We start from the raw sequence: 130,458 nt of genomic DNA, 5'->3' as shown, positions 1-130,458 counted from the left end.
TTATAACTTGGTAATGGCTCTTGTTGGCATGATAAGGATGAGGCTTGTGTTGTCAAATAAAGAGATACATATTTGGTATATATGATGCATACTCTCTCTATGCAATCTGTCTTGGCATTGCATTTCATTGCATCACAAATGCATAGCATATTGAGTAATGTCGCCGCTTGGTAGCCGCGACTGTACGAGTATAACATTGTTTGTTAGGCATAACGATGTGGCTTTATATTTTGTTGAGTATGAAGGCAGGAGACATGGCATTTGCATTGCATTTGCATTTATGGTGCTTTTAGTTTTCTAGGCCATTCATTGTCAATGGTGGTGAGAAGTGAATCTTCCCTAAGGTTTGGTGATGAATTGGTTTTTATTTATGTATGAGGGTGTTGGAGTTGATATTATTTTTATTTTCATTGAGGAGCTTTGGTTGCCGATAACATTTAATTGTCTAATGAACTTGTAGTATAAATAGCTTGTTAAAGCTGGTTACTTGCTGAGATTTTATATCTCACACCAGTTTTTATCATCTGAGGTACTTGTTGGATGAATGCTTTACTTGAGGGGTTGGGAAGTAGGGGCACGTTACACACTTTTCTAAAATAAAAATAATAATGTTATGCTATAATAATTATGTCCTTCTCTAGAAGAGTTGTTTGTGTCTTAAGGTTGGCTAAGATTTGTTAAACCTTGCCTCTAATCGTTTGGATATGCTAGGATCCTTCATTCATGCTAGTGTGCTTTATTTGTTTTTACATCTCTTGTATTGTTGCTTCCACGAAGTCCCTATGCCTCTTTGGTCAATGTTTAGTGTGTTTTAGTAGCATCCTAGGGTGATAAAAACCTGGGGTCTTAGAACTGCTGTGAATATATAGATAAATATGCCACGTGATGCACAAATAGCAACAAGAACTAGAGCAGGTATTCATTATCTAAAAAAGATTTACATTTACTTCAAAAGGTCAAACTTAGCAACTCTTTAAAAATGGTTAACAAAATTATTATAGATGTTTATAATATGCAAAAGTTGCATCAAATTTGTGCACTCAGCTAGGGTTACATTGACATTATACTACTTGTGAAATGAAGGTCAAGATCCACTTGTAAAAATTTTCTCCAAAACTAGGACTTGCATTAATTAATAAAGGGAGGGGATCACTGTCAAATTTTTAACTGCAGTATAACCTACTTGAATGTTTGATTGTGCTCACAACACCATATATCAACTAAATTGTGCTGTAACAGAGGTAAAATTGAAGATGACTAGGATGAAGTAAAAGAAATAAAGATTTGACACCCCTTGGACCGCTCTGACTTTTTTTTTTGGCCTGGGCGCTCTTAAAATTTGATAAGTCTGCTCACTTCAGCTCTTTTAGGCTGTAGCTGCATCAAGTCAGATGTACAATAAAATTTTACTTGCTGGCTGCCGCAGCCGCAATCAACACTACAGAGCACTCCTGATGTTTCTCCATAACTTTGTAATCGGAGTTATAGGGCTTTAGTCACAAGGCATATCTTTTTTTCTTCTCATTTTTAGTTGCAATATTATTTCAATTTTTTTTAATTAAGACATGGATAAACCTTCTTTAACCCATGAAGATGGTGATATAAATTCTCTTATCTTGTTTCTAGACTCCAAGTTCTGGCACGAAAGACACAATGAAACCTCTCCTGAAATGATGTTTTTCAGATAACTAAAACCCATTTGGGCTTTATAAGGTAATTAAGCTCTTTCGCAATTGGGGCCTTTGTACTTCTCAAGAGATAAAGTCCCAGCTAGGGACCAGATGCCCAACAATATTGTTGACATCTTGACATGAAATTTTTGTGAGTGCCACATGATCAAAAAAGGGTGTAGATGCCTCTATCTTTATCCCTATCGTAGTATCTATACAATTTCATTTTCAAGAAAGTTTATGTCACTTTAAGGCCTCTATGATTCAACCCATCTCTATAAGTTTGCAAATCACCAAAAGTATTCTATACAATTTTTTGTGACTTACATATATCATATTGTTGCTTGAGGTACCTCCCATTTCTGATGTTTTTAATTTCGTCATCCTGTTGAACTTAAACCTCTCTTAACATCTTTTAGCTCAAATTTAACAGATAGCTTGAATGCAAAATAAAAATCATCAATTTAATTATGTAATTGGAAACTTACTGAGAGATTTTTAACTCAAATTTGCGCAAACTTTTATATGAGAAAATCAGGAGCTCCTAACTAAAATGGGCGGCGGTGGACTCTAGGATCTAACGTTGGCTTCTTGAGCCCTGCTTCGCGTTATTGGTGGCCTCCTCGACGAGATGTTCCACTCATGGCGTCAGCATCTAGCGTCCCAGATCAGCTTCTACTTCTTTAACGGTCAGTTTTTACCTCCTTTCTTTGCTTACATCAGCAATTGTATGAAATGTTTCGGGAGAACCGTGCGCATTGAGATGAATTTGTGGATCTGAATCTTGACAAACTTTTGATCTACGGTTTTCCCCTAAACTTTTTTCCCCTGAAAGGCAGGTAGTTCTTCTGCTGATCTATTACGGAGAAAGGAAAAGACAATTGTTTTATTGTTTTATACCTTTAACAACGGGGAAAGGATAAATTGAACTAACAAAATCATATGTATCCACGACAACTTGATATAAATCATATGAATAAATTGAACTAACAAAATCATATGTATCCACGACAACTTGATATAAATCATATGAATAAATTGAACTAACAAACTCATATGTATCCACGACAACTTGATATAAAAAATCCAAAGCAGAACACTAACTACTGATACTCAATCTAAGTCAAGAAAAAATTATACTCAAGCAAACCAATAGGATTAGAAAAATTATTTCAAGAACAAACTTTATAATGACCTAGAACAAATTAAATGAACCTGAGAACAAAAGTCCACTCGTAGCTGAATATAATCAATTAATCAAATAGAGTAAAAATTTTCTATGTAGAACATTTTTTCTTAAGATGTAACAATTTGTTATGAAGCTGGAACATTGGTTTAGGTTCAAGAAAAAGTATTCCAACATTTAAAAAAATTCTAAAAATATTTGGTCTTATTTTGAAGCTATCACCATAAGATTCATAATTGTGCAATCAAAATTTTTTGAACAATTTTTTTAAATGCTAGAATAATTTTCAGTGAACCAGGAACAATTGTTCTAGCTTTGTAGTAAATTGTTCTGTATTCAGAAAAAATGTTACACACAAAATATTATCTAAATATATCCAAGTGTGATTTTGTTTTGAAGATCTTGTCCTGAGGATCAAATGGTGTAATTTGAATTTAATTTGGACATTTAGTTTGGAAACCATATGCTTCTTTCTTCAAAATTAAAGTATGGCACATTTTTCAAGAACCCACCATTACCCTTTGGCCGTTGCTCAGCTCGGTGCCTTGATCCAGAGGAACCCACCATTACCCACCGCTCCATGTTTTTAAAAAAATGTGCAAACTGTTCAATCGAAGAAAAAAATGCTCGTAGTTTCCAAACCATGTGTCTAAATTGAATTTTGATTGCACCACTATAATCTTCATAACAAGATTTTCAAGACAAGACTACACTTAGATATATTTAGATAATTTTTTATGTGGAATATTTTGTAAAGGTGAAATCATTTATTATGAAGTTGGAGCATAGGTTGAAGAAAAAATTATTCAAACATTTGAAAATTTCGTTTTAAAAACATTTCATCCAAGTATAATCAAGTGTAATCTTATTTCAAAGATATTACCATGAAAAACATAATGGTGCAATAAATAATTAATCTGGATACCAGTTTAAAAATTATGGTTTTTTATTCATAGTTAACGTATGTGAGTGGACAGCATGCGCTCAGATCCTTAAAGAAAAAGGAAAGCTCATGCAAGCATGGCCACAATGTGCATGCAAATCCTTTGTAAAAAAAGCGCATGCAAGGAGGGCGCGTATATGCATGCATGCATGCATGGCAGCGCAGGCCTCATGCAAAAGGGGCAGAAGCTAGATCGTTCCGTCGCTGGGCCGTGCGCAGAAAAGAGAATTCGGTGTTCACTCTATGCGGCGGAGAGAGTGGGCCGTGGCCCATAGAGGTGTGCGTACCGTCACTTGGTGTAGCTTTCGTAGGATAGAGATTTGGCCCATAAGCCCGCTAGAAAATAAGGCCCATTAGTCTTATAAGCCACTCTCTAACCCTAACTCTTATCCTCTCCCTGCGTCCCTTCCACTCCGTAGCCGCAGCCGCTCCCATCGCAACCCCACCGGACGCGCGTCCCTTCCACTCCGTAGCCGCAGCCACTCCCGCCGCAACCCCACAGGACGCGACGCTATTCCGCGCAGATTCATCCATGCTGCAAATCGCTTCCGTCAGGTCAAAATCCATGGGGTCGGCTCCAACGGATGCTGCCCCATTTTGTTCTTTCCTTTCGCTCTTTGCCCTCTTCTAAATCCTTCTCGCCACGTCGCGCTGTCTGCGCAGATGCAACGCCTCTGGCGGTGGACTCTAGGATCTAACGTCGGCTTCTTGAGCCCTGCTTCGCGTTATTGGTGGCCTCCTCGACGAGATGTTCCACTCATGGCGTCAGCATCTAGCATCCCAGATCAGCTTCTACTTCTTTAACGGTCAGTTTTTTCCTCCTTTCTTTGCTTACATCAGCAATTGTATGAAATGTTTCGGGAGAACCGTGCGCATTGAGATGAATTTGTGGATCTGAATCTTGACAAACTTTTGATCTACGGTTTTCCCCTAAACTTTTTTTCCCTGAAAGGCAGGTAGTTCTTCTACTGATCTATTACGGAGAAAGGAAAAGGTGATTGTTTTATTGTTTTATACCTTTAACAACGGGGAAAGGATAAATTGAACTAACAAAATCATATGTATCCACGACAACTTGATATAAATCATATGAATAAATTGAACTAACAAAATCATATGTATCCACGACAACTTGATATAAATCATATGAATAAATTGAACTAACAAACTCATATGTATCCACGACAACTTGATATAAAAAATCCAAAGCAGAACACTAACTACTGATACTCAATCTAAGTCAAGAAAAAATTATACTCAAGCAAACCAATAGGATTAGAAAAATTATTTCAAGAACAAACTTTATAATGACCTAGAACAAATTAAATGAACCTGAGAACAAAAGTCCACTCGTAGCTGAATATAATCAATTAATCAAATAGAGTAAAAATTTTCTATGTAGAACATTTTTTCTTAAGATGTAACAATTTGTTATGAAGCTGGAACATTGGTTTAGGTTCAAGAAAAAGTATTCCAACATTTAAAAAAAATCTAAAAATATTTGGTCTTATTTTGAAGCTATCACCATAAGATTCATAATTGCGCAATCAAAATTTTTTCAACAATTTTTTTAAATGCTAGAATAATTTTCAGTGAACCAGGAACAATTGTTCTAGCTTTGTAGTAAATTGTTCTGTATTCAGAAAAAATGTTACACACAAAATATTATCTAAATATATCCAAGTGTGATTTTGTTTTGAAGATCTTGTCCTGAGGATCAAATGGTGTAATTTGAATTTAATTTGGACATTTAGTTTGGAAACCATATGCTTCTTTCTTCAAAATTAAAGTATGGCACATTTTTCAAGAACCCACCATTACCCTCTGGCCGTTGCTCAGCTCGGTGCCTTGATCCAGAGGAACCCACCATTACCCACCGCTCCATGTTTTTAAAAAAATGTGCAAACTGTTCAATCGAAGAAAAAAATGCTCGTAGTTTCCAAACCATGTGTCTAAATTGAATTTTGATTGCACCACTATAATCTTCATAACAAGATTTTCAAGACAAGACTACACTTAGATATATTTAGATAATTTTTTATGTGGAATATTTTGTAAAGGTGAAATCATTTATTATGAAGTTGGAGCATAGGTTGAAGAAAAAATTATTCAAACATTTGAAAATTTCGTTTTAAAAACATTTCATCCAAGTATAATCAAGTGTAATCTTATTTCAAAGATATTACCATGAAAAACATAATGGTGCAATAAATAATTAATCTGGATACCAGTTTAAAAATTATGGTTTTTTATTCATAGTTAACGTATGTGAGTGGACAGCATGCGCTCAGATCCTTAAAGAAAAAGGAAAGCTCATGCAAGCATGGCCACAATGTGCATGCAAATCCTTTGTAAAAAAGCGCATGCAAGGAGGGCGCGTATATGCATGCATGCATGCATGGCAGCGCAGGCCTCATGCAAAAGGGGCAGAAGCTAGATCGTTCCGTCGCTGGGCCGTGCGCAGAAAAGAGAATTCGGTGTTCACTCTATGCGGCGGAGAGAGTGGGCCGTGGCCCATAGAGGTGTGCGTACCGTCACTTGGTGTAGCTTTCGTAGGATAGAGATTTGGCCCATAAGCCCGCTAGAAAATAAGGCCCATTAGTCTTATAAGCCACTCTCTAACCCTAACTCTTATCCTCTCCCCGCGTCCCTTCCACTCCGTAGCCGCAGCCGCTCCCACCGCAACCCCACCGGATGCGCGTCCCTTCCACTCCGTAGCCGCAGCCTCTCCCGCCGCAACCCCACCGGACGCGACGCTATTCCGCGCAGATTCATCCAGGCTGCAAATCGCTTCCGTCAGGTCAAAATCCATGGGGTCGGCTCCAACGGATGCTGCCCCATTTTGTTCTTTCCTTTCGCTCTTTGCCCTCTTCTAAATCCTTCTCGCCACGTCGCGCTGTCTGCGCAGATGCTGCACCTCTGGCGGTGGACTCTAGGATCTAACGTCGGCTTCTTGAGCCCTGCTTCGCGTTATTGGTGGCCTCCTCGACGAGATGTTCCACTCATGGCGTCAGCATCTAGCATCCCAGATCAGCTTCTACTTCTTTAACGGTCAGTTTGTACCTCCTTTCTTTGCTTACATCAGCAATTGTATGAAATATTTCGGGAGAACCGTGCGCATTGAGATGAATTTGTGGATCTGAATTCATCATTGTCACAAGCATTAAATGGTATGGCTGCAAAAAGGGTATGAATAAAGGCCATTAGTATTCAGTTTCAAAATGTTCTTAAATTGGAAAAATACAAACAGAACAATAGATGGCATCATGGCAGTAAGGGTGACTAGATAATTACCATGTGTATAGACCCATCTTGCAATATATTTCTGCACCTCACGTGTTCTTTCCTTCCAAAGCTCCTTGTTCAACTTTTGTTGCTTCAAAGATTCAGTTTTTGTTGCTTTAGGATCAATAGCACGAGTCCACTTATCAATGGGTCCTAATTTGTGAGGCTCGGAGCTTCCAACACAAGTTACTTCATCATCATCCTCTCCAACCCGAGAAACATTGACCTCTTCTCTAAGCTCTAGCTCACGGACAGTCTTTTCCTCCCTCTTCCTTTTTGACTCATCTAGTGATTTCTTGCACTTTTCTTTAGCTTCCTGAGTGCTCTCCCTGCATTTCTTCACATTTTTTCCAACATTGGCCACATGTTGCTTCAATCGATAAACCCCTCCAGTGCTTTGGTGACCGCAAAACTTGCACTTCACTTCGTCCTTATTCTGAGCATCAATTAGAACCCCATACTCCCATCCCACATCATCTGAATTCCTCTTCAAGAGATTCTCTACAGCAGTCACATTGGTCTCATTGGTTCTAGTCTCAGGTGTCGACATCCTACATGTGCATGTTGATTATTAAATTGATGCACAGATTCAGTAATTATACTTAAACTACACAGCTGCAGAGGCAATAAGACATATAATACAAAAAGAATCCAGCAATCTAGATGCACATGTATATTTTACACAAAATAATCTGCAATCCATAGGCACTATCCACACTCAAGCAATAATAAAATGCACATGACCACTATAAGAGCCATGGTTACAAAGGGGAACTAGAGGGAGGAGTCGAGCAGCAACCAGCAGAGGAGGGAGGACCAGAGCAGAGTCTACCTGCAGATCTGCAAAAGGATGAGTTGGGCACCAGCCAGTAGAGGAGGAAGGAGCAGAGCTGCAGAGGAGGAGCAGAGCCGCAGAGAAGGGAGGAGCAGAGCAGAGGACATACCTTGGGCGTCACCGCGTCGTGGCAGCCGGAAGCAAGCAGCTCGGGCCTCCGGACCACGGGCTTGCTGGAGCGTGGCGAGGGACGAGCCCGGGGTCAGGTCGCCTGGGAGTCGAGGGAGCAGCTCAGGGAGTGGCAGGGAGATGGAGGCAAGGACGGGGACGACGAGCTCCAACTCCAATGGCGGCGGTGGCGGGCACCAGCTCCTCTGTTTCCTTCTCTTTCATTTTCCCTATCCCTCCTCCTTATCCTTCCGTGCTGCTCCTGCTAGCGCCAATTTTTCCCGCCCGTGCGCTCCTGCCTGCGCGCGCTCCCACCCCACGAAAATCAGTCAACCCTGCCGCTCGCCCGCCTCCGCGCCGCCTCGCTCGCCTCCGCGCCGCTTCCTCGCCGCCTCAGCACCACCTTTTCCCGCCTAGTCGCCGCCGCCGCCTAGGTGCCCGCTTACCCCCTAGGCCCCGCGGTCACCCTCCGCCTAGCGATTAGGCGTGCCTAGGCGGCCGCGGAACAGCGCCTTGTCGAACATTGATCATGATAATTATGATAATGATTAGATCGGAACAAAAAATGGCGACGAAGAACTAGAAGGCAACAACCGAGAATGATATGGATGGATGACACAGATTGGATAAGAATGAATGGTTTTGCTTTTAGCTATTCTCATTGATGATGGGGCCACAGCTTGCCGGGTCAATTTGTCTGTAGCTGTAAGGGATGCAATCTATATGATGGTAGTGCCTGCTAGGCTTTTTTTGCTCATAGGTCCCACCATACTCTAGCTTCCCAGGTTTACGATTTCTATGTTCCAAATGTGTGTTCTGAAGTTTTTCATTCGTCTATTTTGCAACTACACCGACCTTGTTCTAGTTTTTTCCCCATTCTTTTGTTTTCTATTTCTGTATACCGTCTTGATTGCTTCACTGGCTTAGTAAGTTTAGTTGCTTATAGTACTTGTTTCTTAAAAAAACTCGACCAGTTTAATAAGCTAGATTCTAGAATTGTGGTCAGTAAGATCTATGTTTATAAGAATTCATATTTTATTATGATTGCAAAGTTAAGGACAAAATCTGATCTGGCTTGTAAGGATGATAATTTTGATATTTTTTTTCTTTTGCTGTGAAGAGTTAATAACATTGGAATAATCTTACAGGATTCTCTTATAGAAATGACTGGTCCTAAGAGAGGAATCGCACTGTCATATGAGATTATGTTTGAGTTTGACATGAGAATCAAGAACGGGGAATACGAGGAAAATGATCTTCAGTTGATCGATGGAATTATAGAATTTTACGATGTACGAATGCCCTATAGTCCACGTGTTGCTCGCATTAATGGCAATGCTGGTGCTGTGGACATGTGTTTAACAAATATTTACAGTGGAGTGGAGGCTACAGTACAATTAGTCATATCCAGAATGGCGAATGGTTTTTCTTTGTCTCTCGGCTGTGTAGTTTCGATGGATGAGGTACGTAAAGAATTTCAGCTTTTTGGTGGCACTATTGGTGAGCCCCGTGGATTAAGAAATTATGTGATCGCTGTCCCGGTGGATACTGCGATTCAACTAAAGCTCAAGGTTGGCCACAAAGGAGAAGTACTAGAACGTTGCTGTTTCTTTGAAGCTAAGGTACATGGATGTGCTATACAGCAAATAGACCTTGAAGTCGCCTCTATCTCAGTGAAGGTCACATGGTCGACATTGGAATAAACTAATGAGAACAGTGTGATGTAATCTGGTTGAAGAGAATAATAATGTCACATTTGTATTGACTAACAAAAATGCCCGTACATTGTTATGGGTTAAAACTGTATGAATGTATTTTACTTTCTATATAGTTTGCTTGTGCTAATGTTTGACAATATATGTTTCCATAGTGAAGATAATATTGAATAACAGAGGCATATATTGAAAAGCAGAAGCATCGTGGCACATAATACTGCGTTCATGAAGGAAACAGCACAAAGTGAAAAACTGCACAATAGACCTAAATGGCAGGAGTAATAGACAGATGCTGCTGCTCTTCTGAATTTATACTCGCCAACAGAAATTAGATTTCATGACTAACATTTTATGTGAGTTTATAATTCAGTTTGCAATTATATACTAGTAATATATATTAATTCTTCTTCTCCCATGTTTCACAAAATATATCAATGCGTAATACAATTATCATCATTGGAACTGGCGGAATAATATATATTGAACAGTAGGCCAACACCATTCATGTGATTGTTTGTCATTTTGTTGTCGATAGGGTTCCATCCTCGCTACCAATTGGCCGGTTCTATATCAAACTAATGTGTTAAATTAATTTGCTGTTAAATTTGAATCTGCAGAACAGGCATGACAACCTCATGTGCTCCCAGTTTGGTATTTTTAAAGATAAATCTATTCACGTGGTTTTTTACATTTTGAAGCTCAATAACTTAGAAGTTATTCATGATTTATATTCCCAATATTTGATCTAAATCTTGTCCAAAACGACTTTCTTTATAAACTTGAAGTGGGTACTGTTGACACCGGATTTTGGCCAACAAATCCAGATTATTCCGAGAAGAGAAGAGTCCCCGCAGGAGTCGTGGGCAGCTAAGGATGGATCTAAACATCTGAATTCTTAGAACCAATTTGATATTTTAAAATAGATATGTTAAAATTTTATGCTAAACTTTTTTTATATTATCAAACATATTATTACACATAAGAATAAAATTTTGTATAGATTTTTTAAGTATTATTTGCTCCCTACAATTAAAAAGGTGAAAAAAGATTCGAATCCGTATCCGATCCGTATTCGAATTTTTATATCTATTATTTGAGAATATATATGATAAATTTGAGGTTTATTTTTATAAATCTTTACAAGATCAATGTTAAATACAAGGCTATGAATTTGAATAGTAAATTATATATCTTATTTGCCCGGGGCAGCGAGCCTTCTATCATATTTGAATTTATTCTAATTAAGCATCGACATGGGAGCCGATGGAGTTGCCGATAGAGCTGAGGTCTTGTTGATCCACGCGAGAAGGGAAAGAAAGTATGACTCGCATGCACATATATTCTAATTAATTCATCTAGAGGCTTGGTAAAGATATCGGCAAGTTGCATGTCGGTGCTTACATGTCGTAAAGCAATATCTCCCTTAGCCTCATGATCCCGTAAGAAATGATGTCTTATATCTATGTGTTTTGTTCGGGAGTGTTGCACCGGGTTGTTAGCTAGTTTGATTGCGCTCTCGTTGTCACACAAGAGGGGAATTGCACTAAAATGACAACCAAAGTCACTAAATGTTTGCTTCATCCACAAGAGTTGTGCACAACATGCACCGGCGGCGACATATTCGGCCTCCGCCGTGGACAAAGCAACCGAATTTTGTTTCTTTGAGCTCCATGCTACCAAGAACCGGCCAAGAAATTGACAAGTCCCCGTAGTACTCTTTCGATCTACTTTGCAACCGGCATAATCCGAATCGGAATAGCCAAGTAGGTCGAAAAATGAGCCTTTGAGATACCACAAGCCAAGGATAGAAGTGAAAACTAAGTATCTCAAGATTCTTTTAACCGCCATCAAATGACATCTTTCGAATTAGCTTGAAACCTTGCACACATGCACACACTAAACATAATATCGGGCCTAGATGCACAAAGGTAAAGAAGAGATCCAATCATGAAGCGATATACCTTTTGATCCACGGCCTTTCCTTCTTCATTTAGATCAAGATGTCCTTGTGCAGACATTGGAGTTTTGATGGGTTTGGCATCTTTCATGTTAAACTTCTTTAGCATATCTTTGGTGTACTTAGTTTGACTAATGAAAGTGCCATCCTTGAGTTGTTTGATTTGAAATCCAAGGAAGAAGGTCAACTCGCCCATCATGGACATCTCGAATTTTTTTGTCATAATCCTACTAAAATCCTCGCACCAAGTTTAATTAGTAGAGCCAAATATGATGTCATCGACATATATTTGGTACACAAAGATATCTTTATCAACTTTTCGAGTGAAAAGAGTGGGATCGGCTTTGCCTATCTCAAAGCCTTTCCTTAAGAAAAAATCCTTAAGACATTCATACCATGCTCTAGGAGCTTGCTTTAGCCCATAGAGCGCCTTATGGAGCTTGAAGACGTGGTTTGAAAACTTGGGGTCTTCAAAGCCCGGTGGTTGCTCAACATATACCAATTCAGAGATTGATACATTAAGAAATGCACTTTTCACATCCATTTGATATAGCTTAAAATCATGGTGAGTAGCATAGGCAAGTAATATACGAATTGACTCAAGCCTAGCTACGGTGTAAGGATCGATGGACCAAGAGGGGGGGTGAATTAGGCCTTTTTCAAATTTTTAAAACAAAATAAAGCAATCTTAACCTATGCAATACTAGTAAGGCTCAATTCACCAACCGGCTAACTAAGCAAACTACACAAGCTATAAAGGATACAACAAGATATGAAACTAAGCAAGGTAGAGCTAAGTTATGATCTCTAGGGTCAAGCACATGAATAATTGCATGAAAGTAAGTGCTTGAATGTAAAGAGTGGGCAAGAGACGACCGGTTTTTTTCCCGTGGTGTCGATGTGTTGGCACACACCCCTAATCCACGTTGTGACACTCACTAAGAGTCTTGTCACCTCCCAAGTCACCACGACGAGGGTGCTCACTAAGAGTCTCTGTTCACCATTCCGGCGTGGTGGAGCTCAATCCACGTACAACCTTCTTGGGCTCCCACAGTCGACTTGGCAAGCTCCGAAAGAAACACCTCAATCACCAAGATCGCCTAGGTGCTGCCAATCACCAAGAGTAACAAGCTAGGGCCTTCACTTGAGCAAGAACCGATCACCAAGAATGGATGCACACAAGCTTCTCTCTACTCAAGTCCTTAGTCTTGCTTCTTGGATGATTGAATGATCAAATGAGTGGAATATGAAGCTCTAGGTGGCTCTCAACAATAGTATGAGTGTATGAATGTTGCCTGGTGTCAAGAGACATCAAAATGACCCATTGGAGGGGTATATATAGGCAGCTCACGCGGATAGAGCCGTTGGAGAAAAGCTGCCAGAAAAGTACGCAACGCCGGTTAATCCGTCGGTCCTCCAAAAGTCATTGTCGGTTTAATCGATGAATGTAAAATGCCCATTTGGAAAACTAGCTGTTACAACTCGGGCAATTTAACCGACGTAACATCGGTTTAACCGATGAGTGTAGTTGTCCACTGATCAACTGAAAAACCAACTCTCTGGACAACTGCACCGACGCTAACTCAAATCCATCGTCGGTTTAACCGGTGAGTATAACCTTAGAAATCCCTGGAAAAACCAACGTTCTGGACAACTGCACCGACGTTAATTTTCAAATATCGTCGGTTGATCCAGTGTATGCACTTGTCCAGACTCTAATAACTGTGTTTAACCGACGTATAGAAAATTGGAGTCGTCGGTTAAACCGGTGTATAGACTTTTTTCTGATTTTGCCTTTTCTGATTTGAGTCTTGAATGAAATCCAAATATTCTTGAAATATAAGTTGAAAACCACTTATTTGAACTTCTAAGAACCTGAGTGACCATAGTGTGCATCTATTTTTAATTGACCATGTCCATGCTCAAGTTACTTGGCCTTAACCCCTCTTAATAGTGCGACCTCTACAAAACTATAAAACCTATACTAACCTAAGTGTCCTTTTCAACCTTGCGACACTTAGGACTAGAAAGATCCTTAGTCTTGTTATATACTTGAGTTGAATACCGAGATCGCCTTTTTGAATAATGAAATTGAGGGGCCTCTTTAACATATGATCCAATGAGCGATAATATTTCATTAAGCTGCACAAACTCATTAGTCACAATAATGGTTGTCATTAATCACCGAAACAAACCTTAAGGGCCTAGATGCTTACATACGGGAGCATAAGTCTCACCAAAATCCAAACCTTTGATTAGCGTGAATCCTTGGGCAACCAACCTTGCTTTGTTTCTTGTTACCACCCCATTTTCATCTTGCTTGTTTCGAAAGACCCACTTGGTTCCTATGACATTTTGTTTGGGTCTTTCTACTAAGGACCAGACTTCATTCCGAGTGAAGTTGTTCAACTCCTCTTGCATGGCCATCACCCAATCCGGATCATCCAAGGCTTCATCTACCTTTAGTTGCTCCAAGAAAGAAACAAACGAGTAATGTTCACAAAAGGTAGCCAAACGAGAACGAGTGGTTACCCCTTTAGTTATGCTTCTAAGGATGTTGTCCACCGGATGATCCTTTTTGATACTTTGATGTACTCTTGGATGAGACACTTGTGATTGTTGTTGAACTTGTTGAGCCTCTTCTTCAACTTGAGGTTGATCTTGATAATCGGATGGTGGTTCTTGATCCATATCTCGGATACTCCGGTCCTCTTTTTGGTTAGATCGAATTTGAGACCAGGAGTCTACGGCTTGATTTCTGGAGTTTCCGGAATGCGCTGCGGAATGTGTTCTTGATGTACTTGGAAACACCATCTCATCCTCATCTTGATCTTCTTATTCTTGAGGCTTGATCTCTCCAATGGCTAGCTTCTTGATCGCCTTGCTTGATGGTTCCTCCATTCCTACAACATCATCAACTTGCTCTCCTTGAGAGCCATTAGATTCATCAAATGTCACGTCACACGCAATCTCAACGCAACCGGAGGTTTTGTTGAAGACCCGATAGCCGTGAGCATTTGAGGCATAACCAAGAAAAAACCATTCATCTACTTTAGGAGCAAACTTAGAAGTTTTGTTTTTCTTGTTTAGAATGAAGCACTTAATCCCGAAGACTCTAAAGTATGAAACATTTGGCTTTTTACCAAGAAGTAGCTCATATGCCGTCTTGCTCAAGATCTTGTGAAGATAGAGGCGGTTGATTGCATGACATGCCGTATTAATTGCTTCCACCCAAAATTGATCCGAGATCTTGTATTCATGAAGCATTGTTCTTGCGGCTTCTATGAGAGTTTTATTCTTCCTCTCAACAATTCCATTTTATTGAGATGTGTATGATATCGAGAATTCATGACCAATTCCTTCTTGATCAAGATATTCTTCTATGTTGGTGTTCTTGAATTCGGTGCCATTGTCGCTTCTTACTCTCTTGATCTTGGTTTCAAACTCATTTTGGGCTCTCTTTGCAAATTTCTTGAATGTTTCTTGTACTACACTTTTGTTATGCAAAAAGATTACCCAAGTGAAATGAGAATAATCATCAATAATGACAAAACCATATTTGTTACCACCAATACTAATGTAAGCCACCGGCCCGAAGAGGTCCATATGGAGGAGTTCAAATGGCTTGAGGGTGGTGACGATGCTCTTTGATGGATGCGGAACACCAACTTGTTTTCCCGCTTGGCAAGCACTACACACACGATCTTTCTCAAAGGAAATATTTGTTAGTCCTAGGTTGTGATCCCCCTTTAGAAGCTTGTTGAGATTTCTCATCCCAACATGAGTTAGTCGGCGATGCCATAACTAACCCAAGCTAGACTTTGCCACCAAACATGTGTCAAGTTGAGCTTTCTCTTGTGAAAAGTCCACAAGATATAGCTTTCCCTTGAGCACACCCTTGAAGGCAACGGAGTCATCGCTTCTTCTAATGACGGACATACCCTCATTAGTGAAAAGGCAATTGAAGCCCGAGGCACAAAGTTGTGAAATGGACAACAAATTGTACCCAAGTGTATCAACTAAAAGATCCTTTGAGATATTAAATTGTGAGTTTAAAGTAATGTTACCGGTTCCAAGCACTTTTCCTCTTTCATTACCGGCAAATGTGATGTAGTGATCACCACTTGACTTTGTCAACGAATCAAACATACTCCTTTCTCCGGTCATATGATTTGTAAAACCACTATTGATCACCTAAGCTGATCTACCAGAGGAGTATCCCTACAAAACAATATTACTCTTTTCTTTTAGGTACCCAACAATACTTGGGTCCTTGAACGTTAGTCACAAGCACCTTGGGCACCCACACACAACTCTTTACTTTAGTGTTAAAAGTGCGGTGACCAACAAACTTAGCAACCACTTTACCACGGTGGTTTCTAGTCAACACAAAATTCGCATAAAAGAATACATGTGAAGACGATTCTTGTGTTTGTGACTTGCTTGAATTCTTGAACTTGTTTTGCTTTGATGAGGATGCAACAACCTTGGTACCCTTATCACATGTTGTTCCTCTCTTGATGAACTTAACATGACTTGATGATTGATTCTTCTTTTCTCCCTTGCGGATGGGAGTAGTCATGTTCACAAGACCTCCATTTGCTCCCAAAGTGGCAGTCTTGTTGTTCTTGACATATGGAATGGATTGTGGAATGCCTTGCTCATTTTTGCCAAGGCCTTTGCCTTTCTCAAATCCAAACTTGCTCATGTACCTTGAGCCAAATCCTTTGGTGTGCTTCTCAAACTCACCAACCCTTGAGTCGGGATTTGTTTTGGATGATTGCTCATTTGGGGATATTTCTTCTTGCAATAATTGAGTGAGACTACTAATTTCCTTCTTCATGGCATTCATCTCAACATGGTTAGTATCACAAGTTTGAATATCAATGTTATAACAACGTGCACAACCATTACTTGTTGATGGAATGGATGAACTAGATTTCTCACTAACTTTTGAGTAGCTCTCAAGAGTAGTGTTGTGCTCAACCTCAAGTGCCTTGTGAATGGCTTGTAAGCTAAAGCTTTCTTGAAGTTTTACATTTTCACTTCTCAAGTTAGCATTGGTGTCCTCTACCAAGGAGTATTTCTTGGTTAAGTCATTCACTTTTTCATTTTCATTAGTGAGCAACTCTCTTACCTCAAGAAGAATATTGTCATTGGTTTTGAGAGAGTCCTTAATCCTCTTGTTTTCCTTCCTTTCAATGGCAAGGTCCTTATCAAGAGTGTTAGAGGTTTCTCTCTCTAGCCTAAGCAATTCTTCTTGAGATTCAAGAGTTTCCTCTAACTCATCTATTTTCATCATTAGTTTCATTATTTTAGTTGCACCCTTTTTGCCATATTGACTAATTAAACTAGCAACTTCATCTTCCTCATCTAATTCATCATCCGATGAGTTTGGAGTGTTTACCTTTACATTCTTCGCCATGATACATATGATTTGATCTTGATCCTCATCATCGATTAGATCTTCAAATAGGGTAGTGGAGTGATGAGGAGAGGCTTTGAATGCCATGGTAGCAACTTCTACATTCTTGGATTCACTTTCTTCTTGAGAATCCCATTCTTGACCAAGGTGGGCTTCACCGGCTTGTTTCTTGTATCTTGGTCTTTCTCTCTTGGAAGATCCTTCTTTGTCATCTTTGTTCTTTTTCTTCTCTTCTGGGCAATCCGCAATGAAATGCCCAAGTTTCTTGCACCCAAAGCATGGCTTGTTGGATCTTCTTCTTGGTTCATATTTGCCCTTGTTCTTGCCATAGTCCCGGAAGTTGCCATTTCTAAATACTCTTCTAAAATTCTTGATAAACAAGGCCATTTGCTCATCATCAATCTCATCATCCTCTTCATCGCTAGATTTTTCATTCTTGGATGATTTATTTGATTTCTCTTTGCCTTTAGAACTTGCTTGCAATGCTATGCCATTGTTCTTTGCCGCTTGCTCTTGAAGCTCGGCCAAATCTTGATTTGTCTTGACTTTTCTAAGTTGATCATGATGAGCTTCAATTCTTGCAAGAATATTTTCGGCGGTGAAGGGCATGAATCCACATTCGGCTCCTATCAAGCTAGGTAAAGTGACATCCCTAGCCATATACATGGTCAAGAGCTTGTCCATAATCTCACGATCACCCCATTTATCACCTCCAAGTGATTTGATTTGATTGGTGATCTTCTTCATCCTATTGTACATTTCCTTGACACTCTCATCCTTTTTCATGGAGAAAAGACTTAGCTCGTCTTCCAATGTCTTGATTCTTGACTCACGAACTTTTCTTGAACCTTGGTGGTTGACTTGGAGAGTGTCCCAAGCATCCTTGGCGGTTGGTGCATCCTCTATCTTATCAAACTCTTCCGGGCTCACGGATGTGTGAAGGATGTTCAAGGCTGGAAAGTTTCTTTGAAGTACATATTATTGCAATGGTGTTGGAGTCTCATCTTCATCCGGAATTTCACATCCACCTTCCACAACTTTCCATAGGTCCTTATGAATTGCATTCAAGTATCCAAATATTTTGGTTTTCCATTGATTGTAACCGGTTCCATCAAAGAAAGGAGGCTTTCCCATATGAATTGATGCACCATGGTCACTAGGAAGTTGGAATGTATAGTCATGAGACACACGGTGATACTCAACCTTCTTCTTGCCTTTTGATAACTCACTCTTGCTAGAATTGTGAAATGATCTTCGCTTGTGATCGAAATCCGAGTCATCACTTGAGTTAATCACAATCTTGGAGCTAGCTTTCTTCTTCTTTTTGCTCTTCAATTTTTGCTCCTTCTTCCATGCCTTCCATTCTTTATATGACATCTCGTCATCACTTGACTCCGAGGTGTCATCATCCTTCTTGTTTTTCTTTTTATTCCCTTTCGAGCCACTTGACTCATCTTGTTCCTCATTCTCAGGTTTACCATCATCATGCTTGTTCTTGTCCTTGTCTTCCTAACCTGTCGGATCAACGGGACTCTTGGGAGAGTGTTCCCCCGACATCTTCCTTCATTCTCCAAGCTATTAAGCTCAAACACGGAGATCCAAGCTCTGATACCAATTGAGAGGATCTGAAGATGCCTAGAGGGGGTGAATAAGCTTAATATGAAATTAAAACACTTAAAAATCGGGTCAGTAACAAGTGACCTGGACTGTCGGGGGTTGGGGTCCGGATACTCCGGGCTGTTCGGACTATCCGGGTGTAAAACCCGGACTATCCGGGTCATAGTGCAACATGCCCAAAAACTGATAAATGAAGTGTGTAACTTGAATCAAGTGAAATAGAGATTACCAGTAGATGCTTCTAAGATAGTTCTACCAGGCAAGATAGACAAGAACCTTGTAAACAAGTAGATCGATCCCAAACCCTAACAAAGTCAAACTTGCAAGCAAGTAACAAGTAGAAACAAGTAAAGCAAAGACAAGAGATGCATGATTTGTTTCCCAAAGTTCACACCCGAAGGTGCTACGTCTCCGTTGAGGAAGAGTTCAAGAGACGGCACTCAAGAACCCCTATGCTCCTCACCTAAGGGCGAGACCAACGCTCAAGCCCAAGGTCACTTACTATGGATTCTTCGAAGAGGAATGAAGCTTACAAACTTCCTGTGGAGCTCACAATGCAGCTAGAGCACTCACGAGCACGCCTAGCCGTCTAGGACCTCAAAGCTCCAAGAGTAAAAGACTTGAATCCGCGGGCTTGATGAAGAACTAGTGCTCAAGGGTTGGAATGGATGCTCACTAGCTCGAATCTCTTCTCTTGCAAGTCTCTCACTTGAATCCCTCAAGAAATCACTCAAGAATCAAAGGGAGGGAGTGAGAGGACTTGTCCTAGGGTTAGGAACTGTTCTGGTTTGAAATGAGCAAGAGAGAGAGAGAGTAAGAGAGGAGGTAAGAGGGGTATTTATACCCCACTCTCAAAAAATTAGCCATTGGCTAAAAGGTACCCGGATACTCCGGGTAAAGAGTCCGGATACTCGGGACCCCGGACATTCCGGGCTGAAGTCTGGACAATCCGGACTCAGCACACTGTCTCACTCACGGCTGCTTCTTTTGGAATATTTGTGTGACAAAGATCTCTCATAGGTTTTGTTTAGGTTCTTTGAGCACTAGAACTTGGTCACAACCATTGAATCGACGTCCCCCTTGATAGTACGACGTTTCTAAATGTTGACGCTCACTAACGACCATTTACAAGCGTCAACTTGATCAGAAAATCATGAGAGTTTGCATTTCTTACACGCATTTATATTCAATAAAGTCCCTAAACCACACTTTACCTTCTAGAATATGCAAGTTGTGTTTTTGAGCTAATATGCAGGTTGCAAGCACACTTTAGTCCAGCAGAAAATCACAGAAAATATTAGAGTACCGATTCAGGCTCAAATAGACCAAGTGAAGCCCAAGAACTGAAGCAAACCCAGATGAGACAGGCCGTACCTCAACTTTAGGACAAGAGGAAGCCCAGACAAGCCCAACCCCCAGCGGTTGGGGGCGGTTGGTGGCCAGGGCAGGCCGACCGACCTATAGGTCGGCCGACCAGGCCCATGGGCCCCACCGCCTCAGCTTTTCCACGTGGCGGCTCCCTGTTGCTCCTTTAGGTCGGTTTGGGGTGCTGCGGCCGTTGGCTCCCTCCTATAAATACAAGGGGAGGGGGTAGAGAATAGGACACACACACACATCACACTTCACTCACCTCTCTTGCATTTCTTGCATAGTCTTTAGGCTTAGTGGAGTTTAGGAGAAGTCTAGGAGTCATCGAGTCGCCGGAGTTGCTCGAGAATCTGGTATGGGTTCATCTCTAGCTCTCTCTTGTAATATTCAGTCGTTTGTAATAGAATTAGACTATGGTTACCGATATCTGCTTGAAGTATATTCTGAGTTATCGGTTATATGCTTCTTGTCATGGTTGCATTATTATTCAATAATTTCATTGCATAATTGCCCTGTGCTGGAGATAGTTAGTCTTTTGTTCTTAGAACTCTATCAACTGCTCCAGTATTCGTATGATTGCTCTAGTGTGATGTCTATCCATCCGGAGGGTGGGGGCTCCGCGCGGGACACTAGAGTATCCCTTACTAGTGTAGACACGGTGTCTAGATTAGCTAAGAGTTGCTGGATGTCAACTATACCCACGGTTTGTAGAGGTAGCCAGCAGGTGGTGACAGCCCTGTCCGGGCCTTTTAGTAATCCTCCACATTCGGTATGGGGGGGTAGGAGGTACATAAAGTCGCCGGGGGTGTATGGGCTCCTCCCGTTACTTCAATAGCGATCTCCCTGTTGTGTAGTTTAATCTCTAACAAGCTAACTAATGAGAAAGTGTAGATATAGCTAGCCTAGCACAACTGACTTGAGCTCTGACTTTTACCTTGCTCCCAGCCTAAAGCAGAGCAAAGTGTGGTTTAGGTACTTTATTGAATGTAGATGCGTGAAAGGAATGCAAACTCTCATGATTTTCTGATCAAGTTGACGCCCAGAAATGGTCGTTAGTGAGCGTCAACAAGATCCCCCAAGCTGTCCTTTGCTCGTCCCGAGCAAAGTAGGACAAATCAGGTTGTTGATCAGAAAATCACTTTGACTCGTACCCTACCTGTCATGTCATAATCTGAAGCAAGAGATTCATCTATAAGTTTAAATAAGTTGGTCAGCATACCTTTGCTCAATTACCTTACTCTTTCATGGGGCTTTCCAGCCGTCTCCTTGTCTTGAGCTGTTGAGAGTTAGAACGGTGCATAAAGTAAAACTTACTTGTTCATAGATCTGAAATCCATCTGGAGATACATTTTTTGAAAATTTTTGAAAACATGACAAAGCTTCCAGGATAACTCTCTCGAGGCACTCATCTTGTATTTCCTTACCGAGGCGATGGTCGCCTTTGATCTTTCCTACTACTACAAGCCTTTGTGGAGCTCAAGGTAGGATAAGAACAAGGCATACTTGTGCTCTATTTATTGTAAAGTCAAAGAGAGGATCCATGGAGAAACAAGTCATGCAATCTCGATCAAAAGGTGCAAGTATATAAATGGATGGATAGATGGATGAGTAGGACTTACTCCTTGAGGTAATGGCTTTTCTCTAGATCATCCATGTCTCTCTTTTTTTTTTGAGACCTGGTTACCCCTCTCTTTCTTTCTCTTTCTTTTTTTTGGGTCATGCTTCTTTGGCATGCCATCTTTTCTTTCTTTTTGGGGCAACCATAATCTGATTCTTATTTCAGGGATGATCCATGAAAAAAATTACCAAGACATGGAGCAATCATTACTATGGAATGGATGGTGGTGCTAATTTCCCGGTGTAGGAATATAGCAAATGGATGGAACATGTACGTGCTTATGATCGAGAAAACATGAAGAGTATCTCACTAGGGTCACCCAATTTAACAAAACTCAACAGGACATCAAGTAGCATATGTATAAAGGTTTTTTTTTTATGGAGTATGACATATGGCTTTGGTGGGACAATGCGTATCACTGGGGAAACTTGACTTTTTAAATTTTATTTTTGAAAACAACTCCAGACTTCAAGCATTACTAGAACAAGCTTGCATAACTTTATTTACCATATCTAAATTCACAACAACTTAGACACAGATCAAGCATATGCAACCCACGGAATTTTCAGGTTTATTGGCAGGATATTTGTATAACCAACAAATTCAAACTCAAGAGAATTCTTATTTTCAAATTAGGCATAACCAACATGATAGAGCAAAGTAACATTCATCCTTTCAACTTATCAAGGGGAGTTAAAACATTCTTACCGCGCATCATGGAAAAGGGAAATAAAGCAGTAAATCTTTGTTTTGTTTTTAGAAGTTTTTTATCAAATTTTATTGAAAGCAAATAAAGGGATACAGTTGACTTAGGGGAGGGAACCTCCCCCAAGCTAGCTCTTGGTTAGGGTCGAAAAGCAGGACATTTCTCCATACCTGGTCAGGTTGATGTCGTTTCGTCCGTACCTGGAGAAGTGGTAGCGGTCGATGACGCTTTGTTCTTCTTGCGCCACACCTTCTTGGTCTTGTTTGGTGGCGTCGGCAGCGCAGAAACAGGATCCTCGGACGATGGATAGACGATCTTCAGATCTTCCCATACTGTATTGGTGATGAAATCAGGGATCTTCTGATCATCTTCCACTGGCTCGGTTGGTGGAGTATGAATTTCCCAATCCTCCCAAGCTGGCTTGGTAGAGGGATGATAGTCTTGACCATTCTAGCCGGGCTCTGCCCATAGCCCTTGTTTCTCACTATCCTCATGAATCAGGAATACCTCTCTTGTTTTGGAACCTAAACTTCATGGTCTTTCCCATGATTCGGAGGCTGATTCTTCCTCTCCCTACATCAATCCTGGCATTTGTATCCTTGAGGAATGGTCGCCCGAGTATGAGCAGGATCCCAAGATCTCCTTCCATATCGAGGACTACGAAGTCCACCAATATGTAGGTATTCTTCACCTTTACCATTAACCTTTCCACAACTCCTTCTGGATATCTTATCGTGGAATCTGCCAGCTGAACACACATAGTGGTAGGGGACACTGTTGGATAGCCTAACTTCTCGAAAGTTACCTTGGGCATGATGTTGACACTGGCTGCAAGGTCACAAAGGGCGTGATCGAATTCATAATCAAAGATTGAGCAACTGATCACTGGGGTTCTGGGACTTCTCTTATTGTGGCTGCCAACTCGCCCCACGCTCCTCTTCTTGGGCGTGTGAGCTTCTCTGCATAGCTGAGGGGTGTTTTGCTAAATGGCTCTTTCCATATAGCATTGACCATGTTCACACTCTCTAGAGTAGATTCAGGTTGCCCAAGAATCTTTCCTAATTCAGCAGCAGGTGTAGCAGCAGCTAACTGAGCCAATTGAGTTTCTAGCACCTTGTTAAAACTCAGCTGGTTCTTCATGGCTGTGGAGAATCCGTCCATCTTGGCATGGATAGTATCCATGGATTTGTCCATAGCGCCAAACTTCTTCTGAAGGGACTCATTGATCTTCGCTTGGCCGTAGACAAGATCTATCAAGTTAGGTTGGTTAGGACTGAAAGAATTTAAATTTCCATTATCTCCTTGATAATATGGGCGTGGTTGATTCCACCCCTGACCTCCTTGTGGACGAAACCCGTTGTTGCCATTGAGGAACAAAGCTTCTTCTTGGTTTTCTGGGCAACTATCGCCCGAATGTCCAACATTCCCGCAGACCTCGCACGTCATGCGAGCTTCCAAGGCTTGAAGAGTATGCATCTGAGCCTTATCTTGGGAATAGTCCTTAAATTTCTTGAGGAGGAGATCAATCTTCATAGCGAGCATGTCCGTCTCCTTGACAGAGTGCATACCTCGCTGGCGCGGTTGGAGGCGATCATCGCTCCAACCTTGGTTGGAAACCATCTTCTCGATCAATGATGTAGCTCTTTCAGTAGTCAACGAGAAGAAACCTCCACCCGCAGCGGCATCCACTTGATCACGAGATGACTGTGTCAACCTGTTATAGAAGTTCTATAGAATGAGCCAATTGATCATCCCATGGTGCGGACACGCCAGAATGTACTCCTGAAGCCTCTCCCAAGCTTCCGAAATTGACTCACTTGATGCCTGCTGGAAGTTCGAAATCCGACCGCGAAGAGCATTGGTCTTACTCGTCGGGAAGAACTTCGAGAGAAATGCCTTGGCACACTTGTCCCAAGTATCCACAGCAGCCTTGTTAGCATAAAATCACTGCTTCGCTCTCCCTAAGAGAGAGAACGGAAACAGACGGAGTCGGATTGCATCTTGCGATACACCCTTGATAACAAAAGTACTGCAGAGCTCCAGGAACTGCTGGAGATGAGCACTGGCATCCTCATTTGCCTTGCCACAAAATGGGCTGGCCTGCACCATCGTAATGAGACCCGTCTTGATCTCAAAATTCTCACCTCCGGTGTTAACCTCGGGCCCGGTGGGGACCTGGCTAGCAGACGGAGCAGAATAATCACGGAGTGTCTTCTGGGCCATAGCTCTGGGAGCTGACGACGATGCGATGACTGGATCAACTGCCGGGAGTGATCTCCGAGGTGATACGAGATGAGCTCGCGTCCTCCTCAGAAGTGACTCTGAATCGGAATGAAAATTTTGCGGCAAGTCGAAACCGGTCATACACTACCCTGTTTTCATATCAGCAAAAACAAGGAAACAAAGCCAAGTTAGCCTATTTAGCATGCGAATACCAATCTTGATTTCAGCTCACTATTTATCTATATAATCCACTCTGTGCCTTCCCCGGCAACGGCGCCAAAAATGCTTGTTGGCGCCCACCAACGTCGCCACTGTGAGCCAGCGACGACGCCCGCAGACGCCAAGTGGGGTGGCAGGTATTTCATGAACGACGAATAAATCCGCAAGCGCACGGAATACCGCTGTAGCATTATACCCGGGAGTATACCGGGGTGTCATTTATATTTCCGCATGGAAGGCGGTGAGTGAGATGGTATATAGATTAATTAGTGAAACTGATCTAGATTGGGTATTCTCGTACATAAACATGGGTAAGATAATAACACGGTAGGAGATAGTGTGACACACACACGACTACTCTCTTGAATAAAAGAATAAATATTACTCTAGTCCGGGAGCAAGGTTAAAGTCAGAGCTCAAGTCAATTGTGCTAGACTAGCTATATCTACACTTTCTCATTAGTTAGCTTGTCAAAGATTAAACTACACAACAGGGAGATCGCTATCGAAGTAACGGGAGGAGCCCGTACACCCCGGAGACTTTATGAACCTCCTACCCCCCATACCGAACGTGGAGGATTAAAAAAAGGCACGGACAGGGCTGTCACCACCTGCCGGCTACCTCTACAAACCGTGGGTATAGTTGACATCCAGCAACTCTTAGCTAATCTAGACACCACGTCTACACTAGTAAGGGATACTCTAGTGTCCCGCGCGGAGCCCCCACCCTTCGGATGGACAGACATCACACTAGAGCAATCATACGAATACTGGAACAGTTGATAGAGTTCTATGAACGAAGGATTAACTATCTCCAGCACAGTGCAATTAAGCAATGTAAATATTGGATAATAATGCAACCATGACATGAAGCATATGACCGACAACTCATAATATACTTCATGCAGATATCGGTAACCATAGTCTATGTCTATTACAAACGACCGAATATTACAAGAGAGAACTAGAGAGGAAACCATACCAGACTCTCGAGCAACTCCGGAGACTCGATGACTCCTAGACTTCACCTAAACTCCACTAGCCTAAAGACTAAGCAAGAAGTGAAAGAGAGAAGAGTGGTGTGTGTGTGTGTGTCTTCATCTCTACCCCCCCCCCCCTTGTATTTATAGGAGGGAGCCACCGCGGGATCCCAGCAGAACCGACCTTGGGAGCTCATGAGGAGGTGACACGTGGCAAGTTTGAGGCGGTGGGGCCCAAGGCCCAGTCGGCCGACCCATAGGTCGGCCGGCCTGGCCAGGGCGCCAACCGCCCCCAACTATTGGGGGTTGGGCTTGTTTGGACCTGGCCTGGTCTGAACACCGGGCTAGAGCTTGTCCTAACTTGATTTGCTTCGGTTCTTGGGCCTCTTTGGTCCATTTGAGCCTGAATCGGTGCTCTGATATTTTCTGTGATTTTCCGTCGGGCCAAAGTTTGCTTATAACCTGCATATTAGTTCAAAAACACGACTTGCATATTCTAGAGAGCAAAGTGTGGTTTAGGGACTTTATTGAATGTAGATGCGTGAAAGGAATGCAAACTCTCATGATTTTCTGATCAAGTTGATGCCCAGAAATGGTCGTTAGTGAGCATCAACAGCGAGCAAGAGAAAGAGGAGAGAGAGGAGTAAGGAAGAGAAAAATGGAGAGGGAGAAAGGGAGACTGACGTGTGGGCCGCCCGGGACCTCTAACGGTGATTGGTAATGGAAGTGACGGTAGTTTCATATAGGCAAAAAAATCAAATTGGAGACATATGGGAAAGATTTTAAGTTTGGGTGTCAAATAGATAAGGCTCATTATTTCTAGTGTCAAATAAGCAATTCTTTTCTTTACCCGTGCCTGTGCTCGTCATGCACTCATTGGGCTGGAGGCTTGTCAGCGGCATCCAGAGCTAGCCAAGCGACAATGGGAAGGGGTGTCAAGCACTGAAACTGGCCGATCTGATTTCTTTGAAGATTGCAAAGAGTTTTTTTGTTTGGTTCTACACATTGCAATTTCAGTACGGCCGATCGGTTATCCTTTAACTAATATATAAGAATAGCAACACAAGGACATGCAGTCTTGTGGTACGGTATGAGACGATTTGTTAATCTTCAATCACTTTGTGCCCCATGATGCTATCATTTTCACCATTATGTTCATGGTAACTACTTTCTACTTAATCCAGTCTTTCCCATCCACCCAGGCCTCCTTGGTGAGGAAGGGTTTAGCTTCAGCTGGGGAGAGGTGGTTGTGCGTCCAATTGACTCTGCCGTCGGTTTTGGATCTGTAAGGAACATGGCACCTTTTATGCCATTTCAAGTGATTTTGGTGATCGAATGACAACACAATACTTGGACTAATATGATTGTTAAGATGATCATTCTCAGGCTTTTAGGTTCAAGTGATGACAAAGAGAAAGAGAAGATAGGCGTAGCAAGGGCCGAAGGGCCGCCCCTACGGATCAGGAGCACCGGAAGAACCGACGCCAAGGGCATCGGTGCATCCGATGGTAGTCGGAAGAACCGATGCTATGAAATTCTGGTGCAGAAGGGAATCGAAGCCAAGTCAGCCTATAGGCACCGGTTGAACCGACGGGTCAAAAAGGGGCATCGGTGCATTGGGCGTCCTATGTTCCAGAGACGATGTCAAGCGCCCAGGAGAAGATTCTTCAGCACCGGTTCAACCGACGGTGCATCGGAGTATTGCGTCGGTGCAACGACGTCAGCGCCCAGTAGAAGATTCTTAAGCACCGGATGAACCGGTGATGCATCGGTACAAAGCATTGGTTCAACCGGTGGTCACTGCGTCAGCTGTCAGGACTTCAATGGCTACTTCAGTTTATGAGTGACCGGAAGAACCAACGCTACCCCTGCCAGAGGCATCGGTTCTTCCGGTGATACGCAGATTTTCAGCTGACCGTTGGAGCAACGGCTACAAGACTTGGTGGCCTATATATACGCCTCACCCCGGCCATTTGAAGCTTGCTGGAGTCCCAAGACACCTTATACACATCCAAGAACATCTCCAAGCCATACAAGAGCTCATAGATCATATCCTTAGCTTATAGCACTAGCTTTGTAAAGTGTGAGTGCTAGATTAGCTCTTAGTGAGTGTGATTGCAAGGCCTTAAGCCTTTGTGCTGTGGTTCTCTAGTGAACCAAAACAAGAGCTTGGTGCGCCGGCACCTTGGAGCGTGAAGCTCACCGGCAACGTCATCGACCCTCCGACTTGGTGTGGAGCGGCGACGACACTTTGTGCGGGGGACGTGGAGACCCCCATCCTTTGTGGAGAAGCTCCTTAGTGGAACCCGGGGCCAAGGTGACCGTGATTGTGTTCACGGAAGAGACTTGGTGGCCGAGTAGCAATACTCTTAGTGAGTGCTACAACAACGTGGATGTAGGTGTGCCTTTGTGGCTAACCGAACCACGGGATAAACACCCACGTCAAGAGTTTGCTATCTCCTATCCCGCTTTTTAAGCTTCCGCATTTATTACTTGCAACCTTTGTGCCTTTACTTTCATAGAGTAGTTTCTTGTTAGGAAAGGCTATAGGGTGCATAACTCTTTTGGGATAGGGGTTTCACACTAGAACAACCTAGTTGCACATCTAGATAGCTTGTTTTAGTTTAAGTTTTGTGCAAACTAGTTGGAGCCATAGGTCTAAGTTTTTTATTAGTGCCTAATTCACCCCTCCCCCTCTTAGGCTAGAGCACCCGATCACTTTCAGGATCCTTCGCCGTAGCACTGGAACTGGCCGAAGAATGCCGTCCTTCACAACCAAGTTAGAACACATCACCACATCAGCTAAGTAATGAAGAAAAGAAACGAACTATAGTATAATACTTACACGTTTAGCTTAGAAATTTTAACGATCATACTCAAAAAGAGCTGGCTCATTAAGAACCAAGTTGGATTATGAAGAAGACACTAGAATTATGATCCATTATTACCACCCCTGTAGGTACCTCTCATTCGTAGGTGTATCCCAGTTGTTCCATCCCACCGGATCCACCGTGTTGGATATGTTGCAGCGGGCAAACACAACCAGGGCGTAAGCGCGCCACGGCCGCCCCAGGATGGACTTGCTGGCCTCGACGCCAGTCAAGCTGCACTCGACAAAACTGAATCCTGAATTCTCCGATGCCGCTGGCCGCCCCTGCGCTGTGAATGCTCCGTGCTCTGTCGAGGTGGAGTGCAAGTGGCACTTCTGCATGCGGGCAAAGCACCTCATGAGGTGTCCATTATATTCTTTGCACCTTGCTAATGAAGTTACACTAATCTATCTATTATCTTATTATTTGGCCAACAAACGGAGCCTCCACATTCGCTCTCAACGTTTAGAAATTTTCACATTAATCGGCGAAAAATAGAAAAATAAAAATTACTCACCACTGTCATTATAATAAAATTAGCCTAAAATACCCTTATACTTAATTAAAAATTACCCATCAATGCCATTATGAAAAATTAAATATAAAATACCATTTAACTATGTTTAGTTACAAACATATCTTATTAATTAATGAAAACTAAAACTAACAACCATCAATCAAAATAAAACAAAAATAAAAATAATTTTATGCATAATCAAATTATTATTATAGGTAGATCATATTTAAATTGTTTTAACCAACAATAAGACATAATTTACGTATAATGAATATGGTGATATATAGTAAAAGATAATATATTCTTTAAGTAAGGATATAATGATACGTAAATTTTTGAATTTTTAATACTAGCCGCGGTCTCTACGCCTAGTTAAGTGAAAGCTGCAAAGTTGTTACCTCAAAGAAGGCCTTGCCTGGGCCGAATATGAAGTCTGTAGCGCCCTGCGCGTAACAATCAGAGTAATAGTGGAGCCCTTTGTCATCTAGAATTGTGTCCTGGTACGACACAAATCTGCATCCGTAGAACGCAGCCCTGTCTCGGGTAACCCTCGCAGCAAGCGCCGGCGTGCCGCGGCCATACGTGTTCTGCACACATATATATGAGAAAAAAAGGTGCCATGCTAAAGTCAATATGTGAGATGGATTCCACGCATATATATATATATATATATATATATATATATATATATATATATATATATATATATATATATATATATATATATATATATATATATGAAAACAAAACGCGCATGTCACTTCATGTTTTTTGGGTTGTCCAAATAACTTCCAATTAGGCTCAATTAGTCTATCAACCCGTGCTCCCACACGGATTAATTAGAGTTATTTTAAAAATAAATCATATAACTATTAACTATAATCATCTATCTCACACACTCCTATCTATTAAATATTATAACACATACTATAAAATATATATTTATTATAATGTAGTTGTAATATATTTTATTTTATACCACACCTTCACGTGTGTTTGATATATATAATTAATTAAACTATTTATTTATAAATTAGTGTTCTTATCTCTTTCACCATACATAAATACACATTGCATGTGTGTTTTATATATACTTAATTAAACTATTTATTTATGAATTAGTGTTCTTATCTCTTTCATCGTACATGAATATACATTGTCACTTCTCGTGGGTAGTATTTTATGTAAATAATAATATAGTAATAATAGAAATAGTAATTTACAATTTTATATTGATATACTTTTATAGTTTATTATAATTACATAATTTAGATTCAGATTTAAGGGTTAATTAACTTTTAATAACAACATAATTGAATAATTTATATACAAATTTAGGGGTTGTTTTGCATTATTGTTTTAATGGTATAGGTGGGTAATTTACATGAAGATTAGGGGGTTACATTAGATTTTTTATAATGGCAGAGGTGGATAATTTAGATACATATTTCGGGGGTTACTTTAGTCTATTTTATAATGGCAGAAATGGATAATTTATTAGAAAAGATAACGGATCCAATGACTATTATGATTAGAGAAGCCAGATGGATGACTAGATGTTTCTGATTTTTATGAGAATTTCTATGACTCTATTTTTTTAGAGTGTCCACCTACGATTCTAGGTGGCTTCACGTGGAGACTTTAAAGGAGCCTCCAATTAGTAATAGTAAGATTTTTTTCTAAACTTAACTATAACTAGGCAATTATACACATACGTTGCTTCGGATAAAGTTGGTATAATTATTGGATATGGATTTGTATTGTGCAATGATAGCCAACATTATGAACAAAGCGACAAAATTACTCCCATACCACTACCTCCAACATCAGGTCTAGAGTATCTATTTAAGAACAGAGGAGTATCTATTTAATACTCCGTCTGTCCTGAAATATAAGTCATTCTGGCATTTTACCATATTCATTGGACATTCTCTGAATCTAGACAAACTGTATGTCCATATTCATTGAATATTCTATGAATCTGGACACAGAAAAACACTCCCAGAATGACTTATATTTCAAGACGGATGGAGTACGGATTAACCATTATAGTATGATATCTTCAGTTCGAAACCAGTGTAACGTGTTTCCGAATTATGCATTCCAAATATTAACCTGAAATGTAATGTTGCCGGCGACGAAGTCAGAGGCCAACACGGAGAGAGTCGCGCTTTCGCCATAGGTGGTCCATTTTCCACTCCATGTGACGATGGTAGAGCTGGCGCTCATACCGATAAGGGAGATTTTGCTCTTGTTCACCACGACTTTCTCGCTGCAACAGTTAAAAGATACAGTATCAAAGGCATGGTTGTTAACAATAATTAAGGCTAAGAGCAGGAAATCGAACTATAACTTGACTAATAAAAAACATTTTTGAGGGGGTAATAAAAACATTTTCTTAGAAGTTTTTATCATTATTTACAGTTGTATAAATGTCGTCCGGTCGTGTGCATTTCAAAGTGCACAGTAAGAACACCTAGTAAATATTTTGCCTTCTAAAGTGCTGTTTTGCTACTGCAATTCCTTTCAAAAACGAGAAACACAGACCATCTCAATTCCCATGCATGCTCGCAGCAGCTAGCTCCAAAGCAGCAATGTGAAGGACACAGGAAACCTGATACGAGGACACCACTAGTGCCTCGGGAGCTAATACTGAGCCTGACTGGTCGATCCAGCTAGATTAGCTTGCATATCCATGAAATTGCAGGGTGATAAATGCATGTTTACTCGCCTGTAAGTGCCCGGCATTATCTCGATGAGGACCCCGCCAGCGGACCTGCTGCTTCCCGGGACGGGAACGGCGTTGATCGCGTCCTGTATCCTGGTGTAGTTGCCCTTGCCCGACTGGTCAACAGTAACAGTGAGTACCCGTTCGTCCGATCTGCATATATAAACCATCTCCTAGGAATCAGTGCTTGGATAAATTTGAACCAAAAACGTATACTATTCATCCCAGTTTTGTATGGGCATATATATTTGAACTTCTTTTCAGGATTATCAGGCTAAATGTATGTGTCCTTGATGTATTTACTTCAGATCTACTTACGCATCGAAACAGTATCATCTTTGGAATATATACAGCTACCAGCCTAAATGACCTCCGAAGTATAAAACAAATAAATTCATGTCAAGTACGCCTTCTGAGTAGTCAGCTTCATAACTTTATTCAGATTCAGCCTGAATGTTCTATTTTGTACAGGTAGAAATTCATGTCATGATAAAAGAGAGGCTGCTGAAAAATTGTTTCCTAGTAATGTCAGGTTCTTGATAAAAACAGTTTGCTAATATGGCAACATGCGAAGAAGCTAGAAATTTAAGTTCCAAGTAAGTGAATCATTATGGATTGACGTATCTACTTCAGTTACTTTCAGGACAGGCAGTGCATGGACCCGGAAGCAACTAAACATGCCGAGCAAACAATACAGGGGAACCTCAAAATCTTGAAAAGAAAATACATCAAAATCCTGCCACGGATTTTGAATAGGATTTAAACAGTTTGCTACATGGGAACATCTATCAAAATCTTGAAAAGAAAATATCTCTGGAGTCGGCCACTGACCTGCCACGGAACACCCGGCCGTCCTGGAGCCTGATGCGGCTTCTCACGGCGGCCACCTTCGTCGACAGCGTCCTCTCGATGATGCCGCAATCAAGGAACCCTGCCGCCGTGACGGAGTGCTGAAAGGAATCGGGTGCTCCTAAGTTAAGAGAGGGAGGCGTGACGGAGTGCTGAAAGGAATCGGGTGCTCCTAAGTTAAGAGAGGGAGGGGATGAATTAGTCAAACTAAAAATTTATACATATGGCTCCAACTAATTTCCACATAATTAAGCTAAGACATGCTATCTAGATGTGCAACTAAGGTTCATCTAGTGTGAAAACTCTCATCCTAAAAGAGGTATGCAACCTATAGTCAATCCTATAAAGATTCTACTCTAGAAAATAAAGGCACATAAGATTGCAATAAATAAATACAGAAGCTTAAAGAGGGATGAGAGAATGCAAACTCTTGTGACATGAGGATTTATCCTGTGGTTCGATTAGCCACAAAGTCACACCTACATCCACGTTGTTGATGCACTCACAAAGAGTATTGCTTCTCGGCAATCAAATCTCTCCAGAAGACACCGAGTCCACGGTCACCTTGATCTCGGGTTCCACTAAGGAGCTTCTCCACCAAGAAAGGGGGTCTCCACGTTCCCCGCACAAAGCTTGTCGTCGCCGCTCCACACCAAGCCGGAGGGTCGAAGACGTGCCGGCGAGTCACCAAGACTCCAAGGATGGCCGGCTCACCGAGTACATTCTTGAGCTGCTCTCAAGCACAGCACACAAGGTACACAACCTCGCTATCGCACTCAAACATGAGCTATCCTAGCACCCTCACTTACAAGGATGTGCTAAACTTAAAGGATTTGATCACTTAAACACTTGGGTTGGCTTGGAGGTGTTCTTGGATGTGTGTGGGTCTTCTCTGAACTCCAGCCAGCTTCAAATGACAGAGGGAACCCATATATATAGCCCTCCAATTGATCTAGCCGTTTTAGAGCCGTTGCTGTCTTTTTCTGCACAGGGTCGGATAATCCGACAATGTAGGTTCGGATAATCCGACCCCACTGGGGTTCCCCCTGGTAGCCGTTGCCCTCTGCAACTTTGCTGATGTCATTTGTCCGACGTGTTTATCCGATGCTGTGAAACTACTGGGTCAGATCATCCGGTGTCAACAGAGATTTGAATTCCAGCGCCAACGGCCACTGAACATTGATCCGACCCTTTGTCCGACCTTCACTTCTATAGCGTCGGATAATCCGATTCTGAAGAGAATTTTCCATCTGAGAAAACAAGCTCTCTGGTACATCATCCGATGATTCATCCGACGTCCATCTTCTTTAGGTTCGGATAATCCGATCCCTCAGTGATTTCTCAGTCCTTGGAAACATGCTCTCTGTAGAATGCCACAAGCTTCATTTCTGTTGATTCGGATAATCCGAGTTCTTTGATGTGTTTATCCGACCCAGTTAATTCAGATTATCCGACCCCACTGAAAACTTTCTGTTTCCTTTGCACTTGTCCAACTTGGACACCTCGTCTCGACGGTGCATTGGACGTCTCGTCTCTGCGTTGCATTGGACATCTTGTCTCGACGGTGCAATGGACGTCTCGGATATGGTTTGGACGTCATCCAAGGGACCTAAGAAATCCTACAAGTGTGATCTTGCAAACTAATTAGTCTCATTGATTGCGTTATCATACTATCACTAAAATCACTCGAAATGGCCTAAATGCGGCCATGTTCGTTACAAGTGCACCGGCTTGCCGTCCTGGTACGTCAGCAAGCTGCTGCACACATGGGTGATTTACTGATTTCAGAGGTCAAACTCAAATGCGTCGTCATCAACTCATGACAAATGACACCGCAAACCGCTCTTCGCCAACGCCCAACGCAATCCGATCGAGTCTTACCTCGCATAGTCGACGATGCTGAACTCCACCGGCGCGAGGGTGGCGGCGGAAGCCGAGCCCGCCGCAAGGACGGTGACGACGACGAGGAGTAACAGACAGCTCCCAGCTGCTGGGGATTGCATTGCGAGGGCCGAGGAGTGATCGTGTCGAAGAAGACGGCCAACAGCAGCTAGTATCGTCTTGCTTTCCCCCCTCTTCAATTTGAGGAAGTGTCCTGCCACGGAACACCCGGTGCAAGCTAGCAGTGACCATTTGTATACCTGGCCGTCCAGCCGCGTTGTATGACAAAAAATACTTTTTGCGAGTGGGTGCCCACTGGCCACTGCAACAATTGCAGCAGGAGGAGGAGAACTAGAAGAAAGGAGAAGGTCTATTTAGGTCTTCAGGCCCCTGGGTTTTCAGTACCAGTATGAAATCTGTTTCTCCTTTCTTTCCAAAGAAAATCTGTTTCTTCTACGCTCACAAACAAACTCATTCTCCTAATCTCCGGCACAACCAGATAGTCCTTCACCTTTAGTTCTCTGTACTGAGAAATGACAAATCTCTGAACTTATCTTTTTAATTTGTTTATCAGTGTGTACAAAGTCTGTGATAGGTTGATAGTATTTTGTGGAATGCTTGATGAATGACCAGGGCTTATATATTCTCACGAAACTTTCAAAATGGTCGAAGCGAGAATCCACCGTCTTGACACGTGGTTGCCCCGACACATGAGTTCAGCCTCGCCGGGTCCGCTCACCAACTCTAGCCCGTGCCAGTCGGTATGCGCGGTCACACGCAAGATTCACACGTGACAGGTACGGTGTGTCACACACTATACTGGTCGAAAATGTCGGTTGATTTCGGCTAATTCAATAGTATTTAGTGAGACAGAATGAACTAGAGTAAGCTAAAAAGCAGAGACAAGGCGAACATGGTGAGTCACTATGTTATTTTACTCAATTATTAACAACAATTTTGACATTGGTGGTTTAATAAATCTGCAATGGTTTCTTGGAAGACACTAGAAGTACCACCACTATCATGACTAAAGCTAAACATTTGAAGAGATAGAGCACACACTGGAGTCAGAAATACCTGCACAAGTTCACGGACGGATCTGAACATATGAATGCACCACCCCAAACAGCTTTGTATATCACTACCTATAGCTCTATGTGTAGACCGGCAGCAAGGATAGATGAAGTAGTAGTGTATAGTTCAAGTCTGCTGGCTTCCCAGAACTGCCAGTACCAGGCTAAAGAAAGAAAAATTTCAGAATTTCTAGAGTGAAGATATAGCACAATGTAATAAACTTTCTCTTGTCAAGAATGAACTGTGTACGCAACCGAAGGCTATAAGAGTTGAAGAATCTGCCTCGTACAGGATGGATCGCATCGACAGATCAGACATCAGCACATTGCATACACGCTACTAGTGCTGAACTAAACTCATTCCATATGCATCCACCAAGCACTACACAAGCAACCAAGATCCTCAAACTTATAGGAGGTAGAGCACATCATATAGAAAAGTGAAACCAATTTAGAGACTCAATTTTGGTGGGAATGTGCTTGCTCCTTGTCGCTTTCGATCACCATCCATGGCCGTCACCCTCACAAGATAAGGTGGACGGGAGGGTTGACGCTTTTGTTGTGCCGGCCCAGGAAGGAGAAAAAAACCTGCCAGCGGACCAGCGGGGCGTGCACGTTTCACAAATACTCCCTTCGTTCCAAATTATAAGTCATTCCAAGAATTTTGAAGAGTCAAACCATCTCAAAGTTTGACCAAAATTATATAGAAAAATATAAAGATTTATGACATCAAATAGGTACACTATGAAAATATAGCTAACAAAAAATCTAATAATATTTAATTGGTATGATAAATGTAATTATCTTGTTATATAAATTTGGTCAAACTTGAAAAACTTTGAGTCTCCAAGATTCTTGGAATAACTTATAATTTGGAACGGATGGAGTAGTAAGTAATCGTGCATGAACTGAAACTACTTGGTGACCTTCCTAACAATTTATATGATATGGGCGGTCGGCTCGCTGAGTCGTTGTCCCAACAATGAGAATAAGAGCAACTTTTGTCTGTCTGTAAATTTAATATGACTGGCCAACTTAAATAACACTAGGCAATTATGCTCGTGCACTGCGACAGACAAAATTGGTATAAGAATCGAATATGTATAGTTGTTTGTACATTAATTTGTAGAGGTTTACGTGATCGGGTTGTGGACGAATGGTTAGTCCGACTCACATACATGATAGACTAAGGCCTACCAGTTAACGACACAAGACGAAGCAAACCAAAAATTTAGGTAGAAACTTTATTCGCTTTAAAGCTAGGTATATATATATATATATTAGTTTTTTACTTTCTTGCTTCCCTCTACAACATAGAATATGAAGATTCCAAAACAAAACATAAAGTGGGAATTCCATATGACAAGCTTTACCATAAAGAAACATGTCGTGTATAGTTTGGTATTGCCAAAATACTCCCCCCCCCCCTCCTCTCCAAATTATAGGTCATTTTGGAATTTCTAAATACATAATTTTTATTATACCTAAATATATCTATATACATAGCAAAACCTATGTATCTAAATTTGTCAAAACAGCCTACAATTTGGAATGAGCGGAGTACATCATATGCGATATATAGTTTCATGGCTCTACTGATGAAATATATTCTTCTCATTCAAATACATTTCAGAGCCCTTGGATCACCGCCCTTCTTTACACCTTTGCCCTTTTCTTTGAGGTTAATTAAATCAAGGATCCATCATATTTGTTCTCAAATTACCTCCCAAATAGTCCTGCCGCAACGAGCGGGATACCATTGGTATGCCAATAAGTAACCAGAGGAAGCACGAACACCCTGAATGAGTTTTGCCCTCCACCTGTTCCTGGCTTCCTGCTAAAAAGGACGAGAGCAAGCACGAACACCTGAATGACAGAATGAGCAGCGCGGATCCACATCATCGGTTGGCCATGCTTGATTTTGCGTGTTGGGCTCTGTGTGGGCTATCAATGCTGGGATTTCTGTAGAGCTCTTAGCGTTTCAAGTTCAGAGATGGGCCGGGCCGGTCCAGAAAATGTTCTTTGTCCTTCTTTCTGGCTCAACAATAGAATCCTTCTTTTTGTTTTTTGACGCTTGTGTGTGTGTGTGGTTCTGCAAATTTAATCTTTCTTTTTGCACTGAAGGGATAAATCCATAGTACCTACAGGGACAATTTAGCAAAACCTCAAAATAGGTGATTTTGAAAAATGTCCCGGAAATCCTGATACTAGCACAAAATTGAAATGCCAACAAAAATAACTAAATCATGCGTTCATTCCTACTGTTTGGAAGTCAGCTAGCATTTACATTGACCTTATATATATTAAGCACCCCGGTGTCCTGCTGGCGATGAACAAACGACGCTGCCAAAGCTTTCACGTATCTGCCTTGCTTATTCTGGTGGTATGTATGTAGCGTCAGCATCATGTTTATTAGTAGTGTCTCTTTCGGCGGCCTATTTAGTAAGTATATGTCGCAAAAAAAAGAATGAATAAATATCAAAAACGGGTAATAAAAAGGGACAAACATGGTCAGTTATTTTTTTATTAATCTATCCTAGAATTTGTAGAACAACTCATATATTTTGGAACGGAGGGAGTGCTTCTCTAATTTATGAATCTAGCTATTATGACAGTACCATTCCTGAGGCTGAGGTGTGTAAGCAGTACGCGATGACTTCCTTACTTCAATTATATATCAGCAACCGAATTTTGGAAGGCAAGCTTATAGCCCAAACCACTTGTGCCTTCTCTGGTTATCAAGATCGAGCACGCGATGCACGGACCATGCACATGTATGTATGTATGTATGTATGTATGTATGTATGTATGTATGTATGTATGTATGTATGTATGTATGTATGTATGTATGTATGTATGTATGTATGTATGTATGTATGTATGTATGTATGTATGTATGTATGTATGTATGTATGTATGTATGTATGTATGTATGTATGTATGTATGTATGTATGTATGTATGTATGTATGTATGTATGTATGTATGTATGTATGTGCATCCATCTCGGAGTGGAGGTAAGATATGCAAGCAAGGGCAGCCGATCCCATTCCTTTCAGTTCGCAACTCCCAGAACAGGTTTCTTTGGGATCTTTGGAACGGCTTCAGAGGAAAACTTGGGAGTAGTTTTTCAGCCGAGGTTTAGACAGGCACATCATATGGGAGCACGCAGCACCCATCATCTGCGGTTCAAGTGGGCTAGCTAGCTATACTTATGTAGTTGGTCACATGGATTATTATTATTATCATAGACTCATAGTAATTTATCTCATATTATTGCAACACAGTACAAATTGGACCTAGCTAGTGTCATGTGTGCGCTCGTCATCAGTCATAACAGCTTTAATTTAGCAATTGGTGCCTTTTTAATTAATCCACCAACCAATGCTGCAAAAATGCGTATGCATGTCGCATGATGCGCCAATGATCGAGCGCTCGAGACTCCAACGATTCTTTACTAGTATCGATTGACTCATGCAGCATATGTTCATATATATGATGAAAGCTAGGGGGTACGCCGGTACGGTGGAGCTGCTGCGGGAAACCTGATAATCGATCGAGCACCAGCATCTAATATAACGAACCCTTTCGTTCGTCGATGGTATGCATCACGTGAGGGATCGCCGATGGGATAGGTTGCAGGTCAAGATGGGAATGGGCCGACCCGGCCCCATGGCCTCGAGGCCAATTCTAGGGGTCATGGGTCGACCCATTTCTCCTAGATGTTATGGCTTTGATGGCCCATTGGGTATTATGGGTCGACCCAAATATTTTTCTATAATCCTAAACTATGAATACTATCAACACTTTTAGTAAAGATAAAATTCAAGATTAAAATATATCACAATAATATATTATATCACAATAATATATTAAGATTGTTAGCAATGCATCAAATTAAGTATGTTTACTAGCGATCCATGATTTTAATTTTATCCATTTTCACTTCCAACGTGTGATATTTCTCACTATATTTTGAAGTATATAGAATCTAACAACTTATGACTAGTTGTATTTATTCAAAAGAATGAAGAAAACCAATAAATCAAATAAAAAATTAGTAATATGATAAGTGGGTCGACCCATAATACCCATTGGGTCAATAAGTTTCGGCCCTATTGACCCATTTTAGAATTTAGGGTCGGCCTCTATAACCCATTGGCCCTATTTTTATGGGTCGGATCAACTACCCAATGGATCGACCCGGCCCATTCCCATCTTGAGTTGCAGAAACTGTACATACAGGGGTGCCAAAAGAGTTTTAATTTTTAGCTTAGATAATCTAAAGATCGAGCTACAAAAAGTTGAATTTTTATTTTATATAATTTTGTGTTAATATATATATATAAACTAAGTTGAACTGTGAAGAGAATACTAGAGCTACGATCCATTTACCACACCTGTGGACTATACATCGATCTTGTGTGCGTGCTGCTCGTGTATGTTGGCACGTACCATTCACTCTGGATACTGTCGTGGCCCTTTATTTACAGATCCGTATTATTTATAGTATATATTTCTGAAACCAGTTGCCTTCGACGATCATGTCCCCATCTTTAAATTAGGTCGTTTGACTTTTTTGACACTAAGTTTGACCACTCGTCTTATTCAAAAAAAAATTGTGCAAACATAGTCAAATTTACACAATTCTTCAAGAATTTATATTAATAAAGCTAACCGCAACAAAATAATAAGCAAACCTACGCGTATGTACGATACCATCGCAGCCCGAAAGCAGCAGGGGCTTGCACTACTTGAGCCAGATAAGATGGGACCATGTGTGTATCTATATCTATATAACCTATATAGTTGGTCCCCACTACAAGCCATTAACTTCTATTTCTCTCAACTCACATTGCGCCACATCATCAACAAAATTGTGTCCATTAGATCTTAAGCCCAAATTTAATCATGACCGTTGATTCATCATTATAGGTTATGTTTTTTCATATTCTATTCTCCACTCAAAATAAATGCTCACTTTTCTTTAGTTCACATGTCTTTCTATCTCCTTCCCCTATAGCAAGTGCTCCACTCAATAAATGATCACAAAACCCAAATAATTTTTTCCACCAGCTCACGGCAATCAATATAATCAAGCCCAAAAGTTGTTATTAGTAAGGCTGCCACACACGGGGCGGCAGGTGCACATGCAGTTGTGCAGGAGGGCGATCGCCCCGGGCAAGCAAGGCATCTGCCCACCCAGGTCGCTGCCCGGGTGGGGTGCCGTCGCTTGGAAGCAGGATCACAGCCGAAGCACGGTCGGTGATTCGACGATGGATCCGCCGTCATGCTGCTCGTCATGGGACGCAACCTCCTCCGGCCGGCTGCACTGCAGCCTCCCACTTTCGCCGTCGCAAGGAAAACGAAGAAGAGGAGACGCCGGCGGAAGCAGGGGCGGATGCACACCCCGGGCCACCCGGGCCATGGCCCGGGGTTCGGCTCAAATTTTTTTCATTTTGCAGTAGCTTCTACCTCTGGACTTGGATCAATTGCTGAAGAAGGACTTGGATCAATTGCTGAAGAAGAATAAATATATTACTTCGCGATGGCGTTTTTTGTATGTTATCTATCTTTCCGTTTATATTTTTATGTATCTTTTGAACTGTGAGTTTGTGAACGTCTATACTTAAAACTCGGCTCGGGATTCGACTCAATCCTGATTCCGCCACTGTGCGCGGAAGGACGCCTGCCTGCGTACAAAAGGGAGCAGAATCCGATCCCGATTCCCCTGCCCTGACGCCGCCACCACATGCGGATTTTATCCCAGGCAACAGTCACCTCGCCACGGACCGCGCGACACGTAGCGCAGCACGGGATGGGGACCGCAACCGCCAGCTGGTGACGCCGGCGACCGACGAGAGAGCGAAGGGAGAGGACCCGTAGCTGCTGCCAGGGCTCCGGTGCCGTCACCGACACTAGGCCAAAGGATCGCCGTCAGCGACGCATACAAAAGGGGTGGTTTTCGCTGGGAAAGTCTTAATCATGGGCCGTGTTTACATGATGTGCCCAAAAATTTTGGACACAGAATTTTGCTAATTTGAAGTATTAAATGAAGTTTATTAAAAAAAATTATACAGATAAGTTATAAATCGCGAGACGAATCTAATGATGATAATTAATCCATATTAATCCATAATTATCGGATGATTACTATAGCATCATTGTTGCAAATGATGGATTAAGTAGGCTCAATTCGTCTAGTGATTTATAGCTCATCCGTGCAAAAAATTTTGTAAATAGACTTCATTTAGTACTTCATGCATGTGTTTAAACATTCGATTCGATGTGGTGTTTTTTGGTGTAAACATTTGGGATCTAAACAGAGCTATACTCTCGAACTATTGCAGTCCGATTTCAACTTTTAAGTGCAAAACGGAATAATAGGGGTTATTCAACTGTCAAATCGGATAAATGTAATATAATTTTATATTGTAAAAAATTAAAATTTAATTAGATCTAAAAATTAAGTCTACATTATTTAAATATAAATAAAAAAGTCTAAAACCATAATCATTTTTAAAATATAACCTATCTATTATTGCTATATTTAAAGTTTAATTATTTCAAAATAATAGATATAAATACGAGAACCAAATATTATAAAAATAAAAAAAATTGATATGAATAACTAAAAATATCATGTCAATAGATAGGTTACATTTTTAGAAAACTTTTGGTACCCCTTTCGTATTTATCTAAAATACATTATTTATGAATTTTTAGTTTAAATTTAAAATTGTTTAATTCTCACAAATGGAAGACCACCTTTGAAACCACCTAAGAGGCCAAGTTAATTTGATCGGCTTTAACTGTTGGATGATCTTTGTTATTCGATTTTGTAGCTAAAGTTTGAGAATCAGATTTTTGTAATAATTAAAAGGTGTAAACTAGATTTTTTCCTTTTCGCTGAGACGGTGACCTCCGAACGGAATTGTTGCGCTTATTAGAGGCTTCCTGCGAATTGGTAGTAGCGTTCAGTATTCACCAACGGTCGCATCAGTAGTATATTTTGCCGAACGAAGTCGAGCGGCGAGGTGTGTTCTGGAGCAAGTTATACCGGACAGCGACTGGGATCCCGACTGCACACCTGATGGGGCGAAGCAAGCTGGGACGGGACGAGAATGGGCCGGCATAAACAAACAGACATGGCTGCAGTTTGGTGGGTATTTTAACAGGTGGAGTGGACAGGCCTGCAGAAAAAAAATCTTCTCCTTGGGAGGAAAAGGCCGTCCGTTTTTTTTTAAAAAAAAAGGAAAGAAAGAAAAAAGACGTCCGGGAAGGGCTTCTAGAGCTGCAGTTTAGCAGTCCTGTCAGCGTACTCCTGCTGCTAATTGAGTGCAAGAGCACTTTTTGTGGCGCGAAAAGAGAAGAGTTTAGCAGTGACAGAGTTCTTGCTGGTCACAGCATGCAGCCCTGGTTGTTTTGGATGCCTACACCTGTTGGTGGGTGCCAGGTGCTTTTCCGTGTTTGTTCGAGACTCACCAGTCACACTGCTCGCTAGCTAGCATACGCGTGCGATTTCTTGTTTCTTTCTTCCAAGTTCACCCAAGGCCACCTGTCGATTTAACCAGCTACTGTAATGTGAGATGATTTCCTTTTCTAACCCGGACTACATTTTCTTTTGACAATCTTGAGCCTAGTCATGCGAAGCGGATATATTAAACATCACGAAACCGAGGTAGCATTTTGTTTTTTGCACACAAATGGAGGCTCTGCTTAATAAATCCAAAGAAATTGAATCCAAGTACAGGCATAACTAAGGTCTCGCTTGTAAGGATGGGCGTGGTGCGGTTCGATCCATTGGATCATCGAACCGATCCATGAAAATAATCCAAGCGGGCCCCTAATGTAGTCGACAGGTTCGATCCACACCAGAGGCCGCAACGCCTAGCATGAGCTCCAGAAGCGCGATACGAGCAGCGAGGCCTGTCGTATACTCCTGTCAACAGCTGGATTCAATATTTCTTTATTTATAGCGCCTAAGTGTAATTGCTATTATTTTTCATTTTCTAGTGTAGTTAAGCACTCAAGCTAATGCACAGGTGCCCACGTGCAGGGGTGTCCCTCCGCATGGTAGCTGAGGATCGACCCACACAATCCAATGGAGAACCCGGGTCACAGCAAAAGAATATAATGGATCGCCCGGTGCTCCATGATACGCCGTTTGGATCGACGGGTCGAGTATGGTTCGCTCCACGGAGCAACCATCCCCATCTTTACTCGTTTGGAGCTTGATCCAAACAGGTGGAATATGGACTAAGATTTAGTTCAACAGTATGCGCATTGCCAAACTACCCCTTACTATGCGCATGTAGGCACAACAACAGTATTATGCAAGGGTAAAAATTACAATTCTATATTTCTATATATGTCCAACCTAAAATTTAGTTATCTAATATTAGTTACTTAAAATTCACTCCGGACTAAAGTTTAGTCCTGGATGATCCAAATAGGTGTTAGCTCAAGTTATCTAACCATGTGTTTCGCGTGTGTCCATTAATTGCTAACAATAATGTTAACGCAATGCTCAGAGTCGTGGCGCGAGTGTCATTTCTTGCAAGATGTCAGCAGGCCAAGAGCTGGAGCCTTGAGGACGCGGCTTATTACTTTTTAATTAGTTGAAATTTCAATTCCACCACTACTAGCTTAATGCTCACCACCTAATGCACCACCCATGCCCAAAAGCCAGCCAGTGCGCCGTAACCTATACTATGCATGTTGGGAAGAAACAAAAAAAAAAACACATGCAGGTGTCATGGGCTAACGCAATTGGAGACGCCGCTTTAATGAAAGCTATTCGCCGGTGTGCGGGTTGATCAGATACGCAACCATGCATGAATCACAAAACCAAAAAAAAAGACAGGCGGCTAATTTTTTGAAAAAAAAGCTGGGATACAAAAAGGTCCAGAATTTCGTGGAAACTAGGGAGTCCTACTATGAAGGAAGAAAGAAAGAGGCCGTGCTGCTAAAGCGCTGCTTTTCCCCTTGCTACAGTTGGGTCAAGGCGAAAAGGGCGAATCGGCGGCGAGCTTGGATTCCGGCGGCGATTCCGCCGGTTCCCTTCCTCTCCGGCGGCCGGGCCGGCGCCGGAGAGGAGGGTGAATCGACGAATCGGCGGCCGGATGTACATAGGCTAGGTTTCTTTAGATCTAGGCTTAGGTTTGGCTCGCGGTCGTGCTCGGCGGCGAAGCCTCTGCTTCCGGGAGTGGATGCCGCGTTAGGGATCCCTCGCCGGCGAATAAGGAGACCTTCTCCACTGTGTCAGAGGGTCGGTGTTGGAGCGGCCGTCCAGGTTTGGGTGGTGGCGACGACGACCTACCTGCTCTGCTTGCTGCTCCTCTGCCTTGTTCTCCTGGGCTCCAGCGTCGTGTTTGCTGGGATCTGTGGAGCTCTGGCTGAGAAGATTTTGATGCCTCGGGTTTTCCCCGGTGCTGCTGCGGGCTTCGGCGTTGACGATGGTGGCTTCGGTGTCAATGTCGGTGGCTCTAGAGTCAGCGGCGGCGGAGGACCTGGAAGGTTCGTCTCTTTTGCTCCTCTTTGCGGAAGGGGGGCCAAATATGGCATTCCTGTTGGGGGATCTCTTGGCGGTGTAGCTAGGTTTTGCCGGGGGGGGGGGGGGGGGGGGGGGTTGAGGACATCGACTCCGGTCGTCGGCGGCGGCCGGTCGTGGTCTTTTTCCTTCTACGGCTGATGTTCCTTCCGCTTCATGTCGCCGTCGGTAGGGCGGAGTGGATTTTGGTCCTCCGGGTCGACCCAGGTAACCTCGGGTTCTTTGGTTCGATCTAGGAGGGGGGTTTGGCGTTCTGTGTCTTCTTCTTTGGTTGTGTTGCTCGTCGTGGCTTCGCCGGTGTTGGGGAGATACGCTGGGCTTCTCGGTTGGTGGATGGCGGCGGGTTTGGGGGCGATTCGAAGGTGCCGACGGCTGTGTTCTTTCATCGAGGATCTACTGCAGCTCTCCAAGGTTGGGTGTCCGCTCTTCGAATTGCAAAGTTGGTAGAAGGCGTGTTGAAGCTTAGGTGCCTCTCTCTGCGTTCGGCGGAGCTCCAGGGGCGACAAATCCAGAGGAAGAAGAGAAATAGTAGTGGTAGGGACCTGGTTGTAATTCCTTGTTCCTCTAGGGTTTTTTCTGTAAGAAAGGTTTGTACTGTGACGCTGGTTTCAATATAAGCGGCAGGCCTTTCTCGCAAAAAAAAAGGAAGAAAGAAAGAAGCAGAGGAGGGTTTTAAAAAGCTCTCGAATTTGGATTTCGCAACGGTAAGGAAGGGGGAAGGGGCGTGGCAGGCACCGGACGGGACAAAGCGGCCGCCGGAGCCGACCCGGACCCGGGCAGCCGCGCCGACCCCATGGCGCGCGGCGAGGCTTCTCTTTTTTAACCCGTGCTGCCACCGCTCGTCGAGGAAGCCACACGGGACCAGTCAGTCAGAGGTGTCGGCATCCTCCTGACGGCGCAACGGGCAAAAACAGCAACAACCCGCGTTCAAGGGCACGCACGGATATATAGCTGGATCATGAGGATCGTGCCGGCTTTATCCGATCCGGATAAGCAAGCATTCATACGGTACGGACACTGATGATCCTGTAGGACAGGAGTAATTTTTTTTTGAAAAGATACATGAGTAAATTTCAAACAGAGGCGGGCCTTGCACATGAGCTCTCGAATGGATTCAACTTCTCGTGCACAACCATAAAATGCTCTACGCGCTACACATCACTATGTTTGGCTTATCAGCCAATCAACAAGTAATATTTTTTCTTACACTAAATTAGTATCAGCTACCAGCCATCAACTAGCCAGCAGTAATATTTTTTCATAACAAATCAATACCAAACCACACCAAATCGTTGCTGGAGTGTTTTTTTGCAGATACAGGAGAAGAAAGACATCATTAAAACTGCAGAGCAGCAGACAGATTCGGATTCAGGCTGATCATCATCATTAATGACCGCTGGGAAAAAAAGATTGACCTGCCTGAAATAGGCGGATAAGATAAAGCGCACATTTCCCCGCCATTACTGGCCGCCCACCAATCACCTCGTTTAGTTAAAAAAAATTTTAACCCAAAAATTTTCGCCTCCCCTTTTAACACATGTACGAAGCACTAAATATAATTAAATAATAAAACTAATTACACAGTTTGGATGTACACGAAGAGACGAATCTTTTGAGCCTAATTAGTGCTTGATTAGCCATAAGTGCTACAGTAACCCCACATGTGCTGCCTCAAAAGATTCATCTCGCGGTTTTCAAGTGAGTTCTAAAATTAGTTTTTTAATTAGTGTTCGAAAAACCCTCCCGACCTCTGGTAAAATATTAACTGACACCCGTTCGGGAACTAAACGCCCAGAGCCAGGCGCGCGCGGGGAAGGGAACGGCCGCCAGGCGATGCGGATCGGACGGCGGCCAACCCCCGCGACCCAACGCACCCCCGCGACCCGCGACGGGCGGCCAACCGGGCGGGGGCAAGGGCAATCCCGTCCGAACCGAACCCACCCCCTCCCCCTAGATTCATGGCAACAAAACGAGCCGGGAGAGCCCACCACCCGTCCTCCCTCTCTCCCTCTCTCCCCCCCTTCTCTCTCATTCCCCCTCCCCGGAGCGCTCGCGCGGACCCACGAGGAGGAGGAAGAGGAGAAGAGGGAGAGGGAGGGAGCCCTAGCCCTGCCCTGCGCGCCGGCGTCGCCAGGGTTAGGGTCTCCCCCGCGTTCCTTGCGCCACCCCTTCGCCGGCTCCCCGCTCTGGCCGATCCCGCCCGCCCGAGCGCCCAGCGGCGCGCGCGCCGACCCGGACTCCGCGGCGCGGCGCGGCGCCGGCCAATGCCGCGTGCCTGACCCTCTGTTTGGGGATTCCTTCCGTTCGGAGCTGGCGGCCCGGCACCGCCTGTCACAGGAGCTTTGCGGCGAGATCCGGCGGCCGGCGAGATGCAGCACGATCAGCGGAAGAAGGTGGGTCCCGGATCGAGAGATCCCGCTCCGTTCCCAGCGTTTCGCAGCTGAGTAACGCGCCGCGGTTGAGCTGGTTCACTCGGGGATTCAGCTGCCTGCTTTCGGTCTCCGTCCGCCGAAAATTCGTCATTTTTTCCCTTTCTGTTTGGTCCAGGATTTTGTTGTTTCTCAGGGTCTGATATTTTTCTAAAAGATTTGAAGACAATTAGCGCTGTTCTCCCTCATTCCGGTGCCGTGCCAACTCGAAAGTTAGAATTACCGTTGCCGCTTATTCTCCAGAAAGGTCAATTTTTTGGCATGGTTCTGTTGACCGCTAGCCGTGCTACCGATATTTTCACTCCTGCGTACTCCTACTACGAATGTTTCACATGATTATGTGAGCCTGTTTGCTTCTAGACACGGTTGCCTCTCTGTTCGCTGGGCTGGAGCTGGTGGCTGGTGCTAGAGGGGTGTGAGAGAAAAATATTATTGGCTGGCTGGTAGCTGGAGGCTGGTGCTAGAGCGGTGTGAGAGGAAATCACTATTGGCTGGAGGCTGGTGGAGCTGCCGAACAGAGCGGGAATGTGTTTTCTGCATCCGCGCGACCGCACCTCATTGAGTTCTGAAATCTTTTGTCCGTTTTGGGAAAATGAGGTGAAATTTTGTGCATTCTTGCTGCAACAACTCGTAATTCACATGCAAAAGTTGACTGCATTCTTTGGCATCGAGACGCAAGCCCCCACCACCTCTGTCGGTGGGCAAAGCTATTACTTTTTTCTTGTGGGGTTTGCCCCGATCTGTGCACTAACATTTGACTTTACAAGATTCGCGTGCGAGGATTTCAGTTTTTGTCAACGAGTGCTTAAAGATCTTGCTTGTAAAGGCAGTCCTGGTATGCAGAACAGTTGATTTTTTTTTTCTTCCGTTCGGTGATGCTAGTTCTAGCTTCCTAATGATTGCTCCTCTGGATTTCGGCAATTAAAAGCATCTGGATAACTGGCAATGATTTCTACAAACAACCAATTGTGTAACTCCCAGTTTTCGGGCTAAGCCGCATTTGTGGTTTGGCATTGAATATTTGCATATGATTAGGGAGCTGATGGTCCATTGATCATTAAATCATCTTTGCTGTGGGGAGCTAAAAATGGTTGATTGTACATACTTCAGTAATTCAATTTTGAACTTTGCAGAGTTCTGCGGAGGCTGAATTTTTCACCGAGTATGGGGACGCGAGTCGATACAAGATTCAGGAAGTCATTGGTAAGGGAAGCTACGGGGTAGTATGCTCTGCAATAGATGTGCACACAGGAGAGAAAGTAGCGATCAAGAAGATACATGACATCTTTGAGCACATATCCGATGCTGCTCGGATTCTTCGCGAGATCAAGCTTCTGAGACTCCTAAGACATCCGGACATTGTTGAGATCAAACATATTATGTTGCCTCCATCAAGAAGGGACTTCAAAGATATTTATGTTGTTTTCGAACTTATGGAGTCTGATCTTCACCAAGTTATCAAGGCTAATGATGACTTGACAAAGGAACATTATCAGTTCTTCCTCTACCAATTGCTCCGTGCTCTGAAATACATTCACACAGGTAGGGAGATTGTTGTACTCAGATCTACATTAATTTGTGTGCTTTGCAGCAAAATAGCATTGAGTTATTCCCTTTTATTAGATATTTTTGCTTAATGTTGTTCCAGTTATGGTTGTGTAAACTGTATTAGACAGTTGATAGTTCAATTATCCAGTCATCTCGCACATAATATTTTACTTTACAGGGCAACTAATAGTTTTAGTTTATAGCTAAAAACTTGCTTTCAAATAGTGCTATGCTTGACTCAACTAGCTTGCGACTTCATATGCACCCTTAACTATTCAAATTATACTTATTCTTTTATCAACTTTTCATGTGTTGGTAGGAACAAGAAGTCAGGTTTACTAAAAAATATAAATATTTTATTCCTTCATTATTTTTATATATTTTTGTTGAATAATTAGGATTTTGGAACCTCACTGGCTAACAATGTTATGAGGATCTTATCTTCATAATGTAGTTTAGTAGGGAAAGTTTTCTATAGTCAGTAACTGAATGAAATGCTTAGGAACAAATTGTAGCATTATCAACTAATGTCACGTGGATCGCTATTGCCATCCTTTCTGGTTCTGTCTTATTAAATCTATAGTAGGCTAGAGATACTTTAGATTCCATAGAAAATTAGAAATCCATTTTAGGTTCTAGATGCTACATCTATTGGGGTATTCATAGGCACAATTTTTTCCTTTAAATATGGATATGAATAATAGTTATAAAAATGGGTTGATATGGCGCTCTGTGGTTCCTTATCTCATCTTCAATATAGATATCAGATTTTCTAATTGTTTTACATACCGGCTCATTGAAGGTATTCCATTGTGCTGTAAGCATCTCAAGAATACAGGTTATCCTGAAAGGAACCGGTAATCTGGGCAGATGCTACTTTTTCTGCCAACAGTCTTTGCTGATAGTATGCCAATGTTGCTGCAGCTAATGTTTATCATCGGGACTTGAAGCCAAAGAATATATTAGCAAATTCTAACTGCAAACTGAAAATTTGTGATTTTGGACTAGCACGAGTTGCATTTAATGATACCCCAACAACGATCTTCTGGACGGTATGTCCTTCTGAATATTTTTCCTCTCTCAGATTTGATTATCTTTTTGTTTCTGTGTACTGAATGGATCTGGAGCTGGTCCCAATGATGCTTCTCTGTTCATTTGCCTGCAGGATTATGTTGCAACGAGATGGTACAGAGCTCCGGAGCTCTGTGGATCCTTCTACTCAAAGGTAATCTTTGTGGTACATGGCAATGTTGAATTTTGATTGTAAATTAAGCTGAAATAAATAAAGGCCAATTTTGATTATGGTTCATTGACTTAATGAGAATAGCTTCCATACAGATTGTGATAACACAGTAATTGATCTATGCATTGAGATGTACATAATCATTTTTTTTCCAATACTGTTGATTTGATTCAAACAAGTTATTCACATTGCAGTATACGACAGCCATTGATGTTTGGAGCATTGGTTGCATCTTTGCTGAGGTGTTAACAGGAAAGCCTTTGTTTCCTGGTAAAAATGTTGTCCACCAGTTAGATCTTATGACTGATCTTCTAGGCACGCCATCAATGGATACAATTTCTCGGGTATGGCGCATATTAAATTAGCGAGCCTTATGTAGCTTCTCTCTTTAGCATCATTAAAAGGCATTGGTCTGACATAACATAACTAGCTTCTTTTATTTCTAGGTCCGGAATGAGAAAGCAAGGAGGTATCTAAGCAGCATGAGAAAGAAAGATCCAATCCCATTCTCGCAGAAGTTTCCCAATGCAGATCCTTTAGCATTGGATCTTTTACAAAGGCTTTTAGCATTTGATCCAAAAGACCGTCCAACTGCAGAACAGGTAATTTTGTTGTTCTAGATGTACAGTTCTCGTCATTCTCTCTTCACCACTAAGTCCGTTGTCTCTTCACCTTCTTGTGCATCAACTGTTACTTTTTCCCATAAAAAAGAAAAAAGAACTTACCATCTTTGGGATCTGATACTAGATTTCTTTGGAATTATGACCTTTTTACAGGCACTGGCTCATCCATACTTTAAAGGGCTAGCCAAGGTTGAGCGAGAACCATCCTGTCAACCAATCACAAAGATGGAGTTTGAGTTTGAGCGTAGAAGAGTGACAAAAGAAGACATAAGGGAGCTGATATTCCGTGAGATATTGGAATATCACCCACAATTGCTCAAAGACTACATCAACGGCACAGAGAGGACAACCTTTCTGTATCCGAGGTTGTACCACTTGTACAGTTGAACATTTACATGGTGCTTTTGCATTCATGTATTTTTGTACTGACTATCAATTCCGACCACAGTACCACCTGTGTAACTTATTCATCTGTCCATGTTTATGCAGTGCTGTCGACCAATTTAGGAAGCAATTTGCTCATCTTGAAGAAAATAGCGGAAGTGGCCTCGTGATTCCAATGGAAAGAAAACATACTTCTCTTCCTAGGTAACCTTTGAATTTTATAGTCTGTACTCTTTATTGTATTACTTGCATATTTACATGGAACTAGTGGAAAATGAGAAAACACTTTGAACACTCATGATGCGATCATTTGGGTGCTCCATTTTGGGCTATACTAATGGTGAAATGATTGTTTTTGGAATTTTATATAAAGAACGCACAATGAAACACCTACATGTGCTGATCTGCCGCACCCTGAGGTACCTAATGACAATGTTGTTTTGATATAGCATTGGCAGCAAAAGTGAACCAGTCACTATTGACATGAAACCAGAACACATTGGGTTCAGTTACTGAAGTTAGAATGACAAAATGGATATGGTTATTGCTATGCTGTGGTACTAAATGAGTAATGTTGAGCACAGTCCTGAGTAACAACTAGATCGAGTTGTCGAACAGCCGATTTCTCCAAACTCAAGGCGAATTAACTAATGTTAATACTGATAGTCAGTTTCAATTTTGTATGCAGCCTAGTTTGAAATGTCAGTAATCAAGACAAAACTACCAATCGACAACTGACCTTGGAACTTTATGTACTGTCAGCAGAATGGTAGCAAAATGGTGTACAGTGCTATGATTCTTGTACTGAAGTTGGGGTTGACTAGTGTGCATTGAGAATAACCATGCGTGAATTCGCATTCATAGTTCTTTTCTTCTTGCCTTCCCGGTTCGCTTTCTTATTTTTCTTTTTTGAATGATTCATCATTTTATTTTGCTTTCTTATTTTTCTTTTTTTTTGAATGGTTCACCCTTTTTTGTTCACTTTCTTATTTTTCTCTTTTGAGTGGTTCACCGCTTTTCTTTTACAGGTCTACTATTGTTCACTCTGCTCCAATTCCCGTCAAGGAACAACCTCGTATCGGCCCATCTAGGGAAAAACATTCATCTGATGAGTCTTACAAAAATCCTCGGGAGACAGAAAAATATTCCGGCAATGTTCCTAGAGCCTCACAGGCTCCACAAAGAGTGCCAACAGGTAACTTTTTGTTAATGTGTCGTAAGGACAGTTGTCTGGTATCGGTCTGACCTTGTAATGCCCTTTATGTTTGTAGCGAGACCAGGAAGGGTTGTTGGTCCAGTAATGCCTTACGAGAATGGTAACACCAAGGATCCATATGACGCACGAAGGTTGGCAATGAACTCAGGATACCCTCCGCAACAACATATCCCACAAACATACGGTTATTATCAGGCACCTGGCAAGCCAGCTTGCTCTGAGCCGTCGCAGGCTGAAAGGTACACGCTGCATCAGCAGGCCTACAGCACAACTGTGTCTGATGTTGCTCTGGACATGAGAGCACCCCCTTTTCACCATCTATCGGCAGGGCCGAAAAGTGACTCTTCTGATAGGCTAACAGCAGAAACGAACTTGTACTCGAGATCGGTCAATGGGATCGCTGCTACTGCTGCTGGAGTGGCAGCAAGTGCTCACAGAAAGGTTGGCGTTGTTCCTTTCGGCATGTCAAGGATGTATTAGTGGCTGAATCATCGCGAATCCTGCATGCCTTGATGGAACTCTGCTGGCCTATGGTGGCACGACACTGAGAATGAAGTGGCAAGCAAACCTTGGCTGGGTGCCATGAGGTTTAGAGTGCAGAGCGATCCAAGGTTGACTGATCTGTAAGGTCAGGAAACACCATCGGCGGCATCGAAGCATATCAAAATTTCTGTTTAGGCCATCAACTTGTACCTGCCTGGCTTGAGTAGTGTACCCTTTGGTTGCACACAGAAGAAGTAAAGAAGCGGGGTAGTCCAACGGCTTGTAATCTGGGCAATTAGGCGCCAATTTGTTTTCTAGAGCGAGGAGAAAGAAGGGAAAGGAAGGAACGCTAACGTTTTTATATGTTGTATAGAGATGTTTCTCATATATCAATGTGCTACATCAGAATGACTTCAGAAAGATACACGAGATATAGCGAAAATTTGCTTGGTTTAGTAGCTAATTTGCTATTCATCACCAGGTTGCCTTAACCGTCAAGGTCTGCAGGTAGATCTGGAACCAACTGCAAGAATATCAACAACTATATTAGGTATATTGCCCTAACTATCGGTAGTTAAAAGTAGAGCATTCGTTTGTTTCAGTTGAGCTGTCCATGAAAGCTAAGGTCATCTGCAAAGCCCAGTTCAGTCTCGGTATTGCTTTCAAGCAACATAGGTAATGGACTTTTACAACGGTTGCTTCAGCTGCTGCAGATTTTGTTTCCCTCCTATTTCGAAGAATTGACGTGTACTCTGCATTCATTTCTTAAGGGTTCAAAACCCATCATGGGTTTTGTTGCATTGTCCGAGGTTCAAGTTTGACTGTCATTTCTTTCCCACGTATGTTGATAGTTATAGTGAAAAAAAGCTATGATAGATACTAGTGCATCTTTTCGTGGCCAATCTACATGCTTTGACTTTGTTATTTTGAAGTCAAATTTTGAAACAGGGGAGGAAATTTCGTTTCCTCTGGTCAAGATTAGCACAATAGGCGGACAAAAAGTTAGCAACTTAGACAAGTACTACCAGTACAGCAACAGAATACATACGCTATTATTTTTATAAGTATGTGCGGTATTATTGGCGACACGTTAGCAGAACCCAACAAAATGAAGCTGCATCACAAGCTGACAAAGATGTAACAGTAACAGTAACAGTAACAGTAGCATAGCACCAACCACCATTCAACTACCGAGCCCGAGCCGGACTGGCTCTACGGCAAATTGTTCAGGACGTTGACGACCGCGCGCCAGCTCCGGCGAACGGCCCCGTCTGCAGCACCCAGCCCTCGATCATCGCCTGCGCGGCCGGCCGGTTGTCGCCGGCCGCCATGTGCCCTGCCCCGACGATGACCACGTTCGCGAGGGCGCCCGACCTCTGCACGTACCCGGCGAGCCGGCGCTCCCGAGCCGCCACACGGCGCGGTCCGCGTCCAGGAACGCGGGCAGCCCCGGCCCACGCCAGCTCCCGCACCCACGCCTCCACGGACGCCGGCCGGCGCGCTGTGCAGGTCGAACACGCCCTGGAACAGCAGCACCCGCGCCGTGCCGTTCCGCGCCAGGACGGCCTCGACGTCGCGCTTCGCGCTCCTCATGATGTCCTCGGCTCCTCGCCCAGCGCCTGGGACACGGCCTTGCTGCACCGCACCCACGCCACGTCGCGCCGGGCGCCGAGCGCCGCCTTGGCCTCGTCGGAGTTGAGGAAGTCGAGGAGCGGGCGCGTCGGGTACGGCCGCTCGCGCGAGTAGTTGAAGGACGTCGCGACGCCGGTGACCCTCGGGAGGAAGCTTATGATCCCGTTCCTCTCCTTCCTGGCGCCGGTCCAATTGCCGGCCCTCACTAGGCTCACCGTCCGGTTCTGCATCGCCTCGACGGTGGCCTTCTGCTTGGCGTTAATCAGCCCGGCGAAGTAGGCCTGGTCGGCGTGCACGGTCACCTGCGCGATGGGGTGGGTCATTCCGTTGCCGATGCCGATGCCCTGCAGGTTCACCCGCTGGTCCACGGGGAGCCTGTCGTTCGCGTCGAGGATGTGCTTGGTGGCCGCGGGTATGTACTTGCCGGCGTAGCTCTCGCCGGTGAGGAACAGCGGGCGCGCGCGGAACCTCCCGTCGAGCGCCATGAACGACTGGAGAGCGGCGAGGAGGTGCGCCGCGATGGTGGGCTCGTCCCTGGGGATGTCTGCCTCGGACGCGGGCGCGCTGAAGCCAGAGCCGAGCGGGTTGTCGATGAAGATGACGCCGAAGCGGCGGTTCCAGCGTTTCCGGTTGCGCGAGAGCGCCGTGGAGTTGAGGAGGTAGGGGCCGAGCTCGGCGAAGTTGCCGATGAAGGGAGGAGCACCCGGGCCCGCCCTGCAGCCATACGAGCAGCGGCGCGGCGGTCGGTGGTGTGGTGACCGGGTCGGTGGCCTCGTAGAAGGCGAAGTAGAGGGAGTTGGTGGAGGTGACGTTGAGGTAGCCCGACCTCGTTGGGCGCGCCCTCGCCGGGAACCTCTGAGCCGCCGCCGGGCTAGTGCTCGTGGTCACCGTCAGGACGAGGACGAGGTAGAGGGCGGCGGCGGCGACGCGAGAAAGGAGCCACGCCATGTTTGTGGCTATGGCTGTGCGACAACGTGGTGACCGGTGACCGTTGACTGGAACTTGGGCTGCAGTATTTATGGCTAAATTTGTTATGAATCGCTATCAATTAAGAGTATAGACTGCTGACCTAGTAACAATTTGCATTTTGTTTGTTGTTGTGACATCTTGGATGATGTACGCACGTGAGATTAAAATATCAAATCCGGAAACCGCTTGACTAAAGGCTGGTGCTAGGTGTAAAAAGTAGACTAGATTGCAAGTAGACAAATGAATGAACAAGCAACCAGGAAGTTTTCATTGATCCTGAGTTCCGTTTATATACATGATGTACAGACGCTATGAATCGGCGCTACCCACGCACACACGCGCGGTAACCGTCCCTCTGGGGGAGGGGCGCAAGTCAACCGCCTGTTGGACGACGTGGGATGAGGGCACAAACGAATATTGGCCATCAATAAACTCATATTATTCCTTAAAAGTCCTGTGGGAAAAAATAGGAATGCATCCATCTGATGATTACCCTATTACCCAACGAGTTCAATAAAGCTATCCATGTCCCTTTGTATTTTCATAAAAAACCCAGTGGGGAAAACTAGAAATATTGATATATACTTGTGTTAACATTGTCTCATTAAAAATCTTTACTAAAAAAACCCCATGGGAAAAACTCATAAAGAAAAAGAGTACAATGTGATGCAGTTAATAAGGCATACCACTTTGGGTATCTCCTCCTGAATCTTGCAAATCCCGAAGTCTCCTCGTACCAATACCTTGAACACATTTCTCAAATGTTGAAGAGGGTAAGGACTTTGTGAACAAATCAGCAAGATTATCACAAGACTTCATTTGCAAGATGTTTATCTCACCACTCTGTTGGAGTTTGTGAGGATAAAATAACTTAGGAGCAATATGTTTCGTGATGTTGCTCTTTATGTAGCCTGTTTGCATCTGAGTAACGCAAGCAGCATTATCCTCATAGATAATGGTAGGTGATTTCAAAGAACCAATACCACACGACTGTTGTATGTGGTTAATCATTCTGCGAAGCCATACACACTCCCATGATGCTTTATAAAGTGCAATTATCTCAGAATGATTTGTGGAAGTTGCCACCAATGTCTGTTTAGACGTTTTCCAAAAAATGATAGTTCCACCATGTAAGAAAATGAATCCTGTCTGCGATCTGGCATTATGGGGATCAGACAAATAGCCAACATTAGTGTATCCAACCAACGTATGATTTTGGTTTTTCTAATAGAACAAACCCAAGTCCTTTGTGCCATTCAGGTACCTGAAAATCTGTTTCCCTCCTATCCAATGATGTTTCATCGGAGCAGCACTATGTCTTACAAGTAAATTCACCACGAAAGCAATATCAAGCCAGGTGCTATTCGCGAGATACATAAATGCTCCAATTAGGCTAATATAAGGGAATTCCGACCCCAATATCTCTTCTCTCTCATCCCGTGGTCAAAAAACATCTTTTTCGAGATCAATATATCTTACAACCATGGGAGCTTTTGCTGGATATGACTTATCCATATTGAATTTCTCCAATATTTTCTGGATATAGGCAGACTGGTGCACTAGGATTCTAGAATGAAGGTTCTCAATTTGCAATCCAATGCAAAATTTGGTTTTACCCAAATCCTTCATCTCAAACTCGTCTTAAGATGATTGCGAGCTTCATCAATATTCTGTGAATTACCAATAATGTTGATATTATCAACATACACAGATATGATACAAAATTTTGATGAGGATCTTTTGATGAAGACACACGGGCAATCATCACTATTGGAGTAACCCTTCTGCATAAGGTACTCACTCAATCGGTTGTACCACATTCGTCCCGACTGCTTAAGGCCATACAAAGACCTTTTCAGTTTTACACAATACATGTTGCGATTCGCGCCCTGATTCGGTATAGAAATCCCATCGGGAACTTTCATATAAATATTCGAACCAAGTGACCCATAGAGATATGCGGTCACTACGTCCATCAACTGCATAGATAGACGCTTTTGTACTGCCAATGATATAAGATATCGGAACGTAATTCCACTCATAACTGGAGAATATGTTTCATTAAAATCAACTTCGGGTCTCTGCGTGAACCCTTGTGCTACTTGCCTTGCTTTGTATCTCACCACCTCATTGTTTTCATTCCGTTTTCAAACGAAAACCCATTTAAAATCCACAGGAATGGTTTTAGAAGGTGTAGGTATTACTGATGAGAATACCCCTCTTTTAGCAAGTGAGGCTAACTCCGCATCAATTGCCTCCTTCCATTTATCCTAATCTGAGCGCTTCTTGCACTCTGCCATGGACTTAGATTCTGGATCTTTATGGAGATTCTCAGCAATTGATTCAAAGAAGTATACGTCGATAACTGTAGCCTTACGATCATTTGTCTCTCTAGTATCAAGATATTTTATGAAAATTTCTTGTACTCCTCTTGACGGTTCGTTATTTCCCAAAACGACCCCGTCAAGGCGTTCCGAAGTCCCAGCATCAGAAAAGGTGTGCACTGTTGATGTGGGATGTGGAATTTCTCTATCCACTTCACTTCTCTCAACTGACTGTTGAGTCACATTTGGTGGTCTAGAAGGGGTATCGTTCTCTTTCCTATTGCGCTTATGAGAAGCCGCACCTGCAGAAATTGTCGTACTTCTTCGACTCTTCCCAGAAGAAGGAAGCTGAATAGTTTTTTTGGTACCTCTATTCTTTCTGGCACTTCCCTTGCAGGTATATAGGACTTTGTGACGTCTTTACCAGCAGTAAATGCGTCTGGCAGATTATTTGCAATATTTTGCAAATTTAGAATCCTTAGAACTTGTGGTTCTGATTCCTGAGTACGAGGATCCTCATTGGCGATGCCCCTTGCATCCCAGTTTATTTCCTGACTTTCAGCGTGGTACTTAAATTCTCCCCCTATAGCCGAGAAATGATCTTCATTGAAGATACTATCACCGAACCGGGTCGTGAGAAAATCTCCAGTTAGGGGTTCCAGGTATTTTATGACTGACGAAGATATAAATCCCACATAGATCCCCAATTTCTTGTGAGGCCCCATCGATGTTTGCTTTGGTGGTGAGATCGGTACGTACACAGCGCAACCCAATTTCCATAGATGAGAAATACTTGGAGGATCACCTCGCACCATTTACAGCGGGGAAGCTGTATGGTAAGCAGTTGGGCGTAGTTGTATCAAGTCTGCACCGTATAAAACTGCATGACCCCAATACATTGTTGGTATATTACAACCTTGCAATATGTTGGAAATATGCCCTAGAGACAATCATATTTTCTTGTATTCATGATTAATAAAGTGTTCTTTGAATATTCATAGACGACAACTTGTATTGATTAATGCTTATGTGACGTATTTGTGAAACTCTTTACTTGTATGAATATTCTAAAGTGTTCCTAGTCGGAGTTCATGTGAGGACACACATGAATATTAGACTAGCACATGTATTAGTTGATTGACTATGTTTAACAAGTCATGGACATGGGGATGTCAAACTAATAATGTGGGCTCATGTGAGACATGATACTGAACTGACCCAACACGAGATGATGACTTCTCATTACACAATATGTACGCTGTGTCCTAAGACCTGAGATCGTCGTATGTACTCAAGATGTGAACCGACTTACTTAGGAGCCATCAAACACTGCACCGTAACAGGGTAGTTATAAAGGTGGCTTTCGGGTCTGTCAAGAAGCATGCTGTGAGACATAGTCGGTCAAGATGGGATTTGCCCCTCTCTACAAGAGAGAGATATCTCTGGGCCCCATGAGTGATTCGGATCAAGAAATGCATGGCCATGCTAGGATTAAGAGTTAACTAAGGATTCCGAATCACAGGATCGAGAAAGAGTGGTCGTGTTCGAGCTAGACCAAATATTGTGAGGCAAAGGGAACAACATGTATAAGATTCTGATGGCTCGACAGATATGATTCGCGCGTGCTTACGAGTTGACACGTCTTGCTAGAGACCGCTATCAACTATTGACCAGTAGGAGTACTGGGCCATGTCTATTCATGCATGAGCCCATAGTGTCACACACTTAAGAGCCAGAAGCCTAATGAGGATGAGATCCAAATTAGACTGGGTTTTGATGCACTAATGGGCCTAGAGAGGCCCATGGGGTTGGACTTGCGGTGGGGGCTTAGAGCAGCCCACCTAAAGGGGTCGCCCAAGGTGGGGCCCACTAGGGCCCATCTAGGGGCACCCACCAGGGCTATAAAAGGAGGGGAGAGGGGGGGGCACCCCAATCTGATGCAGCCCTAGCCGCCCCTTTGTTGGCGCCCTCCTCCCTCTCTCTGTTGCTCCTCCTCCCGCGCATCAAGCCCTAGTTCGTTCTTGTGGATCTAGCAATCCGGAGAGCGAAGTTTCTTTCCGTATGTGTGGACTTCGTGGAGGTGCTGCGCTTGCTGCACAAGAACGAGCCGTTCGTGAGGAGGTTTACGCAACTGCACTGTAGGCTTCCATCTGCACTACATCGACGCGCTACAGAAGTTCCGCAACCGCGCGTCTAGTGGTAATCCCGTGATCTATAACTGCAGTAATCCTGGTTTATGCGGTAGAAAATTTTTGTTTTTGCTAACTCATATTCCTACAGTGGTATCAAGAGCCAGTGGTGTCTCGTTATAGATTTGGATTTGTGCATATGGAGATATGCGTAGTTTCAGATCGATCTATGACCTAGTTTCGTAAACTTGCTGCGAAGGTTGTGCAACGACATACCCCTACCGGTCGGTTTTCCGCCATCGGAGTTAAGTGATGCACATAAACCCTGTCGCTGCGGTTGGAGATCAACGTGATTGGTCGAATTGAAACTTAGGGCATAAGCTAGATGCATGAGATGCATAGGGCAGTAGATTGGATCTACTGCAAATTCCGATTTGTTGCAAAAGTGTGTTTTACAGTAAAACAGTCATAACTTTTGCATACGAACTCGGATTGAGGCGAATTTTATATCGATTTGTATCTAAAGAAAATGTTAGACTTGGTTCAGAACAGCCTTTCTATTTTTGTGAAATTTAGATTTGCGAAATTCAGCCCAGAAGATAGAGTTTTTGGCAATTTAATTTCGGACGTCGGAATCGCATAACTCTGTTTTGCAGGTTTTGTGATCGGTATGGCCCCTATGTGTATTTGATGCATGTGTGTAATTATTTCATGTCCTACATGTCGTGATTATGACAATTCGGCTGGAGCCATATGAATTGTTGCATTTGATGTAATGGCTTGCGTGCCAACCTGTGATGATTCAAGTTCTGAATATAATTTTATTTACTAGCTATTAGGTGAAATAGCAAGTTCTAGTTCTTGGAGTTTTCATTACATGAAGGATGGTGCACTTGTACATGGAGATGAAGATCAACATGGTGAACAAGTTCCATGAAGATGGAGATCTACATGGCGAACAAGTTATATGGAGATGGAGATCACCATGAGAACAAGGGCCATACTGATTCACAAATGTGTGCTTGCCGTTATTGATATTTTACTACTATGTGCATCATAGTAGAAGTAGAATGATCCCTCACAAATTTCCAGCTATCATGCCCTACCAACTAAACCTTGCACTGTCCCATGTCTTGTACGATTGGTGGTGGGTCTATGAAATTAGGGCGCCACTGGTTTTCCTTGACTAGACAGGCTGTATCGGATACATGCACGCATAAAGGGTTGGTGAGCTTGACAAGGTCATCTTAACGGTTAAGGACCTTGGGCATAAAAGTTGGGAGCGAGACATGGAGATGTCACCCAACAACAAGAGTCATATGAGTTATGATTAGCAAGAGTTGCTTACCGATCTACCTCGTCTTCTAGCGGTGATGCAAAAGCTCACTAGTGGACGTGTTAGTTGTGGGTCTTGAATCACTAAGAATCAATAGAGGGATATTGATTTTCGTGGGAGTAAATTCTATTAAATTGTTTAATGTCATTTACTCCATCATGAATACTTTTGTCTTAGTATTTTGCATTTATTTGTTGTAGATAAATGGCTCAAAACCAACCTTTTGCTTTACGTTCCGTACTTGAGAGCAACAAATTAAATGAGACAAACTACGCGGATTGGATCCGCAACCTAAGAATTGTTCTCAGGGCAGCTAACAAGAAAGATGTTCTAGATAACCCACTGCCAGAGGAGCCTGCTGCAGATGCCCCTGTTGCTGAGAGGAATGCTTACAAGAGAGCGGTTGATAAAGACCATGAAGTGAGCTGTCTCATGCTAGCTTGCATGAAACCTGAGCTACAGATGCAGTTTGAGAATAACCATGCTGCGCACGATATGATCGTGGTGCTACGGGACTTGTTCCAGACTCAGGCCAGGACTGAAAGGTTCAATGTGTCGAAGGCCTTTGCTGAAACTAAGCTAGCAGAAGGAGCACCAGTAGGGCCGCATGTAATCAAGATGGTTGGTTACACACAGAGGTTGGAGAAGCTGGGCTTCCCACTTGGCCAAGAGTTGGCTACTGACTTCATTCTTGCCTCTTTGCCTCCGAGCTATTGAAACTTCGTCTCGAACTACCACATGCACGGGGCTGAGAAGGGCTTGAATGAGCTGTGCGGCATGCTCAAAATGGTAGAGAGTGACATCAAGAAAAGCACAGGTGGCGGCCATGTGATGGCTGTCCAGAATAAGCCTACTTTCAAGAAGAAAGGTTCTTCTTGAAAGAAGAAGAAGGGCAAGGCTAAGGTTGTGAACCCCAAGCCAAACCCTACACCCAATGCTAAACCTGGACCAACTGCAGACAAGGAGTGCTTTCATTGTCACCAGCCAGGACACTGGAAGAGGAACTACAAGTTGTACCTAGCATCGTTGAAGAATCGTTCTTCCACTTCAGGTACGCTTGTTGTTCATATTACAGAAATATTTCTCGCTGACTCTTATGTTAATTCTTGGGTATTTGATACCGGATCGGTTGCTCATATATGCAATTCGATACAGGGAATGACAAAGAGTAGAAGCGTTGAAAGAGGAGAAGTTGACTTCCGCGTCGGCAATAATGCAATACTTGCTGCTTTGGCCCTCGGGACGATGCAACTACACCTACCATCAAAATTTATCTTGGAGCTTAATAATTGTTATTTTGTTCCTAGTTTGAGTCGAAACATTGTGTCTCCTTCATGTTTGATGGTTATTCTTTTGCGAGTGAAAACAATGATTGTGTGATCTCTAAGAATAATATGTTTGTGGCTTTGGCGTCCATTAAGAATGGACTATTTATTTTAAATCTTGATGATTCTCCTATCTGTAATATAAGTGCTAAAAGGCCTCGGCTAACTGATTTGAATCCTACCTACATGTGACATTGTCGTCTCTGTCATATAAGTGAGAAACGCATGAAAAAGCTCCATGAGGATGGACTTCTAAGTTCGTTTGATTTTGAATCATACGAGACATGCGAACCTTGTTTGCTGGGCAAGATGGCCAAGACACCGTTCACAGGTTTTCCAGAGAGAGCATCGGATTTGCTGGAACTCATACAAACGGATGTGTGTGGACCAATGAGCTCGACTGCTAGAGAAGGATTTCAATACTTCATTACTTTTACTGATGACTTAAGTAGATATGGCTATGTCTACTTGATGAGGCATAAGTCTGAAACCTTTGAAAAGTTCAAGAAATTTCAGAATGAAGTTGAAAATTAGTGTGGCAAGAAGATTAAAGCCTTACAATCTGATCATGGGGGCGAATATCTGAGTCACGAATTTAGCGATCATTTGAAGAGTTGCGGAATTGTTCCACAACTTACCCCGCCTGGAATACCTCAAAGGAATGGGGTCTCCGAGCGGCGTAATCGAACTCTGTTGGACATAGTTCGATCAATGATGAGCCAATCGGACTTACCATTGTTATTTTAGGGTTACGCTCTAGAAACAGCAGCTTTCACACTGAACAGGGTGCCATCAAAATTCATAGATAAGACACCATATGAGATATGGACTGTCAAGACTCCCAGTTTGACTTTTCTAAAAATTTGGGGTTGTGAAGCATTAGTCAAACGACTCCAGTCTGACAAGCTTGCACCCAAATCGGACAAGTGCATATTCGTGGGATACCCAAAGGAGACCTTAGGGTATTACTTCTACAATCGATCTGAGGGCAAAGTGTTTGTCGCTCGGAACGGAGTTTTCCTAGAGAAAGAGTTTCTCAAAGAGAGAAAAGTGGAAGAATGGTGCAACTCGAAGAAGTTCGAGATGAGCCAATAGGACAAAACTCTACAAGTGACGCTAACGTAGCTGAACAAGTTGAGATGCCTATGGCAACAGAATCACCTCCGCAACCACGAAGGTCAGCAAGGCTCCGCGCAGCGCGGGAATTATTATTGTTAGACAATGATGAGCCTGCAACATATGCAGAGGCGATGGCAGACCCTGACTCCGAGAGATGGCAAGATGCCATGAAATCCGAAATAGAATCCATGAAGGAAAATCAAGTTTGGAATTTGGTAGACCCGCCTGATGGTGTGAGAACCATAGAGTGCAAATAGATCTATAAGAAGAAAAAAGATATGGATGGAAATGTTCACATCTATAAAGCTCAACTTGTCGCAAAAGGTTTTCGACAAGTTCAAAGAGTTGACTACGATGAGACTTTCTCACTCGTAGCGATGCTTAAATCTGTTCAGATTATTCTAGCTATTGCTGCATATTTCGATTATGAAATATGACAGATGGATGTCAAAACAGCTTTTCTTAATGGAAACATGACCGAGGATGTGTATATGATGCAGCTCGAGGGTTTTATCGATCCGACCAATTCTAGAAAGATATGCAAGCTTCAAAAATCCATTTATGGATTAAAGCAAGCATCTCGAAATTGGAATATTCATTTTGATGAAGTAGTCAAAGGGTTTGGCTTCATTAAAAATGAAGAAGAAGCTTGTGTTTACAAGAAGGAAAGTGAGAGCTCTGTTGCATTTCTAATCCTGTATGTAGATGACATACTGCTGATTGGAAATAATATTCCTATGCTTGAGTCCGTAAAAACTTCACTGAAAAATAGTTTTTTGATGAAGGATTTAGGAGAAGCAGCATACATACTGGGCATCAAGATCTATAGAGATAGATCAAATAGGCTTATAGGATTAAGCCAAGACACTTACATTGACAAAGTGTTGAAGCGGTTCAACATGGAAGAGGCAAAGAAAGGGTTCTTGCCTATGTCACATGGCATAAATCTTAGCAAGACTCAGTGTCCTACGACGACTGATGAGCGAGAGAGCATGAGCAAAGTTCCATATGCCTCAGCAATTGGATCTATCATGTATGCAATGATAAGTACACGCCCAGATGTTTCTTATGCTCTGTGTTACAAGAAGGTACCAGTCAGATCTATGTGAGAGTAACTGGACAGCTGTGAAAACATCCTCAAGTACTTGAGAAGAACTAAGGATGTGTTTCTAGTCTATGGAGGTGAGGAGGAGCTCGTTGTAACTGGTTACACTGATGCTAGCTTCCAAACCGACAAAGACGATTCAAAGTCTTAGTCTGGTTTTGTGTTCAAAGTAAATGGTGGTGCGGTTAGCTGGAAGAGTTCCAAGCAGGAGACGGTGGCCGATTCTACAACAGAAGCCGAGTACATCGGTGTTTGGATAAGGAAGTTCCTTATTGAGCTTGTTGTGTTCCCTAATGCCTCTAGCCCGCTGGATCTCTACTGTGACAATAGTGGAGCTATTGCGCAAGCCAAGGAGCTAAGGAATCACCAGAAGAGCAAATACGTTATGCGGCGATTTCATCTCATTCGAGAGTTCATCGATCGTGGTGAGATCAAGATATGCAAAATACACACGACCTGAACATTTCAGATCCATTGACAAAACCCCTTCCACAGCCCAAGCATGAGAGGCACACAAGAGCAATGGGTATTAAATACATTCTAGATTGACTCTAGTGCAAGTGAGAGATTGTTGGAAATATGCCCTAGAGACAATCATATTTCCTTGTATTCATGATTAATAAACTGCTCCTTGAATATTCATAGATGACAACTTGTATTGATTAATACTTATGTGAAGTATTTGCGAAACTCTTTACTTGTATGAATATTCTAAAGTGTTCCTAGTTGGAGTTCATGTGAGGACACACATGAATATTAGACTAGCACATGTATTAGTTGATGGACTATGTTTCACAAGTCATGGACATAGAGATGTCAAACTAATAATTTGGGCTCATGTGAGACATGAGACTGAACTGACCCAACACGAGATGATAACTTCTCATTACACAATATGTACGCTGTGTCCTAAGACCTAAGATGTCGTATGTACTCAAGATATGAACCGACTTACTTAGGAGCCATCAAACACTGCACCGTAACGGGTAGTTATAAATGTGACTTTTGGGTCTGTCAAGAAGCATGCTGTGAGACATAGTCAGTCAAGATGGGATTTGCTACTCTCTACAAGAGAGAGATATCTCTAGGCCCCTCGAGTGATACGGATCAAGAAATGCATGGCCATGCTAGGGTGTAACACCCTAATTTAAATTTCAGCATTTAATAATAAATTTAATTGGCTTTATTTAATTTTTCTAAGGTTTATATGCTTAGCCTTGCATATAATTTAATTTTTGTTTCATAAGGAATTAAAATTTTCTAGGTATAAGCTTATTGTTGCATTCATGCTGGTGCATTATTTCTATTTGGTTGAGTGTTAGTGTTGAATTCAAATTTGAATTTGAATTCAAATAGTTTGAGTGGTGTTTGAAATAGAAAAGGATAGGAAATAGAAAACCCAACCCTTTAGCAATTCAACCCAGGCAGCCCAGTAGCCAGTTGGCCGGCCCAACCCGCAACCCCTTTCTCCTCTTCCCCTCAGCCTAGCTCGCCTCTCCCGCGTTGCACCGGCCCAACCCAGCTCGCGGCCCTGCTCGCGGCCCAGCACGCGCCCCCCGCGTCAGCGCGCTCGTCTCGCGCCCCGCACGCGGCCCAGCTCTCCCCACTCTCCTGCGCTGCACGCGACGCACCCGCTGACGCCGCGGCCCCACTGGCCAGGTCCTTCTTCCCCGCCGTGACGCCCACGCCCCTGCTCCGCTCCGCAACGCCGCGACCCCGCTGTCCCATAGCCCCGCTCCACCCTGGCCTTGCAGGCCCACTCGCCAGCCACCCTCACACCTTCCCCTTCTAGAAGCTGCGCCCTAGCGGGATCACGCAGCGCCGTTAGCGATCCGCTTTCCCCGTGCGTAGCTCGGTCGCGAATCACGCCGAGATTACGCCGGGCACGCACGCCTAGGACCCTCGGATCCCTTCCTTTAAACACCATAACCTTCCTCTGCGCCCTCACGACGCCACACCGCAGCCGTCACCCCACATCCCATCACCTCCACCTTGCTCCACCACGCAGAGGTCTCTGCGCCGCCGTGCACACGCCACGCCCGCACCTCCCAGCCTCCGCCGACTACCGCAGCAGCTCCGCCTAGGGCCCAGGAAGCTCCCTGAGCCGCTGCCCTCGGTCTCCGCCGCGACCATGCCGGGATTTGCCTCTGGAACCGCCGCCGCAGGTAAACAGTTTCCCGAGCAATTGCTCACCGTCGTAGAGCACCGGACCTCCCTGACCCCCGATATACCTCCGCAGCACCACCACGCGACGACCCGTGGAGATCCGGAGCCCGGAGGACCACCCTAGCAACCGTACCACGAACTCTGCCGCGCACGTCGCCACCGGACTTCGACGTCGTCGCCCCTGCACATCATCACTGCTCGTTTTCGGGCCTCAGTGAGCACCGCGTTACCTCCCTCTTTCTGTTGCGCTAGATCCGGTAGGCCGTAGCTCACCCTTGTGGCTGGGGCACGCGCGCCGGCGTTCCGCCGCCACCGCTACGCCGTGGTCGCACCTCTGCAGCGCAGCACAACCCCGACCGAGCCCCGTTTCGCCTTGCCTGTGCACTGCGCATGCGCACCCAACCGTTTGCCACCGTTCCTATGTCCAAAACAGCGTGAATGCGTGATCGCCGTCGAGTTCGACGCCGCAGATCCGCCACCGCCCATGCACGCGCCGCCCTGAACCCCGCCGGTCCCTACTGTAGCCCCAGGTAAGTTACGCACACCACGTAGATCATCCTCGACCCAAAACCCCGGCCGATTTGACCCCAGAGCATCGAAATCGATGAAGTCCGGCGAAGTTCGGCGCAGCGCCGCCGCGGAACCTCACCGGCGACTGATCACCGCCACCCCGCGCGCCCTTTTCTCCCTGGCCACCCGATCTTGAACCGACGCACGAGATTAGATCACGAACCGTTGCGTCCTCAGCCGCCGGATCGTGATCCAACGGATCAGATCCGTGCATACCGCTTCATCCTTGCTTATTTGCTAAAGAGCCCCTGTAGTTTCTAGTAATTAACCCGCAGTCCTATATAGTGCAAAAGTATTTACACCTAGGCCCAGTTTTTAGCGTTTTAGCCCCTGAGTTTTCCCAGATTAGAACCCGCCGTCTAGCCTTGGTGTTTTTGCGAGTTAGACCCCAGATCTAAGGTTTAATTACATATAAGTCCCTGGTTTTTTCCCAGACCCCCCTGTAGCTCAGTTTTTCTCGCAGATAGGTCCCTGGATCTTGTTTTAAGCGTAGTTTTCACGTTCTAGCTCCGTTTTAGGTGTACTTTATGTCTACGCGATCGTTGTAACGCGTAGAATAGCCTTAGCTTAGTTTTGTTTGCTATTTTTATGTATTGTTGTATTGTTTCTTAGCTTTTGCCTTTGTTTACATGTATGTGTATGTGCTGGACTTGTTTTGGCGTTGCGATCGTGAGTAGACGTTGAGCTACCGGAGGAGCCCCAGTACCAGTACCCGGAGCAGCCACCATCCTCACAGCACTTTGAGCAATAGGAGCAGTTTGAAGAAGGCAAGTATAACATGAACAACACCCATCACCTTTAAATACAATTTCATACTGCATTTTAATATTGTATGCCTATAAGGACTTTCCTAGCCACTTTATATCCTTTATATATATCCCTTGGGTTGCATTTTGGTTAGTTGTGCTAGGTGCCGCGCTATAACACACTTGGTCCTTTTTAATTAATTTGATTAATGGTATATGCAACTAAATTGGTTTTTATAGAAACTTGGTTTAGGGGGCTCGCACTGTGTTTTGTTCTAGCTACTCTCCATAAGGACCGTATGTCATTAGAGCGACAACCTGGGACAACCGCGCAACCACAAGACTGGAATGGGACGGTCTTGGCATAATAGTTAGGTCTTTTTGGTTTGGAGTAACTTACCTGCGGGGCAGGGGAGGTAAGCTTCAATGGTCCCTGCTCCTCCGGCTTGGTCTGTGCTTGGTTTGTGCACCTGTGTCTTGTACCCCCGTGAGGTGGGCCCCATCGTCGCCGATCCACCCTCGTGGTTACTCCTTACCAACGAGATTCTTTGTAAAGGCCTCGTAGTGTGCTTGCTAGCCATCTCACCTACGGAAGTGTGATGAACAACTAGCGTAGTTCACGACTTGTGGGTAAAGATGTGCAACCTCTGCAGAGTGTAAAACTGGTATACTAGCCGTGCTCACGGTCATGAGCGGGCCAGATCCTCCTTTTGATTAGTGGGGTTACCTTGGTGGTTTCGGTTTGGTTTTCAGTAGTTCATGGTTAATTCTGATTAATTACTATGTAACTGGGGTATGGTAATTCATCAACTTGTAGTAAATAGCTTTAATAATATTTTGCCAAGATTAAAACCTAATGTAGTTAAGTCAGCCAACCTTAGAGCCTCATAGTTTGTGTTATACTTGTTGAGTACAAGTTGTGTACTCACTCTTGCCTACTCTACTCTTTTTCCTCTTGGGGATACTCTACTGCTGCTCAGTTCCTGCCGACGCGAGGGAGTTCACTCAGAGCTACCAGGAGTATGAGGACTTCTAGGCATTCGTCTCCAAGTCGACGTCCCTGTGGCGCCCTGCTTCCGAGAGTTTCTCGTATATGTTTTTACGCTTCCGCTGTATCAGACATTTTGTCATTATTGTAATAAATAACATTTGTACTCGCTTTATTATATCTTTTACGTGATATGTGCTGTGATATATTGTTCATTCTGTTGTATATACGTGTGACTTGATCCTGGCACGTATATGATTGCTCGGTTTATGTCCTTTTATAAACCGGGTGTTACATAGGGTTAAGAGTTAACCAAGGATTCCGAATCACAGGATCGAGAAAGAGTGGTCGGCTTCGAGCTAGACCAAATATCGTGAGGCAAAGGGAACATTATGTATAAGATTGTGACGGCTTGACAGATATGATTCGCGCGTGCTTAGGAGTTGACACGTCTTGCTAGAGATCGCTATCAACTATTGACCAGTAGGAGTATTGGGCCATGTCTATTCACGCGTGAGCCCTTAGGGTCACACAATTAATGGCCAGAAGCCTAATAAGGATGAGATCCAAATTAGACTGGGCTTTGATGCACTAATGGGCCTAGAGAGGCCCATGGGGTTGGACTTGTGGTGGGGGCTTAGAGCAGCCGATCTGAAGGGGGCGCCCAAGGTGGGGCCCACTAGGTCCCATCTAGGGGCGCCCACCAGGGCTATAAAAGGAGGGGAGAGGGTGGGGGGGCGCCCCAATCTGATGCAGCCCTAGCCGCCCCTTTATTGGCGCCCTCCTCCCTCTCTCTGTTGCTCCTCCTCCTGCGCATCAAGCCCTAGTTTGTTCTTGCGGATCTAGCAATCCGGAGAGCGAAGCTTCTTCCCGTATGTGTGGACTTCGTGGAGGTGCTGCGGTTGTTGCAAAAGGACGAGCCATTCGTGAGGAGGTTCACGCAACTGCACTGCCAGCTTCCATCTGCACTACATCGACACGCTACAGAAGTTCCGCAACTGCGCGTCTAGTGGTAATCCCGTGATCTATAACTGCGGTAATCCTGGTTTATGCGGTAGAAAATTTTTTGTTTTTGCTATCCCATATTCCTACACAATATTGGTCTAGCGATAAGCTTAATCCTCTTGATTAGAGCTTCTGCCAATCCATTCTGGGTGTGAACATATGGAACCAAATGCTGTAGTTCAATTCTTTGTGCCATACAATAATCATTGAAGGCATGTGATGTGAACTCTGCAGCATTATCTATTCTTATGGATTTTATCGAATGTTCAGGATGATGCACTTTTAGTTTAATATCTTGAGCGATCAATCTAGCAAATGCATGGTTTCGTGTCGACAACAACGACACATGTGACCAACGCGTAGATGCATCGATCAAAACCATGAAATACCAGAACGGTCCCGATAATGGCTGAATTGGTCCACATATGTCACCTTCGATACGCTCAAGGAATTTGAGAGGCTCTTCCTTAATTTTGAGACACAACGGTTTCAAAATTAATTTTCCAGTTGCACACGATGCACATGACATTCGAAGATTGTGGGAACTTAGCACTACTCAAATTCGAATTGCCTATGATTTTCCTCATCATCCCAACTCCAGGACACCCAAGTCGATCATGCCAAACCTGGAATGCATCGACGTTCTAGAAAATCACCTTGTATGCAACATGTGGTACGGGCTTTATGTATGTATAGTACAATCCAGACGGGAGAGATAACACCTTCTCTAGTGTTTCTTTGCCTAATCCGTTGTCCTTGGTGAATAAGAGGAACTCCTCCTTATTCTCTTCATGTGTCTCGACATGAATTCTATTACAACAGATATTTTTGTAGCTTAGGAGGGTACGAGTCGCATCAGGATATAACAATACTTCCTTGATTGTTATCAGCATACCCATAATGAGTACAATAGTGGCTCGTCCAGAACCCACTATCGTCGCATTGCGTCCAGCGATGGTTAAAACATTTTCTTCTCTCTTGGTGAGAGTCTAAAAAATATTTTATTTTCCTAAGCACAGTATTTGATGAATAACTGTCCACCAGGCACATCTCTTCCTCCATCGGATCGACTCCCGTATAAAATCTATATAATTTGCAAAATTTAAACATAAAAACTCATGCAAATATATAGAAACACATACAAATGTCATGAATATTGTAAACAGAGTGCTAGTACAACCAAAGTAAGGACAACGTCATGTCAACAATATTACAAGCCTTGCAAATCAAATTATCCGAATATCTAACGACTAGGATAATCAATCTAGTTAAGGTCACCAAAGATGTCGTTGGACTTACTCCACGATCATCTTGTCGTTACCAAAAGAAGTCTCCCCCTGTTGGGGAGTCTTGGTCTCACTTGGTCCCGCTCTATTGGAACCCGGGGCCGAAGTGCAATTATTTGGCATAAACAATGCAATTATCTATGTGAATTCAATGAACTTGAATTCTAGCAATAAATTTCAATGCGAATTCAATAAATTTGAATTCCAGCAATTAATTCTCAACTCGACTTGGAATAATTATGATGGCAACCATCAGCATAGAGTAGACCTTATAACTCAAAATTTAAAATTGGATACACACATTGAAGATAATTACTATGCAGAATATAGTGTAGATCCCACAGTAGTATAGAGATACTACCTTGTGTATGACCAATTTGAAAATGAATCAAGATAATATCTAATTTGATGTAAGACAATTCAAATTCAATTCCCAAATTGAATTCATGGTAATCACCAAGAATGGTGAAGACCCTTTGTCCAAATTCTATGTTGGAATCTCACTTAGAAATAATCACTATGTAGGAACATAGTGTAGATTCCTCCTTGTGTATGACCAGCAAAGAAAATGGAACAAATTATTCCAAAATTTGAGAATAAACATATTGCATTGTATGAAGCATATCAAAAAGGACCATAATGATAATTTGCAATGTAATAAAAAAATGACATGGAAATGAACCAAACTTGAGTACAAGCACATATTTATAATCACATATGACCAACATAAACAGTACTAAAATACATGATGCACATGAAAAGGATAGTACTGCAGAATTGAAATTAAATTGAAAAATAACAAGGGTAGTTGGGCTCAGGATTGTCAGTGCCAGCCTTGGCAGCCCGCCCGGCCCACTTGCCATGCCGGCCTGCAGGCCGTGGCGTTCAGCCGCGCGCGCTGGCCCGCGGTAGCACCGGCCCAAACCGCCCAGCCGCCCTGCTCAATGGCCGTGCAAGCTGGCCAGCAGCGCCGGCCTGCAGCCGCGCGCAGGCCCGCTCCCCGTGCCTCGGCCTGCTGGCCGCGCCAGTGCTGGCTTGCCATGCCGCTCGGGCCCACACCGGCCCAAACCGCCTAGCCGCCCGTTCGGCCAACAGGTCTGCTCGCGGTTTTCAAGAGCCGGCTGTTAGGGTCGAAACCCTAACACCGCTCCCCGTTAGCAACCGCCCCACCGCCGTTTCCTGCAACCGCCGCCGCCATGCAGACCCCCGCCGCCTCCGCTCCATGTCTTCCGCCGCCGGATCCGCCAATGCTCCGGCCAGATCCGCCGTTCCGCCACCCGGATCTAGTGGTCCAGTGGCCTAGCGGCGCCTCCCCCCTCCCCTCTTTCCAGGACCTCGCCGCCGGTCAAGCCTCCTCCCCGGAGGAGGAGGGCTCGTACCCGTTCCACAGCCCGCCGATGCCCCCATTCGGCATCCCGCCGGAGTCCTCGTTCGCACGGGAACGGAGGCCGGGGCGACGGTTGGCGGCCGCCATCGCATTGCGACGCGCGGGGTTCGGCCCGGGCGATGGAGGCGGTGGGGCAAGAGCGGGATCGAGGATGGTCGTGCCGCTGGTCATGGTGCCCCCGCGTTCGGAGCCGGGAGGTGTCGGCGATGAGTGGCGCGACGATGGAGTCGGCAAGGCTGCAGAAGATGGACCAGCCTCGTCAGTGACGATGAAGCGCGTCCACCCATGGCTTGGACAGTACGACGTCACGTCGGTCGGCATCCTCGTCAAATCCGGGTGAGCGCGGCCCTCAATCCGCACCAAGGCCGTCCACCCATGGGCCGGGCAGTGGCACGGCGAATCGATCAAGATTCGCCTCGGCGCCATGCAACTGTCCGGCGGAGTGGGAGGCCTGTGGATCTCCTCCAGGGTGTCGGCGCGGAAGGTGACCGGATACCCACCACCACCACTGCCGCGACCTCCAGAGTGGCCGTTGCGTCCACCGCGAGGACCACCGATGCTCATGGCGAAGTAGCCCCGGCCTCCAGTGAGGGCACGCCGTGCCTCACGGCCACGGTGACGGCGTACGGCCGCCCGAAGTTGCCGGCGAAGAAGGTGTCGAAGGCGACGGGCGCGCTGCCGGCGAGGAAGACGAAGAACAGAGGCAACGATGTCGTCCATTGACAGTAAACGTCTAGGCATCGTACATTGTCGAGTCGAAGTCGCCGGAAGTTTTACTCTGTTCTGTTCTTCTTCTCTTCTTGGCCTTCTTTGTCAGTGGCAAGAACTCGTGCTGATAACGTGTAAAAAGTAGACTAGATTGGAAGTAGACAAATGAATGAACAAGCAACCAAGAAGTTCTCATTGATCCTGAGTTCCGTTTATATACATGATGTACAGACGCCATGAATCGGCGCTACCCACGCACACACGCGCGGTAATCGTCCCTCCGGGGGAGGGGCGCAAGTCAACCGCTTGTGGGACGACGTGGGATGAGGGCACAAACGAATATACGATTCGCAACACTGGGAAGATCCAGATCCAGATTTACCGACTTGGAACCACAGTCACCGGGACGTGGTACTGTGCCACGCTTCATACCGTAAACGTCGGTACATTTTCGAACCAATAACGTTAAAATTACTATTAAACAACATACCACGTTCCACGTTCGGGGAACTTTTATGACTGTGCTTGGAACCTCTTTCATCCTGCAGAAGTTTGGAAGACCTGGCTGAACTTAACATTAATGACATGCTGTGCAAGTGTCATACTGCATGATGTGTTGGGATGCGGGCAAGTCGGTCCAGATAGTCCAGTTGTTGGGCGAATTTGTGCCCCGTTTAGAAGGCAGGAAATTCAAATCAAGAAACTAGTTTCAAACGGAAAGAAGACCCACGCAAATTCTTCAATACGGGCAAATCAAATCCAATCCCGCACCAGAAAGTGTATACCACTATAACAAATCACAGTATTGGACTCTGCTTTTAAAGCAGGATAAGGGATGAAACCTACTCAAACTCACGTTTTAAACTCTCATAAGCAAAATTGCACTCAGATCATTTATTCAGCACTATTGTCCGTTTTCTGTACAATGATCTGTAACACTGAAAACCGAAGAAACATATACAATCCATTTTCGTCGACAACTGCAGTTTATGCTTGCTATTTGTAACAGCTAACATAACATAAATGACGAATCCTGATCCTATACCTAATTACCCAAGAATGGCCTAATGTTCTATCACCAGATGAAACGATTGATATGTATGCCTCTAAAACTAATTCTGCTCAAGTTTGTTGTGGAAGGTCTTTGAGATCATTGGCCTAACATCCTCTGCATCCACGAGGCTCTCTAGGAACGGGAGTAACTCAACCAATTCCTGATCTGAGGGGTCATCAAACCAGCTCTTGATTGGTATGCCGTTATCCACTTGCAACTGGAAAACCTGGGAGAAGAAATGCTTCAATTAACCAAACAAAAAATATGAATGTATGCTGCGTGTAAATACTTTAGGAATACGAGCAGAAAAAAACTGATGAAGAGAGAAACTTTACTCTGCCATCTCTAATTCAGAAGAGAGTGGTTACAGTATATGGTGCTTGATTTACCAGATATCAGCATAAAAATTACCAAAAGTCAAATATTTTTACTAGAGCAGCTAAAGCATAAACCTTATATCTTGGAAGGGAAGATACCTGTGGAGTATTGTCAATTATTGCAACTTTTGCCAAGTCGACCCCTAGAATTGTCAAGTCCTTTGTATAGCAACCATCAGAGAATAAACATGATTCACGGTAAATTCGCCGTGAAATATATTTCCCATCAGGATCAAGTCTATCTATAAGCTGTTCAGCATAGATTCTCTGACTAGCTGTGAAAATGACAAGCTCAAACATCTGGGCAACCTTCTCAAGAAACATCTTCAAGTAAGGCCTTTTTCTCACATAGACTGTATGATTTTTCATATTAAAGAAAACTTCTAGAGTAAAATCAGCATTGTCGCAGTGATCCAATGTTGAATGTACAAGAGTCTCTGCATATGAAAAGTGGGTTAGATTGTCTTACAAAGAAAGTATTGCAGTAACAATATCCATACCAGAACTGAATTTCACAATTCTGATTATGACAGGCAAATAGTATAGAAATAGTAACCCAAAATAATTATTAATACATTAACGAAACTAAAATCAGCTAGGTCCCAACAAAATGGAGAGAGAACAGATATCAAAACGAACCACAAGGAAAAAAATGCACTCAAAGGTAAGATTGCATGATGTGGAGTGATTTCTCACCATCCAAATCCAGCACAAGAGTCACTTGTTTTGTTCTCACTGGTGTTTTTGTTAAGCCACTGGGCGAGTCAACATCCATTAAATCAGGCAGACCTCTAGAAAGTAGCTTTTGATCAAGATATTCAGTTTCAACCGCATCCCCAGCGGCAGAACTACTTTCAGTTTCTGAATCTGTTGGTTTCGTCTGAAGGTACAAGGATGTGTCATCAGGGTCCAGTGTAGTGTGATCTACCGGAACCTCAATGCTAGTGCTATTTGGCTCCGGTGAGTCATCTAGAGACAAGAGAGCCACAGGCCGCTCTACCATGTCAACTAAATTCATACAGTCATTGTAGGAAGTACTAACTTCATTTGAAAAACCCATTAAACTATCAAACTGGAAAGTAGAAAAGTTTTCTGTCACATAGAAGTCCAGAGCATCCCAGACTTGGAATTCAGCTGTATTATTGTATACTTCATCGTTGCCACTAAGAATCAGGTGAAGGAGCTCAGTGCTTTCGTCCATTGCTGCAATTGACAAATAAAGAAAAGAAAAGGAAAGACAAAGAAGAAATGATCAGGACCAACCAAATGTCATTAGTCAGACAATAATTGGATAAACCAATAAGCACAATGAAGCCAACACATCCGATATGGGATCTTAAATGAATCGAAACCTGAAGTCAAATTAATACAGATATAGTCGGGACTCGGGAGGCCAAGCGGTGTTACCTGGAGCATTGTAGTTTATCTCCTTCAACTGAAGATCACTGAAGATTGGATCTGGCGAGAGGATACTCTCAAGATCAGATGATGATGGTACTGATATTGGAGCCTGCAATTTTTTAAAAATAGTTTTAATATTCCATACTTCATAGCATCGAAAAAAATAATATGCAGAAAACAAAGATGCAGTTGTTCTGTAGGACTTTACACAATGTTGCTAATAATGATCATACAATTCACTTTTACTGATACACTATTATTTTGTTTCAAAGCAGAGTGCTCAGAGCTCGAGAATTGAGAGCACTAACAGCTGCATCAGGACAGATAAGATCCTGATCATGAAATAGAGCTATCCTATTAATTATTCAGTAGTTGAGTTGCACAAAACAATATTAGTAATAGAGAATAATTTCATAATGTACAATCGGAAATACTGGATAGTATACCCATAACAAATCCCAGCCCATGGTATTATGATTTAGGAAAAACTGCATCACATTTAATTGGCTTTGTCCTACTTCAAACTAATATTTTTGTGATTTCAAATAGAAAATTTATTGAACAAGGAGATCCAAATCAAAACTGTCAAATTTCTATGTATTCACCATCACTACTACTAGGAAAAGAAACTCAAAAGAAGTTGAAGCTTTTAGCAATAGAGTTTATTAAATAGCAAAAGGAGTTAAGGGAGCTAAATCCAAAATTGAGGGAAGGTCCTTGAAGATCAAGCAGTAGCTGCAGGGGTATTATCTGTAATCTTTATGAACTATGAAGCTAATGGAAATGTGTTTTGTAGTTGTCGGATGATAAAATAATTCTAAATGGTGTCATGTCATACGCTGGTTTGTGTTCTTTTTATCTCATGCTTCTTTCTATTTGTGAAATCAAAGTATGAAGTATTTTTCTCGAACACGGAGTATGAAGTATGAACTCAGATAACTTGCTTCTCAGAAATACAACCCAAATAAGCAAACGAAAAAAAGGAAAAGAAAAGAAAAAGGTGAGAGCTAAAATTCTTCAACACAATATGCTAATGTTTTCTGGACCTATACAAACGGAAAATAAAGGCTAGTTACCATAGATCTAGGGCTGCATGACAACAGTGGCAGTGGTAGCAAAGTGGTGGTTGCTGCATCAGATTCATCCTGCAATAAGCTGATTTCCATGATTTCTGTGTTCTTCCCTGATAATTCAGCAGTACAGCACACTGTAAAAATGGGGGAAATATTGTAATGCATACAAATGTTGCAGTCAAGCCATAATTAACACACTAACTCTATGCTTCCAGTTCTACCTTACAAACTACAGATAACTGAGTCATTTCTTAGCTTTAAGTTTGACATTTCCTCCCAATCCAAACAAGATCTGAAATATGTTTACATAAAATCTTATGAAACTCCAAAACTTGATTATTGCCTGAAGAAGACAAAAACTTTCTTAGTGAAACTTTCTGTGAGCTTAGTATTTTTTTTTTGACTTGGTTGGAGATAGTGTGATTGATCACATATAGATATCAGGCTGTTTCTACAGCACGAATGCACGATAATATGAAGAGAACCATTCGTTTGATGTTAGAAAGTACTGCTTAGTCAAAATATAAACAGTGTCAATTCCAAAAATATGGCCAGAGCTTAGCAGAGTTACAGAATACACAGGTGTAGCCTATAGCATGACTTATATATTCCAAGCAGGGAAAGCAGAATTCATCAACAGCATGAAAGATCAAAATGAATCTAGTGGGCTAGATGAGACTGGAAACTGTGCAGACATTACCATTTTGATGACTTATTAGAGTTGACCCCACCGCAGTTTTATCAAGTGTGATCTCTTGAGTGTGTGAATGTTCCGATGTTTCAGTGGTCTTGCAAAATGTATGAAGCTCCTGTGTCCCTAAACAGTCGTTGCTTAACATTTTATTCATCCTTAATGCAACTATTTGCAAAAAGCATGTTCAAAGTACTGCAGTTCCAGTAGGAAAAGGCCAACTGTTGAAACATTTGATATCACTAAAGACATTAGTTGGGGGAAATTGAAGACGGTAAATTATCTACAGTCTAATTTAGTCGAAAGAACATGCTTAATCACCAATCGGTCTGTTTTAAAGGGCGAATGACGAATCAATTTTACACAGGGAAAAAATAGTACTGTGGATTTGTGTCCAGACAAAGCAAGTCATGTGCAGTGTAATCATTGTCAACAAAACAGGAAGAAGCCATGCTTCATTGACCTAAACACTAGCAATTAACAAATAATACTCCACTTGAAACTTGAAAGCAGTTGTCACATCCCGCATGCCTAGAGCAAATAGCAATCGAATTCGCGAAAGGAAAACAGCCCCCTGGCGCTCTAGGATCCCCCGGTAGTAAGTCACAGCTCTATCGCTGCCATCTCCTTGCAAGGACTAAAGGTCCTCCCTTCCCCCCTCACCCCTGCTTTTGTTCCAGGACCCAGCAAAAATCTTGCTGCCATCTGCTCGCAAGGACAGAAAGAGAAAATCGGAGCCGAAATATACCACACGTCAAAGCAGCAACGAACCCCGTAAAATTCCCCACATCACATCACAAAAAAGAGGCGCTCACTTCACCCGTCGTCGTCGGCAAATCACCGAGCAGGAAGCAGTCTCACGGGTCGCGGGTGGAGAAAAAAAGCGCGGGGACGGGAGACCAGTCTAACAACCTTCACCGCACATCTACTTTCAGCTCGGAGCCTGAACTCACACGATCGTACTGTATTTGGGCGACTCAAATTCGCACGCAAAAGAAAAAAGTTCCGCTCTCAGCAGCTCGCCGAAATCTCATTTTTCATGCTAGAAAAAAAACCCACACGAAACCCCACTAAATTCACCCGAAGAAGCCGCCCTCCGGCCCTCTCCAGCTCAACCACACACGACACGGCTACGCAAACGCACCGATACTACTACAAACACCAATCAACAACTTACGCTCACGAAAAAAACCTTCGACCAGACGAAGCGAGAGAGGCGAGGAGAGACACGTACCCAGGCACGGCGGCGAGCTCGCTGCGCCGCGGACCTCCCGCTGCTGTAGAGCCTTGCACGGCACGACACCCTCTCCCTCCTCGCGCCTAGCCTTGCTGCGGCAGAGAACAGGGAGAATCAGAGGAGAGACGGGGGAGGAGGGGGAGGCGGCAGGAGGGGAAGCAAGCTCGCAAGCGCGCAAGAGGCAAGCGCACAGGTAGGGGACAGCTCGATCGCTCGCTAATCCCGCACCACATAAGCTATGCGACCGATCCGCGTCCGCCAGTGCCAGTCCTACCTCCGTACAACCAAACCGACCGACAGGTGGGCCACTGGAGCTCGGACCCACGTCGCCGCCACTCAAACGGGTGGGATTTCACGTAGCTCTTGTATTTTCAGGGCGGCTTTCGGCTCTTGCCCCTCCGCCACCATTCCCCCTCCGTCTCCGTTAGACTGGACGAACCTACCGTATCACTGACTTGTGGGAACACAAACACATGGACCCATACGTCAGCCAAGTAGCAAGGTAGCGCATCTAGTGGATGTGAGTTACTCGGGGCCGGTCGGGACACGTGGACGATGAGGATGCGGTAGCTCATCATGCCGGGCGGAGTCCACCCGTTTATTTATAGCTCCTGGTCCTACTTTATCAGCTCGGCATGCTAAAGTCGTACGCGTCGCTGTATTCTGTCACTGACATGTTGGACACGTGTGTGCGGGGCCGGTCAGTCAGTGGGAGGAGGTAGGCAGACGTGTGGGTTGATGGAATTGATGGAGTTGGTGGGGTACACGTGGACCAGAGAACGGCGCTCGATCTTCTGCTCCCTGTCTGCGGCCGCATCCACTGGTCCACCGGCGCGTGGCGCGGTTGGCCGCCAGCCCCCACGCTCGTGCGGCCGCCGCCGCCGTGTCTGCCGTCGGGGCGGACGACAGGACGGCCTGACCGGGGGAACGGAAGCAACGGCGCCGGCGCGACGCGCACGTGCGATCTGACTCTGGGGTTTCGGCTGTTTTTTTGTGGCTTTCCGGTTTTCTACCGTGAGGACAACGGTTGCCGCCATTGAGCTTGCTGTAAACTTGGTCAACGTTACTGAAGTCTAGTGAAAAAACAAACTTTTGCTCTCCATAGTTGCAATCTTTTTAAAAAAAAGATTAAGTTGCAATCTTAAAGAAAGGAAAAGAAAGACACTTTTAAATTTAACTTTTAATTGAATAAACGATGCTCTCCTTTTGAAAGATAAAACTAGGTGTAGGAACATAGAACACGGTCACCCATCTTTTCACCTGTTGTTGGATGACGAGATAAATCTCTTGCGATTGTCCATGCCCCAGTTGCTAGTTTTCCATTTTAACTAACAACAAATGTACATGTATAAATTTGTGAGAATGAGATGAATACATTATGTTGAGCATTCAAATCTTCTTCGTGGTATCAATTCACGAGCGGGTTGCGCGCCCCCCGCGTCCGCACCTACCCGCAAGCGCATAGGTAGGCTCAAGCAGCGATCCGCATGGGTCCACCAGATTTTTGCGGGATTTGCGGCAACCCGTGTGGTGTAGGGTAGGGCTGGATATCAAGCCAGCTCGGCTCGTTATAGCTCGGCTCGTTATGGCTCGACTCGTTATAGCTTGTTATACAAACGAGCTAGAAACCTAGCTCGGCTCGGCTCGTTAGTGGCTCGAGCTAGCTCGTTTGGCTCGCGAACCAGAGTATAAAAATATTTACATAGAGATGATAATCGTAAATCAGTAAAAAAAACACATCACATGCATATTTAAAGCGAAATAAATAAAATAATGTGAATTTTACAATGAAAAATATAAGTATGTTATCATTCATGACCGTGATCAATCATTATTCGTTGATCGTTTCCACTAATTCATATTTATCTTGGCTCGTTATGGCTCGTGAGCCAGCTCGAGCTAGCTCATTATAAAGCGAGCTGGCTTGTTATAAAACGAGCAGGCTCATTATAAAACGAGTCGAGCTCCAGCCGAGCTACTAACGAGCGAGTCTAGCGAGCTAGCGAGTTACGAGTTTTTCGTCCAGCCTTAGTGGTCACATAACCATCTGGCCATTCGCGAGGCGGCGAGGGTGATTAAGCGTTAGAGCAGGGCTTATAACCTAGCTTGTTGCCGGCGGAGAGAATCGCCAGCGTGGTGAGCATTTATGGCGGGCGGTGGCAGCAGGAGCAAGCAGGCAGCGCTGCGGCCAATGGAAGCAGCACGCGCGCGAGCGCAGCAGCAACGCAGCAAATGAGGGCAGCTCGCGCTCGCAGCAGCCGGCTGGAAGCCGGCATGTAGCGAGACGCCCGCTTCACCTTCTCTCTCTATTTCTCTCTCCGTCAGCGATGATTTTTCCGATGTGGCTGTGCTCCCAGCCCACCTGGCTGGACTTATAATACATGCTCTTAGACTGACCCCAACAGAGCACGCATACGCATTTTTGCCCCACCGAACCGTACTGTTCACGCTAGGCATCGCCTCCAACAAAGCACGCATACAAGAGAGGCAGTTTGCGTTCGAGGAGAGAGACGATGCAAAATTGCATCGCCTCTCTCCTCGAAGGCATACGAGCCCGACCGTCGCCGTCCAGCCGCACGACCCCGACCACCTCCGCCCTTCCTCCTGCCCGGCATCTCCCGCTCCGCCTCCGCCCCTTCCTCCTGCCCGCGAGCCCTCCGTTGTGCCGGACTTCCTCGCGGGGCTCGAGGCGGCCGGTTGGGTGGCCTCTCCCGCGCGCTGGCCGGCGGATCTAGCTTCCTCTGCGTCGATACGGGGGCTACGCGTCCGCGGGGAGGAGCAGGGGAGGAGGAGACCGCGGCGCGGCGTACTCGGTCTCCACCTCGTCGTCAGAGCGGGGCGGCTGCGCGGGACGGAGGCGGCTGCGCGGGACGGAGCCGGCGTCCGACGTGCAGGTCGCTGTGCAGAGCAAGGCGCCTGAGCCCGTCAAGATCGCAACCTCCCAGTCGGTGCCGGCGCCCAAACCCGCGAAGCAGGACGCCAAGCCGGCCGCCGCCGCCTCTGCTGCCGCTGCCGCTTCCACCAACCCCAGCTCCAACTCATCCGGCGAGGCGCCCAGGCCGCGGTTTAAGGTGCCGCAGGTGTAGCGCGTTTCCAGCGCCAGGCTGCTCGTCGGCTCCAGGAAGGAGTTCACGTGCAAGTCCATCCTCAAGCGCAAGCTCGTCACCGACGACGACGTCGAGGACGTGCGCCGGGAGCAAGCCCTGCGCCGCCGCGAGCAGGCCAAGCGGAAGCGGCCCTCCTCTGCTGCGGCCGTGGGCGAGCTCGGCGCCTCCTCTCGAGCGCTGGCGCGGCCCTCCCTCCCCTGCTGCGAGCCGTGGAGCGCACCGCCTTGACCTGCGGTCGAGCTCCAGCGCCGGCCTACCGCGCGTTGATCTCCCTTGCCGGCCCTCCCGCGGAGAGGAGGCGAGGCGCGGCGCCGGGAACTGTGAGGGGAGGCGGCGGCGGCAGGACCAAGGGAGGCGAGGGGAACCGGCGGCGGCGCTGGAGCAAGAAGGGAGGAGAACCGGCATTTTGCCTTGCGTTGTTGGAGACTACCAATTTTGCGTGGAGGAAGTGTTCACTGTACGCAATGCAAACAATGAAATGCATCCCGCATTTTGCTTCGTATTGTTGGAGTCAGTCTTAGCGTGCAGCTGGGCAGCCTGCCGTTTGCCTCTGCCCGTCCTGCTGCCGTACGCCAGCGGCGGCGAAGGCGAGATCTTTTTCCTACTGCCTATGTAATCGCTGCCCACCGCTCACCGCTGGTTGTTGGCCCCGTAGCAAGGAGAAGCATTCTGCATGCAACCATGCTTTTGATGGATCTCGTTGTTTTCCTTCTCTATTTTCCATCTCGTTTTCAATTTTTAGGTTCAAATCCGATCTTGCTTTGTTAGAACAACTGGAAGAACATGCTGCTGAATGAAGTAAGCATAATTATTTTTAGAGAAAAATCTGGTTTACACCCTCCAACTATCGCAAAAATCCGATTTTCAACCTTTAACTACGAAACTGGACAACATAGGCCATCCAACTGTCAAAACCGGGCAAATTTAGCCCCTGGGGTGGTTTTGAAGGTAGTTTTCTATTTTTTGAGAATTAAAAAAATATTCAATTTTACACTAAAAAATTTATAAGTAATTCATTTTAAGTCAAAAAATTATGAAATAGGTATCAAAATTTTTTTAAAAATGTAACCTATCTATTGTCACATGACTTGTGAGCTATTCAAATCTAATTTTTTTATGTTCATAATATTTGGCTACTTGCATTTATGCCTATTATTTTTAATAACTAAGATTTAAATGGAGCAATAATAGATAGGTTACATTTTTAGAAAAATTTTGGTACTAGTTTCATATTTTTCTGATTTAAAGTGAATTAGTTTTAATTTTTTAAATCTAATTAGATTTATTTAATTTTTTTAGAAAATGCAAAACCACATTCAAAACTAATACCAAAATTTGAAACTAGTACCACCTTCAAAATCCCAAGGGCCAAATTTGCCCAGTTTTCAGTTTTGACAGTTGGATAGACTATGTTGTCTGGTTTCGTAGTTTAAGATTGAAAATCAGACTTTTGCGATAGTTCAAGGGTGAAAATTGGACTTTTCCCTTATTTTTACTCTCCCCAGTGCCATGGAGCTGAAAGGAGCTGCTGGGGAAGCAGAGTATAACGGATTCTACACTAAGAATGCAAAGGCACACAAGTTGTAAGTATAAAATACGAAAACGTAAGGAGAGGATGAAAAAAAGCAAAATCTCGACACGAAGTTTTATCCCGTGATATCAGTAGGCACTTAGCCACCCCTAGTCTACGTTGTTGAAGCACTCTATCAAAAGTATTGCTTCTCGGCCACCAAGTTCACTTCCGAAACTCTTCTTGACTTGCCAAGTCACTACGATCACCGTTGCCCCACTTCCACTAAAAAGCTTCTCCACAAAGGATGGAGGTTTGCACGCCCCCGCACAAAGTCGTCATCGTCCCTCCACACCAAGCCGGAGGGTCGATGATGTGCCGGCGAGTCACCAAGACTTCAAGGATGATCGGCGCACCAAGATACAAGCTTGAGCAGCTCTCAAGGACAGCACATAAGGCACACGACCTTGCTCTCGCACTCAAATTTGAGCTAGTCTAGCACTCTCACATACAAAATATGTTCGCCAAGTCGTCCTCCACACCAAGCCGGAGGGTCGATGATGTGCCGGCGAGTCACCAAGACTTCAAGGATGATCGGCGCACCAAGATACAAGCTTGAGCAGCTCTCAAGGACAGCACATAAGGCACACGACCTTGCTCTCGCACTCAAATTTGAGCTAGTCTAGCACTCTCACATACAAAATATGTTCTAAACCTAAGGATGTGATCAATTTGCACTTGGATGGCTTGGAGATGTTTCTTCAATGTGTATCCGACAAATGACCGGGGTGAGGCGTATATATAGGCCACCGAGTCGGACTAGCCGTTTGTACCCATTGTCCCTTTTCTACGTAGGGCATCGAAAGATCCGATGGGGGGCATCGAAATTTCCGATCACACAGAGGGTAAATAGTAGCCGTTGGGCAGCTGACACAGTGGCAGGCTGACGTAATTGCTCCGCTGCATTACTACGATGGGGCATCACAAATTCCAGTGCTGAAGCTTTGTTTGCTCATGGCATTGCTCTGGTGCATTGCTCTGATGCTTCACCGGATCATCCGATGCTGAAGACTCTGCTGCTGCGTCCTTGACATGCTCTCTGAATGATGCTCCGGTGAATGCTCCGATGCTTGTCTTGGGGACCATCAGAATTTCCGGTGCTCCTAGGTGCTTTTTCACTACGACTTGGACACCTCAAAGGTGAATTTGACATCTCAAATATGGTTTGGATTTCATCCATGGAACCTAAAAATCCTACAAATATGACTTCACAAATTTGTTAGTCCCATTGATTGCGTTGTCACTCAATAAACCAAAATCACTCGAAATGACCTAAATAGGGTCATGTTCGTTACACATGGCTATTTATTCTATGATACATGACTTATCATAGATAGGGGGCTTATATGACAACTTCGTCATTCCTAAAATCTGCATACTAGTGGAAAATGGAATATACAAGGAAATGAATAATATTTCTATCTTATGTGAATTATCATGTGAGTTTTACCTAACTAGCATGAAAATGTATAATTCCCTGGGCGTGTTGTTATTTTCCTATGCAAACTGACAAGGAAATATAAATTTTGTGTGTGTTTGAAAAAATGTTTAGCGAAATTATTCAGAAAGAAATCCCGGTTAAAGTGACTAGTCTATTAACCCGTCCTCCCACATGAGCTAATTAGAATTAATATAAGAATTAGTTTAATAATTATACCTTTTATCTATTAATATTATATAACACACACTCTAAAATATATATTTATCATTATCTAGTTACAATAGATTTTATTTTGCATCATCCCTTCATATATATTCGATATATATTTAGTTGAACTATTTATTTGTAAATTGATATTCTTATCTCTTCCATCATACATGATACATGAATATATAGTGACATATATGGTGGGTAGTATTTTTATATAAACAATAATACAAATAATATATTAATAATGATAGAAATAGTAATTTAGAATTTTATGTTGGTGCACTTTAATATTTTGTTATAATTATATAATTTTGATTCAGATTTAGGTGTAATTTAACTTGTAATAATAATGACATAATTGGATAATTTATATGCAAATCTAGGAGGCATTTGTATTATTTTTATAATGGGTTAATTTAGATTTTTTTTTACAATGGTAGAGGTGGTTAATTTAGATACATGTTTAGGGGGTTACTTTAATCTATTTTCATAATGGTGGAGGTGGATAATTTATTAAGAAAGATAACAGATTCGATTATTATTATAACTAGCATAGATGTACGTGCGCCACGCACGTATTTTTAAAATATAGTAAATATAATTTTAGTGCTAAACAATATAATTTTAGTGCTAAACTATACGTGGTAACAAACTCTCACTCAATTTCTGTCTTGCACAATACATTACAAATTTTCACTATAGTTGCCCTACTTATCCTAATTGCAAAGATCTAAGTTATTGTATTAGAATACAACATTTTTCTTCAAGCAATTAATCCAAAGAAAAACTTTATAATTTTTGTAGAAGTCATCAAGAATTAATATAATATTATGAAATAATAAACCACTGCTCCGACCCATAAATTATTGGTGGAACTTGTCAACTGGTAACCTAATTGATTCGATCTTTGGTCTAGCTTTTCATTTTCTTTTTTGACTTTGCCCGTGGTGGCACATCAGATAAGCAAACACAAACAACCAACAAAATCAAATCAAATGAGCTCAACAGGAATGGTTGGAAAGGATAGGTCATGATTTTAGAAGAATTTTAGGATGTATTTACAAGGATAGATGCTGGTTAACACAAAATAGATGATTGTTTGCTTGCTCGTGATGATCATGGCATGATCTAGGACCGGTGGGCTTTGTGGTTGTTTGAGCCCACGAGTAATACATGGGCCTTACAGGCTTATTAATGTTTGGGCCGGGCAAGAAGTAATATTGGAGTTAAGAAATAGATCAGGAGCCTGGCACATGCTTTCGTTCGAGCTACTCCAAACATTGTCTGCCATGGCTGAACTTTTGAAGCTCAAATCTATGGTACTGGAAGCAGCGAGTGGGGCTGGTGAAGGTAGGTGTTGGATCTCCATGCAATCCCAAACCCGTTTTGCTTGGTCGGAAGGTGGAAAAGGGAGAGGGAAGAAGGGGGCGACGACCGCCATTATTGTAGCTCGGCTCAAGCTCATAGGAAGATCGGCATAGCCAGGAATACAGGGTGATGGAGGTTGGAGAAGGTACAGTTTGGTCAGAGAAGGTAGCTGGAGACTCACCTTGAGGGGCTGCCTTGGTTCTATTTGGTAGGAGAGGGAGGGAGGGAGATGTTAGAATTAACCAGACATAAACATTAGAGGCTAATAACCCAAGATTTTAACATAACCTAGTTCATGACAAATCAATCTAATGCGGAATAAATTGGTAAACATTATACCAGCGTTAGCAGTTGCAGCAGCCATTTACGCCTGATTCATAGAGGAAGTAGGCGTTCTTGTCGGTGTAGAAGATGCAGCAGCGAATCGGCGTCCTCCGGCGCCAAACGGGAGTGCTTGGCCTTCCAAACCCCTCCAGTGCCCTTAGCGATCAGACTAGCGGTGGCTAGGGTTTTAGAATGACGTGAATGAGTGTCTAAGGTGCTAACCACGACCTTATATTTATAGGCACTGTGGGGCTGGGGGCCAGCCTCTGGAAACGGGTCTAATGGGCCTGCTGATCACAGCCCATTAGGGTTTTATCATTAGGTTTCCTTAATCGCGTTTAGATGGTTTAAATGCTTCCTTAATAGTGAAGATCACAATATCTTAACTGAAATATTTATTTCCAACATTCTCCCACTTGATCGAACGGTTAAGGCTAATGTTCGTATCATACTAATATTCACCCTTAGTAGTAACAGAAAGTACCGGACCAATGCGTCGTCAGTAGCTTGATGCACTACTGGGACCCCATTACCCACAGTCTCACTGAAACACCTCAGTAGAACGCTTATTCGTTAGTTGGGAGTCATAATGGCCCTAAACCAGGACCTAAAGACTATCCACCAAACCCATATTAGTAACGTGCTGCTTAAACACGTTCGGTGGTAAGCCTTTAGTGAGCGGATCCGCTAACATAGAATTAGTTCTTATGTGCTTAATCTTAATGGTTCGATCCTGGCATCTTTCTTTCACAACACGATACTTAAGGTCAATGTGTTTGGAAGCACCACTTGACTTGTTGTTAATCGAAAAGAATACTGCAGACTGATTATCGCAATATAACATTATAGGTTCTGTAATGCTGTCAATTACCTTAAGGCCCGGAATAAAATTCTTAAGCCAAACAGCCTGTCCAGTTGCTTCATAGCATGCCACAAACTCAGCTTGCATCGTCGACGCTACAACTAAACTTTGCTTAGAGCTTTTCCATGATATAGCTCCACCAGCTAACGTGTAGATATATCCTGATGTAGATTTCCTACTATCCACACATCCAGCAAAGTCAGCATCAGTATAACCCACAACTTCAAGGTTATCTGATCTTCTGTATGTGAGCATGAAGTCTTTAGTGCCTTGGCAGTAACGTAATGCCTTCTTGACACCAAACCCAGTGGACCTTTCCAGGATTTTTCTGATATCTTCCAAACATTCCGGTAGCAAATGCCAAGTCAGGACGCGTACAGACTTGTGCATACATTAGGCTTCCGACAGCTGAAGCATAAGGTATGTCCTTCATCTCATCTGATTCCAATTGGTTCTTAGGACATTGGGCTTCACTAAACTTATCGCCCTTCGCTAATGGAACAGGTGTGGCCTTACTCTTATCCATATTAAATCTCTTAAGCATTTTCTCAATATATGCTTTTTGAGACAATCCTAGTACTCCTTTGGTCCTATCTCGGTGTATCTCAATGCCCAGAACATAAGAGGCTTCACCGAGATCTTTCATATCAAAATTTGATGAAAGAAATCCCTTTGTCTCATGCAGCATATGCTTATCACTGCTCGCTAATAGGATATCATCCACATAAAGCACTAAAATTATAAATTTACCACCCTTTATCTTAGTGTAGATACAATTATCCACGTCATTCTCCTTAAATCCAAATTTCTTAATCACTTGATCGAATTTAAGGTTCCACTGTCTTGACGCTTGCTTAAGCCCGTAAATGGATTTCTTAAGTCTGCATCCCAAATGTTCCTTGCCCTTCACAACAAAACCTTCTGGTTGTGCCATGAAGATGGTCTCATCCAAGTCACCATTAAGGAATGCAGTTTTGACATCCATCTGATGTAGCTCTAAGTCATAATGAGCCACTAGCGCCATAACGATTCTGAATGAATCTTTCTTAGACACAGGGGAGAAAATTTCATTATAATCAACCCCTTCCTTTTGTGTAAAACCTTTGGCTACAAGCCTTGCTTTGAATCGTTCGACATTCCCTTTAGAATCACGTTTAGTCTTGTAGACCCATTTACAGCCTACTGGTTTGACTCCATTAGGAATATCTACTAGATCCCAAACATCATTGGAACTCATGGACTTAAGCTCTTCTTCCATGGCCTCAACCCATTTGGCAGAGTTCTCACATGATACTGCCTCTCTAAACGAGTTAGGATCATCAGCTTTTCCAATATCATACATGTCTTCACTTAGTATGTCTCATAATCAGGGAAAACTGTCTGTTTCCTAGCCCGCTGTGATCTTCTTAATGGTTCAACAGGCTGAGGTGCTGGTTGAGGTGCAGTCTGAGGTACCTCGACAGGGTTCTCAACTTCAGCATTAGGCGTCATTTGCTCAGCTTGTTGTTCGCTCGCATGCTCAGGAGCTACTTCAACAGGCGGAGCAACGCTAGTACTCTGAACAGAAGGCGTAATCTGAACAGATGGTGTACTCTGAACGGAAGGAACGAACAGCGGCACTAACTGAGGTGTTACTGTTTCTTGAATCATCGGGATGGGAAGCTCAGCCCTTATTTCTTCAAGATTTATTTCCCTCCTCGGAAAGCTCCCACTGATTTCTGCATCCTCTAGGAATACAGCCTGCCTGGTCTCAACGAACTTAGTGAAACGATCAGGACAGTAGAATCGGTATCCCTTAGAATTATCAGGGTATCCGATGAAATAGCAGCTCACCGTCTTATCGTCTAATTTCTTTTGCTGTGGATTAAATAACTTAGCTTCGGCTGGACAGCCCCACACACGCAAATAATTAAGCGATGGTTTCTTCCCAAACCACAACTCATAAGGTGTTTTTGGCACGGATTTGGAAGGAACACGATTAAGTATGTGTGCAGCTGTTTTTAATGCTTCCATCCACAGCTCCACAGACAAAGTAGAATAACTAAGTATGCTGCGTACCATGTCCATCAGTGTACGATTACGACGCTCAGCAACTCCGTTTTGCTGTGGTTCGCCCGGCATACTATACTGGGCCTTTATACCATTCTCTTCAAGATACTTAGCGAATGGTCCAGGTACTTGGCCGAATGGAGCATGTCTCCCATAATATTCACCACCTCGATCCGATCTCACTAATTTAATAGTGACATTATGCTGATTTTCCACTTCAGCCTTGAATATTTTGAATTTATCTAATGATTCGGATCGATCACGAATGGGGTAAATATAACAATAACGAGAGAAGTCATCTGTGAAAGTAATGAACGAGTCAAAAACATCAACAGACTTTACTGGGAACGGGCCACAAATATCAGTATGAATTATTTCTAATAGACCCGAACTCCGAGTAGCTCCTTTCTTAATTGTCTTAGCGAATTTCCCCTTAATACAATCAACGCATTGTTGATCTAAGTCTGAGAGATCTAATGAATGGAGTATCTCTTCTCTTATGAGACGCTCAATTCTCCCCCTCGAAATATGGCCCAAACGACAATGCCACAATTTCGAAGAAGTCTCATCATCACGCTTACGCTTATGCGATACATCATCCACATTCATTGCAGAATAAACATTATCTAGAGAGAGCAAATAAAGATCGCCTTGCAAATGACTAAGGCCCATACTTAAATTATGAAATTTAATGTTGCACACAGAGTTGCCAAACTCACAAATATGTCCCGACTTATCTAAACGCGAAACAGAAATAAGGTTTCTCTTCAAACTGGGAACATAAAGAACATCATGCAAACTAAGGTTGAAGCCGCCTGGTAACTCCAAATTGAAGCTCCCAATACCTTCAACCTTCACTTCATTGCCATCAGCCACTCTTAGACTTCGCTCCCCCTCTCTTATAGTTCGGATCGAACTGAATACCTGCAGTGAATTGGAAATGTGCACAGTGGCACCTGAGTCAATCCACCAAGTATTAGGAGAAAAATTCACTAAGAATGATTCATCAATAAAAGATACATAATCAGTAATTGTACCTTTGTTCTTAAGCCACTCCTTAAATCCATGGCAATCCTTCTGCTCATGTTTAGGTGACTTGCAGAACTTGCACAGCCTCTCATTAGAGGTCTTCTTATGTGACACGGCCTTGCTCTTATGTCCCTTAAACTTTCTCTTATGCTGCCTGCTGCTGCCAGACTCAGCCTGATGCTTAGGAGTGTTGCTCATGCTAACACGCCCAAAGTGCTCGCTGACCATGTTGACAGCATCCTTCATCCTCTCAGCTTTCTGCCTTTCTTCTTCCTCAACACAGTAGCTAATGAGCTCAGCCATGCTCCAAGTCGCCTTCTGAGTGTTGTAGCTTATTTTGAAGGGACTGTACTGTGCTGGCAGAGAAGTCATGATGAAGTGCACCAGAAAATCATCAGAGATAGCCATATCCAGTGTCTTCAGCTTATTTGCCATGTCACACATGCTCATAATGTGCTCCCTGATTCCACTTTGCCCATCATACTGTAAAGTCAGCATCTTCATGATCAGGGTGCTAGCATAAGTCTTGGAAGAACTCTTAAAGTTCTCCTCCACCTTGGCAAGGTATGCCTTGGCGCTCAGATCATTATCATCCTTGTCCTTATCAGGAATAGCACCACAGATGGCCGGAGTGATCGTGTTCTTAATGATCATGTTGGCCATCCTGTCTGATCTCTCCCACTTTTCAATGGCAGTACGATCACCATTGGGATCAGTGGGCTCTGCTGGCTTGTCTTGACGTAAGGCGAGATCATACTCGCACACAGCAATGGCCACTTGAACATCTTTATACCAGCTTGGATAGTTGTTGCCATTCAGGGGCTCAATGGACTTCAGGTAGCCCGTCACAGTGTTCACTGAAAATCATGAGAACAATAACTTAATTAAACTCACAATTAAGATGCGCATAAGAAGTATGAAATTAACCCTACGATGGTCTGATTAAAATCATACATAAATTTCAATTTGCATCACCGATGGGGAAAACAAACAAAATTTATCATTAAAACTCGTAATTAAATCAACGATGGTCAGAATTAATTACAAGTGCTCTAAATAAACTTTCCGATGGTTCCATTTAAATAGAGTGCATCTTAATTGCTTATGGTGGATGATCATAATTTTCAGTGAATAAATACAATTAAAATATGATTAAAAGCATTTACATAACTCATGGAAAAATTAAATAAATATAATGCTGGTAATTAATAAGTGCAACAGAAATAATTAAAGCCTTTAAACATAACAGCAATTAAATTGAGCTTAAAACATAAGAAACAGTAAAAGAAAAGGCTTTAAACATTAAACTGGGCTAAAACTCATGAAACAAGCCCAAAAACATCCCATGCGCGCGGCCCAAAAGCGCGCAGCCGGCCCAGTTCAGCCCACTTGCGGAAATCCTAACGCGAAATGATCTGAGCCGTTTGTTCCAATCGGACGGCTGGCAACTGATGTCGTCCAATATAAATAGAGGAGCTTGTCCGGAAACCCTAAATAGCTCAGTCTCTTTTCCCCTCTCCTCAGTCAGCAACACGAGCCGCCGCTCCTCATGGTCGCCGGGGACAAGCGCCGCCGGACCAGGCCGCCAGCGCCGGCTGATGCGCGAGCGCCTGGGAGCTGCAGCCGCTCCTGCTCCTCATGCAGCAGGCTCTGGCCCAGGCCGCCGCCTCGTGGGCCCGCTGGCGCCGGCCGCGTTCGTGTGCGCCGAGCGCGCGCCGTTAGCAGCCGCCTCGTGGGTCCGCGGCGCGCCGTGGGAGCCGTGGCTGCCGCTGCTCCTCACGCGCGGGGCGCGCGTCCAACGCGCCGCGCGGTGGGGCCGGCGGGACCGGCCACAGCTCGTGAGCCCCGGCCTGCGCGGCTGTGCCTGGGTGCTGCGGCCGCCGGCCGCGCGCTGCCTCATGCGCGGGCCCCGCACCGTGCGCTGCGCGCCGCGCAGTAGGTGCCGGTGGCCCCGCCTTGGGTCGGAGCGCCGGTCGCAGCAGCGTGCGTGGAAGCGCGATGCTCAAGCTGAAGCGCCACTCGCCGCCAGTCAGTGTGCCGCACGGGCCCTCCCGCCGACACCGCGTGCGACCAGGTCGCGCGCGGCTCTATCGGGGGGCTCCGCTGCAGTACCTTTGATGACCGGCGTGCAAGAGTATCATGTCCAGCGCCTCATGCCACACACGGTGAGTAACAGGTAAGCCACTGATGCTCACCTAGGGTTAGCGTTCATCATGAGATTTGGGGATTTTCTTAATGCGATCTGAAATTTGACTCCCCTTCTTCTAATTGCTGACTGATGCATCTAATCTCATAAATTTGGGCTTTAATTTGCGGAATAAAGCGTAACAGAGGCATAAATTGGGGAAAACAGTCAGCAAGTAAACCCTAACCTTGATTACTTGATTTACTCATGACATTAACTTAAACTGATTCATTACTCAGGCATGATTGCATCTAATCCGGTACTTAACTCATAAACAGATCAAGATTTAATTAAAACTTGACTTAAACCGAATTAGATTAGATCTAATCTCGTGATCAGAAACATAATTAACCATGATTTAGATCTAATCACGCATGATTAACACATAAAATCCATTCTGCAGGATCTAATTGCATCTAAACCGTGAATCAAACTTAACTGTGCAATAGGATCTAATATACACAGCACGTTTTGCATCTTAAACCGACGAAAACAGAGGCATAAACATGGCTCAAAATTGACCGTGCATGACTAGGTTAAGATGGCTCATGATACCGATTGTTAGAATTAGCCAGGCTTAAACATTAGAGACTAATAACCCAAGATCTTAACATAACCTAGTTCATGACAAATCAATCTAATGCGGAATAAATTGGTAAACATTATACCAGCGTTAGCAGTTGCAGCAGCCATTTACGCCTGATCCGTAGAGAAAGTAGGCGTTCTTGTCGGTGTAGAAGATGCAGCAGCGAATCGGCGTCCTCCGGCGCCAAACGGGAGTGCTTGGCCTTCCAAACCCCTCCAGTGCCCTTAGCGATCAGACTAGCGGTGGCTAGGGTTTTAGAATGACGTGAATGGATGTCTAAGGTGCTAACCACGACCTTATATTTATAGGTACTGTGGGGCTGGGGGCCAGCCTCTGGAAACGGGCCTAATGGGCCTGCTGATCACAGCCCATTAGGGTTTTATCATTAGGTTTCCTTAATCGCGTTTAGATGGTTTAAACGCTTACTTAATAGTGAAGATCACAATATCTTAACTGAAATATTTATTTCCAACAGGAGAAAGCCAGCGGCGACGCGGGGCAAGGCCACTGCCGACCGTCGTGGCCCCTCCTGCAGCGTCCTGCGCCATTGCTCGAGCTGAGCACCACGGCTCGGCGCATACCTGCCCCACCGCTGGGCCCTCCACGGCAGGAGGTTCAACAGTGCTGCCGCCGCCAGCGGCCACGTCCTCGCCGCCGGTGTTCTTCGATGACAACCGCATGGGCAGCCTCATGATCATGAATCCGCTCACCAGAGACTGTCGAGGGCGGCACGGTGATGGTCGTGGACGAGTTGCCTGCCATGTTCGGCAGGCAGTCCATGTTGTACACGCCTCTGTCAAGAATATCTCCGGTGAGAGCCAGCGCTCGACGCAACAGATCAGGCTTCCGATTTGTGTCCCTGGGTACACGAGTGGGTAAGACGGACATCACGGTAACAAAAACAATTAGTTTTTGGGCAGAAACGCTCTCTACTCGTGGTTTTTACGGGTCTCCACCTCCTCCCGCCTCTCTCGGCCTTGACAGATGGGTCCGGCGTGAGGGATAATGTGGGCCCGATATGGGTGAGAAATGTTTTCAATTGTTTTCCAGTATAGACTAGAGTTGTTGGATTAATGGCTGGATATTTTTTTATCTTTATATAATTTATAGGATTTTCTCTATATTTTTTTGGAGTGTCCACCTAGGATACTAGGTGGTATTATGTGAAGACTCCAAAAAACTTTCAATTAGTAATAGTAAGACAGCATATGCATATCTTAGTGTTTATAAATGTGAGTGTGCCTAACGTGGTGTACGCGTGTGAAGGTTGAATTTAATTATTTCTAAAAGAAGTAAAGATGAATTTGGACTCTTTTAGCCACAACAGTACATGCTCATGCATGTTGCTATTGAGCTTGATGCTTAAATAAAATTTTTAGTAATAGATTTTTTCCCCTTACACATGTTGAAGAACAACAGGCCCCTGTATTAGATGAAATCGGCCCAACAATCGACAGCGGGAGATAATCGGGAATAAAACAAAGGGAAAACGACGCACCCACACACAACTCTTACTGATGCCGCCCCATAATCTGCGTTAGAGTTTCTTGAGCATGATCTGTGCCCCATGGTCTGGCTGCAGCGTGGAGACCGGGAACGGCGCGTGCGTGTAGGACGGCGAGAGCCCGAACGAGAAGTGCTGCAGGATGGTGCTGAGCGCCATCTTGGCCTCGACCAGCGCGAAGTTCTGGCCGACGCAGACCCGCGGCCCCCAGCCGAACGGGAAGAACGCCGGCGAGTCCTTGGACGCCCTGGAGATGCCGTCGGCGAACCTCTCCGGCCTGAACTCGTCGGCGTCCTCCCCCCACACGTCCTTGTCGTGGTGGATGAACACGATGGGCAGCGAGAGTACCACCCCGGCCGGGTACGTGACGCCGCCCAGCTCGATCTCCGTGTGCGCCTGCCGATCCAGTTGTACCACCGGCGGGTACAGCCTGAGAACCTCGTACAGTATCATGGTCACCTGCAACAAATAAACCGGTCAGAAACGACAGTGTCAGAGTTCCATTTCCGACCGTGTCAGAATTCCATTTCCAGTTGAAGACTCGTGCGAGCAGTGGCCGGCGAGTACTGACGATTTTCAGTTGGTGTATGCCGTCCAAGTCCGGGTGGTTGTCGCCGAAGACGCGCAGGACCTCCTCCCTCGCACGGTGCTGCCACTCCGGGTGCATGCTCAGGACGACCATCGTCCATGTCAGCAGCACGGCGGTGGTGTCCATCCCGGCGAAGTAGAACAGCTTCAGCTCCCCGATGATGTCCTCCATGGTCATGATCGGCTTCGAGTTCCCGGCCTGCTTGGTCTCCGCGACGTTGGACTCCATCAGCAGCCCCAGCAGGTCGTCGTTGCTGGCGCGGCTTTCTTTCATGGCCCTCTCCCGCTTGCCCACGATGCCTCTCAGGAGCTCCTCGACCTCGCGCGCGTTTGCCTTTATCCTTCTGTTGATTCGGGTCGGCAGGAATCTGCACGAGTGCTAGTGTTACCACATGATGAACAAAGGCCGGCACCGAATGATCGATCTGTGATTTGCATCACCAGCACGTGTCGTGATGCGCAGTCGTCAGATAGACAGATAGACATGAATGATGTTCTTACCTGAAACCCGGGAGGTACAAAGTGTTCATCATCTTCACTAGATTTTGAGCTTGCTCTGACTGCAACTGGAAGATCCTCCTCCCCTCGCTGAAGCTGCTGCCGAAGGCCGAGCGCGAGATCACGTCGCCGGTGAGATTCTGGAACTCCGGCCAGACATCTATCTCCTTGGCTCCGTCAGACTCCACGTACCCCTCCCACCGTGCCACCAGCTCGTTCGCGCATGCTGCAAAAGCCGGCAGCATTTTCTGCAGAGCAACCCAATTTACAGAGCTGGCGCCGTGTCAACATCTGAAACGAAGAACAAGCTCAAACTTTTTGCGAAGGGTTGCAGGAAACTTGACCTTGAGTTTCTCGAGGTGAAAGGCGGGGTTGATGATCTTGCGGTGCGCGGCCCACTTGTCGCCGTCGTGGCTCACCAGCCCGTTGGCCAGCCGCCTGACGAGGCCGTTGTGCCTGCGCTTCCGGAAGTGGCCGGACCTGTTGGCCAGGACCTCCCGCACCAGCCTGGGGTCGTTCACGATCACCCTCGGCGCCGGGCCGAGCCATGTCACGGAGATCTTACCGTGCTCCCTGATGATGTCGTGGTAGAAGCGGTGCACGCGCGGCGTGATGTCGTGGGACAGCGGCATGGGCTTGGCCCGGGCGGCCGCCGCCAGCCGCGAGAACCGCTTCAGGTCGCCGAACGGGAAGCGGTACGGCGTGCCGGGGAGGCCCTGGGACTGCAGGGCCCGGCCGAGCCTCCGCGGGACGATCCAGGTGGACTCCAGGACCCGCCACGCCCACCACAGGGCCAGGAGCAGCCCAAGGAAAAAGAGCAAGCTCCACTGCTGCAGCGCTGCTCCCATCGTCGCCATGGCGGCTTCGATGGCGGGTCTGCTACCGATGGTCGTCGTAGGAGGAAGCTCTGCACACTTATAGGAAGCGGTGGAGGAGAAATTTGTCAGCGTCTAGCCGTTGGACGTTTCGGTTTAGAGCGTAACGTTTGGGTGGAGCAACCAAAGCTTCACGGCCGCGCTGACTGGGTTGCTGACATGCTCTGCCATCACCCCTTACGCCCGCGCTCATGTCAGCATTAGCATAAGGGGAAGGAAACGGCTCCAAGAAACAGAGATATGATGGGTCCGCGGTGATCTCCTAGAATGAGTGAATGGCCCTATTTGGTCCGCAAATTTTCCCCATATGCTTAGGTCCCTAAGGGCAAATATAACAATGCAGACAATTGCTATCTTTTTTACACAAACAGACATGTTAAATAGAAAGTTCGTAAAATGGACTGTCTATTTAGCTGTCTGCATGGTGTTTAATTCATCTTTTGACACACAAATCATGGTGATCTAGTGCCTACTTAATCTTTTTAGCTATTGTGTTGATGATAGAATGCACAATATGTTCAAATAATTCGCATGACTCTTGAAATAAGTACGTGTGTCTATCTATTATCTTATTATTTGGCCAACAAACGGAGCCTCCACGTTCGCTCTCAAGGTCTAGAAATTCTCACTTTAATCAGAGAAAAATAGAAAAATAAAAACTACCCACCACTGCCATTACGATAAAATTAGTCTAAAATACCCCTATACTTAATTAAAAATAACCCACCAATGTCATTATGAAAAATTAAATATAAAATACAATTTAGCTATACAAACATATATTATTAATAAAAATAAAGCAAACAACAATCAATCAAAATAAAACAAAAATAAGATAATTATATGCATAACTATTAAAGCTCAACAAATCAAATTGTTATTATAGATATATCATATTTGAATTGTTTTAACCAACAATAAGACGTAATTTTACGATAATGAATAGGGTGATGTATGGTAAAAAAAGTATAATCTTTAAGTAAGGATTCAACGACATGCAAATTTTTACAATGACTTGCAAATTTTTGAATTTCCAATACTAACCGCGTAAATGCGCGGGATATACGCCTAGATCATATGAAATGACGAGCAAAGGGTCCAGCCACATTTTGCTCATTTGCATAGTCTAAGAAGCAAAGGGTGATGCTCATTTCAAAATAAAGAGAGCGCATGCAGACAGCCCAAGAAATCCTCTTACCCTGCTCTTGAGGCCACTCCATCTCCTTGCTCTTGTGCAGTACAACGGCAAAATGAGAAGCAAGTCAGAGCAGGGAGCAAGCATAAACATGCACTCCCACCACGCGCAGCAAATCTTTTGGCGCCGTCGTCTCCACGCATCAGGCTATACAACAGACAGCAGCCTCGCCGAAACACCTAGGAGCACGAGCACAGGCCGTACATGAACGAGTCGACGAGGCAGCTTTAACTGCAGCTCGCGGAGGGGAATTTCGCAAAATTGCGTTGCATGTCTACGCTCTACGGCAATCAACAACCCTTTGTACGTGCCCTAAAGTTTCAACTTCAGAGCAGACAAGGACCTCCGCCGACATGTCATGCCATGTATTATCTTAATAAACAGCGTTAAAAAAGCTATTACGTATCGAGAGAAGCTAGACACCTTAATAAAAAAATAGCCTACACCATTGAATTTATAATGATCTAACGAACTATTTTACTTAAAAGAGTCCATATTTAAGCAACATACCTAAATAAAGAGATAATTTAAAATACAATTAATAAATGCCAAACTTTTAGTAATTTATTATGCATCGGTACTTATACTATACTAAAGTACTAAATAAAATTTCACTCATAGCTAGAAAAACCAGCTTTAATTTAGTACCAATTGCATGGCGCTGTTAGTACCGGCCGCCGCGAGCGGTACCGTCTGACCGGTACTAAATGGTGGATCATTTAGTAATAGTTGCAGCAGTTGATACTAAATATGCCACCCACGCCACCTAGAAAAGAAAAAAATGAATGCGGTTGTGAGGATTCAAACCCACGACCTCCAGCTTCGCGTGTTGCTTCCTTGCTAGCCTACCTATACATCATATGTGACTGGGTACGAGATGCTTTCCTTTTGAAGTAGCCGTGGAGGCCTATTTTGTACCGGGCTAAGATGCCGACCGGTACTAAATGTTATTCTATTACCGGTCGGTGTTATTGACCGATACTAAATGGCCATGTCATTTTAGTACCGGGCCAAAATACCAATCGGTACTACAAAGTGACTTTTAGTACAGAGTGGTGTTATGACCTAGTACTGATTATGGCATCAAGGGACGTCGAAATTTAGAACCGATACTAAATGCACCTCCGATGCTATTGTGTGTGATCAACCAAATTGCAGGCGGGGCGGGTTGCAGCTGGCCGCAAACCCGCCATGCTTGCCGCTAAATTATTTTGCGGGTACGCGGCTGTCCACTAATCTAAGCTATGCCGCTGATATGTTTTGTGGGCATGGTGGCAGGACTGGAAGGCCCGCAAGGCCCGCATGCATAGCACAGCTGAAGCTGACCGCCACGCCGTGTGCCGCACATCGGACAGACAGCTAGCTAGCTCTTACCCAGTACTAGTCCACAATAAGTATCGTCTAAACAACATAAAATAGTGAATGAAGCCAAAAAAGAACATGGTGTGTCGTTCTATCATCAATAAAATTAGGATTAGATTGCATCATCAAGAATAAACAAGAACTATTAGCTCTTCCCAAAAATAGTTGGATAACCAAACTAGGACTTTTTTCAGCAAGTGATATTAATCAATCTGAGATGAACCACATCTCATTAGCTTCTTTCACCAAGGGAACACCGTATCTCACAAGGACTTTCAAATTAAAAAAGGGGAGTAGCTGCAAAGCTTCTTCTTCCTTCAAGCAGATAGACCCTTTCTTCATATCTGGGAGCACCTCATAATTAAAATAAAATTTTGGTAAGACTGCAATGTGAAATCTTAAGTTCTTAACTACACCCACAAAGCAGATAGACTATTTGAACATGGTACTATGGCAGCAGGAATACAAGATGCAGGTAATGGGGATGCACGCAATGGCGGCAAGGCTACTGGTTACAGTGTTACAGAGCCAACTGATTTTCAGTATAAACAAATTACACATATGACATGAATACTATTTTCAATAGACTAACTTGCTTTGCAGTAAAGGCAATTAGAGATCACTGCAACAGAAAAGTTAACTAACAGAAAAGCATGATACTTCACCACTGAGGGCAATGGTCAGCTTCTTTCAATTTGCATTTGTAAACACTAACACCATCAAAATTTAGTTTCCATGTAATGAAATCTCAAATCACAACAATAGCTTATCTACAGTAAAGTTGATCAGAAGAAGATTCTGTGAAAAGGCGAGGCATTTAGAAACACTACTTATGGTCATTGCCTTATCAAATAGCCCGTCACCTGCAAACCAAAAAATAAGGATGGGCTTCGAATATCTGACTTAGAACACTTCGACTCGCGGGTTCTTAGATTACGTTGGCTTTGGTACCCCACCAAGACATAGAGTGGCTTCAGTTAGAATCCACCGTGACAATACTGACCGAGAGCTCTTTAATGCCCCAGTAACCACGCAGGGAAAGAGTTAGAAAGATCCTCCAGCATCAGCTAAATTATACTCTCTCTACGTCCCAAAAAGACTATTTTTCTTAAAAATTATACATGAGCAAAGACAACAAACACCTCTGGTTGCTACTATATGTGGAAAAAACATGAACAATTGAAAATTTTAGCAGTTACCAGAAATATATTAGCAGGCGCAGCAAGTCCTCTAAATGAATGCAGTGTGCTCTCTAGCACACAAACAGTACTATGAACATACTAATGCAGCAAAAACAAGCCAGTGCCATGCATGTATGTCTGCAGCAGTAGCATTCCATGGCATTTGTATTCTCCTAGATTGGAGCACAATTCATCAATCAGAGATGGAGAATGTTCTTTAGCATTGTTGATGCCTCTACATTGCTCCTGACTTGGGACGTGGACTAGCTAAGCAAACACCTAACCATTGAAGTACTGAATCACATACGAATTTATGATGAAGGTAAGCAATTAAGCAAATCTACATACTACACTGCACTCACCTGAGATGCAGACTTGCAGAGCAGGGCGCAAGGGTGGCTGCTACTTGGTGGCATGGCAGAGCGTAATGACTGAGCCCGCAGGTTGGCTGGAGTTGAGAGGAGATGGCAGCAGCTAGATGCTCGGGCGCTGGCGCGCTGCTGTGCTGTCGGGCGTCTCCACGGGGGCGCTGGAGCAGTGGGGCAGTGCAGATGTAGGGCGTCTGGGTCGGGCCCTCGAGGGACTTCCCGGTGGGCGGCGTGAGGAGGAGAAGATAACCGGTGATGGGTGGTGGCCGGCCGGACGGGGACGTCGATTGCCGTGGGGTGGGAATGTCAACTATGGTGGCGGCGGCGACCACCAGGTTTCGCGAGATCTGCCGATGAGGAAAAAAGCAGTGCGGGTTTTTCTTTGTCCGCGGGTTTTGGTGGGCTGTTTCACGTCGGGCCACTAAAGTTTTACCGCTGAGCCGCATAGTCCACGAACAACAACTTTGCGGGGCGGGTTTGCGGGCTCGTGGAAAAACCTGCCCTGCCTGCAACCTGAGTGATCAATACTAATACTCATGGATGAATGACTAACTTTCTGGTCGTGAGTGCTAACTATTGTGTGTGGTTCAGTAGTACATTATATTTGGTTTAGCAATTTCTTGATAATTAAATGATCATAGCCAGTGGTGTAGAATAAGATGCAGAATAGCACTGCCTTAAAAAACTATGAAAAGTTAGTAGTTTGATTTCTATACAAATTGACAAGAAAAACACCTAAGTAAAATACTTCATGTAAGATACTTCCTCCATTCAAAATTACTTTTAACTTTGTTGTGTCCTAAATTAAACTTATCTAACTTTGACCCCACCTAGGTCAATTGCTAATATGCTATAAAACTTCTTACAATATAAAAAGAGAGATTACCGACTTTGTGGGGCATGTACTCTTACGCGGGCTATTTGGTGTAACTTGGTTATCAGAAAAAATCGGTCTCCAATTTTATGCAGTTTTTTTTTATAGCTGGAGCGTATTGGTAGCGACTATGGTCCTTAGGCTATATGCACCGGATCTAGTAAACCATCCGGACTTCCGACTCCTACTTTGCTAAGTAGGAGTTGTTCTAATTTTCTGAGGCTAACTCTAACAACAACCTCTACTACTCAGCCGCTACTTCTATTATAACACATGAGAGCCACTTGTCACTCTTTCATCAACCCTTTCCATTAGGCTGACCGCAGCGGGGCGCGCTATCTGGTATTAGAGTACCGAGTAGCGTACCAAACCCCACAACACAGTATGGGAAGATGCCCGCTATCCTAGCAAAAGCCTCCCATTCCTCTATTTTTAGTGGAATGGAGGAGGCCCGCTACCGCCGCGCCGGCCCCACCTTAGCTCTGCTTGTGCCGCGCGCAACTACTACAGTTACAGCTCTTCCCCGCCACCGCTACTTCGCCCCGGGCCGCCGCCCATGGAAGAGAGGGAGGGGGAGGAGAGAGGAAGCGGCACTCTACGCGCGCACCAAAGAGGGAGCTAGGCGCGGCGGAGGGAGAAGGGACAAGCTCGGGCGAGGAGGGAGGAGGGATGGAGCTCGCCTGCGTCGCCACTGGACGAGAGCTTCGCCGGCTCCGCCATGGCCGCCGGCCAGGGAGGGGGCAGCAGGGGGACGACGATGGGGGCACTAGAACCGGCCGCCGTGCCGCTCGAGCAGGCCGACCGCGCCGCCGCGCGCAAGCCCGTCGAGCCGCCGCGTGCAGGCCTGCCCCGCCCCTTCGCTGTCACTGCTCACATGCGCGCGCCGCCGCCGCTCTGCCTCACCGCCGCTCCGCGCGACCCGGTCGCGTTGCTCCGCCCTACTCGCGACCGCGCGCGCCGCTCCGCATGACCCGGTGCGCCGCTCTGTGCCACCCCGTGTGTTCCGCCCCGCCGGCGAGGGAGGGGGCGGAGGGCCGGCAGCGCTGGATCCGGTCGCCGGCGAGGGAGGGGGAGGAGGGGCGCCGGTGATGGGGACGGGAGGAGGGGCGCCGGTGAGAGAGAGAGGGGAAGGGAGAAGGCGATGAGGACGGGATGGGGACAGTGCGGGAGGGAGAGGGAGAGGGAAAAAATGCTGATATGTGGGTCCCACAACCTGGTTGTTGGTATATAGAATATAGATATAGAGGATGACTGGGTGCAGAAAAATTGGATATAGATGAGAGAATCCTGATGACTAAACAAGAATATTTTTTTAGAGAATGAATTTAAAGTACGATGAGTGTAGATAGCTTTATGACATTCGAATCATGTAGACAAGTGAATCTCCTCCTCCTCCCTCCCTCTCCGCTGCATACTCCGCATCTCCCCCTCTTCTCTCCTTCCTCTCCGCCGCATACTCCGCACTACCTCTCTCCTTTCTGTCCTCTCTCTTTCCATATGGGCCATCGGTGAGCCTAGAAACCCGATGAACGTGACAGCCCAGGAGGCAGACAGGTATTGAAGCTAAGGCATCGAGGCAGAGTGGGAGACCAACCGTTCGGCAAACAAAATGTTGAAATCATTGCTGTGAACATATTCACCAACAATGGACGGAAAAACAATAGACTTTGCTTTTTAATTTTGAGCTGAGAATGCTGTAAAATTGGTCCTACCATCTCAGAGACCATAAAAAATAGTCTACTTTCACAATAATAAAATAAAAAGGTGAATATAATAATTGTATTCATGTAACAAAATCGATAATACACAATTATTCGGTAGTATCATAGCAATTCCCTATATGTTTTATGCTTGACTTCATGTCAAGTACGTATATTATTATTACATTACCTTCTTGTATTTCCTTGACCCATATAATATAATTTGCTTGACCCATATAATATGGTGTCTTTGCTTTATTTGTCCAATAATAATAGTTTGATATCTGTCAAATAAAATATTAAATCCTCTCGAGCATTATATGGGCCCCATGATCCGGCTGCAGAGTAGAGACGCGGAATGGTGCATGGATGTAGGACGGCGAAAGCCCAAACGAGAAGTGTTGCAGGATCATGCTCAGTGCTATCTTGGCCTCAAGCAGTGCAAAATTCTGGCCAATGCAGATCCGTGGCCCCCATCCGAAGGGGAAGAAAGCAGGTGCTTCCTTGGAGGCCTTGGAGATCCCCTCCGCAAACCTCTCCGGCTTGAACTCCTCGACATCTTCTCCCCATATATCTGGGTCGTGATGAATGGTCACGACTGGCAACAAAAGTCTCACTCCAGGTGGGTACTTGATCCCTCCCAGCTCCATCTCCTTGTACGTTCCCCGTTCTAACAATGTGATCGGTGGATACAGCCTAAGAACCTCATAGAGTACCATGGTCACCTGCCGCGTATAAGAGCGAAAAAAATGAGAATGATGGCATACTGCAAGTGATCGAAAAGAAATGAATGATCGCTAGTGCCCTATGATGAGCAAACACTCACAACTTTCAGTTGGTGTGTGCCGTCAAGATCCGGTTGTTTCTTCCCGAAGACACGCAGGACCTCCTCCCTCGCGCGGTCTTGCCACTCAGAATGTTTGCTGAGAACGATTAATGTCCATGTGAGCAGCACCGAAGTTGTTTCCATCCCAGCGAAGTAGAACAGCTTCAGCTCGCCGATGATGTCGTCCATGGTCATCATTGGTTTGGAGCTTCCGCTATCTTTGCTCTCATTAATGTTGGACTGCAGTAGAAGGACTAGCATATCGCCGTCATCGGCATAGCCGTTCTTCATGGCCCTCTCCTTTTTTGTGATGATGCCTTTCAGGAGCCCTTCGACCTCTCGTGCATTTGCTTTAATCCTTCTGTTGAGCTTGGTTGGTAGGTAGCTGAAATTATAGCGACAGATATATATGAGTAAGCATCAGAGTAGCAACATATAAGCACTTGTACAGTATATAGTTGGAAATTCAAGCAAAATTTTTAAAAGAACCTAGTAGGAATTAACTATTGAGTTTCTTATAGGACTAATTTCTTGTCCTGGGTGAGTAATTTGCTCACGCACGTGTAACCCGGAATGTAGAGGTTCGTCATGCTATTTAGGAGTTGAACTTGCTCTGATTGTATCCGGAAGATCCTTCTCCCTTCAGTTAAGCTGCTGCCGAACGCCGCGCGCGAGATGGCGTCGCCGGTGAGGTCCTGCAACTCCGGCCAGACATCTATCTCCTGCGCCTTGCCGGACCCCATCGAGTCCTCCCATCGCTTGATCAGCTCACTCGTGCAGGTAGTAAACGCCGGCAACATTCTCTGCAACGTTAAATGTACAGTTAGTAGCATTACACAACGACTTCCGCCATTTGAAAGTAACATATTTTCAGAGTAAAATGACCGAGTCAGCACCTTCAACTTCTCGAGATGGAAGCCATGGTTGATGATCTTCCGATGGACGGCCCATTTCACCCCATCGTGGTTCGACAGCCCGTCGGCGATCATCTTTATTAGATTGGCGGGCAGCTTGGGTTTCCTGAAGTGCCCAAACTTGTTGGACAGCACCTCCCTGACCAGCTTGGGGTCACCGAGGATCACCATCGGTGTCGGACCGGCCCATATCATCGAAATTTTACCTGCCGTTTAAGTAATTTCCGTGTGCAAGACATTTAAATTAGCCGAATCTGGTCATGATGAACTCAGAAGTTAGAATCGACCCTTGGAAGGCAGTTTCAGTCAGTAGCGGACGTAAGGGTTCTCTTTCGGCCGAAAATTCCGATATTTCCCATTTATCCCTAGGATCCGATAAAATTTGATATCTCCTATTTATCCTGCTTCTACGCAGACAACTCAAATCCACCCGCGCGATGATCCTATACTCATAGTATTCTATTCTTGTTTTATCCGTGAACAAGTGATGTTTAATAGCTTAGAAATAGTTTCAAGTCAAATTCTATAAATTTTTTCAAAAAAATTTGATTTTTTTTAATTTGGTCCGATAATTCCAATATATCTTGTTTATCCTATTTCTCTATGATATCCGATAAATTTTAAATTCCGATAATAAAAACCTCACGTACCGTGTTCCTTGACGGTGCTGTCGAACAGTGGCTCCACACGGCCGCTGATGGCGTGCGACAGCAGAGGCATCGGCTTGGTTCGTTCCGCCGCGTGGAGACGCTCCTCCTCCGCCAGGTCGCCGGAGGGGAAGCGGTAGGAGGTGCCGCGGAGGCCCTGCGCCCTCAGCGCCCGGCCCAGCCTCCGGGGACTGAGCCATGCCCACTCCAGCGCCCGCCAGGTAAACCACAGGAGAGACAGGCCTCCGAGAACGTAGAGCGACTCCAGCAAAGCAGCACCGATCGCCATCGTCGCTGTCATTGGAAACAGGCTTTTGTTGATTGCACGATCACAACGAAGAGAAATGGCCTCTATTTGTAGGAGAGGCTAGCAGCTGCTCTCTGACGCGCCATTGATTTTTCTTTGCTTGTTTCGCGAGGAAGCTGCCTCTGTGTCGCCGTAGTTTCCCCCTTGTGGCGCGGAAGAGTAAGCATCTAGGTTCAGCCATTTTTCTTCGGTAGGGACCACAGCGAATAGGAAGGGTAGCAGCAGCACACGGATTCCGTGGAAGTGCTGGCACTTCGTGTTGGCTATTAGTTTCTGTCCGCATGTCGTACCCTTATCCGTGAAGCATAACAGAGACACGGGATGAATAGACAAGGTAACGAAAGTCTTGCAAAATTCTTACACAGGCACGTCAGAATGCTGAGAGAACGACTCCCGAAAAATGCATCCAGCAGGCAACAATAGCTGCAGCGTTGAATGTTCGATAAGTTGAGAAGTCTACCATCAAACATTCGACGGTAACATTTTCCCCACTTTTTGCATTATTAATGTGATGTTGGTCGTTGGATTTGATGATATGGCTACTTAACAATGGAAAAATTCTGTCCGCATGTCCCTTATCCGTGAAGCAAAAAAGACACATGATCAATATAGGTTCCAAGTCTAACAAAATTCCTATATGCGTGCACGTCAGAACGCGGAGTTCGAATTGAGTAGAAACAAGTTTCTAAGAAGACGAGAAATATGTTGGTTTCATACTCTGTAAGGATGGAACAGGAGCGAAGAAGAAAATTGAAGCTAGTCTTCTTGTTTTCTTCCTTTGTTTTGGAGGTTTTTCTCTTGTATTTTGATGTCCTCTTTCGAGGTTTAGAGTCTAAGAGCTCATGTAACTTTTGGATGTATATCCACAAGATACATATAGAGACTGATTTATTCCTTTATCTAGAAAAATGCACGTCAGAGAGAACCCCGATAAATGCATCCAGGCAACAATAGTTTCATTGTTGATTGTTCTGCAAACTGAGGGCAGTCCCAATGGAGAATTTAGTGTGGTTTCTATCTCTCATAAATGACTTGACAGCTAGGCAAAATGCTGATGTGGCAGTCTAATCTATTTATTATCTTATTATTTAGCCAACAAACGAAGCCTCTACGTTCATTCTCAAGGTTTAGAAATTCCCACGTTAATCAAAAAAATAGAAAAATAAAAATTACCCACCACTATCATTACAATAAAAATTACCCTAAATACCTATGTGGCTAATTAAAAATTACCCACCAATGTCATTATAAAAAATTAAATATAAAATACCATTTAGCTAAACATACTATAATAAAAACTAAAGCTAACAACAATAAATCAAAATAAAAAGAAAATAAGAATAATTATATGCATATTGTTAAAGCTCAACAAATCAAATTGTTATTATAGGTGGATCATATTTGAATTGTTTTAACCAACAATAAGACATAATTTACGATAATGAATAGGGTGATGTATGGTAACAAATAGTATAATCTTTAAAAAAATCATACGGATACAACGACATGCAATTTTTTAAATTTTAATACTAGCCGCGCAAATGCGTGGGCCATACGCCTAGTTATCTTATTATTTGGCCAACAAACGGAGCCTCCACGTTCGCTCTCAAGGTCTAGAAAATCCAACGTAATTGTAGAAAAAGAAAAATTAAAATTACCCACTACTGCCATTACGAAAAAATTATCCTAAAATACCCATTATACATGTTTATAAATTACCCACCAGTGCCATTAAAATATATTTCTATTTATAAATATAAATCTATCCATGTTTTGTATATCAAGCTACATATCATACATCCCTGTCCTTGCTGAGGGAGGGTCCTTGGCATTACTCCAAAGGTTTGTTGCCAACATTATTACAAGACACTACCACACCTTACAATTAACACCACAAGCTCAAAAAAAAAATTAACACCACAAGCAGATCAGGAACTAGGACAATATCGATCAGGCCATGATTGGTACAGTAAGCTCATCAGGCTTGAACATGAACATAAGTTGCTGAAATTCTGAATGGAATCTTGTGCTCTGCACTATGGAGATTTGTTGGCTTTCAAAAAATAAGAAACTTGGATGATTGTTGATAAGGACACACCTACTATGCCCAAATATTTGTCCCAATCTTTCACGGTACTAGTAGCAAGCGAAATTACTTTACTTCTGATCTTTGTTTTTTTATAATCTGTTCAAACCCTATCCTTTCTTGTCCCTTGGTACAGAAGCACTTTGAATATCAATTATTTATTTATAATATAGAATAGGAACAGTAATAGATCTTCTGTCTGTCAGCAGCTATTAACCCACAACAAAATCAGAGCAGCAGCTGAATCCTTATGGCTAATCAAACTGAGTTTATCCTCTCAACCAATCACAAAGGCAGTAGTAACATATGTGAAAGACGCAACACCAATGACTCAGGATCAGGCCAGCCGCACTCAAATTCACGTAAGAATTAAAATCAACCAATCAACAATCCAAGTATGATAGCAGTATAACTCGCGAGACAAGATAAACCCGTTTGATTAATCACCAATACAAGCAATAGCACTGATAGATAGAGGGATTCGACTTACAGTAGATGCAATCCAATCCCTAGATAAATTCTTCCACCTGCAGTCACAATGAACCACGATCACAAGATGAAGAACTCCGAGAATTCCAAGCGGCGCACCGGAGATGTAGCAACTCGATCACGCGGTCCACACAAATCCGAGAGGATTCAGCAGGGTAGATGCGATCAGATGTTCTCTCGTTTGTAGAAGAAACCCTAGACAAGAGACACAAAATATTCCAATCGAAAGATACATGGGCGCCAGCCCTAGGCCATATGGCACGCAGGCCAGCCACAACCCTAAGTCTGACTCGACCATAGCCTTCAAATACACACGGACTCAACATGACCCGACACTTGTTTTGAAAACTGCGACTCGTACAAAATAGATATAACCGTGGGGCTGGATCCATTGGAAAGGTATTGAAATTATCTTTCCAACAAGTACTCATAGAGCAAAAACAAACTTCGAATGAGGAAGATATGGCCAATTTACTCTGGGCTTGTAAAGCTGTGATGTGGCAATCCAAATTGAGTTCAAATCTTCCCATCTTGAAACTCCTTGTTAGATTCGAACCAGAGTCTTACCATACTTGAAAAACAATTTCTTTTCCACTATATTTTTGCTCAGATTAGCCCCAAAAAATATGGTCTTCGTTGAATTATTGGTAATATCATAAATAACCCCATCGTTCATATCACTTTGCCACTCACCAAAGGAACCGAACTGCAGCTTGTATGTATTTTGGATGTCCCTATCATGAACATTTTGATCAGCTATGGACTCATCAATTGTTTCCCAACAGAAACTAGGTCATAGAGGCATGGCGCCATGCAACAAATGGCCGAATTAAACATAGTAGGAACAAACGATCAAGAGGATCATAAAGTAGGGAAGCTAGCAAAGACAAATAAGAAACATGTTACTACTACTAGCGAATGGTAGTAGCTAAGATCACTACTAGAAAACGGGCCAAAGATCCTGGCCAAAGGTACCACCTGCTATTGCAGCCGGTACTAATGCCACGCATCAGTACTGGCTGCATTAGTACCGGCTGCAATAGCAGCTGGTACCTTTGGCCAGCGGCGCTCAAAGAAAAGGGGTTTGGTACCGGGTTGAAGCACCACCCGGTACTAAAACTCGCGAATAGGCACCGGGTGGTGCCACCAATCGGTGGCGGCACCGGGTCATCGCAAGACCCGGTGCCATTGTCCGCACATTAGGCACCGGGTGGTGCCACCAACCGGTACCAAAAGAACAAGGAGGAACAGGCACCGGTTGGTAACTTCAACCGGTGCCGATGCCTAGTGTTTGGCACCGGTTGTTCAGCATCAACCGGTGCCTTTGTGTCTCCACTATAAATACCCCGCCCCTTCCCCTCTCCAAGCTGTCGTGAACTCATTGTTCATGACAGTTGAGTGAGGGGGAAGGCAAAATTTTTCAATTTTTTTGAAAGGTTAGTAATATTGTTTTCAATACTTTAGCAAATTAATTTTTTAGATGTAGTTAACACTTAATTTATTTTATACACATGATAAATATTTATAGATGTATTTTGGACCCGATTTAGTTTTATAGTTTTATATTATTGTTATATAAATTATTAGGCATAAGATAACTATTTACTTATATGTAGTTAGAATTTGAATTATTTTATTTTATATTAGGCATGCATAATATAACTATTTATATTATATAATTTTGATGACACTCCAATTTATTTCGTAATCAATCATTGATTTATTCAATTTATTATTTTTACTTCCAATATTGATTAATAAATGGTTTATGTTGACACTCGTTTGATGTTAATAAATGAAATGTGAAACCAGATGAGTCGGCAATGGATGTACATGACGGACCGGCGTTCAATGGAGTTCATTGCTGGCGTGCATGATTTCATTAAAGTTGCTGAGAACCACAAGTACAGTGGTTTCGTTCGCTGTCCATTCAAAAACTGCAAGAATGAGAAGGATTACTCATCATCAAGAACCATCCACAGTCACATGTTCAGTAGTGGTTTCATGCCGAACTACTATGTTTGGACCAAGCATGGAGAAAGAAGAGTTATGCTGGATAATAATGAAGAGGAAGAGGACATGATTTCTAACTTTGCAGGCAATTACGGTGCATTTTTTTATGACATTGCAATGAGTGAGCCTGAAGAAGATGCTGAAGGACACGTTGTAGAAGATGATTTGGGTCAGATGCTACGCAAAGTTGAGGAAGTTTGCGAAACAGGAAAGGAATCGAGAGATCTGAAGCATATGTTGGAGGACTACAGAACATTGTTGTACTCAGATTGCAAACAAGGCCAAAAGAAGTTGGGTACCATATTGGAATTGTTGCAATGGAAGGCATCAAATGGTTTGTCTGACAAGGGATTCGAGGAGTTGCTGAAACTTATAAAAAACTTACTCCCTGAGGGTAACACCTTGCCGGAGACAACATAAGAGGCAAAAAAGGTTGTTTGTCCTTTAGGATTAGAAGAACAGAAGATACATACTTGTCCTAATGACTGCATCCTATATCGAGGTGAGTATGAAAATTTAAATTCATGCCCTGTATGCAACACATGTCGGTATAAGATCCCTCGAGATGATCCAGGCAACGTTGAGGGGATGTGTGTCAAGAAGAGGGTGCCTACCAAGGTGATGTGGTATTTTCCTCTAATACCACGTCTGAAATTTCTGTTCATGAACAAAACAAATGCTAAATTAATGCGATGGCACAAAGAAGAACATAAGCAAGACAATATGCTGAGACACCCCGCTGATGGGTCGCAGTGGAGAAAGGTGGACAAAACATTCCCAACATTCGCAAATGATGCGAGGAATATAAGGTTCGACTTAAGTACGGATGACATAAATCCTTTCGGTGAGCAGAGCAGTGGCCATAGTACCTGGCCTGTGACACTCTGTATATACAACATTCCTCCTTGGTTGTGTATGAAACATAAATTCATTATGATGCTGGTGCTTATCCCCGGCCCGAAGCAACCTAGTATGATATAGATGTGTATCTGAAACCACTGATTGATCTTCTATTGTTGTGGAAAGAGGAGGGTGTTCGTATGTGGGATGCGCACGCAGAGGAACATTCTAACCTCCGAGCATTGATTTTCGTAACCACCAACGATTGGCCAGCACTAAGCAACCTCTCTGGACATTCCAATAAGGGTTATAGGGCATGCACACATTGTTTAGAAGAAACCAACAGCACGTATCTCAAGCACTGTAGGAAGAATGTGTATATGGGTCATTGTTGATTTCTTCCGATCAAGCACCCATAAAGGAGGAGGCATGCTCACTATGGTGGAAAGGCACATCATCGTACCAAACCTAGGCACCATTGTGGGAAAATGGTGTTTGAAATGGTCAAAGATATAAAAGTAGTATTCGAAAAAGGACCTGGCAGCACATCAGTGCAGAGTGATGACGGACGTGCACCTATGTGGAAGAAGAAGAGTATTTTTTGGGAGTTACCATATTAGGAAGTCTTAGAGGTCTGCCACGCAATTGATGTGATGCACCTAACAAAGAATCTTTGTGTGAACCTTCTAGGCTTCCTTGGTGTGTACGGTAAGCCAAAGGATACACTGGAAGCGCGGCAAGATCTTCAATGTATGAAACAATGGGCCGCCCTACATCTAGAAAAAAGAGATAAACGACGTCATTACCTAGGTCCTGCGTGCTACACTCTTAGTAAGGAAGAGAAGCAAAGTATGTTCGACTGTTTGAAAAGTATCAAGGTCCCATCAGGCTACTCTTCAAACATAAAGAGGCTACTAAACCTGAAAAAGAAGAAAGTCGCACACATAAAGTCCCATGACTGTCACGTGTTGATGACGCAATTAATTCAAGTTGCACTTAGAGGTATTCTACCAGCTAATATTCGAGCAACAATCATAAAGCTATGCGCATTTCTCAACACAATTTCTCAGAAGGCAATTGATCCATCTAGTCTAAGCAGGCTACAAGAGCATGTTGTCCAAAGTTTAGTTAGTCTTGAGATGATATATCCTCCATCATTCTTCAATATTATGACACATCTTCTAGTTCACCTGGTCAAAGAGATTGTATTCTCGGTCCTGTTTTCCTTCATAATATGTTCCCTTTTGAACGATACTTTGCAGTCCTAAAGAAATACGTTCGTAATTGGGCTCGTCCAGAAGGAAGCATTGCGAAGGGTTGAGTCACAGAGGAGTCCATTGAGTTTTGGGTTGACTATATGGAAGAACTCTACCCAATTCAGATTCCAGTATCACGTCATAAGGGACGACTGATTGGAACGGGCACACTTGGAAGAAAATCAGTAAATGCCACAGATCATGCCACGTTGAGCAAAGCACATCTCACAGTTCTACAACAATCAGCCTTGGTAGCTCCATACATGGAGGAGCACATGCGAATTGTGCGAAGCATGTACCCTTTGAAGTCTGAGACATGGATTACAAAACATCATAACAATACATTCGCCACCTGGTTGCAGAAGGAAGCCATGGCCAACAATGAAATTCATGAGCAGCTAGCTTGGCTAGCCAGGGGTCTGGCAAATTCAATCCTGATGTACCAAGGATATGAAATTAATAGATACACATTTTATACAAGAGCCCAAGATAACAACATCACCAATCAAAATAGTAGTGTCTATATAGATGCCACTGACTCTATTGGGCAAATGAACTCATATTTTGGTTACATTGAAGAGATCTGGGAACTTGACTATGGGCCGCTAAAGATCCCTCTATTTTGTTGCCAATGGGTTAAATTGATAGGAAAAGGTGTCGATATCGACGAATACGGAATGACAACAGTAGACCTCAAAGAGCTTGACTATCGAGACGAACCATTCGTCCTAGCTAAGGATGCCACTAAAGTTTTCTATGTGCAGGATATTTCTAGCAAACCGAAAAAGGACAAGTCCATAAATAAATCAAGTTTTCTAGGTGCTGGAGATGAGCCAAAGGGCCACATAGTTCTGGCTGGTAAAAGAAAAATTGTGGGAGTCGACGATGTCACAGATGAAGAAGAATACAACAAGGTTGAAGATATGACTCCATTCGCAGTGGAGGTTGACACAAGTATTCTTTTAACCAAAAAGAAGGCTCCCTACGCACGCCATGATCACAATGAAGGGATGATGGTAAAGCGAACTATCATTAATATTTCATTAGTTGAATGATTATTTCTTGTAATATTTTCCATGAACATGCTATTAATGATTATCTCTGATTGTTATGGCAATTACCAGTTTTATAATGTAATTTAATGATGTATTATTAGAATTATTGTGCATTTAAATGATTTATTATTCAATTATCAGATTTAATAGGTATTTAAATGATTTATTAGGCAATTAATCAAATTGTTGTGCATTTAAATAATTTATCATGCAATTATCAGATTTACTATACATTTAAATGATTTATTATGCAATTATTCAATTTATTATGCATTTAAATGATTTATTGTGCAATTATCATATTTATTATGCATTTAAATGATTTATTAAGCAATTACCCAAATTTTTTGTAAATAACCTATTGGTACCGGTTGAAATTTTCAACCGATACCAAAGTCCTTGACAAAAAAAGGTGGTGCGCGGGAGTCGAACCCGGGCCGCGGAGCCTAGAAAATTCAGACTTACCATTGAGCTACTCGGTGAATTCAATTCTTTAGGCGGCAAAAGGCTAAAAATAGATAAGTCTCAAAAGCATTAGGCACCGATTTTTTTTAACTTTAACCGGTGCCTTATGCCGTTTTTATTTCCCGCCCGTTGGGGCCTTAAGGTACCGGGTCATTATTCAACCGGTGCCTATGTGGTGCCTAAGGTACCAGGTGGCTTCCCAACCAGTGCCTTAGGCCCTCTTAGGCACCGGTTGAATTTTCACCCGGTACCAAAGGGCTTGGGGTATATAACCCAGTGCCCTATTCTCCTTCCTTGACTGCTTCTTTCTCCATTGCCAATCGTCCATTGGCGCACCCTCCGCACCCGATCGTTGACCTCCGCCGCCACCCCTTCCGCGCCTGGTCGTCCACCGCTGCGCCGCCTCGACGCCGCCGCCGGTCGGCCTCCACAGTGCCGCCACCAGGGTCCGCCTCGACGCCCTCTCCCCTGCACCGCGCCGCCACTAGTCTTCACCGCCCCCGCCTCCACCTCGAGGCCGCCGCCCCGTCGTCCGCGCACCGCCGTTTCTGCCCAGGCCGCCTCGACGACGACCCCGCCAGGCCGATCACCGGTGCGCCGCCGCCCTTGCCCCGCGCCGCCGTCTCCCCTGCGCCACCCTCTCCCCTGCGCCGCCCTGTCCCCTGCTCCGACTAGGGCCCCTGACGTAAGGAATGGCGTCGCCGTGCGTCAGCCCTTTTTCTTTTTTTTCTTAATTAATTAATTTATATATTAGTATGTATAATATATGTTTAGTGCAAATAATTTATGTAGTATATAATTTCTATTATTATTTAGATAGAAATCGAGGTAGTATATAATTTATGTAGTATATAATATATGTATAGTGCTTTTAATATATGAATACTGCTTTGATTTATTTAAATAGAGAGTGAGTAATGCTTTTATTTATTTAAATAGAGAGTGAGTAATGCTTTTATTTATTTAAATAGAGACTGAGAAATGCTTTCATTTATTTAAATAGAGAGTGAGTAGTGCTTTCATTTATTTAAATAGAGAGTGAGTAGTGCTTTCATTTATTTAAATAGAGAGTGAGTAGTGCTTTCATTTATGCTTTCATTTATTTAAATAGAGAGTGAGTAGTGCTTCCATTTATTTAAATAGAGAGTGAGTAGTGCTTCCATTTATTTAAATAGAGAGTGAGTAGTGCTTCCATTTATTTAAATAGAGAGTGAGTAGTGCTTCCATTTATTTAAATAGAGAGTGAGTAGTGCTTCCATTTATTTAAATAGAGAGTGAGTAGTGCTTTTATTTATTTAAATAGAGAGTGAGTAGTGCTTTTATTTATTTAAATAGGGAGTGAGTAGTGCTTTTAATTATTTAAATGCAGAGTGAATAATGCTTTTTAATTATGTATTTATCATGTATTTCTGTAACTCACGCACTGTCAAAATCAAACACGACCAATGAACTAAATGGTTAGACTCACAGAATCATGTATTGATTATTTAATTATGAATTCTTCATTCTTAATTTAAAGGTGTCATTTATATTACTTCTCGAGCTCGCAAACTCGTGCTAACACACAAACTTACACTCGGTCTCTCGCTCACTCACTCACCGAGGCTCTCTCCTTACCGACGCTCGGTCTCTCACTAACTCTCGCTCTCTCCTTCTCACCGACGCTCGGTCTCTCTCTCTCACACACACACACTCACTCACTCACTCTAACACACACATTCGTTCAACGCTCTCACACTGTCTCCTTCTCACCGACGCTCGGTCGTCTCTCGCTCTCTCTCTCTCACACACACACACTCACACACACACTCATGCGCACACACACTCACACTCACTCACACTCATGCACACACTCTCTCTCACACACACACAGAGACTCTAACACACACACACACTCACACAGACTCTAACACACACACACCCAAAACTTAGTGATGTTTTACGGATTTCGTCACGATTCGGCCCATAAGACATTGACGTTCTAGTTAGTGAGGAAAGACAAGAAAAATGGGAGAAACTGTTTCCTAGATGGGAAACGATGTCTACGCTCGACCCGAGACCTCAAGAAATCGTGAATTTGCCATACAGAAGAAACCACTCGTTTCTATCACATTGGGGTTTCCATACGCTCGTCCGTGCAGCCGTGCCACCGCTCGCTTGCCGGCCGGCGACGGGCACTCGCCTGCTTCGTTGCCGTGCTCTCGAATGGATGCACTATGGGAGTACAGGAACCTAGTCAAAACCACCATGCAAGTTGATGCAATTTGAGTAAAATCCAATTCCGGTCCTTAAACTTTTTATGTTGTGTCGTACCGGTCCTTAGACTTTTAAAGTGTGTCATTACTGTACCCAAACACAGTTCAGGTCTCAAATTACCCCATTACGGGTCTTGCCCGCGTGAGGCACGTGTGGATATAATACTAGCAAAAAAACCCATCTTTATTTTAGCATTCAAACAACAGTCCTTCACCTGAAAAGACTGATGTTTGAATGCAAAATAAAGACAAGAGGGTTTTCTGCTTCTATCCACAGGTGCCTCACGCGGGCAAGACCCGTAATGGGGTAATTTGAGACCCGAACTGTGTTTAGGCACAGTAAAAGTCTATGGACCGGGACGACACAACATAAAAATTTGAAGGACCAGAATTGAACTTCACTCATGCAATTTACTCTTTATGTAAGAAAACTACATTCATCCAACCCTACAAGAGGATCAAGCTATGTTTATTAATGAAAAACTTTAGCTCATACCTGGATAACATTTTCAAGACAAAGTTTTCTTTGCTCTGGATGCCTAAATCTGCAACAAAGTTAAAAGAATCAAATAAAAATTTGAATCACTATTAAGAAGAAAAAGAAAGAAAAGCTCACAACTTACATATTTGTTTCTTTAATCAACTCAACTTTTATTGCTAGTTCTTCGACCCACTGATTCTCAAGTTGTCCCGGAATCACAATTAGTGCTTTTGTTTATTAAATTTGAGTGAAACAAACCTTTCATAAAGCAAGATACCTGAATACAAACAAACTATTAATAAATAATATTTTTTTCAAAACTATGCAAAGTCAAAATACAATTTAAGTTTAATACCTGGCGCGTCTTTCCAAGGCTCATGTCGTCAGCCAAGATACCTCCCTTGCCGTTGCAATAAAGACTCCACAACCATTGTAATCCTTCTTGCTGATGTGGCTGAAGTTTATCAAACAATTTGTTCGGAAGAACATACGCTTTCTTGACTTGTTGTCCTTTGGGTTTCATGGTAAAAACATCATTTTGGGGTCTATTGGAAAGTGAAAAGAAGATTGAATAGGAATGTTAATGGTCTCACTAGTGCTCATGCTGAAGCTTAAGAGAAATATAACATATTCGTCACACCAAAAGCATTAATTAAGGAATCTATTGATTCAAACACTACACTGTATAAGACCTTATACAAGCGGCGCTTGACATAGTCACTTGAGTGTTTGAGGTTTCTGTTGCGCCAAGGCTTGGCATTTAGAAGGCATGATGAAAGTGAGAGTTCACTAAATAAAGGAAATTTCCTTGAGCTTTTAAGTTGGCTTGCTGGAAATTTTGAATCTGTTGCTAGTGTGATTTTTTGGTTATTTATTTGAGTTTCTTGTGCTTTTTAAAAAAATGCACCATAACAAGATCGTGCAATATGTGAGAATTGTGTTAAACCGGATTTGCATTAGTGCTTCTATTAGACGGGACCAAGAGAAGCTGAATCATGCTATGGCCCTGTTTGGATCCATGTGTTATTTAGTAACACATTGTGACATCCCGAAAAATCTATCAAAATAAAACATGCGCTAAAAAATATTCTCAAAACTTTTCATCGTTGAGCTCAGACCTTTCCCGCCCGATCTCCCGAAAAACCAGTCCCGACATACGAATCCATCGCCGTCCCGTCTCCCTGTTCTCCCTCGCTCCGCGCGTCACGCCCGACCAGCGCGCGTGCACATCTAGTCGCGATCATCGCCGCGATTTCCGCCATCTCTCTCTCCTTTTCCTTTTCCTTTTCTTTTTCTTTTTTCTTTTTTCATTTTCCTTCTTTTTCTTTTTTTCCTCCTCCTCCTCCTCCCTCCCTTCCCTCTCTCTTTTCCCCCACTCCATAACCGCCCACGCGCCCCGAGCCGCCGGTCCAGGCCGCCGCCGGCGAGCCACCATAAACTTAATTTCAAATATGCCCCTACACTTTTCCAGAGTGACCCCGATGTTTTCTAAAATTCCAACCAAGCCCCTGTTATCTCAAAAATAATTACTAAGTAGCCCTTGGATCCATAATTAACCCTAAACCCCTCTTCGGCCTATCATTTCATGCGCCAAACAATCTCCGATCGATCTGAAACTTTACCACGCCATTCCTAACATAGTTTTGGCCATACCATTAGGAAACCGCTCAAAAATATTACTCCTATCTCCATATCTTAATTGTTTCCGATTCAAGCTCAACGATAAAACTCTTATTTCTTTTTCTTGATTGTGTGCTTGTTTGTGTGCGTCGTAGATCACGGTGGGAACAAGGGAGAACCCGTCGACGAGCAGTACTGCGAGCAAGTGAACGAGGACCAGTACCACGACCCCGAACCCGAAGGACAATACCTCGATCAGGACTTCCCGGAAGGCTTTGAAGACGGCAAGTTCAACCCCATCCTTTGATGCATGTTTTATCCCAGTTTTATAAAACACAACCTATTGGTCTGTTTTACAAAACTGCATATGTTTTGACTGCTGAAAACATGGTTGGATAGCCACCCCTTGATTTGTTATAACCGTTCCTTGACCACCTAGATTAATGTCTGAATGTGATTTGTTTAGATGTTAATAGCTGCTAGAACGCTTAGGACCTTAAACACGATACAACTTGTTTTATACAAAGAAAATGTGTGAGTGTGCGGGAAGGGAAAAATATGAAATTTTCGAAAGATAAGCTTAGACGGGATGGATGGCATTTCTGTGTGAATTGCCGAATGGTGTGCTCGTACATATGTGGTTGAGCAAGGAAGGGAGATATCCATCTTGTCACAACAAAGGACCGAGTTGGTGTGTCATCTCACCTAACTCAACCATCGTGCAAACCACTCGACCGTTGTATGGGCAATGGCTTAGCATAAACCCCACTAGTTAGTCTGATATCCATCAGGAGAGCTGAGAGCAACGGGTGACCAAGGAGAAGGGATATGCTCTGTGTGACTTATGCCCCGGTTATACCTCGGTGATAGGTTGATGACCCCTTGGTGGATCCCGTGGTGGCTAGTCAGGTCTAGCCAAGGTGGGTAATGGCTTTGTTGGGATCTGCACCTACACTAAGGTGATCGAGTTGTGGTACCCTGCTTATGGGTAAAGTTGCACACCTCTGCAGAGTATAAAATCTATTCGAATAGCCGTGCCCACGGTACTGGGTGAGTTACGGTGTGGTCACATAACCAGTGTTTCTTCTGGGAATGGATGGGTTGGCGTGAGTTGTTTTGGAAAGGTGTCCGACAGTTGTGCCGTGTGCTACGGCGGATGAGGAGTCTGGTAGCAACTTAAAACTTGGATCCTGTGTGGATCAACACTACGTGTTACTTGGTACAAGAAAACTTGCTTTGAAAATCCTTTCTTTGAAATGAACCCTTGCATAAAAATTAGATTTCCACAAATAAAACCCTAGCCTTATCCTTGATTTACCCTATGCATTATATTCTGTTTGTACCCTCTCCGTGGATGTGGTTGGACTTGCTGAGTACGTTTGTACTTACCCCATTCTTAATTTTTATAGAGGAAGATCCATACTTCGTTCCCGAAGACGTTGAGTAAAGGTTCCGTCCTGCACCCAACCTTGCCTGTGGATAGGGTCACCCGCAAGAAGTTTCGTATGATGCAAGACTCTGATGACCCCCTCTTCGTAGTCAATATCATTGTGTGGGTATTAGTTGTTATCATCGCGATAGTGGCACTTCACTGCCCATTACCGCGTAGAGTTGTACGGTGATGTACCATCTGATATAATAAATGTGTTATCAGCCTCCTGGGACTGATATTGTATCACATTTAAGTCTTCTCTTATAAGGGGACGCTTCAGGTGGTACCAGAGCCGTAGGTTGGCCGTAGGACGAGACCCTAGGACCAAGACCCCTTTTTCGAAGCCTTTCGCATTAGGACTTTCCTTGCTTAATTCTTTTTCCACTCACACACTCACCACTGCTTCTTGCCCTGTTCCAGATGGCTGACAATGGATGGAGTGCCGAAATCTGCCACACAGAGCCCGGCCTTCCTAAGTTATTGCTACTCAGCCTGGAATGCATCGGAGTTGTGGACCCACCAGAGTACATCTACCGGGAGTACGACTCCAGGGGCCCTCTTCGGTGTGACATGATGATCTTCGTGGGAAAAAAGCACCCGCTACCCTGACTTGGACCCCTGGTTCATCTCCACCACTGGCTTTCGCTTCCCAGACACCTACCGAAAGGCCGCCCGAAAAGCCCTGCAACGTCTATGTGTGGTCTACAAGCATCATCTTCAGCGGACTCCTATGGGATTTTTCCCACCTACTGGAGGAAGAGGACGCTCATGGATTGCCCGAATGAGAGGACTCGGGGGACAAGAAGAAGACCTCGAAGATACGGTCTCCAACCTATCCATCTACCTCACCGGCCTGGATGAGCTCTACCGCGAACAGGCGGCACAACTGAAGCAACAAATCCATAGGGCAAAAAAGGCAATCCAAGAAATGGAGGAACAACGAACAAAAGCCGTACGAGCCGAGTATTCCCTAGCCGCTCTCCAAGCCCAACGGCAAGAACACGTGGCTCACAGAGGAGTAGGTGGGTGGATAGAAGAAGAACCCGAAGAAACCCATTGGGATAGGGGTACTCAGACCGAAGATGATATGTGGGAGCAGTGTCTTCCACCAAAGAAGCGCCCTCTCCAGATCGAAGAAGAGTCCCCATGATAGGAGTAGCACTCCAAGCTAGAACCCTGTCCTAATAATCGTGTATCCATGAAAACTGAACCCCACCATGTTGTAATAATAAAGTACCATCTATCCCCTTTGTACCCAAATATTTGTGCAAAGCTTGCTCACCCTATCTTTGTTATCAGATGGCTGAGGAAGGATGGACCCAGGGCGATTGCTAAGCTGCACCTGGCTTCCCCAGCCTCTTGATCAATGCCCTGGAAAGCCTTGGTGTTACAGAACGCCCAAGGTACTACAGCAAAGAGTACGAGCACCATGGTACCCTTCGCTGCAGAGTCATCCTGGTCATCGCTAGAAGTGACCGCTACCCCGACATCCAGCCATGGCGAGTGACTGCCACAGGGTTTAGGCACCAAGACACCTATCCCTTGGCCATCAGAAAGGCGCTCCGATATCTGTGCCGGATTTTTGCAGGACACCTAGCCCCCACACCAATGAGGTTCTTCCCTCCAGCCATCAGAACCCCAGTTTGGGAAGCTTGTATGAGAAGCCTGGAACGGCGCCGCCATGAAGAAGATCCCCTGTACCTAGTGGCTACCTACCTAGCCTCCTTGGATCAGCTCTTTGACAAGCAAGCCAGCATCCTGAGGGAGCAGACCCATCGAGCCGAGCAAGCAGAGCTCACGATAAGACTACAACAGATCCGGGCAGCCCAAGCCGAGGCAAGAGCCGCAGCCGCGGTCAGCAGCGAAGTGGTTGCCTAGGAGAGCCTTAGGTAGGCCCGGGATCGGCGTATGCAAGAATGGACCAGAAGTGGAACGCTAGTCCCGGCAATTGGGGAAGACCATGTTCTACTCGGGGCGCCCGTCGTAGGATGGGGACCACTCTTGAGAACCCCACAAGCCCCGCCCGAGAACCCTGAAGGGCCTACTGCCGCCGTTGAAGGGGAAGCTGCTGGACAACCCTTGGAAAATGGGAAACTAGAGAACGGCGAGAAAGGACTGCTCGCACACTCTGAAGAAGGCTCGCCCCGCGAGTAGCATGCCCCGAAGCCACCCCAATCCCTTTCGGCTTAAGTTGTACCCTTAAGTGTGATCCTGTACCCGGACGTGTAGTACGGGTTTTAGTCTTGTCCCTGTGTTGTACCCTCCTTTGCAGTAATAAAGTTGTTTGTGCTTGTTGTTTGTTATGTTGTGTGCTTTCCGGCGGAAGGTAGATTCTGCCGTTTCAAAAATACGAATTAAACAACTTAAACATCACTTAATTCTAATCCCAATCTCACAAAGACTCTACCCAATCTACAGATGGCTTCCCAAAGCGGTACGAGGGCCTCCCGCAACCGGACCCCTGCAGCCGCTGGCGCGGGAGGACAGTCTAATGGACAGAACCCTCCCAGGAAGAACCGGAAGTGAGCCAGAACAGAGGAGAAAATCAAGGATAAGTGCCACTGCCACCACCACCACCCCTCGAGGACCTGGCACAGATAATACACAACCAGACCCTTATACTAGAAACACTGGCCAATGCCCTCGTCAACAAGCGGCCACGAGAGCAGACCATGAATGACAAGCTGACAGCTTTTCTAAGGACCAAGCCACCCACCTTTGCCAGATCCAGCAATCCCTTGGATGCAGACGACTGTCTGTGTGTGATCCAGAGGAAGCTCGAGCCGTTTGAATGCCTGGATCGAGACAAAGTTCTTCTGGCAGCCCACCAATTCACCGGGACTGCCTTATCCTGGTGGGAGAATTATTGTGCCGCTGCCGAAGATGCCTCCACCATCACATGGAAGGAATTTGTGAAGGAGTTCTGCCGCTATCATATCCTCTCGGCCACCATGAAGCGCAAGGCGGATGAGTTCCGTGCACTGCAGCAAGGAAGCATGTCCGTAGAAGAGTACACCCACCAGTTCATGGAGCTGGCCTGTTATGCACCAGAAGAAGTGGACGATGATGAAAATAAGCAGGACATGTTCAAGAAGGGATTGAACCCAGAACTCCGGACCTTGCTTACCCCTCAGATCTACCCGGATTTCAACACTCTGATGAACAAGGCCATTCTCACAGAAAGGGCCAAAACTGAAGAAAGGAAGGATAACAAGCGCAAGTTCCTGGAAAGCAAGGCCCGCCAGCAGGACCGCTTCCAGAAGCCAAGGAACTCTAGCTATACGGCACTAAGATATCAGGCCCCAATGCAGTATAGGACCCAGTCGCAAGTGACAGGATTCCAAACCCCTAACACATAGTTTAGAAGCTAGAACACCATGAAGGCCCCGCAGAGCAATGCCAGCCAAGTCACCACCAACAACAGCAATGCTAGGGCCTGTTTCAACTGCTGTGAGACAGAGCATTTCATTGCTAACTGCCCGTATGCCAACAACAAGCCGGCAGCCTCAGCCTTCTCCAACTCGGTGAATGGACCAAGGCCGGTTCTGTTAGGTGCCAACCGAGTGCCCATCCGCAACAACAACACCAACAACAACAGTCAGCAGATGAGGCAGCCCCAGCAGTCATTTGGACGAGCCCGCGTCAACCACATCAACGCACAGGAAGCTCAAGGAGCTCAGGGCGTAGTGCTCGGTGAGTACCTCGTCAGCTCAGCTCTTGCAACAGTACTATTTGATTCCGGAGCATCACACTCATTCATATCCTCAAGTTTTATGGAAAAACACGATATACCTACACTACTACTAAAAACACCCCTATTAACCCGGATGCCTAGAGGTGACATCAAGTGTCAACTAGGTTGTCTACGGGTAAGGATCAATTTAAGTGGGGTACAATTTCTAGCAGACCTAGTAGTACTTAAGTCTAAGGGAATAGACGTGATCCTTGGAATGGACTGGTTAAGCCTGCACAATGGTCTCATAGGTTGTGCTGACAAGGTGGTACACCTAACGAACCCAGAAGGAGTACGAGTGACCTGCCATACCTGGGGAAGTGGATCAGACCCGATGGTGTTTAGCATGGAAGCCAAGTCCTTGGAAGAAGTCCCGGTAGTAAATGAATACCCAGATGTTTGCCCTGAAGAACTTCATGGAATGCCACCAAATAGAGATATAGAGTTTGTCATCGACCTTGTCCCTGGAACCTCTCCTATAGCCAAGAGACCCTATAGGATGGCAGCCTCTGAATTGGCAGAATTAAAGAAGCAGCTGGAGGAACAACAACAAATTGGATTCATCAGACCAAGTTCGTCGCCTTGGGGAGCCCCAGTCTTATTTGTCAAGAAGAAGGACGGGAGTATGAGGTTGTGTGTAGATTACCGGGCACTGAACGAAGTTACCATAAAAAATAAGTACCCCCTCCCCAGGATTGATGATCTTTTTTATCAGCTAAAAGGAGCCAAGTACTTCTCCAAGATTGATCTGAGGTCAGGATATTTTCAGCTCAAGATTAGAGAAAGCGACATCCCAAAGACAGCTTTTGTCACCCGTTACGGGCAGTTTGAGTTCACTGTGATGTCCTTTGGACTCACTAATGCACCTGCTTATTTCATGAATCTCATGAACAAGGTGTTTATGGACGAGTTAGATAAGTTTGTCATAATTTTTATCGACGACATACTTATTTACTCCAATAGTGTCCAGGAACACGAGCAACATTTGCGGGTAGTGTTGGAAAAGCTGAGAGTACATAAACTATATGCTAAATTCAGCAAGTGTGAATTGTAGCTTGAGAAAGTAGCTTTCCTTGGTCATATTCTAACCACAGAAGGAGTAGCAGTGGGCCCTGGGAAGATCGAAGCAGTCTCCAACTGGCAGCAACCGACCAATGTTAGTGAAATCAGAAGCTTTCTTGGATTAGCTGGATATTATCAGAGGTTCATCGAAGAATTTTCCAAGATAGCCCGGCCCATGACAGAGCTGCTAAAAAAGGATTAGAAATTCACCTGGACAGAGTCATGTGAAAGAAGTTTTCAAGAATTGAAGTGTAAGTTGACAACCGCCCCAGTGCTGACCCTACCGGATATTCATCGGGATTTTATCATTTATTGTGATGCATCCCGACAAGGATTGGTTTGCATACTCATGCAAGACGAGATGGTAGTAGCTTATACTTCCCGACAGCTCAGGCCTCATGAGCAGAATTACCCAACACATGATCTGGAGTTTGCAGCCGTATTGTATGCCCTCAAGATTTGGAGACATTATCTAATTGGAAATAAGTGCGAGATTTCTACCGACCATAAGAGTTTGAAGTATATTTTCACCCAGCCAGATTTAAACTTAAGGCAAAGAAGGTGGTTAGAACTGGTTAAGGATTATAATGTGGAAATTCATTACCACCCAGGCAAAGCTAATGTGGTAGCCGATGCCTTAAGCCAGAAATTTTATGGACCCAAGGATGCCCATCTGCAGGAAGAGATGGCACGATTGAATATGCACATTGTCCCTCGAGGTTCCATTTGCAAGATGAGCATTCAACCCACTCTGGAGGACAAAATAAGAAAAGCCCAAAGTTCGGACAAGGACTTGATGGAAATCCGAATGCAGACTGGAGAAAATAAGGCACCGGACTTTAGAGTGGATAATGAGGGAACTTTATGGTATAAAAATAGAATTTGTGTGCCCCAGGAAGGAGACTTCCGGCAGATAATTATGGATGAAGCCCACAACTCGGCCTACTCCATCCACCCAGGATCCACCAAGATGTACATGGATTTAAAACAAAATTATTGGTGGAAAGGTATGAAGGCGGATATTGCACGATTTGTCGCCAATTGTGATACTTGTCAAAGGATCAAGGCCGAACATCAGAAGCCAGCAGGATTGTTGCAACCCCTACCCATCCCGGTTTGGAAATGGAATGAGATAGGAATGGACTTTGTAGTGGGTTTGCCTAGAACACAGAAAGGACATGACTCCATATGGGTAATAGTGGACTGACTCACTAAAGCGGCTCATTTCATACCTGTACGGACCAATTACAGTGGAGAAAAGCTAGCTAAGCTTTATGTGGAAAATATAGTAAAGTTGCATGGTGTGCCTAGCAGAATCGTTTCAGATAGAGGGACCCAATTCACCTCTAAGTTTTATAAAAGCTTGCATAAAGCTATGGGCACCAAATTGGATTTCAGCTTCGCTTATCACCCACAAATGGATGGCCAGATAGAATGGGTGAATCAGATCATGGAGGATATGTTGAGAGCATGTGTCCTTGCCTATGGTAAGGATTGGGAGCAGAGTTTACCCTATGCAGAATTTTCATACAACAACAGTTATCAAGCGAGTTTAGGCATGTCACCATTTGAAGCTCTTTATGGGAGAAAATGCAGAACTCCACCGGTGTGGTTAGAAGTTGGAGAACGTGCCCTAGTTGGACCCACACTCATAAAGAAAGCCGAAGAAAGAGTGGCCGAGATTAGAGAAAAACTGAAGGCCACCCAGTCTCGACAGAAGAGCTACGCAGACAAGAAGAGACGAGAAATAAGTTTCAGCCTGGGAGAGTTCGTCTATCTTAAGGTTTCACCTATTCGGGGAACTCGAAGATTTCAGGTACAAGGAAAGTTGGCCCCTCGGTACGTTGGACCGTACAAAGTTCTGAAGAAAGTCGGAGCCGCAGCATACCGACTGGAGTTACCAGAAGAAATGTCGGATATACACCCGGTGTTCCATGTGTCCCAGCTAAGGAGATGTTTGAGAGTACCGGAGAAAGAGCATGTGCCAGAAGAAGAGATAGATCTACAGACAGACCTTCGGTACCAGGAAATACCTGTCAAGATTTTGGACACTGTCACTAGGAGGACAAGAAACTCCGAAGTACGGATTTGCAGAGTTCAGTGGAGCAGACACGGAGTAGAAGAAGTTACATGGGAGCGTGATGATGCTCTGAAGAAAGAGTTTCCCCATCTGTTTAGGAGCCAGCCCAATCTCGAGGACGAGATTCATTTTAAGTGGGGTAGGTTTGTGACATCTCGAAAAATCTACCAAAAAACACGCACTAAAAATAATTCTCAAAACTTTTCAGCGTTGAGCTCAGACCTTTCCCGTCCGATCTCCCAAAAAACCGGTCTAAAAATAATTCTCAAAACTTTTCATCGTTGAGCTCAGACCTTTCCCGCCCGATCTCCCGATCTCCCGAAAAACCGGTCCCGACATCCGAATCCATCGCCGTCCCGTCTCCATGTTCTCCCTCGCTCCGCGCGTCACGCCCGACCGGCGCGCGTGCGCGTCCAGTCGCGATCACCGCCGTGATTTCCGCCATCTCTCTCTCTGTCTCTCTCCTTTTCTTTTTCTTTTTCTTTTTCCTTTTTCCATTTTCCTTCTTTTTCTTTTTTTCCTCCTCCTCCTCCCTCCCTTCCCTCTCTATTTTCCTCCACTCCATAGCCGCCGGCCCAGGCCGCCGCCGGCGAGCCGCCCCCTCTCCCCTGTTTCTCAGCGAGGAAAGGAGGAAGAAGGTGGCTTTTGCCACAAAACCCCATGCCCTTTCTGTTATTCCATTAAGGGCCCTCCCACCTCTCTAGTACATTTACAAAAGAGCCCTTTTCTATTTTCCCTATTCTCAAATAAACCCTTCCACCATAAACTTAATTTCAAATATGCCCCTACACTTTTCCAGAGTGACCCCGATGTTTTCTAAAATTCCAACCAAGCCCCTGTTATCTCAAAAATAATTACAAAGTAGCCCTTGGATCCATAATTAACCCTAAACCCCTTTTCGGCCTATCATTTCATGTGCCAAACAATCTTCGATCGACCTGATACTTTACCACACCATTCCAAACATAGTTTTAGCCATACCAGTAGGAAACCGCCCAAAAATATTACTCCTATCTCCATATCTTAATTGTTTCCGATTCGAGCTCAACGATAAAACTCTTATTTCTTTTTCTTGATTGTGTGCTTGTTTGTGTGCATCGTAGATCACGGTGGGAACAAGGGAGAACCCGTCGATGAGCAGTACTGCGAGCAAGTGAACGAGGACCAGTACCACGACCACAAACCCGAAGGACAATACCTCGATCAGGACTTCGCGGAAGGCTATGAAGATGGCAAGTTCAACCCCATCCTTTGATGCATGTTTTATTCCAGTTTTATAAAACACAACCTATTGGCCTGTTTTACAAAACTGCATATGTTTTGACTGCTGAAAACATGGTTGGATAGCCACCCCTTGATTTGTTATAACCGTTCCTTGACCACCTAGATTAATGTCTGAATGTGATATGTTTAGATGTTAATCGCTGCTAGAACGCTTAGGACCTTAAACACGATACAACTTATTTTATACAAAAAAAGGTGTGAGTGTGTGGGAAGGGAAAAATGTGAAATTTTAGAAAGATAAGCTTAGACAGGATGGATGGCATTTCTGTGTGAATTGCCGAACGGTGTGCTCGTACTTGTGTTGTTGAGCAAGGAAGGGAGATATCCATCTTGTCACAACTAAGGACCGAGTTGGTGTGTCATCTCACCTAACTCAACCATCGTGCAAACCACTCGACCGTTGTATGGGCAACGACTTAGCATAAACCCCACTAGTTAGTCTGATAGCCATCAGAAGAGCTGAGAGCAACGGGTGACCAAGGAGAAGGGATATGCTCTATGTGACTTATGCCCCGGTTATACCTCGGTGATAGGTCAATGACCCCTTGGTGGATCCCGTGGTGGGTAGTCAGGTCTTGCCAAGGTGGGTAATGGCTTTATTGGGATCTGCACCGACACTAAGGTGATCAAGTTGTGGTACCCCGCTTGTGGGTAAAGTTGCACACCTCTGCAGAGTATAAAATCTATTCGAATAGCTGTGCCCACGGTACTGGGCGAGTTACGGTGTGGTCACATAACTATTATTTCTTTTGGGAATGGATGGGTTGGCGTGAGTTGTTTTGGAAAGGTGTCAGGCAGTTGTGCCGTGTGCTACGGCGGATGAGGAGTATGGTAGCAACTTAAAACTTAGATCCTGTGT

At 44.3% G+C, this 130,458-nt stretch overlaps 7 protein-coding genes, 1 long non-coding RNA gene and 1 pseudogene across 23 annotated transcripts; 1 reads left to right on the top strand and 8 right to left on the bottom strand.

Moving 5' to 3' along the window:
• Positions 1-6,880: 6,880 nt before the first annotated feature.
• Positions 6,881-7,833, bottom strand: LOC120674871. The gene is made up of 2 exons (XM_039955973.1): positions 7,094-7,833; positions 6,881-6,975 (listed from the first exon to the last, which is right to left on the bottom strand). Exons 1-2 carry the CDS (start codon positions 7,632-7,634, stop codon positions 6,881-6,883), a joined length of 636 nt encoding a protein of 211 aa, XP_039811907.1. The 5' UTR covers positions 7,635-7,833.
• Positions 7,834-28,575: 20,742 nt separating this feature from the next.
• On the bottom strand, positions 28,576-34,821 carry LOC120674870 (putative pectinesterase 11). Its single transcript, XM_039955972.1, has 6 exons — positions 34,700-34,821; positions 31,889-32,122; positions 31,357-31,513; positions 29,640-29,828; positions 28,818-29,059; positions 28,576-28,621 (listed from the first exon to the last, which is right to left on the bottom strand). Exons 1-6 carry the CDS (start codon positions 34,819-34,821, stop codon positions 28,576-28,578), a joined length of 990 nt encoding a protein of 329 aa, XP_039811906.1.
• Positions 34,822-47,317: 12,496 nt separating this feature from the next.
• On the top strand, positions 47,318-53,713 carry LOC120676833 (mitogen-activated protein kinase 10). The gene is made up of 10 exons (XM_039958163.1): positions 47,318-47,717; positions 48,887-49,295; positions 50,226-50,353; positions 50,467-50,526; positions 50,739-50,888; positions 50,991-51,146; positions 51,321-51,532; positions 51,657-51,755; positions 52,580-52,746; positions 52,823-53,713. Exons 1-10 carry the CDS (start codon positions 47,694-47,696, stop codon positions 53,245-53,247), a joined length of 1,830 nt encoding a protein of 609 aa, XP_039814097.1. The 5' UTR covers positions 47,318-47,693; the 3' UTR covers positions 53,248-53,713.
• Positions 53,714-54,243: 530 nt separating this feature from the next.
• Positions 54,244-55,853, bottom strand: LOC120676834 (annotated as a pseudogene).
• Positions 55,854-74,902: 19,049 nt separating this feature from the next.
• LOC120672643 (CTD small phosphatase-like protein 2) lies at positions 74,903-80,080 on the bottom strand. 14 transcript variants are annotated; one of them, XM_039953155.1, is made up of 7 exons: positions 78,651-80,080; positions 78,172-78,242; positions 77,954-78,084; positions 76,884-76,986; positions 76,173-76,679; positions 75,576-75,913; positions 74,903-75,325 (listed from the first exon to the last, which is right to left on the bottom strand). In XM_039953155.1, exons 3-7 carry the CDS (start codon positions 78,041-78,043, stop codon positions 75,158-75,160), a joined length of 1,206 nt encoding a protein of 401 aa, XP_039809089.1. In that variant the 5' UTR covers positions 78,044-78,084; positions 78,172-78,242; positions 78,651-80,080; the 3' UTR covers positions 74,903-75,157. The 14 variants fall into 14 exon arrangements, with proteins under 14 accessions (XP_039809089.1, XP_039809087.1, XP_039809096.1 ...); XM_039953153.1 differs by lacking the exon at positions 78,172-78,242 and having other exon boundaries at positions 78,651-78,862; positions 79,876-80,080; XM_039953162.1 differs by lacking the exon at positions 78,172-78,242 and having other exon boundaries at positions 77,954-78,022; positions 78,651-78,862; positions 79,876-80,080.
• Positions 80,081-92,133: 12,053 nt separating this feature from the next.
• Positions 92,134-93,389, bottom strand: LOC120674868. Its single transcript, XM_039955971.1, has 3 exons — positions 93,371-93,389; positions 92,281-92,695; positions 92,134-92,194 (listed from the first exon to the last, which is right to left on the bottom strand). Exons 1-3 carry the CDS (start codon positions 93,387-93,389, stop codon positions 92,134-92,136), a joined length of 495 nt encoding a protein of 164 aa, XP_039811905.1.
• Positions 93,390-96,146: 2,757 nt separating this feature from the next.
• Positions 96,147-98,056, bottom strand: LOC120675677 (cytochrome P450 72A13-like). Of its 2 annotated transcripts, none has more exons than XM_039956876.1 (4): positions 97,544-98,056; positions 97,203-97,447; positions 96,685-97,069; positions 96,147-96,572 (listed from the first exon to the last, which is right to left on the bottom strand). In XM_039956876.1, exons 1-4 carry the CDS (start codon positions 98,054-98,056, stop codon positions 96,147-96,149), a joined length of 1,569 nt encoding a protein of 522 aa, XP_039812810.1. The 2 variants fall into 2 exon arrangements, with proteins under 2 accessions (XP_039812810.1, XP_039812811.1); XM_039956877.1 differs by having other exon boundaries at positions 97,619-98,047.
• A 2,705-nt stretch (positions 98,057-100,761) lies between these two features.
• Positions 100,762-102,555, bottom strand: LOC120675664. Its single transcript, XR_005675438.1, has 2 exons — positions 102,175-102,555; positions 100,762-100,975 (listed from the first exon to the last, which is right to left on the bottom strand). It is a non-coding gene; the product is annotated as an uncharacterized LOC120675664 (long non-coding RNA).
• Positions 102,556-104,806: 2,251 nt separating this feature from the next.
• On the bottom strand, positions 104,807-107,676 carry LOC120673598 (cytochrome P450 72A14-like). Of its 2 annotated transcripts, XM_039954520.1 has the most exons (5): positions 107,145-107,676; positions 106,477-106,700; positions 106,142-106,383; positions 105,581-105,965; positions 104,807-105,479 (listed from the first exon to the last, which is right to left on the bottom strand). In XM_039954520.1, the coding sequence occupies exons 1-5, from the start codon at positions 107,440-107,442 to the stop codon at positions 105,054-105,056; spliced, it is 1,575 nt and encodes a 524-aa protein (XP_039810454.1). In that variant the 5' UTR covers positions 107,443-107,676; the 3' UTR covers positions 104,807-105,053. The 2 variants fall into 2 exon arrangements, with proteins under 2 accessions (XP_039810454.1, XP_039810453.1); XM_039954519.1 differs by having other exon boundaries at positions 106,142-106,700; positions 107,145-107,620.
• Between the last annotated feature and the right edge of the window lie 22,782 nt (positions 107,677-130,458).

Source organism: Panicum virgatum, chromosome 5N (assembly GCF_016808335.1).
Source record: "Panicum virgatum strain AP13 chromosome 5N, P.virgatum_v5, whole genome shotgun sequence".
NCBI lineage: Eukaryota > Viridiplantae > Streptophyta > Magnoliopsida > Poales > Poaceae > Panicum > Panicum virgatum.
This window is presented reverse-complemented; position numbering and strand designations above follow the sequence as displayed.

Excerpts from the sequence above, each read along its gene's own strand:
- LOC120674871 (XM_039955973.1), bottom strand. The coding sequence starts at position 7,634 with ATGTCGACACCTGAGACTAGAACCAATGAGACCAATGTGACTGCTGTA. Across the intron at positions 6,976-7,093 it reads AAGATGGGTCTATACACATG|CCATACCATTTAATGCTTGT; the intron begins GTAATTATCTAG and ends CCCTTTTTGCAG.
- LOC120674870 (XM_039955972.1), bottom strand. The coding sequence starts at position 34,821 with ATGCAATCCCCAGCAGCTGGGAGCTGTCTGTTACTCCTCGTCGTCGTC. Across the intron at positions 32,123-34,699 it reads AGCATCGTCGACTATGCGAG|ATCGGACGAACGGGTACTCA; the intron begins GTAAGACTCGAT and ends TTATATATGCAG. Across the intron at positions 31,514-31,888 it reads ACCAGTCAGGCTCAGTATTA|CGAGAAAGTCGTGGTGAACA; the intron begins GCTCCCGAGGCA and ends TAACTGTTGCAG.
- LOC120676833 (XM_039958163.1), top strand. The coding sequence starts at position 47,694 with ATGCAGCACGATCAGCGGAAGAAG. Across the intron at positions 47,718-48,886 it reads AGCACGATCAGCGGAAGAAG|AGTTCTGCGGAGGCTGAATT; the intron begins GTGGGTCCCGGA and ends TGAACTTTGCAG. Across the intron at positions 50,527-50,738 it reads GTGGATCCTTCTACTCAAAG|TATACGACAGCCATTGATGT; the intron begins GTAATCTTTGTG and ends TTCACATTGCAG.
- LOC120672643 (XM_039953153.1), bottom strand. The coding sequence starts at position 78,798 with ATGAATAAAATGTTAAGCAACGACTGTTTAGGGACACAGGAGCTTCAT. Across the intron at positions 76,987-77,953 it reads CATGCAGCCCTAGATCTATG|GCTCCAATATCAGTACCATC; the intron begins GTAACTAGCCTT and ends AAAAAATTGCAG. Across the intron at positions 75,326-75,575 it reads TAATTGACAATACTCCACAG|GTTTTCCAGTTGCAAGTGGA; the intron begins GTATCTTCCCTT and ends TTCTTCTCCCAG.
- LOC120674868 (XM_039955971.1), bottom strand. Across the intron at positions 92,195-92,280 it reads AGGGAGCACATTATGAGCAT|CACAGTACAGTCCCTTCAAA; the intron begins GTGTGACATGGC and ends CTTCTCTGCCAG.
- LOC120675677 (XM_039956876.1), bottom strand. The coding sequence starts at position 98,056 with ATGGCGACGATGGGAGCAGCGCTGCAGCAGTGGAGCTTGCTCTTTTTC. Across the intron at positions 97,448-97,543 it reads TTCACCTCGAGAAACTCAAG|AAAATGCTGCCGGCTTTTGC; the intron begins GTCAAGTTTCCT and ends GTTGCTCTGCAG. Across the intron at positions 96,573-96,684 it reads GCATACACCAACTGAAAATC|GTGACCATGATACTGTACGA; the intron begins GTCAGTACTCGC and ends TATTTGTTGCAG.
- LOC120673598 (XM_039954519.1), bottom strand. The coding sequence starts at position 107,442 with ATGACAGCGACGATGGCGATCGGTGCTGCTTTGCTGGAGTCGCTCTAC. Across the intron at positions 105,966-106,141 it reads CTCTACATTCCGGGTTACAC|CTACCTACCAACCAAGCTCA; the intron begins GTGCGTGAGCAA and ends CTATAATTTCAG. Across the intron at positions 105,480-105,580 it reads GCACACACCAACTGAAAGTT|GTGACCATGGTACTCTATGA; the intron begins GTGAGTGTTTGC and ends TATACGCGGCAG.